Source organism: Mytilus galloprovincialis, chromosome 8 (genome assembly GCF_965363235.1).
Source record: "Mytilus galloprovincialis chromosome 8, xbMytGall1.hap1.1, whole genome shotgun sequence".
In the NCBI taxonomy this organism is placed as follows: Eukaryota; Metazoa; Mollusca; class Bivalvia; order Mytilida; family Mytilidae; genus Mytilus; species Mytilus galloprovincialis.
The window spans coordinates 7,003,513-7,131,079 of NC_134845.1; the positions used below are offsets into that span (position 1 = coordinate 7,003,513).

Sequence of the window (127,567 nt, forward strand, 5' to 3'; positions counted from 1 at the left end):
CATCTCCTTTTTTGTGTGACTTTAAACAGTCTGTGGTGTCATTGGTTTTCACAGATAATATAAGATATGTTTCTTATCTCGGAACTACAATACCCCTTTTTTTCCTTTTTCACCAATATTAACTACCGGATTAGATTATTTACTAGTTTGTAATAACATGAGCGACACTAATGCAACATGTGGAGCAGGATCTGCTTACCCTTCAAGAGCATCTGAGCTCACCCCCAGTTTTTGGTGGTGTTCGTGTTGCTTAGTCTTTACCTTTTTTGTTGTGTCTTGTGTTATACTATTTGCCTCTTTGTCTTTTTTAGCAATGGCGTTGTCAGTTTATTTTCGATCTACGAGTTCGACTGTCCCTCTTGTATCTTTCGCCCCCACTTGTGATTCAAAATAGAAAAGCCTAATGTATTATCATACGCAAAATGCAGTTTTGAACGTTCAAGACGTTAACATCACGAAATCAGCTATCATAACTATATGACAGACTAACGCATCATATGATCTGTAATAAATTACTCTCACTCGAAAAATATGTTTCCATCATAAGTGTTAGATTACTGCCATGAATTTAAGCGTAATGCCTGATTTCACTTATTGACGTTAACATATATAGATTAACTGTTTGTATCTCTTTAAATTCGAATAACTAAGAATTTTATACCCCAGGAGTAGACATTACGTGTATTTAGAATTAATAAATCTGTAATGCTTGAATGTAGACAAAACACAACGAAAGAACCAGGGTAATAAATTTGTAATTAAGACGCGCCAAGGAATCATCAGTGCAATCGAATCAAAAAAGTTAAACGACCAAATACAGTACGAGGTTGAAATCAGATTTCAGCAGCACTTCCATATGGGGTATGTTTTTCCTAGTTGATAAGATTTAACAGAGCTTGCATTACCTATCATGATTTTCTTAAAGGAGGTTTGTTGCATATAAAAAATATATATAAATGTACAAAGGGTTTCAAGTGGCAAGGTTGAAATTATCACTTCGGAATTTCACGGACGCCATTACTAGTTGGTTGACGGTTTCCACATGTGGATCAGAATCTGCCTACTTTCCAGAGCACATGAGATCATTTCGATGATTGGTTGGGTTTATATTGCATAGTCTTTATTTTTCTGTGTTGTGGTCAGTGTTTATTTTTTATCTTTGTTAATGAGCTTCGTTGACCACTCAGTATCAGAGACACCAGAAAGGATAACATATCACTAGACAAAACTCTTATGACATAATTGTATATCAAAGAAAAAGTGTTTTATTGTTTTTTTTTATATTTTATTCACCATTCGGTTAAGCTAAACAGTTAAAATATAACATATAACTAAATTGAAATTGCAGAACATAAGGATAAAAACATATGTACAAAACAAATATTTCTGTCAACGTTTTTTTCTGTATCTTAATCATTATCCATGACAACAGAATGTAGTCTTTACAAACTGGTCTTTGAATTACTTCAACGATACACAAGGCGTTCGCAATTTGCAGCAGAATACATCGGTTCAACTGTTGGTGACCAGGCATGGGGTAATCGTAATCAGTAATCGTAATCAGCTGTAATCGATTACATTTTGCAGTGTAATCCTATGTAATCAGTAATCATGCCATTTAGGATTACAAGTAATCGTAATGTAATCAATTACATGACAAAAAAATAGGTGTAATCATGATTACTTTTAGATTACTTTAAGATTACATTCATATGATTACTTGCTGATTACACATTTTGTATATATATGAAAACAGTTTTTGATAGACAAGATGAAAATAAGAAAATGTAAAGCTTGAATGAAAAATCATGAAACTAGTATTCACAACGATGGGATATTGTTTCAAGTGATAAATTGTATCATCTTTATAAGAAATTTGTATAACCAAGTGTTTTATTTTGTTAACAGTTAACTAAAGGAAATTGCCTCTCCAATATTTCGTTATGAGATTGAGCTCTTATGATACAAGAATATGCCTTGAAAGCATTTTTTCCTTGATTGAAAACTTCTGATATTAACTCCAATTTCATTCAAGTTTACTCAATATTTTTACATAACTAAATTGAAATTCAAATGAAGAAAACATTTAGTTCCAAATTGACTTTGATGGACAACATAAATATATATATATGAGCCCACTTAATTCAAAATGGAATTAAAACAAGATTTCATTTATTGACAAATTGAATAAATTTTGTTTTCCATAAATTCGTGTATAATATGTGCTTTCTAATTTTTATTCTTTATAAACTTTGAGCCTTACAGCTCATCAGTATAAACAAGTACATGTTCAGTGTATACATATGGCATAATATTACAAACAATATGCATAGTAAACAATAGATGACGTCAGAAGTTTCATCAATACAAAATATCTTTTATATCATTAAACTGTTTCTTAATTTAAAGAGAAATGTATATACTTTCCTAAGTTACAAAGCTGTTTTGTGTTTTCACCTGACAATAACTCTATTAATTATTATTTAAATCAAGTATTAACATTTTTCAAACAAATAATGACAATCATCCACTTTTAACTTTATTGATATTGTTATTTAGACAATACAATTTTAATACCCAAGCTCACCTATTGTTTGTTAAAAATATGTTAGTAGTGATTAACACCTGTAAAAACATAAATGGATGTGTCAATTATGTCCCAACAGACAATAAAACTATACTTAATTAATTTTTCCTTATTTGTTCAGGTTTTGTTGTTAATTAGGCAGCTGGTTAAAATTTGTAGGAAAAATAAAATTATATCTTTTACATAGAGAAAGGACACTTTTCTATAGCTATTTTATCAAATTACACATGTTACACTGTACTTGTCTAAATATTCATTTACATTGTTTTAAATAAGATGAATAAATTAAGGCTTTTAAGAAAATCACCAAAATTAGCTTTTTTTGTGAGGATAAAAAATTATAAAAAAAACTTTGATATTGCAATATACAATGTAATCATAAGTAATCTAAAGTAATCCTGATTACTTTAAAGAAAAGTAATCTAATGTAATCGATTACATATGAAATAGGGTGTAATTGGAATGTAATCGATTACATTTTTTTAGCATAGTACTTGTAATTTAATCGATTACATTTTAAAGTAATCGACCTCATCCCTGTTGGTGACATTGGTTTTTCTGTGCCAAACACACCGCCATACTTCTTGTAGAAACAAGCAGATACAACGCAAATTAATATTATCAAAATCAGTCCGGTAGCCAGATAATATAAGTTACATCCATAAGTGACTCAGGTACATCTAAATATGTAAAACCAACATCACGTAAACTAGTATGCAAAAGCAAAAACATGCTACAATTATTTCATATGTCAATTATCTTTGGTGGTATTCGATGTCTTGGTCATAAGAAGATGGTTTTATTTCAAATTGTAAACATATAGAGTAGGAGAATGTTAAACATGTTCCGATGTTTTGTTTTTGTTATGTTTAATGTATAGATATATCGAGGACGATATAACAATCGGCAAGTTTATGCTTCATCATAACGGGTTATTATTCTACAACGGATTGAAACTGAAGTTACACCACTGGTGTCACTAATTGACTGGGTAATATCCCAATACCGTATGTGCAACGTCTATTTTAAACTGCTTATCCTTCCAGAGCACATGTTACGCCAGTTTTAGTTTAGGTTCGTGTTGCTCAGTGATGAAGTGGTCTATGGTGGGTATTGTGGTCCGTTGTTTTTCTTTTCGTCTCTTTTATGCTCGATGTCCGTTGTTAGAATAACAAACTTAGTATTTTCATTCTTTAAAAATTGAGTCATGAATTGTATATGTTGCGAAAACTTTAAAAATACAAAACGTAAAAGAAATACTTACTAGTATCAAGATAACATATAAAATCCAGAATCACAAACGTAGTTGTAACGTCAATTAATGTCTCATTATGCAATTATTGCATGAAAAACAACTAATAAATATTGCAAATTAAAGTATAAACGACAAATACATCAATTGAATTGCATTCAACTGAAAAAAATATACCATTTAAATAATAAAAAAAAAGTATTGCATTTAAATTAAGAAATATACCAATTAATTAAAAAATATTGCATTTAAATGAAGAAATATACTAATTTAATAAAACAAATATTTCATTAAAATGACAAAATATCAAATTTTCCAACGCATACCTAGCCATATTAGTTATAGAATCTATTTATTATCACTGCAATCTATGCATTGTAATCTTGAATTATTTTATAACATCTCTACGGTTTGACATGTAGAATACCATTAGCAAACGCAGAAACGTTTCTTTACCGCATATAACTAAATTACACAATGTATATGCATGACATATTGATTCTTTGCAAATTATTCAAGCATTGTTAGACAATTATAAGGTTATCAACACTTTGCAAAGCATTGTTAGACAATAATAAGGTTATAAATGCTTTGTGCTAACACTATTTCTATGGCATATGCATAAATATGATTATATTGAAATATTTGAATAGAGAAAGACTAACAAGGCTGTAATGAAAATACTTAAACAAATTTATAGTTTCTAATGTTTTTTGTGGGGTTGGTGTTTCTTATTCTGTAGTTTTATATGTTGTGTCATATGTACTATTGTTTGTCTGTTTGTCTTTTTCATTTAAAGCCATGGCGTTGCCAGTTTATTTTCGAATTATGATATTGACTGTCCCTCTGGTATCTTTCGTCCCTCTTCTAAAGGTATAACATATTGATGTAAGCAGTACTGTCTTATTGGCAATCTATCATACATTATACATTATCATTACAAATTCAAGAAAACAGATTCACCATCAACGAATTTAACAAAAGAAACTTGTCTCATTGGCAATCATACCACATTTTCCTTTTTTATATCAACCGCATAAATATTATAACAGTATATAACATACCTGGCACTATTACGGTATCAGGACACCTCACTGAAAAATTATAAGTTAGATTAGGACATTTATGTTTCTAAAACTATGATATCGGTGTACTGGTATCGAAATAATTACCGACGACAAAAGTTTGTTGTGAATAACGAGTAATGTATAACTGAATTGCATGGAGTAACAACTATACAATATTATTGAATTAAAATCATGTATGTAGCTGCAAAATTGAACCATCGTGTGAAGGTATTACAAACAATATTCAATAACAAGGGATAGTTGTTACTGTACTCAACAAAGTACTTACCACACATATAACGCCATGATATAACGATTATTTGTGCTGTAAACTATGAGAGTTGAAACTCGTTTGATTTTCCCCTGTTCAAGCGAGGCTTTTGAAACCACTGACGACCTTTTGTAATTGACCTGGGATAATTAGGAATTGCTTGAATAATTATTCTTATTCTCGTTACATAAAAATACTGTTTACAGTATATGCTTTAGCTATATTTACCATGAACGCACAACAAATATTTTCTGCTGCATGCTTTACACTGTCAAAGTCTTTTCTTGCTACAATGATAACACTGTAAATTGTTGACCCAGATACTTACATATAACATTCCAGGCTACAATGGTAACCCCGTCTGCTGTAACCCTGATACATGCATATGGCCTTTGCTCATAGTTCAGCTGTTAATTTCTGTGACATTTGGTCTTTGTAAAAAGTTGTCTCATTGGCTATCATTTCACATCTTCTTTCTTATATATAACATTTCGCGATACAATGCTAACACCGCATGTTGTTGACCAAAATACTTACATATAATATCTAATGCTACAAGGGTAAAACTGCTGTTGTTTACAATGATACCTACATATTAATAGTCATTGCTATAATGGTAACACTGTCTGCTGTTGACCCTAACATTATGTATAACAGTCCAAACTGTTTGTTCATCCGGATACGTATTAAAATATACATTTCTTGCTACAAAGGTAACACCTTCTGTTGTTAACCCTGATATTACATATTTCATTCCATGATACAATGGCAACACCGTCTGCTGTTGGCCCAGATACTTACAAATCATATATTATGCTACAAATGTAGCACCATCTGTTGTCGACCTTGGTACTTTCATTAAACATTCCATGCAGAATGATAACATCGTATGTTATTGACTTCAAAACCGCATACGGAAATCAATATCTCAAAAATGAAAATAACGTCTGCCGTTGACCTTCATGTATACTTATACTTACAAATAACATTCCATGCTACAATATTAACACCTTCTGTTGCTGATCCAAGACTAGTAGATGTTGTAGTACTGGTACATGCTGTCGGTGTTTCTGTCGCGTACAAAACATCACTTAATATGGAGTATGTCTGAAGCAAAATTCTGACGTAAGTTATTGTGAATAAATATATCAGTATTGTTTATTTATCAAATATTTTAGCAAAATGCATAATAGAAATTGAAAATAAAGTATAAAAATCAAATACATTATTCCTAGTCACTTGCCGTTTTATTCATTAATATTTCAACAAAAAGAAGTAACTGTCTTTAAGCAAATACAGTCATACATATTTAAGACTTACCCAGATTTATTACCTAATTTTGTAAATAAGAATAAAAATACCTCTCAACCTATTACTATGGCCTGCAAACTGTTTCAATTATAACGCAACTAGAGAGTGAACTCGAATCTATCATACTGGTTTATAAGCATTCTATCGATACTATTGACTACTTTTTTTTTAATTTGTTGGCATCAATATCTGTACATAACGGTATTCTGAATTCGTATTCATACGTAAAATAACTACAAAAAACGGAACAGAACGCCTATATCAAATGTCAAAATCAAAAGTTCAAACAATAAAACGAATGGGAAATAACTGCCATATTCCAGATTTGTACAGACATATTTCCATATAAAACAAATGGCACAAGTGAGAGGTTTAGCTAGCTATTAAACACGGTTTAATCCATCATCGTCTACATAAGAAATGCATGTACAAAGTCAGGAACGTGACAGTTGTTATCCATACATTTAATGTGTTTGAAATTTTGATTTTTCCATTTGAATAGGGACAGTCCATTTTGAATTTTCATCGGAGCTTAGTATTTTTGTGATTATACTTTTTTTAAACCTGGTTTTATAGCTAGTTAAACTGCTCCTTTTAAGACAGTCGCATAACAAATTTCATTATATTGACAACAAAACATATAAATGCGATGTATTGATGTTCAGTATGTTGAACTTGATGGTTTTCCTTGATTGCTGATCACACACAAGTATTTGTATTTGACAAGTACACAACAAACAAGAATTTTATACTGCAGTGTTGTTCAATAGTGTACAATTTTGTTGCGTTCTTCTTTTATCAGGAGTCAATGAAAATTGTTAATCAATTAAAAAACATATCCTAGTTACAACTTACAAAGCAAGAGAATTTGAATGTATTGATGTCATCAACCGTCGTATCCTGATTCCAAACACTAAGATATGTGTCGGGCCCCAATGTCATAGAGTATAAACAACTGTACTTCCCATCTTCTGTTATGAAAAAAAAAGACAATTATAATTACAAACCAGTAAAAGTCTGAAATGTAATCGACTGTATTGACTTTTACACAACCAGTCTAAATGGGTCTGTAACTTATTTGATATTAATCGACTGTAGTCTGACATATATACTTGATAGTCTAGACTTGTACCCGACCTTTACTCGATCAGTACTTAACCATTTTATTCCTGGCCTGTGTGAACCATACTCGACGTAGTCTTAACCATTCTCGATCCGGTCTTAAACAAGCTAGACCTTTATTTTTGTTTCTATCTTTTATATGTCACCAATTTTGACTTGGTTTTAGAAACAGATCCTTCCCTTTGCTAGAAATTTAGAAAAATCCGATATGAAAATGTGCTTAATGTTGATTGGAAACAGTTTGAAACAAAAACAAAAATAATTCATCAACACAAAATACATCAACACTTAAAATATTACCTTTTAAAAAAAAATAAGATAGGATGATTAAAGGAAATAATTGCTGGTCAGATGTAATAAATTATCATGTAATAAATGAAGTTGTTTTCGGTAATTATAAATGATTTTGTATATTCATGATATCTGTTCACATTGCATTATGTACATAGATATAGACAAAATACTAGTTATCAAAGGTACCAGGATTATAATTTTGTACGCCAGACACGCGTTTCGTCTACATAAGACTCATCAGTGACGCTCATATCAAAATATTTATAAAGCCAAACAAGTACAAAGCTGAAGAGCATTGAGGATCAAAAATTCCGAAAAGTTGTGCCAAATACGGCTAAGGTAATCTTTGCCTGGAATAAGAAAATCCTTAGCTTTTTCAAAAGTTTAAAGTTTGGGAAACAGGAAATTTATAAAAATGACCACATTATTGATATTCATGTCAACACCGAAGTGTTGACTACTGGGCTGGTGATACCCTCGGGGACGAAACGTCCACCAGCAGTGGCATCGACCCAGTGGTGTAAATAGTTATCAAAGGTACCAGGATTATAATTTTGTACGCCAGACGCGCGTTTCGTCTACATAAGACTCATCAGTGACGCTCATATCAAAATATTTATAAAGCCAAACAAGTACAAAGCTGAAGAGCATTGAGAACTTTTTACCATTATTCAAACATCTTTACTGATACCCTCGGGGACTATTAATCCACCGGCAGAGGTATAGACACAGTGCTGTTAAAAAAGGGAAACACCATGTTAAATAATTACAGACATCCCAAGAGCTTTTCTATATTTACATTCACTAAGAACGATAACAACTGAATATTTAAACGCCGAGGATGAATAAGTACCGAAACAGTTGAAAAGCGTTATGAAAATAAAACCTACAAATAGCCAAATTCATCTAAGGTCAATTTTGCCGGAGGGAGTTTAATCCTTTATTTCTTTATAATTCTTAAATTCATCAACGTGAAATTTAAGAATGTATTGTTATAAATCATATCAGTGCCGAAGTACTGACTACTGAACTGATGATACCCTCGGAGCTTGATAGTATACCAGCAGAGCTATAGACACAGTGCTGTAATAAAAGGAAAACAAATAATATAATTTCCATAGCAATTCTTGATGAAACCCTTCAAAAAAAGAATTGTGTTTTAAAGTTGGAGCACAAAATTAGGTCAAAATTTAAGACATGGCATACATAAGCACTTTAATAAGGTTTAATTCCCTTCGTTCATGTGTGTGTTACAGGTAAAAAGAAACCCCTGTTCTTTTCTTAAACTCGTAAATCACTTATATATTTAGTGTAAAAGGCCTTGTAAATTCAGTTTTTACATGATGTTGTTAATTTTATATGAATGTTATTTAAATTAAATTACTTTCAGACCAGGTGAAATCTTTTTGATGAGTGTGTCCCAAACAAGAGGTATTACTTTATAGTTGATTCCTCATCAGACGAGCGATTTTAATAATTTCTTTATTTTTTTCCCTTTTACATAAACATCGAAGTTAAATATGCCAAATTATAATACGAAGATATTTGTTTCTGATATAAGTAGATCTATGAAGATGTGGTGTGAGTGCCAATGAGACAACTCTCCATCCAAAAAACAATAAATAAAAGTAAACAATTATCGGTCAATGTACGGCCTTCAACACGGAGCCTCGGCTCACACCAAACAACAAGCTATAAAAGGCCCCAAAATTACTAGTGTAAAACCATTCAAACGGGAAAACAAACGGTCTAATCTATATCAAAAACGAGAAACGAGAAACACGTATAAATTACATAAACAAACGACAACTACTATACATCAGATTCCTGACTTAGGACAGGTGCAAATTTTAACAATTTTAGTGATTTTGTTGGATGATGTTACCTAAGTTAAAAAGATAACTGTATAACTATTGTATGTACAACTAACGAAAACAAGTATGTATTGTTTTATTTAATAATTAAAGGGGCACTAGCTGTCAAATTCATGGTCACCGATTTGACTCAAATTCTCATATTTGAATTAAAACAATGTAAATCATTTATCCAAACTACCAAAAGTCTAAATTCAACAGTTTACAGAGCATGGGGTAGATAATATGTAAGTTCGTGTCGTGTGTATTTTAGTCCAGACGCCATCTAATTAACTATCGATTTGACCTCAGATGCCCATATAAGAGATGCAAACAGAAATAAATATATGAATAGATTAAACCAACACGTGCAATTGGTTTTTCATAGGTCTGTTTTTTATTTATTTAATAGATTAAAAATATATGTTTCTCATTGTTTTAAACCATATAAGAATGATTTTATGTGCATCGAATTAGTAATCAAATCTTTTACCGGAGTTTCACTTTCATTGTTGACATTCTTTTTCTTAAAATAACCAGTACACGTACAATGCATACGTTGTCGATCTCTAGCTATGGGTTAAACTGAAGTTCACATGAATATGGATTTAATGAGGTCGACTCATTCACTTGCAAGTGAATAAATATTTATCAATGCTTCTTCGCTTTATTTGACAAAATTGAACCATTTTGGCTGCGAAAAGCGAATTTTTATTTCATTATTTCACTTTCATTGTTGATTGAACAAAAAAAATCTTACTTAAGATTTTTTATATATCTCGTAGCTAGTGCCCCTTTAAGGTGGGTTAGGTCTTTGTAAACCAAAATGCAAAACAACAAGCACCTTAATAAGGTTTGTAATATTTTCAGTACAGTTGTGGTTTTCAGGTAATAATTTTTTTTGTGAAAATACACAGACTTTAAAATTGATGAATAGTATAAGTATTTTGGATTGATAAATCTGATAACCATGACAATATGTTAAAGTCTGTTTTATATATCTTCATCAGCAGTTGTCATGTCAGTTAAAACAAAAGTTATTTAAATAGTTGAAAGGAAAAAAATGTAGAGGTTATTTATTCAAGTTTGGTTCAGACTGGTAGAGTATTGTTCAGGCCTTTGTCGATTATGGTTCAGACTGATAAAAAAAACCCAGAGAACTGAATACACGACAACAATTAATTAAGACTGTTACGATTGAGATCAGACTATTTTATTTGCACATATAGGGGTCAAGTACAAATCAGTACAATCAAGTATGGTTAAGATTTGGGTCAAAACATATCGAGTAAAATTCAGACCAATTCATACTGAGTACCAATCAGTAGAGTCGAATACTGATATATGTGATTTCAGTCTTTTACTTGTTTGTAGTGACAGGGAAGATAAATAACACGAACGAAAACTATGCCATGACTATTAATTGTTCACGTTGCGTGTATTAATGACAATTGTTAATGAAACAAGTGAAACAACTCATAGAAAATATTTCAATGTTATATTTAAAGAAAGAAGGGTGTGTTTAAGATTTTAATTATAAAAAAAGAAGATGTATTTGATTGCCAATGATACAAATCTCCATAACGAACAACCAACTGACAGAGGAATTAACAACTGTTTGTCACCGTACGACCTACAACAATGAGCAAAGCCCATGTCGAATAGTCAACAAGTTTAAAACAAATCAAACAAGACAACTAACGGAATGTACAAAATTACGATCGAAAAACAAATATGTAACACAACAACAAACGGCAACAACTGAATAACAGGATCCTGACTTTGGAGACACACACAGAATGTGACGGGATTAAACTACATGTAGTTAAATGGCCCTAACCCTCTTCAGAACCTGGGACAGTCATGCAACAGCACAAAACAGAACATACAATACAAAACAATAAATAAATAAAATACAAATATATGATAAAGAGCAACAACCAACAACCACTCAATTACAGGCTCGTGACTTGGGACAGGCACAAATAGAATGTGGCTGGATTAAACTAGTTTGAAGGGACCAACCCTTCCCTAACCTTGGACAGTGGTGTAACAATACAACATAAGAACGAACTATAAAAATCATTTGAAAAAAAGTTTAACTCATCAGATAGAAACATATAACATTGCAATTGAGGTTTGGTCATCCAACAGACTATTGGAATCCAATAGGTACCAATTGCGCTCCTTTATTTGCAGATTTTTTTGTATTCCTATGAAGCATAATTTATCCAAGGGCTTGTCTTTTAATTTCACCTTTTGGTATATTGATCATGTACTGTCTCTTAATGATAATAGAATCAGTGATCATTTACATTTAATATATCCAAGTGAACTTGAAATTAAAGATACTACCGACAGAGATAAATCTGCTTCATATTTAGACCTTTTTTCTCGAAATGACTACTGATGGTAGGTTAAATACCAAAATTTATGACAAAATGATTTTAATTTTCCTATGGTCAACTTTCCATTTCTGTGTAGCAACATCCCAGCGGCAACAGGATATGGGGTATATGTGTCTAAATTTATTCGTTACTCTAGAGCTAGCGCTATCTGAAAGTACGTTCATTTTTTTGAACGAGGAATACTGCAATCTCAAAATTTGCTAAGACAGGGCTATGAATCAATCACATTAAGTCATCACTCAAGAAATGTTACGGTCACCATCATGAGCTGATTGGCCATTATGACAAAAGCGTGTCAGAAATCATATCTGATTTTCTTCCTCAAAAAGTTGATTTCGATTAGTTTTAAACAATATATAAGTATCTATATCAAATGTTCTGAAATATATAAAAGTATAGATTTTGGTATCTTTGAGAAAATAGCTTTGCTGTGGAATACTCATAGGTCATAGATACATTTGTTTTTAATTTCATCAACACATATTAGATGTACGACAACTCTCAACCCACGTCCCACTATGTACAAGGAAACCATTATAGGTCAAAGTAAAACCTTAAACACGACGCCTTGACTAAAACAGAAAAGAATTAAAAATGTCGAAAATAATATGATTTGAAATCCTATGTCCAAAATAGATATAAGATGATGTGGTACGAGTGCAAAGGAGATAACTCTCCATTCAAATCACAATTTGTTAAATGTAAACCATAATAAGTTTAAGTACGGCCTACACCACGGAGCCTTGGCTCGCACCGAACAGCAAGCTATAAATAGCCCCACAATTGACTAGTGTAAAACCATCCAAACAGAAAAAAAATCAAAATTGCATTGCATGGAGAGTTGATTCGCACTCGTACCACATTATCTTTTCACAGGCAAAAATTGCTCATATGAATCTCACGTGAGATTCACCTCAATCGAGCTTATAAATGAAACTCACGTGAAAATGTTCATGTGAATTTCATGTGAATTGAGATTCACATGAATCTGATGTGAAAATTTTCACATGAATTTTACGTGAAATTTACACCAAAAAATTGATACTGTTCATGATTTTAAATAAATTTGAAAGTTTAGATGTTATTTAAATTACTCTATTTTAAAACTCCATGTGAATTTCATATGAAAATAGTTAACGTGATTCACATGAAACTCACCAAAATTAATTTTACGTGAGTTTCGCGTATAAGATCGCTTGAGGTAAAATTCATGTGAATTTCACTTGAGATTCACATGAATTTAAATTCACGTGAAATTAATGTCAGTGAAATTTGCCTGTGTATCTTTTTGGAGTATAGAATATCAAATTTTGTTATTGTCGACATTTGGTTCATTTTGTCTATGAAAACCATGTACATCTAACATGATCCCTTATATTCCTTAATGACATATTATAAGTCCTTAGTGCAGATATGAGTCCATCAGTGTTTTAATAGACGTATGGATTTTTCAGATAGGTCAATTTTGTCAATTGTGATTTTAGCAGGGCTGCAACTCATGCCTTGGTAAGTAGTTATTTTATGTTTTATTTTCATCTCTGTTTATGTTTATGTAAGTTTTCCATATATAGACGTATCGAAATTTTAGCATACTGGGTGTTTGTCAGCAAGTGTAATTAATAAAAATATATATGTTTAAATAACTAATAGATATCGAAATTTCTTACGTGATATAATTTTTGCGGCAGAGCACGTACTGTTGTATGTAAATGCTACTGTAGTCCTGTCTGTACAAGCATCTACTGTTGTTCCTGGACATCCAGTTGTTGTAGTACCAGACGAGCTTGTGATATTCACGTTGTCAAATACAGCCAATATATCTTGTGGACATGTTGTATTAAGTAGACCCTCTTCATAAGACCCTAATACATTGTAAGGTAAAATCAAACCAGTCAAATGATTACTACAGTTTACTCATTTGTTTTTATGACTACGTCTACGATGAACAGGTTGACTTCAGTAATGAAAAGAAATGGTTTTCTCGCATATATTAAACCCAGCCTCTACAAATATTTCTTCTATATGCAAAATTAAAAATTATCATTTGGAATGTCTAACCAAAGAACACGTAGTTGACTAAGAATTTGGATATCCCACATATACCCTCTTTCGTTCACAGATCTAGAAAATGACATTCAGACAATTTCTAGTATCAGTCCTTATCTGATTTGACATGGACACAAATCAGGGTAATGACGATTACACATCGTTGAAGTGGATACTTCAACTACAGAATATACTTTTCTAGAAAGATATATAGATGATTAATCACGACATACGACGATTAAGTTGGTATGGCTGTCTTTCGTAATTTTGGATTGTAAATATTACTCAAATTTATTTCACTTGACTGGGCGGAGATTGACCGGTTCGCTCATAATAAACCAGTCCATCTATAGATAGGTGTTTTAGAATAAACTCATCAAAGAAGAGTCCAGTCATTCTTTTGTAAATTCCTTTGATGACACTGATAGGTGATTATAGATCAGTTATAGTTATTACGGCAATCATCCTTATCACACACATCTACAAATAGACCGTATTTAATGCAACCTAGAACGTAAGTTTCGCCCGATCAGTTGAAATAACTTTGGTAATAACAGAGAACCTAAGATCCAGATTTTCAATCAAGATAGCAACTTTTGATGAGGAAAGCAGATAATTTATGTGAATTTCATTTAAAAGAACCAATTTATAAGATTTCAACATATATAAATATTAATAGTTTTTCAAGAGAAGATTACTTTTGCTTGATTTTTGATTTTTATAAATTGGCATTTAAGGGGAGGTAACTCTGATTAAATGCATTTCTGAGGGAATCTACATGAAATTTTCTATTTCAAATTTTAGTCGGAAAAACGTACAGTGGCCATATCTTTTCTAATGATTTTATCAAAGCAGATATCTTCTCGTATTTTATTTTACAATTCTATCATTAGTTCTGCTTTTAATCAAATAATGATGTTTTATTTCTGTAAAATCCATACAAAATTTGTCATTTTGTCAGACTGTAGCTTGAGAAAATGCTTGGAGAGTCAGACCCATCATTTTTATTACATTTTTGAACATGTCACAATATATACCGCATTTTGGCAAAATATGAACAAAGTCTATCATTTTTAATTTATATTCCCATACCATCTTAAACATATGCTTTGGAAGTTTTGACCATCATTCTGTTTACATTCAAATATAGCCTTCAGAAATAAGGTGATAATGTTTAATCAACATGGTCAACAATCACAGGTACATGTAGATCCTTAAAAATACTACAGATCTACTGTGACATCTCCAATCAACATTCTTCACCATTTTGTAGTAATATCTAAGAAAGGCAACAGTAGTATACCGCTGTTCAAAATTCATAAATTGATAGAGAAAAAAACAAATTCGGGTTACAAACTAAAACTGAGGGAAACGTATCAAATATAAGAGAACTACGACACAACAGAGACACAGCACCGAAACGTAACACACAGAGAAACGAACTATAATATAACAATGGTCATTTTCCTGAATTGGTACAGGGCATTTTATGAAAAATGGTGGGTTGAACCTGGTTTTGTGGCATGCCAAACCTCCCGCTTTAATGGCAGTGTTAATTATAACATTAAAATAACAACATTACACGACAGGGTTACAATAAATAAACAGATGAATGGGAGAAAATATAGGACAGAGAAACAAACGAATAATAGCCATCCAAAGGTAACAGGTTAAAAAATATTTTTATACACCAGACGCGCGCTACGTCCATACAAAACTATGCTCAGATGTAAAAAGTTTGAAAGCCATAACAACTTATTCCAACGGCTTCACTACTTTCCCGAAGCTCACCCGATGTTTTTGATAGCGTAAGTGTTGCACAGTCTTTAGTTTTCTATGCGTGTTTTGTGAACTGTTGCTTATATTTTAGTCGTTTTCTGTTTATGCCATGGCATTGTCAGTTTGTTTTGAAATATTAGTTTTTATATCGTTTTGCTATATTTCGTCTCTTTCTTGAAAGGTCTAATACATCGTCTCATCAAGCAGAGATGTTTTCTATAAAAATGGGAATCCTATATAGCTATGTTTTATGTCATAATATATTTTTTTAAGAATTGCAATAATGGGACTAATTAAAAGTTTTGTTCATAAAATGCTTGACTTTTTGATTAACAGCATGTTTGTTGAATTTTGAGCATAGGAATGGATACTTAAGGTGCAACCATATTTGCGGACTCGTTAAATTAGAATTTTACAAAACCTGCTTACATATAAAAAACAAACAACATCCTGGATAGTCTTTTAATTTCAATTCAAAATGATATTGATGATGTCCGGTAGCTCAAAATCCCACATATCACTGCCTCTCATATCCTCACACGTAGTCTTTTACATAATTTGGGAAAAAATTTAATATTGACACAACTAAACGACTTAAAACTTGAATCTATGACACACATGTTGATTTCAGCTTTTTATTTTGTTTTTTATCTATTATGTTTAAGCATTTACATATCATAACCTCTGCTCGATCATATAGCGTTTATACATTTTAACTGATACGTTTCGCTCGTGATTGTTCATTTATAAGGATTTTATTAGCATTACATTTGGAATCATGGAATTCCGTATAAATAATTATTACGTATACCATAACGTTTTTATGAAGTAAAATGTCTGATATTAAATGGGCAATATTTAACAGAATACTTTTACCTTTCTTTACAATCATGATGGAAGCCTTTTGGTCGGTTAACTCAGCACACACTTCATCAAATCGAGGATATCCATATCCAGTCTTCATTCCAATCATATAATCCCGAAAAAACACGTCATAACCTATTGTAATATTGTATAATTTATCAAATATAAAAAGACAATAGATATAAAAATGTGGTATGAGTGCCAATGAGACAACTCTCCATTCGAGTCGCAATAATTAAGACCAAAGATATTATAAACAAGTGAAAGATCGCTCACATGAAAACAACACATAACTGAAAAATACAAGTGTGAACCTGTGTCAGGCAGATTGAACAGCGTTTATTTAAATTCAAAATTACAATTAATAAGCTGCTCAGTACAAATATATAGGAAAGAAGAAAAAAATAGGGAAAAAAAACATAAATATCATTGTATTTATAACCGTTGGTATTATTCATACCGGTTCACTCCTCTCGGACGATATTCATAGTAATCACACATACATGTATACATGTACGTAGTACGATATTGTTATATTGAACTATGGATTTTGCCTTTAATTTTCTCCGTAAATGCTTTTCATTTCAAAGATACATTGTGTACATATGCATCTTTTTTCATATTTATATATACTGTGGGTTTATATTCGTGGGTATCAATTTGATTATCCACATCCATGTCCATGTATTAAGCATTCGGTTTATCTCTATTTTTTTGCATATGAAATTTTATTATTGTACCATTCTGACTGTCTATCTTCTTGACCCAATTTGTCACAATAGGGGAATATTTATTTAAAATGATATCAAAAATGTTTCACCACATTTCATTACAAACAGATGGGTAATTTTGAATCCAATTTGTTGAAAAAGTGCACTTTCTAAATCTTTTAAATAATTTTGCTCACTACAAGTCTTTTAAAATGCTTCTATAAGTGATTGTAGAATGAATATGTTTTTATCATAAATTTTCTCTTGTCTTGTCATACATATTGTTTAGTGATAAATGATTTAGGAACCTGAGCCTCTTTAACCATGATAACCTTATAGCATGTTCAATAGAGCTATGATACTGGCCAATAATTAATTCTTCGCCATTTGAGTGGGTGACATATATATATGATCAATCAAAGTTTTTGATTTATTTGTTACTCTAGTTGGTAACTTTGTTAACTGTTGAAAGTTATATTTTTCTAGAGTATTTAACCCTCTTTGTGGTATTTTATTTGGTTGTAAACAATTTAAATCTTGCATAAGGATTCATCAGAATTATATTTCATTGCCACCTTAATCTCATCCTCAAATTCATCTATCTAACCAATTAATAACTTGTGTGGCCTATAAACAAAGCACAATAAAAAAAAAACGTCTTATAGCTAGGTTTAACCTTAACCAGATAGTTTCAATGTTACTTATTTCAAAATCCTTTTTTCTAGAAAAGGAAGTGGTTTCTATTAAATATACAGGCCATCCACTAACTAAATACAGTCCATCCACTAAATGTTAGTGAATGCATTTAAATACATGAAATGATATGGTAAAAAATTAATTATTGGCCAGTATCATAGCTCTATTGAACATGCTATAAGGTTATTAGACATAACGACTGGGATGAATCGTTCAGTATAAACGATCCCTAATTTTGTCATGACTAGCATGTCATGAGTGGGATCAGGAAAAATTGGAAGTTTACGAGAAAAATTTTGAGTCAGCTTTGAAACTACATATTGTCTTTTTTCGGTCATAAAACGGATAAACGTATTTAAGGTAGCACAATACAAAGATTTGTCATCCCCAATCAGACACCTTTAAACTGATGTAATTCCACTCATCTTTCTTTAAATTTTATAAATGAGGTACCAAAAGAAAGAAGAAGGATTAATCTTTCAAATTTTGATAATTTCATTATGACATAATTAATACATAATTAATTGTTGTGTAATAAGTTGCCATATTGTGATGTCCATACTTGAATGAATTCAGCTTTTTTGTTATTCATAGCATCCCAAAATGTTTTATAGATTCTTGCACAACACAGTTTGACCTCCAAAACTGTGTCTCAGATTTTTCCTATTGCATTTCATTCTCTCATAAATCTTCAATGAAGTTTACAACATCAATTAATAAGAGACCACCAAATTCAATTGGGTATATAATTTGTTCTATTGATGTTTTTGGAAATCTGAGACACAGTTTTGGAGGCCAAGCTGTGTTGTACAAGAATCTATAAAATATTTTGGGATGATATGAAGAACAAAGACGCTAAATTCATTCAAGTGTGGACATCACAATATAGCAACTAATTACATAATAATTAATTATGTAATAATTGTGTAATAATGAAATTATCACAATTTGAAAGATTAATCTTTCTTCTTTCTTTTGGTACCTCATTAATAAAATATAAGGGAGGATGAAATGAATTACATCAGTTTAAAGTTGTCTGATTGGGAGTGAAAAAATCCTTGTATTGTGCTACCTTAAATAAATAAATAAATCACGGATCTGATTCTTTTAAGATATATGATAAACAGAATAAAACATGGCAAAACATTCGGCCCTCGGGACTGATATTGTTCCTCGTGGTGATAAAGCATGTGATACGGATTTTGCCATGCATCATTACATAGATTATTATTATATTTCACTAATTTTAAATGGGAAGAAACTTCTCATTTTTCTTTAAATGATGCATAGTTTCTGAAGGGTTTTAAATGGGTAGAAAATCCTCATTTTTCTTTAAATGTTGCATAGTTTCTGAAGGGTTTTGTACCAATACGCAAACGATGCTGCGTCTATTCAATAGCTATACTTATAGTTTAGCTGTTATGAGTTGTTTAATATGACTGGCATCAACAATTTGCATACTAGTAATTATTGTGAACAACCTTGATTATTTGTTGTTGCTTTCCGTCAAATTTCAATTAGTTTATTTTTAAGTTAATACGTACTGTGGATTCATTAATTTTCTTTGGGTACTAATTTTTGTGGATTTCGTTGGTACAGGGGAACCACGACTTGAAATGTTCAATAATTTTACATTTATTAAAGGTATGTATGCAGACTTTTCCAAAACATTGAAATTTGATATTAACGAAAATGCCATATTTCTAAATCCACGACAAATTGGTACCTACGCAAATAAATGAATCCACAGTATATGTTTTGACTGTATTATCCTCACCTGTCTTATAGTAGTAGTAATATGTAGCATTGCTAACTTGATGGATCTCTAAACACATAAAAAGCGTTGCAAGTTGGTTGAAGATATTTACAAATTCTGTTCCTCTGTAAATACAATGTCTGAATTATCAAAAATGTTATTTTAATGTTGGTTCAGTATAAACACACTGAACCTTCTTATTCTTTTTTTTACCCCGTCAGATTTACCTATCAGAATATGTATACAAAAACGTGTATACTACATATGACGAAATATTATTTTGTTCATTAAGATATCTTGAAAGTATCTCCAAAGTCATGACTGATATAATCAAAATAATAAAGTAATAGCGGTTTTATATATGTTGTAAACTATGTTAAGCTAACTTTAGAGGTCGGTTTGGCGTTTACCCATTCGGCTTTTAACTATAGTGTATTTCTATAACAAAATGAAAACAACACGTTATTAATTGTATGCGTCCAAAGCGTTTTTCTGGATTCACCTTCATCAGGAACGCTCAATGGCAAATATTAAGGAGTCAAGGATGTATAAGAACCGAAAAATTATCAAATACATTGTATGTTAGTTCTCGTTATATGATTATATCAGTTATAAGTCAATGTTTCTTTTTATACAGTATACAATACTAAAATGATATATTACTCGAGTAGGTATATGTCGCCCTGCTTTTCTAGGCATCCAAAGTTTATTCTACTTGACAATGTACCCGGAACTGATAATGGATAGTCTACTATTATGGTAGAATTCATATGTAGTTTATCTCTGCCTGCTATTTCATATTCGTCATCGTAGTAAAATGGTAACTCACACGTGGCATCTGGAATACACAAAATTATTTATAAAAATAAAAAAAGACGTAAAACTTCGGAGAAACCACGTAATGGTATGTCAGAAATAATATTAATATTTCCTTTTAAAATTTTAAAATTTTATTTGTGCAAACATGCTATTATTTTTTTTAGAGATATCTCTTTTGTTTCCACATTTCATTTGTACCTTTTTTTGTTATCGATCCATAATTTGTTTTGTATAAGTGAAAAATTGAATATGTTATTCCACTGCATGTTGATTTTGATAGCGAAATCAACATTTGATTGGTTAAAACTATCCCACGTGACGTCGAACAAAACTTCATATTCCACTCTGAGTATCATATTCCCCTCTGAACGTCAGGATTGCCTTGTGCGACGTTACCCGCGGTTAATGTTTTTAAAAAACGTTTTGATCGCTTTCTTAAATATAGTATAGTGATTTTTTCCCCAGATTTATAAAACAAACTGAAAAAAATAAATGATTTACTTTTAATCGTTACTGGTTATTATTGTGTATGTTAAAATTGAGAATGGAAATGGGGAATGTGTCAAAGAGACAACAACCCGTTTTGATGGGGAATGTGTCAAAGAGACAACAACCCGTTTTGTTACATGTTTAGTTTTATTAAAAACAACGGAAAAGAAAACAATTATATAAATTAATATCTTATGTTCAGAAGTAAAAAAGGATAGGCAGTGGAATAAAACATCCGTTTCCCTTTGCTTAGGGAGATATGATGATTTGTTCACCCTCGTAAAGTAAAATTTCCCTCGAGCGATTCCCTCATGGAATATGATTTCTCTTGGGTGAACAAATCTTCATATCTCCCTCAGGCATTGAAAATAAATGTATATTGTTAATCGTTTTTTCAACATTTATTTTCTCTGAAATCCAACGAGTCTGTAAACAGTTGAGAGGTTACTTAAAACGAGAGATACAAAAAGGAAAGTAAACAAATAGTCAACGCAATGCATATGGCAAAATCGAAAATCAACGAAAAAACAATCAAGTCCAAAAAGCCTTACAAAACTTATCACTGGTTAACACGAACACAAAAATGAACTGCCCATCCCTCTCTTGTTTTTAAAGCATAAGGAGAGTTACAACTTGAAAATTAGTGAATTAATGCCTTGCACCTTTGCTAAAGAAATATTCAAACCTCATACAAAAGAAACGATCACTATTATTATTCAATTGTAATATCATTTCTCATATTTGGATTTTTTATGAGACTTAGTTTTATAGAATGTTATGTGATCTCATGATAAATATCAAATTCTATTAGTATCTGTTAAGCTTCGCTAAAGAATGGTGTTTTTTGTGTTTATTGTTTTTTATTTTCTTTCAACATTATCATTTAGAAATATGCTTGCAGTCATTATGGTGACTTTACCAACTCTTTTAGGGTTTCTTCTTGTTATTTATTCCTTCGTGTCGTACTTAATATCCTTTCAAATGACAAAATAATAGCTATTTAAATACAATAATCATTTACAACCATCTAAATGTTCAGCAAGTCTATCGCTCTTTCTTTTTAAAATTGTTTTTCTATAATAAAATAATGAATTCAAATTGTCCGTCTCGAAGGCCAATTTTAGATAATTAAATGCCTTATGATATTAATAGATGTAATATAATTTTTCAAAATATAGAAGAAATACTCGCGGAAGCGGTGTTGTAATAGGGTTCGAAGTGACAATCAAACTTAGGCTTGTACATGCTTAAAAGATGGAGAACAGTTATAATAACACGGACTTTTCTTTTATATGTTGTTTCGTAATTCTCATTTATAAATACAAAGAGTTTCGGGGTGTATATCAATAAGACAACTATTAAACATAAAAAAATAATTTAGATGTCAACATTCAGTTTTTAACGAAGTCAGTTTTTCTGTGCAATTTGACGACCTTTAATGATACGAGTGTAAACAAACGTATTCAAATATTAATACCAAGCAATAAATGTTTTGAAACGTTTAAATTCTTACAAACAAAGCCTTTATCTTAAGTATAAAAGTTACAGATACTTATGAAGATGAACAAATATATAGATATACTTTACCTGTTTGTGAAATGCACAATATTATAATAGCGCAGACTACAAAATGCAAAAACATATAGTAGAGTGTCATACTTGAAAAACGTCTAGTATGAAGTATCCATAATCTAAATGCGGACATACATTTATAATAGAGAAATGAAATGACGTAACGTAAAAAGTATTAAATTTGATTTAACGAAATTGATACGGCTATTAAATTACGAAAGACATATAAATAAGGTGTATATATAACTAATTAAATTATGCACACAGTTTATATTCTTCTAAAGTGTTTTTAATAATGGAGGGTATTGTTGTGAAACATATTTAATAATATGCTTGACACAATAGATCCAACAATTTATCACTTTGTGTGTTGTTTTTTTGTTAAAACTTTATTAATATATTAATTACATCCGTTTCAGTATGAATTATACGTCGGTGCACCTAAAACAAATGTACAATATGAAAGCAATCTTTGTTCAAAAGTCAAATATATAAATACTTACTACAACTTGAACAAACTTGTTGTAGATTGAATTTACAGAAACATGGACTTAACCCGTACACTTCGAAGTATGTTCCGCCCTTAAACGATGAGGACAAAAATCTAATGTCCGATGTAGGGAGGAACAGTCTCTTAGATTAGTTTGCACTTCTAATGGAGGACCACAATTTGTGTAAAAGTAAACTCATCAAACTTAAAAATAATATACCTCTGGTAAAACAATACAATATAATGTTTCGGGGAGATTTTAATAATAGTCTTTTACTGCATTTTTATATTTAAAATTAATATGATCAACCGAATTCGATATATTGCTATAGTCTTTAAAAGAAACAACATATAGCCTGTTCAAGGAAAGTTAGGGTCGGTAACGACGGTATTGCATAACTGGACTTTTATACACGACTGTAACAGTGTAATGCCATTGCGAACAGATATACAATCAGGGAAATCAAATGTGAATAAAAACAACAAACTATTATCTGTATTGACGTGAAATTTACTGCTCTCGATTTTAAGTCCCAAAATTGATCATAACTAATCGTCGTCTATTCTTTATATGATGAAGACATAATCATTCAATCAGTTGAATTAAGGTCTGAATCTGGCATGTCAGTAACTGCTAGTAGTTCTTTGTTAAAGTTTATATTATTGTCGATTTGCTTAGTTACTTTTGTTACATATTCTTTTAAATTGAGTTTTACTTTGCGTATTGCTATGTGTTTCTTGATTCTACATTGGCTAGAGGTGAAGGGTGAGTGTTGAAATCTCACAAATCATGTTTAACATCGCCGCCTGTCCCAATTCGGGAGCCTCTGGCCTTTGTTAGTCTTGTATGTTTTTTAATTGAGTTCATTTATATTTTTTGGAGTTAAGTATGACGTCCATTGTCAATGAACTAGTGCACAATTTTATTTAGGGGCCAGCTGAGGAATTTTTTCGCTGCTTTGAAGACCCATTAGTGGCCTTCGGCTGCTGTCTGTTCTTTGGTCGGATTGCTGTCTGTTTGACATATTTCCCATTCAAATCTTTAGTTTAGTCCAATAACACATGACCTCGCATTCTTGTTCAATATTTAACGTTTTTATACAGATATTTTCATTTCTTTTTATATATTTTTTCCGATAAGGTTAGTCCTATAACATACATGTATGACCGCATTCTTATTCATTTCTAAACGTTTTGATACTGATATTTTCATTTTGTATTCCCCCCCCCCTCATTTCACCCAGTTGCTGAAAAATAATGGTTTTGATATTCATCCAAACAAACTTCAAACCTCAGGGAATAATTTAACATGATATGTACAATGTAGCTTTCAGAAACTTAATGTGAAAAATGAAAACATCGGGGACAATAACAAGGGCCTATTGTATCTTGTCCTTTGGTATTGCAATCTTGGTTCGGCAATACAATTGAACACAGTGACAAAATCCTGTAGTTAAGATGTGACGAACATTTTCAACTTTGCTATTATTTGTAAAATGATACAAGTGTTCGTTAAACAGGAAGATACAATACAATATAAAGATTTTTATTGTCAATTATGATGCCCAATAATTTGAGCAGTACAATTAAGTTACATCGTGTACATGTACAAGTGATTACATTGATTATTTAACAATTAAACAAAATTAAGGATGTACTTAGGTGAGGTTAGGTAAAATTTAAGAAATTAAGAAATTAAAATTGATACTATAAGCTGGTAGAGCATCAATTAAGGATAAAGATAAGCTAAACATATTGATAGGTGATGGACCTCCTTTTCGAGATATTTGAGATTTAAAATATGGCGGGAAAAGGCTGACTCTGACTTTTATCTTATATTTGCATTATTTGGGTCTGAAAACAAAAGAAAGAAAATCAAGAATCTTCTAAAATTTTGGTAAATGACCTTTCATGAGCTATTAAATCTTATATGAAAAAATAAATGGGTGTTATGGGGCAAAATATTTTGCATTGTATTGTATGGAAAAGCACCAAGGAGTCCGAACATTTGACCCAAATTCCAAAACCTCACCTAAGTACATTTTTTTACATCCTTAAGTCTTTCTGAGAAGAACAATTTCTACAGGAATAATATGTATACATAGTTTTACAATTTAATATTGATGGACAAACTCTTTCAAATTTCTCTCTTTGAATAAAGTACACAATAATAAACTTTACTTTTTCAATTATAACATTATCCTGAGATGACATTAAACATATTAATTTTGATTTATATTGGAGGCTTTTATAGTTTTTTTTTAACCCTATATAAGTAATTTATATATTCAGATCTTTTATTTTGTAAAACAGGAAACTGAAGTGTTGCATATTTTACATATTTTAATAATATTCATATTCTGGAAGTTGTTAAGTAATGAATCTGAATGAGTCTGAATACGCATCACACGGTATAGCTGACTTATATAAACCCTGAAACCAAATTTCAGAAATCCTTGTATTGCAGTTCCTGAGCAAAATGAGACGAAAATTGTAAACTTGACTATTATGTGTAAAGATACAAGTGTTCGGTAAACAGGAAGTTGTTGAATGATGACTCTAAACACGCATCACACGATATAGCTGACTTATAGAAAACCCTTAAACCAAATTTCAGAAATCCTTATGGTGTAGTTACTGGGAAAGATCCGACGACAAATATTTCTGGGACGGATGGACGGACTGACGGATGAACGGACGGGAAGATGGGCAGATGGATGGACTGACGGTAGGATGGAAAGACAGACAGAAAACAGCATACCCCACTTTTTTAAAGCGGGGGTATTAATATAGGTTACGAAATGTCAATCTATTATTGTCTTATAATTCTGGATAAATGTTACAGGCGGCAATCGACATTTTTACAGCCCTCTTCAAATTCAATTGAATCATATATTTTGAATACTAGTAACTACATAAAAGTATGTTTAAATCACAATAAAGACTGTCGTTGTATATTTTATTTTTTGACATAATCTTTTCTGAGTTGCATCTTCTACTTATGTTTATGAGATTATTACAAAAACAAAGTAATCAATAATAAGTTTGATTTTTTCCACTCACAAAAAAAAAAAAAAAAAAAAAAATCATCGACGAAATTACATTTTATTAACCTTTTTGGATACAAAACGAAACAATAAAATACAAGCAAAATATAAATTTATATTGTAACAAATAAAATGTTTTAATGATTTTCATGCCATGCAACGTTGTCAATTCTACACACATGAATATCCACCATGTTTGCAACCAACACTGATGAACTGTTTTTAATAACACTAATGAGGTATTGAAGCTCCATCTTCTTTGTTTGTTCTTTGTGACTTTAAATTATCTCATTAGTCATCGAAAACATCACTGTATAAAGGAGCTACTTTTGGTGCAGGATTTAAAGTTAGAATATGTTTCGGGGACCAATGCGCATCGAACATTGGCCAAGGACTATTTGCTGATTTTTTAGGTTTGAAGTTATATTTTCTTGCAGAATGAATAATTTTCGGATCAAAAATTGCCTTTGAAACGACATCTATATGTATTGTTGTTGAACTGCTAAATGGATTTAAATCAGCCTGACTTTTAGAAATTTTATCCTTCTGTAATCTGTAGTGTAGAGCTCCAATTCCCAGCACAATAATTATCACAGGTATTACTATAAGTCCAAGTAATCCTGTTAAATAAGGCGATTCATCTGTAATAAATTAGTATCCAAAGTACATGTATTTCATAACTCAAGTGTGTGAGATGGATGTTTTCTTTAAACAAATAAAAAAAACTGCATGTATTGTTCACAATTTCAGGTTAAGATATAAATAAATACTCGGATTATCGTAACATCATTGTTTTATTATGTGTAACTACATGTACTGGCCAAAGAAAAACAATAGAACTATGAGTAAAATACAAAAAAAGTGTACACCGCCCATTCGCAGGTAGCTATATATAGTGCTTACAGGGCACATGCACAAATGAGAGACAGACGGAATGAACTGACTGACATATGGACCAAAAAAAGCCCTTCCAACAACACTAGTTTATTCACTTAAGTGTGATTGTGAATAAGAAATATGGTTGTTTACATTTGATTTATAGTGAACCCCTTGCCAGAGTATTTCCTCCGTTTTGCTGTACGGGATGTATACATACGCACCCACGTCCTGTCAAAACGGGGACGTAAAATACACTGCTTTGTGAAAAAAGAGTGCAACATTTTGCAAGCCACAATGTAAGTCTTTGTTGAGTCTGTAGGTGGCATGTTGTCCTTATCAAAGATATCATTATTAAGTGGCAATTCAAATTGTCCAGTCGTGAGATCATTATCCAGGACAGCCTCTATTACACGACCTACATGTTCCTATTGATTTTTTTTGTTAATTCGTTCTCGTCCTGAACATACATGTAATGTTTGCCACTAGACGTTCAGCAATCAACAATCTATCATTCAATCGTCAAGTCTTGTACACTCGTGAGTTCAAGGCGTTTACAGTTATCAAATCCGAAGGGACAGACTAGTTATAACTATTCAATGGTGTGAAGATTACATATGTTTTTGATTCATTTCTATGAATCACTAACTTTGATTTCAAAATAATTCATATAGTCGTTACACACGAAATTACAACAGATGTGGATCGCTTGGACATACATAAGTTGTCTTACCATTGCCTCCAGTAGTTGTAACAGTAGGTATATCTTCACATACCTCTGAAAGGCAAACTTAGTACAATGTATACGAATAAAGTAGTTGTAATAAATACATAAATTAAATATCAACATAACGGCACAAATGAGTGAAATGTGTCAACAATCTAAGAAAAAACTTTCTTTATGTTAAAATCTTAATCGGTCCGAGCTAAGAAAAATTGTGAATAATTTACTTTAAAACTTTAAAAAATCTGTTATCACAACCAAAATTTCCTTTATCGCACTGCAGAGATCATGTTTAGATATAAAACAGACTGGCACATTCATACGCGGCTCGGTCGAACAATGTTTTTTACAGCACTTAATCCCACCTTTTAAATATTAAAAAAGAAGATGTGGTATGATTACCAATGAGACAACCCTCCACAAGAGACCAAAATAACACAGAAATTAACAATTAAAGGTCACCGTACGGCCTTCCACAATGAGAAAAGCCCATATCGCATAGTCAGCTAAATAGTCCTTTTGGTACAATTAAACATACCCGATGGATCTGTCAGTAGTAAACTAATACCACCAGGCTCGGCTATTGTTGAGGATGAAGTATTGCTACAAAACTTTGAAGTTTCCGTGGCGTAAGTAGTATTTCCTATTCTCTGTAACGACTGGAACATACAAAACATACAATAGCGAAAACTATATGAATATGAGATGTATCTGTATTTATTGAATTTTTCTTGAACTTATATATGAAAAACAACTCGAAGCAATCCTTAACATATTTTTTGTATTGTGCTTAGATGTATTTTTTCACATTGCACAAGACCGGCGCTTCTGTACTGTCTATTGTGTTGCAATTGTTTTTATTTATTTTTTTGTCGCAGTAGTTATCAAAGAAAACAATGGCACCGAACAAGCGTAAAACATTTAAGAAAAAAAATTAATGTATTATAAATTTCCCGTAAACATGGTAAAGACTCTCCTAAATAATACAATGATAATAAACAAGTACTGGAGAGTATTGTTTCAATTCAAGTTATATTAAAGACGAGAACATACAAATGTGACATAAACATAAAGTATGCTTGTTAAAGAGATAGTTCACGACATAACAGCTCATAATATACATGTAATCCTATTAAAAATTATTATAATTCTGACTTTCAGTCGACTAGTCATTGATTGTACTCCTATATGCATCGAACTTAGCGTAGAACCAACAAATACCATTTTCAATTCTTCGTTTTTACCCGACAAGCAATCGAACTCATTACCTCCCGTTGAATGAAATTCAAAATTGTTGGAATGCTGGCTGTGATAACTTTCTGTACCGTAACGGTGTTCTCGATAGTGAACACCTGCTATTAGTATTACTATTCAAGTTTGCTGTTCTATGTGTCTTTATAGTGTGTTTTATTTTGCATGCGTTCTTGACTGTAATACATGAACTCTGCTCTTTCCAACTTTTAAGATAAAAAGAACACTTACAAAATAACGTTTAAAGTTGCACAAACTGACTTTTTCTTTTCTTTATGAATAAAAATGAGGATGGAAACGGAGAAAAGTGTCAAAAATAACAAATATCCCGTACGGAGCGGGTTTCAGCTGCTGTAATTCAGTGGTTGTCGTTTGTTTATGTGTTACATATTTGTTTTTCGTTCATTTTTTTACATAAATAAGGCCGTTAGTTTTCTCGTTTGAATTGTTTTACATTGTCTTATCGGGGCCTTTTATAGCTGACTATGCGGTATGGGCTTTGCTCATTGTTGAAGGCCGTATGATGACCTATAGTTGTTAATGTCTGTGTCATTTTGGTCTTTTGTGGATAGTTGTCTCATTGGCAATCACATCTTCTTTTTTATATTATATTGGTGAAACTGTAAAAATTTGCATAAAAATACACTTTATCAAGTCTTCATCCAATTTTAAATCTTTGCATTTAGCCTGATAAACCAAATAAAGCCTCAATCTGAAGGTTTGCCAACATTTATTGCAATATTTGTATACTAACACACAATTTGAGACTGATTCTAAATACTTTATTTCTATGTAATAATTATTAAACAAATACACAATACCAAGTCAACTAGTCAGTTTTTAACGAGTATATGCAATATTTTGTTTATGTTTAAAAGCAGCATGTTATATAGCGTTACCGTTGGACATTGGTCCAGAATAAAAGCTGTATAAACTAACGCCAGACGGTCTTCGGGGTAGTTTCCCTTGCATGTAATCATCGAATGTATCATTATATAAAGGTTCCACTTTTGCAATCGGTTGTAATGTTTTGGACGGAATCCACTGTGGATCAAACAAGGGAAAGAAATTTAAGGGCTTTTTGGGTTTAAAATTATAAAGTTGAGCTGGTTTTATGACACTTGGAACAAATGTAGTTTTTTGAACTATGTCAGGTTGTCCAGTCCCGTCGTCAACAATAGGTGGATGTTTCTTCTTTCGTTTTGGCAATTTGATTTTCGTGCATATACATCCATATTTCCGACAGCAATATCTGGCCAACAATATAGCTAGTATAATCAGAAGAATGAATGGTAGAATTAGCAGCATGTACAGCCAAGCCAGATTAGGAGGAACTTCTGGTATTGCTACAATATATCAAATACCATGTAAACTATATTTCATTTAAACATGATATTTTTTTTCGAATTTTGATAAAATGTTTTTTTTTTAATTTATAAAATATTTATAAATACATGTACGTGTCGATATCGATCTTTGATCAATATTTGATGCAATTTTAAAGTAATGCTTTTATTTTTACGTAAAAGTTCTAAAACGTTTCCCCGAGAAGTCACGTGCTGTGTTAAGCTTCATTCTACCAATCAAATATGAGAATCTGAATTGGGTTTACAGAATACACAGAATTATGGGTAAATCGTGCAGAATAAGGGGACTGGAGAAACGAGAAAAAAAAATTAAAAGAAAGAAAAGAGTAATGGTTTACTATAAAATAAGGAACGGTTGGCAAAATAAATTAAAAAAACCAGAAAAATGGTTATGAAAGATAAACATGAGAAGAAATCCCTAACCAGATCTTTAAGTATGTTTCTTGACTTCTCCCAAGTATCAGTTGATTTAAAACAGATTAAAATTTCTTCTGTCTATCGTTTTTTAAGAATCACTTTACATTGAACATTAAGCTATTTGTACTTACTGGGAATTATAACCTCACATGTACCTGAAATGAAGATGATCAATGTTACTGTGTGCTAAATAGATGAATTATCTACATAGAGTAAACAACTATTGTTTTATTGGTTTTCAGTTGAAAAACGTTTAAAATCATTGGAATTAAATACTTTATAGAAGGGCAGACTAAACATGTTTGGGGATTGACAACACAATACAATGAAGGTTTTTTTGAAGCATTCTAAAGATTTTTTACTTTTTACTCCCGGAATTAACCCATTCTATACAAGTAAACAAAAATGAAGAAGCTATCATGACATTATACAATACAAACTATAAAACACAAACTATAAAATACAAACTATAAAATACAAACTATAAAACGATTCTATGATGTTTTAAAATAGAACACAGTAAAGAATAAGACAACATCATCGTAATCTCGAGACAAATATAAGGAATGTCACAGCTTGCTTATATTCCTACAAACTTTGATTTAACTTTTATATAATCCTACAGATGTTGAGATACAGACAAATGGAACAAAATCCAACAAGACAAAAATACAAAGGACAAAAACATTTATGTTTACTTAAGTGGAACAACTAAGTGGGGTTTGATTAACAGTAATCAGTAGGTATTGAATGATAAATATGCCAAATCAACTTTTTAGAACAAAAATAACTTACTTATTATATCCCAAATAACAAGTTTAACACCATCTGTTTCAACTTCAGAAGATGTTGTTGAATTACTGCAGAACTTTTGGGTTTCTGTAGCGTAAATTGTATCATCAGTTCTTCTAAATGCCTAAATTTAAAAAGAATTAGGATTATGTTATAGTTAAGCAACTTTGATAATAAAATATAGGAAAAAATAAAGCGCACTACATTTTGTAGATTAAAACACACACAAAACAAAAAAAAAACAAAAAATGTATCGCAAACAGAAACGATGAAGATGACCGGTGTTAATCAAATATTTTAAAGAATGCAGTATCATTAAGGACAATAACAATTACGTGATAAGTCCTATTTCATATACATGTATTCCAAGACAAGTCTTAAAAGTTGTTCATCATAAGTAATATATAATAGATTGAATTTGAAACTTACTAGACAGTAAAATGGATTGGTAACTAATGGAGCGTCGTTCCATATTGACAAGTAGGTATCTGATCCGTCTTTTATCGAATGTATACAGCGGTATAGCCCCACAGCTGTAAGTAAATAGTGGTACATGACATAACAGACTATTAATAGTGCATAGTATATTCTATTTTATTTTAATATTTCGTACAACTAGCGTATTACTGACTAGAGTTTTTTTTTTTACTAATTTTGAAAATAATTTGGATAGCTATATATTTGACATCATATGCAATGGTCTTCTCCCTTTACAACAAAAACAAGAGATTTCTACATTCCACAAGTTTTTTTGTGAGAACTATACTGTTCTACATCCACACACCCATTGAAATGTGATAGCTTATACATCTCGTTGGACACTTGAAGTTCATAGAAAAAATAGTTTATACAGTTGAATATCCACTAATTTTCAAGTTTTATTGCTGTTAAATTTGTTATCATAATAGTCTAAGTAGAAGAATGCTTTTTTATAATGTTTTCATGGTTTTTAAGATATCTATGAGAATAATTGTCATTAAACTACAGTATAAGTATTACAAAATTGATGATATTACAAGATTAAAAAAAATCATAATCCATCTCTCATAGAATAAGAGGCTTTCAAGAGCCTATGTCGCTCACCTGTATTTTTTTCTTAAATCTTTCATCAATGATTATATAAAAAAGAAGATGTGGTATGATTGCCAATAAGACAATTCCCCACCGATCCAAGTGATGGCATAAACTTATATGGGCCCTTCGTGCCCGGGTGAGATTAAAATGAGAATAAATTGTAAAAGTAACATTGTTTGATGTGCAGTATTCCTCCTCCGGAAAAGAAGGTACTTGATTTATTTCAGTTGCTTGTCTATTAAAAACAATTAAACTTAAGTCTTAAATTATCTGTGTTGCGGTCTACAGATTGTTTGTCTTTTCGTCTTTTTTTTTGGAGGGGGGTCATCTTGACGTGACTATTTGTTACGTTGCCACCGTTACGTGCAATTTGTGTAAGAATCATCAATTTGTCGACTTGCATTCTGCAGACTTGATTCTATACATGATATTGAATTGATGCAAGTTATATTTCCTTTGCTGCAATAGTGCCTTAACCAGGAAACATGGGCTTGTTAGTAATACGTATATATGTTACAGGGAATTTGTACAATTAATGATTTTGTAAAATCAATGGACTAATCAGTGATTTTGTACAATCACTAACAGTTTCAGTGGTTTTGTAAAATCCCTGAAATAGTTAGGGATTTTACAAAATCACTGAAAATAGAGCTAGTGATTTTGTAAAATCACGGATTACAGTTACGCATAACTTGCTATTAGAAACGTGTTTTTCTCAGTATAAAAATCATGAGACTAATGATCACTAATGATCACTAATGATTTTGAAATGTATTTGTTTAAGGTGGTACCCAACACTTTCACTAAAATAAATTTGGCTCGTTTAATTTTCATAAAATTTTGACAAAGTATTTACTTTGACCCTTTAACAAAAATATAAAAGTTTCAAAAATTTTGAACCAACCATTTTGTCAGAAAAATTACACTGGTTATATAGTAGTTTGACATACACCAATTTTGATCATTGAGAAGCTTAATATTCCCTTTACAACACAACGTAATTAAAACGTTAAGCTGATTTTACAGAGTTATCTCCCTGTAGTGTTAGGAACCACCTTAAGGTGGCTCGGCCCTTTAACAGTGCGCATATTTTAACGCATGTTTCTTACGACGAGTGCCTTGGGAACGGTCGCTTTTAGGGGTCTTCTCAAAAATAGCTTTGACGACCTTGGAACGCGGGCGTGTATGAAAGCACCCTTGACGATGCAAACAAATGATGCAAAACGTTCTTCAAAACAGGAAATATGTTCGATCAGAAATTCAGAGTGCTTTCTTCATTTTTCGCATAAAAGTTAAAAAGGACAGAAATATACATGAATATAACATTAAAAAAAAGAATATATAAATACTGACAAAGTCACATGTATGACGTCGACGGTATTTGGTGCCGCTTCGCTCCTAAAACGCATTCTCATCTTACACGGTCGCCTCTTGGGTCCGTTCGTACCATATTTTATATTCACTTAAATACCGGTTGAATTAAATGATGTCTTGGAGATTTATTTTTGAAAATATTTTGCCAATGACGCAATGATTAACTGTTTAAACAAATGATAGCGATGTAAACAACTTCATGTCCAGTGGCGGATCCAGGGGGGGGGGGGGGTTCCGGGGGTGCGCACCCCCCCCTTTATTTTTGCCGATCAATGCATTTGTATCGGGACATATGTTTTGCACCCCCCCCCCCTTTGCCCTGGGTGCCCTGGGTTAGCACCCCCCTTTCGAAAATTCCTGCATCCGCCCCTGATGTCATCGTACAGCTTTCAAAAACAGGTAAACTTGTGACTCGTATCAGAGACATATGTGTGTATATATGTCTCTGCCCGTATAGTATGCTTTAAAAGCATCGGGGCAGGTTTATTTTCACGCTATAATCCGTTTGGCGTTTTATAACAGTTTGTTTCTGTCATAAATCTATTTAAAACTTGAAATATCTTTATTTCCAAGTATTTTTTTGGAGTTTATTCCCAAGTATGCGATATATTTTTCCACTGCAAAATTTTGATAATTATAGTTAAATATTTTTTATTTTCCCCAAAACAAATGTGAACATGCCAATTTTCTAACAGACTTAATACTTGACAGACACACCTAACATTTTAATTTAAAGATTTGTTTACCTGCACGAAAATCATTTGAAATTTTTTGTCGTATCACAATTCCATGATTTCCGGAACACTATAGACCAGAGACATAATTATATATGTGTATATATGTCTCTGCTATAGACTAAGTCCTATAATCTAAGACCTCGGGTCCAATGTTTTCTATTTTTATGATACTTTTCTTTTATTACTTATTTTACTGAATTGATATTTTGTTGATTTGCAATTTTCTGTTGTATCTATCAATATGTCAACCGAGTTCATATTAAAAAAAAAGAAATATCAGCATTAAAACTAAAATAATTGAATCAGAGCACTGAGTGTTATTAAAATAGAATAATGAATCCAGCAACTTATTTCACTAAAATGATTATTTGGTTTCCTGTAGAAATAAAACGACACTTCAATAATTTGCTGTTTTCCGCCTTTTCATGAAGAAGAAAATTGATCAATCGGGGCGGATCCAGCCATTTTAAAAGGGGGTTCCCAACCGGCCAGGACAAAAAGAGGGTGTTCCAACTATATTTCCCCATTCTATCGTCCAAAAAAGGGGAGTTCCAATCCCCGGAACCCTCCCCCTGGATCCAACACTGTCAAAAGTAACCGGGACTGGCCTAGTACTCCGACCTTATATATCGGTCTTTGATATAATTTTTGGTTTCACCATGTCGGGATTTTGCTAGTACATACACCCACAGCGTGCCGGACAGTCTCAAACACTACTAAAGACTTTATTTTTTTTTAAAAATCTATACTACTACTTAGTACTAGGTTCAGGAAAAGTTTGGATTGTAATTTAAAAACTACGCCCAGTACACAGGAACGCTATATTATCCGGTGATGTTTGCAAACTTTAACTTCTATCTTAATTTTTGACATGCTAATAAGGAAAGTTCTTGATTTAAAAAAAATATAGTTGAGTGATGTCATTGCGGCAAAAAATGTGAATGACAATTTTGTTTGTGAACACTTATTTGATCTTAGCGTGGCAAAGAAATGCATAACTAATTATCGATCTATGCGTGATCCAAAATGAGGTCTTCTCGTTTAATAGTAATAGATACTTATCTGCATGTTCTCATCCGTATTATGCTTGAAATTTTTGCCAGTGATCATTCAGTATGCAAATTAAATTTTCATTATGTGCAATCATATAAAAAAATAATTTCTGGGACTTTTATTTGTTTGATTATGTGGTATATCAGTTTATAGTACTTGTTGAAGTCCGTACGGGGACATAATTGTTATCTTCTATGTAAATTGGTCTCTGGTGAAGAGTTGCCTCATAAACAATGATACCCCATCTTCCTATTTTTATACCCTATGCAACGAAGTGGCGCAAGGTATAACGTTTTTGACCCGTCCGTCTGTCCATCAGCCAGTCTATCCAGTGGCGGATCCAGAAATTTTCATAAGTGGGGGCCCACTGATTGACCTAAGAAGGGGCCCGCTCCAGTCACGCTTCAATGATTCCCTATATAAGCAACCTAAATCGCCTATGCTATCAGTCCTGTTTCTTGTCATCACAACTCCTCTCAAACCGACCAACAAAATTTCATGAAACCTTTTTAGATAATAAGGACATACTATGCAGATGTGCATATCGACAGGAATTTACGAGTCAAATTTTTTCTAGGAGTTATGCCCCATTGAACTTATTTGCTTCAATATACTACTGCATGTTTGTCCTTGCAACTCCTCTCAAACCGCACAATAGAATTTTATGAAACCTTTTTAGATAAGGACATACTATTTAGATGTACACATTTTTTTTTCTAGGAGTAAGGCCCCTTTGAACTTATTTGCTTCAATATACTACTGCAACAGTTTGTCATTGCAACTCCTCTCAAACCGCACAACAGACTTTCATGAAACCTTTTTAGATAATAAGGACATACTATGTAGATGTGCATATCGACAGAAAATTATCATGATTCAACTTTTTTTTCTTATACCATTTTTTTTCTTAAGTTATTTTATTTCTCCAGTGGCAATGTGGGGACTGACTGCCAAAGCAGGGCCTGCTTCAGTTATTCACAATATAATCAACAAATAAGCCTGCACCCTATGTCAGACTCTGTAACAATCATTCCATCAACCAAATATTTTGAAACATATTTAGAATTCAAGAAACAGACAAGTCCATGAAAATAAGGTTAAGTTCAGATAAACCCTGCAAGACAGACATATTTGTTTTTCATTCATTATTTTTTACATAAATCACCCATTAGTTTTCTCATTTGAAATGTTTTAAATTGTTCATTTGTCATTTTGAGGCCTTTAAAACCAACTATGCAGAATAGGTTTTACTCATTGTTGAAGTCCATATGGTGACCTACATGTATAGTTATTTCTGTGTTATTTGGTCTCTTGTGTCTCATTTACAATCATATCACATCCTCTTATTTGATATTTTAATTTGTTATAATACATTTAATAATCATTTCATACACCAAATATACATGAAGATGACCTATTTATTTCACAATATAGCATATTAAAAGAGGACTTACTGCTGACCAATGAACCATACAAGTGATTATGTGGTCAATTACAATTGACAGACAGAATTGTAAATTATTGCACGCAAATAGTTCATCTACTACATGTACCTTTTAGTATTTATTATATTTGAGTATATGTCCGACATGTTGACAACGGACAGTCAATGGTATACCATAATATGTCCTGAAAACGGGCGTAAAAAAAGCCTCAACTAAATCAAATTTTTGAAACGTGATTGATTTTATTCCTCTAATATCTATGAGATCAAATTTATAAAACATTTATTAATATAATTAATTTCAATGTACTAGTATACTGTACAGTGGTCTCGCTAGCCCAAAATAGAAGGGCGCCGCGCCCTGGGTGCTTTCATCTGCGCCCTTCTGCCCTGACGTCTTTTTCCAAAATTATCTTGTGCCGTTTTGGTAAAATTTTGTTTCATCGATTTCTGATCTCCAAGTTAATTACATATATGACACCTGTGTGATTGCCCCCAGGTTAATCATGTCATTACAATCAATTACAATGATAAAGACTTCAAAGGTGTTAATAACTAGGTAATTTAATTAGGACAGAAAAGTAGACAAAAAAAATGAGCAGTGCCTTTTCTTATCATAAAAAGTGCCCTGCCCTCCACTGGCATCCTGCCCCTTTTGATTTCTAGCTAGAGCACTGATACATGTAAGAATTGTTGCCATTTATACATCATGTACATGTACAATCATTAGCTGATCAGCTCTATATTTTCATTATTTTTATTCTCCTTCACTGTTTTTTTATAAGACTCATATAAATGATCTGTATTCATCATTGGGACAGGTAGCAATATATATAGGTGAAGCAGGTCCTTTTGATTGGATTTTTTTAAAGGATTTTGACAGCACTATACATGTAGTTCCAATTTATAGTTGATCTTAGCTCCTTAAGTGGATTGTGGCAACACATATTGCATATATAGTCCAGTATGCACGGTTAGCCACTAGTCTGATGCCCCAGACTAGTATAATTTCATTCGGACTAGTAAGTTTTTGCTTAACTTTGTTTGGACAAAGAATGAAAATGTCAGAATATTGGTCTTCGGACTAGTAGTTGAAAAAGTTTTTGGTGCAGACTGAATACGCATGTAGAATGTTGTTCTTAAGTTTCAGCACTTTACACATAGTTTCCGGTTGCAAGACTAGAATATGATACTGGCTTCTCATGAAATTCTGTCAGTACTTTGCCAATAGTTTCCAAGTAAAGTTGAACATTCCAAGATCACTCCTTCCATTTGCAATGTACATGTACAAATGTACTTGCAGCCTGAAATTAAATATCAGAGTAATTCTGTCAGAAAATCAACAATTATTGACATTCAAAAGCATATAGATTTAGACTAGTTCATAATGGGGAATGTGTCCATGGGACACAGACGAGCAGCAGCTTGCATATAAAGAATGAAAAGAGTGACACCACCCAAATTTGTACTTGATCTGAGTGTTGTTGTAGTCCGCATTGCATATAAGTTTCAGAACATTTGGATGAAGCAAACTTGTGTTAAAGAAAGGAACAAAAATTCAGCATTTTTTTTTAATTTGTAAAGGGGCATAACTCTAGAACAGTAAAAGGGACCCCACCAAAAATTCAAACTTCATGTTTGTTTGTTTGTAGTATCATATATATATATATGCATTAAGTGTGTATTAGTTTCATAACATTGGTAGAGGCAAACTGAAGTTGGAGAACAGAAACCTAATTTGGGAGTAACATGCAAGTTTGATAAGACTGACAATGCAAGAGTAACCTTAAAAGAAGTAGAATGGTATTAATTAATATGTGTTTATTTGATAATAGGTTCGTTTTCATGTGTTTTTGTTTTCCCTTGAGAATACATAAAATATTTTTTTATAATTTAATTTGGTTGAATATATATCGAATTTCTATACAGAAAATAATGAAAATGAGACACAAAAAAATATAACCAAAAAATAAACCTGTAATAATATTGCTTCTATTGGTACCAGGATGCTTTAAATCAATCCAAAATATTTTTTTTTGAAAAAATGTAGTTTTAAATACAATATACATGAACAGCTAAAAATCTCAAGTGACAAATACTTCTGGCCATACTCTGTACATGTTTAACCCTGATACTTCTATTACTAGACCTTAAGACATTTTTGTATGTATACCTAACAGAATTAAGGGGGGAGGGGGGGGGGGGGTTAATGGTAAACAAATTGTGATTGATCAAGACGAATCCTTCAATAAGGTGTATGGTTTATCATTTACAAATTAGGCCAATTATATCATATTCTCAAGAAAATAAACAAGTCAATCAAACCCCTTGAGGACCTTAATTGAGGGGTGGACAGGGGTAAGGAGTCAGGGGTAAGGAGACAGGGGAATGTCAGAGGGATCAGAGAAAAGGGGGTATCTTGGAAATATATTTTGTCATTTTTATTTTGTCTGGGAGCAAGGAGATGGAAGTATTGAAGTAAAAGAGGGGGGGGGGGGGGTATTAGGGTAAAAAGGGAAGGGAAATATAGTTAGAACTAAGCCTAAGATCGGAGTAGAAACTGTTCCGAGGGAAGTTTATGGGGTACCCCACATACATATGTCCCTGACTTGGCTACTAAATTACATACTACAAATGATGATTAAAAAAGACTAATTCATTGACACTAACGATAGCGTAAAAATGACAGTTGTGACCATGGTGCTTCATAGTCAGATGTCATCCCTTCCTCTTCGGCCGTTTGCACACGGATATTTTTCAAAACTGGCCAGACATGTTTACAACTTGTCTGTAAAGGGTAAAATAAACACATATAAGATACCAGCTATAACGATCTATAACATTAAACATGGAACAGAAATTGAGCCTGTCCAAGGTTTCAGCCGCAGTGATTTTCAACAGTAGCGAGTATTTTGAGACAACCCCCAAGTTTGTATTTTTCGTTATACTGATAACATTTGGCTGCCTAATATATCGAAATCTATGTTTTCTTATGTACTAACTCTACCTTCATCGTTGTATATTCGCCACAATGTCTGTTATACATGTACATGGTCGTATTCATCAATATAGTATGCTGCTCGGCAATGGCGACCTTGAAATTCCTCTGGTCCTATAATGGCGCCAAATTAGAGGGAAGCAACTCGCGCCAGACAAAATTACCGTATTTCACCAAAATAATCAAAATTTCGCTTTTTGATAACAAACAGTAATACGATAACCACATTTATATTCAGTCATCGTTTTTTGATATAATTACAAACATTATTTTATTAAAACCATCAATAAAGAATTCACAATTAAGTAATTAATGGAGTGCATTGAAATCAGACCTTATGGGGTAGAGGGGTTAAACAAAAGCTCGTAACTTTTTTAAAAGCCTGGTGACCCCCATTTTATTTTACCTTAAAATGTTCGAAAAGTTCATAGCTTTGACATATCTGTTTTTAAAAAAATTCTACCGGGGAAATTTTACGAAAAATCGATTAAACCAATATTTTTTGCCTTAAACTGAAATTAGAAAATGCAAAATTTAGACATTAATCTGAAAATAAAAGGATTTTTAAGTCAAAAACAACCAAGGCAAAGGTTTACATTTCTAATTCTAATGTTTTTTCACATAAAAATCATACTGACTTGGTTTTAAAAGTCTTTGAATTTGATGTAACCGTTATTGTTGAAAGGGTGGACATGTTTGGAAATAGGGTCAAAATTGCACATTTCGCTTCAATTTGAGGGGAAAACGAGCCTGGTGACCCCCTTTTTTCTTTGCATTTTTGGATTCAGCATAAAAAGATCTACAAAATATGTGAAAATAAAAAAATTCTACCGGGGGTCCTTATTGGGGTGAGCCACCTTAATAGCTAGAACTAGTATGTAATGATATAAAAAAATATGTATAAGGATAATGACTAAAAGGCACATAAACGAATATTAGACCACTGTGAATTTACTTATTTTTTGCATAGCAAGTTTGGATGACATCTACTGTTACAAAATTTTTTTTAGTTGGCATTCCTCTCAAAAGTTCCTTGTAAAGTTCTAAAGCTTTGTATGAAACATTTGCACACTTTCTAGTTTGTGTACTTTTAATTCTACCACCATGACCAATTGATATGTGAATTTCTTAACTATGCTGTACATGTCTTCAAGACATACATAATATTTTTAAAACATCTTCATCTGTTGACTACCGTTTTTAACAGTTTTTTCCGATATCCACATTGACGAATTTCATACCTACATGAAACACAATATTGACATTATTTGGATTAAAAGAGTTGAGAAAGTTTTGAAACTTATTCACACTTATATCAGTTTGTGATAGAATATATGTATCTAATATATGACCAAAGTAAGTAAAACTTTTTTTTTCATTTTTGCTTGGTTAGAACCTATTCATAAACATGCAACTACAAAACAAAATATTCTTACCTATATTTTCTGTTGTCTTTCTTATTATTATTTTGTGAATATAAATGTTATTTTGTAGACAACAAATTAATACTATATATGTTACACTTATAAATACTTCAATAACGTGTTTGTAATACAAACCTGATAATGTTTTGTCATTAGACGTTGTAGAACAAGTTTCATTATATGTAATGTTGATCAAAGTTTTATCTGAACAGACATCAAATACAGTGTCAGGACACATTGATGCGTCCGCTTCACCTTCGTGCTGAATGGAAACATTACCAAACTGGGCCTGTATATCTTCTGGACAAGTGATATTGAGACTTCCATCAGCAATTGAACCTATGAGTAACACACAACTTGATTAAATGTGGTTTCGTATCGTTGTGTTATAAGAAGTGTTTTCGGGATTGAAAAAAAAAAAATACAAATTTTGCAGTTACTGATTGGTCCTCGAAAAGAAGAAGATATTCATAATTGTAAACATTAATAATATAGTAACGTTAATCAAACATTAACTATTCTAAAAGCCAAACATGTACCTACCATCTCGAACTAATGTGATGAAATTACGACTGACCAATCTCCTGCTACACACGTTGCTAAAAGTAGCTGAGTTTGTACCATCTCCAACCATGTTATCTTGCAAATAGGGATCATGTTCTAATAAATAGATAAATTCATTGAAATTATTAATCATACTTAGTATTAAAACGAACTTCGTGTCTTGTCTATTTTTTGCGTATTTACACACTCATTTATTTGACGATTGCCATTTGCGAAGTGGAATGTTAATTCAGTACCAAGAGGTGAATATCATTACTATTGTTAATAATTACACTCATCATAGATACCAGGATTACATTTTGTATCCCCGCCAGATGTGCGGTTCGTCTACTAAAGACTCTAGTGACGCTCGAATCCAAAAATGTAAAAAAAATGGCCAAAAAAAAGTACGAATTTGTGAGTATACAGTTCACTCATAAAGTATTCGTTCAGATGTCTACGCGTCGGTGTTGACATATTTTTCTAATTTCACGTTTTAATGATCAGAAGGTACGGTTCAAACTGCCCCAGGAAAAGTTGGAAATTAAAGGGACAAAATATGTTCCCTATGTAAGTTCTCACTTTTTTGAAGGCTGTGAAAAGTAAAATCACAAAAATACTGAACTCCGAGGAAAATACAAAACGGAAAGTCCCTAATCAAATGACAAAAGCAAATGATAAAACACATCAAACGAATGGATAACAACTGTCATATTCCTGGCTCGGTACAGACATTTTCAAATGTAGAAAATGGTGGACGGAACATGGTTTTATTAACTTCATCGTACGGTGTTTAAATATTCCAACATCTCCGTGTCTGTAAGTGAAATTAAAGATTTCCATGAACATTATCTAGAATTCTGTTACCTACAAATAACCTTTTCTAAATTCTGTTAAATCTACAAAGATTCGGTTTGAACCTTTGGCTGATATCAGGATGTGTATTCATAATTTTACACTGATGTCTTTTATATAGCTCGTAGATTAATATACGATCCATATAAAGTAATTGATCATCTCAAAAACTAATTTTAAAAGGTTTTCAATATAATTCGTTTGTTAAATCTTTGAATATTGTTTTATCGGTACAAACACGGATTTTGTAATTAAAAAAAATGAAGCATAACTAATATTATTGCTATGACATGTACGGCCCCATATTTTGTCAATATTAATATTTTGCCATATATGATAATGTATTTCTCTAATTTTCTTTACTGATTGATATTTTAATCTTGAATAAATGAATTGCTCTTTATTGGCAGAGTATTTGAACCAGCTTTCAAAGCGAGAACTCTCAGATCCGTCCTTTGATTATTCTGGCCCTTGTATGAAAAAATGCATAAGTTAGTAATAGTTGCATTGCAAGTTGGCCACTGACCTTCTTTCAACATATGAAGTATTATACGTTATAGCATTGGTTTTAATATGCTCAGCACTCACCTGTTAACTGGTAGTAATACGCAATGTCACTATCAACAACGTGGATTTCTAAGCACATATAGAACTTGATTATCAAACCAAAAATGTTGTTCGTTTGTTCTGCTCTGAAATATTGAATAGTTTGTTATGTGAATTTATATACTGGAATATTATCTGTCAGTCTTAGAATTGAATTTTTTTAGCAGTTATTTGTACGCATTCATACGTCACATGCTTAAACAATAGGTTTATCCTTTCCAATAAATTTGTAATCATAATTATACAGTTACATAGGTGTTATTTGCCTGCTCAATTTTAAACAATTTTTCATATTTATTGATTGTTTTCCACCTGTTTCGATTCGCACTACTGACAAGCTCGTGTAAGCAAAATGTACGTCCGGCGTATTGTGTATTTAAAGCATGGTATCGTGTGCCGAACAGAGCAGCTGGGACTTTTTTTAAACTCTCGAAGAATGATATCGTTCTAAACGCAGTCGATCTATATATTTCCAATATGAATTTAAAAGATTTCTTAGGATGTCCTGTACCTAGTCAGGAAAATGGCCATTGTTATATTATAGTTCGTTTCTGTGTGTGTTGCATTTTAGTGTTTCTGTTGTTGTTGTTCTCCTCTTATGTTTGATATGTTGCTCTCAGTTATAGTTTGTAACCCGAATTTGTTTTTTCTCAATCGATTTATGAATTTCGAATAGCAGTAAACCACTGCTGTCTTTATATGCTGCGCTACTGCGTTGAAGACCCATTGATGGTCGTCGGCTGTTGTCTGCTCTTTATTCGGGTTGTTATCTTTTTGACGTATTCCCATTTCCATTATATGGTTAATACATAGTACAGTAAACATTCATTTCCGAGATAATGAGTTGGTTGCTTAATGACTAAATTTTGAATATGACACATTAAAAGTTATGTTAATTTTTTTTTATTTATAATATTCATACCTCAATGCAGATAACTTTATTATTACCTATTTTTAAAACCCAACAACAGTGACCTGGTGACGATTTTTTGGATATTTCTAATATTACTTCAATACGGATGATTAGAACAAGTATCAGTATTAAAATCATGTTCTTTTACCTCAAGTAGTATAAAGTCCCTGCACTGTTTTGCTCTTCGCAGTAAAAGTTGAAAGAACTGACACCAGGAATAGTCACTTTATAAAATTGTATGTATGTAGAATTTACAAATGTCATGTCGCCTCGGTCTGCCCCTTTCCACACTCCTGTAAGCTGTGATGGAAAATTACATTGACATGCTGAAAAAGAAGGCAAAAGACATTAACGTTAAAAAAGTTATAAATCACGTTAGTTTATCATTTATGTAGTTTTGTCCCACGGTTTGTATAAAAAATGATCAGTATAGAAATCTGATGACTAATATTGTAATCAGCACTTCTGTGTTCACACGAATTATCATTGATATGGTCGTCATGATTATAAATCTACTGTTTTCAAAACTTTTAGAAATTTTGATCCTGAAGTATATTAGCTTAGCTTAGTAATTGGCAACACTTTAAGAAATTCTGCGTCCTAAATGCACTTCAACTTCATATACATTTTGGCCTATTTTTATTCCAAAGTCACAAATGGCATGCATAATGTCATTTTTGTTATTTAAGCTTAAGTAATTGTAAATCATCAGTTAATCACACAAGTTTATTTTTGATAAATCAAGAACAAATTACTGAATTACTGATATCAAATCAACAGAAGTATCCACCAGAATTAATTTGCATTCCATGCGCTTTCTGGATAACACTTCCAGAAGACGGAAACATATGGAGTTTATAAACATAACACAAGGCTATGTTTTTTAGACGGTGTACGCTTAATCGACCAGCTAAAAGTGCATTGATAGGTATTAAAGTCTAGGAAAACGTCGAGTACTCTTAAGGTAGCACAATACACAGATTTCATTCGTCCAATACCCCAGTTTTAAAATGCTGTAACTTTCTTTATAATGCTTGAAAATTTATAAAAATGGTATTTATGGATAGCTAACAGATTACTCTTTCAAATTAATGTGATGTTAGTATTATACAACAATTATGTAATCAATTATAATGTTTATTGTGTCTTCAAAATATTAAACAATAAATTTCCACTTTCAATTGAAATAATCTTCTTCATGGTTGCTCTAAGGGTTGATTTTAATATATGTTGTTCATATAGCAATCACCTACAAAAACGTGTCTTAGATTCCGAATATAATGTATATATCAAATTTTTCACCTATTCAAACATTATCTACTTTTATGTGGTAGGGATGTTTACACTTATTACAGATTTATGAGAGAATGGAATACGATAGTGATAATTTGAGACACCCTTTTGTAGCTCCTGCTGTGTTGATTAAGATAACGTTAAAATTTCCTGTATTGTTATAAAGATGAAAGAGCCAAATTTATTCAACAGACCTGACCAATATTTTGCCATTAATTGCATGATCATTGATTACATAATGATTGAATAACAAAAATATTGCATTCATTTTCAATATTAATGTTTTTTATCTATATATATATAGCAAAAGTAAATAAACACGGTGTACAGAATGTATATATATATAGGTTAGGGTTAGGGTTATATATATATATATATATATATATATATATATATATATATATATATATATATATATATATATATATATATATATATACCTCTGTCATTAAAAAGTAAAATCACAAAAATGCTGAACTTAGAGGAAAATCAATTCGGAAAGTCCATAATCACATGGCAAAATCAAATAACAAAACGCATCAAAAACGAATGGACAAGAACTGTCATATTCCTGACTTGGTACAGGCATTTTCAAATGTAGAAAATGGTGGATTAAACCTGGTTTTATAGCGCTAACCATCTCACTTTGATGGCAGTCTCATCTAATTCCGTTATATTTACATTGATGCGTTAAGTAAACAGACACAATAAATAACATAGTAAAAATATAGGTACATCAGTCATCATCGTATAACAATTTTAAAAGGAACAATTTAACAGAACACAACAACATCTATCTACAAACACATTCATTGATTTGTGTGTCTGACGTCAGAAAATTTTATACGTCTCATAGATTTGTCGTTCAATGTGCATACAAACAATTTTAAAATTTACAAAGGCAATGTTAGCATATAGGGTTAAAAAATCAAAAGTATGTAAGAATAAATTTCAGAAATAGACCGAGATTGAAAATAGTTTATATATAGAACTTACAAGAATCCACAATTTTAATTGCTTTCTTAAGAAAGTTACAGCATTTTAAAGGTTGGAGATTGTAAGTAAAAACATCTTTGTATTGTGCTACCTTAAACGATACCTTGTGTTGTTTTGTGTTTATTTTACTACAGCATTGCCAGTTTGAGACTTAACAACTTAACAACTAATTATTATTATCTTCTTGCATCGTGATGTTTTACTGCACTGTCCCTCCCCAGAAACGATGGAATTGTCCACTTACAAACATATTTAACCCAAACACATAGTAGCTGTTTGTTTGTCACAAGTCATGATCCTGCCTATCAGTGATAATTGCCAGATTTGAGTTTCATTTGTCTTATTAGTCTAAGCTAATAACAAATCATTGGTTTCTGTTTCGATTTTTTCACATTATTTGTACTCGCTATACACAGTATGACGGGGATAGCATATGGAGCAGAATACCTAAACAGAAATTCAATACGGCTATTCTTTGTAGAATTGGATCCATAGCAAGGTCTTTCGAACTTCCTGTCTATAGGATGTATACATGCGTAATGCCCCCCCCCCCCCCCAGAAAATCAAATGGTTGCTGCCTAAAGATATTTAACAATAGATCGACACACTAAATACCAATACATATTTTAGAGATCGTGCATGTACATAAGCGTCAAATCAAAGAACATCTGCCTGTTATTTTACGAACCATTCGACAGAAACGAGTTTAAAAAGACTTATATCAGTAATGTTAAAATGGTTCATTGTTAGGAGCAGATGTCAGAGAGATTTGGAATAATATTTACAGAATATTTTTTTCTTTGCATAACAGTGTTGCTGCAACAAATATACAGCTTTTTTAATTGTGTGCTATTCAAGAAGTTTTATCTTTGTAAGAGCTTACCTGATTTTGACAGCAATGCAAAGCCTAAGCAAAATCGTAGTAAATTAAAATAAGACATCGTCCTTTCACAAAAATCTCAATTTAATATCTTTTGAAATGTCATATAAGATACTTGATTATGATATCATCAGATTTCATTCTATGAGTAATGTATATTAAATAAATGCAAAAAACGATTATAAAAATAACAAGAACAGTTGGAAAATGAAGTAATTAGCCAATACATCAGACACAAATAAGCAATTTTGTAGATCGTATTCACTATGAAATGGATAGTTTGGGTATTTTATTCAGTTATTATTGTTTCATCACATTTCAAATCTCACATTTCGGTAAAAATAAAAGTTATATATAAAAGTTACTTTTTCCTTTTCACAGAATTGCAACGTCCTAAATCTATTAGAACTGATTATACTATAAATATCACAGCTGTCGTAAACATTGGTTAACATAAATCACACATTAACCCAATGACATTGTCACATTTTGAAGACATAACAATAAGTTTTGTTTTGTTCAATTTGTTTATTATTCTTAAGGTAGCCACATGTTGGATAGGATCTCCTCACCCATTTGATCCCTCTTGTTTTGTTTGAAATGGTATTCGTGTTGATCTTTCTTTAAGTTTAAGTCCTATTATTTGGTGTTTTCATTATATCAAGGTAGCTGTTTATACCGGAATCGGTATGGTCTTTCCTTTGTCATCAACAATGTGTTGAAATCAAATTATAAAAGCTCACATTTCGTTACATTTTATTGTTAGAAACTTACGATTTGTTTGTCTAGGATTAGATAAGAATCACTTATAAAGCAGTTTATGTGTAGTGTCAATCTTACTTATTACCTAGAACTATTAGTTAACCCTTCCGGAGCACCTGCGATCATCCCCCGGTTTCTGGTGGAGGATCATGTTACTCAGTTTATGTACAAGTTTATTCTTTTGATTGTATTGTTTCTTCTTTTTTTCTTCATGGTGTTGTTAGTTTGGCTTCGACTTATAAGTTGCATATGACGTCGGCATCTATCGGTGGTTTCCTATTTAAACCATTCGTTATATTTCTACAACTGGGTCATTGATCACCGTTACATAATTGTTTAATGATTTAACTACCCAAAGACAGCAGTGTATATGTTTGTTTTACGTTAATTGTTTTGTCATAGGTATAGGCGATAGTTTTTTCATTTTAATTGTTTTACACCTTTAATTTCGGGACTTTTTATAGCCCTTATAGGATTAAGTTGTTTTTATGTTGAACGTCGTACAGTTGACTATATTTAGAAATACTCATAACACATCTCCTATTTTTTCTACTAATATAAGTGGATGTAGTATAAAGGCAAATAAATCAACTATCCATCAAAGTTGTTGACGTGAATGTAAGCAATTCTACTAGGACATTCTACGACGTTCAATTATAAAACAAATCCGTACCGCAAATTAAAGTCGGCTTAAAAAGTGACTGACATGAAAAATTTGAAACATTGAACTATAAACTGTTCTATTTGTGTCACCTACACATTTTTCATAATAAGCAATAACAGCCGTATACCTTGTGTACTTCAAGTTACCTCTTTCATCAACATTTTTTTAATATCTTTCAAATGTTCGGAATTACTGTCTCTCGTTATGAAGTAAATATAACTCAATTTCAATCTACTTTTAAAAAGGCATAGGCTGTTACAGAACATTTTCTACCATATATCCAAAAAAACTAACTGTGCGTTTAGTTCATGCTTGCACCCAAAAACATCAAATGCGTTCAAAAAGCAAACGATTTATTCCGTTTATATGAAAAAAAAATAAACCAAATACTGAATAATTCATTGATAAATTGCGTGAACAGATAACCAAACGATCGATTCAATAATGTGCTGATAATATTTACTGTATACGCAGAGAAACCATACACAATCTGCCTACAAACGTCACCAGCATCACAATTCCTAATTCATATCTAAGAACAAGGACAATTATAATAACATAATTCTCATGTTCCCAAAGTATGAGAAGATACCAGTAATATTTATGAAGATTAATGATATTAATTTGCGATTTGATGGTAAAAAAACTTTGTTTATTTTCTCTTCAATTCTGTTTACTATTTACATATTTTATAAATTGTGACGGAAACCCAATACCGTTTAACATTTTAAAATCATACTTATAGATTTCGACATCGACAGGTTCCATTTTATTCCTCTTCCCGAAGTAATGTATATATATATATACGCTGTTGTACATCCATCTAATCACTTACCTGCTATTCGGAGTATCCAAAACCCCAAATAAAGTCGTAGTAAATCATAAAAGAACATCATGCTTTTCTTATATCCCAAACTTTATAAAATGTTATTTGAGTATTGCAATGTTATGTCACCAGATGTTGAATTTCTGTGAGAAACGAATATGGGGAAATGTAGACCTTCAAGATATTCAAAGATAAAAAATAAAAGCAGTTGAAAAATTCATACAGAACCGTTATTGTTGATCAAGTAGAAATACACTTATATTAATTTGTATAAGAATTCATTAGAACAATTAAGAGTCTATTTTCTATAACCACATATTACCATTTGCATTCAGTCTCTATGGAGGTTGAAATGATAACATCTCCTATGCGTTTTTAACATTAGTTCATCGGTTTCTAATTAGACTTAAACCCACCCATTCATTCACACGTTAGCTTTGTATTGTGGTCGTGGTTATGAGCAATTAACCAATAAATCAGACACGAATCATTGGTTTTGTCGATCATTCGCTTTAAAATGTATGGTTTTGTTTGTTATATCTATAACTGTTTCTTACACTTTAAAATTTATTATTTCCGTAAAAATAATACACTGCTTTCATCTCATATATCAGCTTTTTCAAACAATAACAAAATTACTTAATTTATATGCACCAGTTATTATATCCAAATCACATCTACATTTCTGTCATAAACATATGATTATACAAACAAACAAGAAGCTGAGATGTAAATAATTCTGTGATTGTAAGTCATTATTTTTCTCAATCGTACACCAAAGACATTTATATTTTTAGTTGACTCATATGAACATACATGTACAAAATGTACATTATAAATATATAAACTTATTATGGAACTACATTTCGTTCTGTTTTTGCACTTGTCATCGTATTCCAATTTTTTCGTTACATAATCTAAAAATCTAATACAATCTCGCTGATACAACAAAACATGTGATAGGTATAGCTACATGTATTCTAAGTTTATAATTGTTCATCTATGTACTTTGTTTTGTAATTAAATTCGAACATGTTAGTGACATATAAAAAAAAATATATATATATAAACGGTAATTTGCATTACAGAACATTACGATGTAGATGAGTTATTAACAAAACAATTCTTTCTGTTAATGTTTATTCCATGTCTAAATCCTCATCAAATACCCCAGAATCGAGTCGGAATAAACTAGTCTGTGAATAACTACGACCAGATCTAAGATAGTCGTCAACTGTATCAGAATACATAGGTCCAACTTTAGGGGTCAGCATTATAACTGGGATTTTTCTTTCTTTAAAAATAGCAGATATGATGGTTAAGTCTTGAATGGACTGCTTTGGTTTAAACACATCAGGCAGATCGGATTCGGAAGAATTAGACAAATGTCGACTTGCTAAAGAAGAGGACATTGTGTTCTTTTCATCACCATTCATGAAATTTGTCTGTGATTCCTGTCTGTTCATTTTGTGCCTATTGATCTTCCATTTGATAGATGGAATTCTTATCTGTAAGGGCTTTCTGCGCAAACAAACACAACCATACTTCTTATAGAGACAGCAACTAAGAATGCAAATCAATATAATGAAAAATATAATTCCAAGTACACTAGCCAGATAATATAACCAAGTTAAATCCACCGGTGACTCGGGTTCAACTAAAAGAAGAAGACGTACATCATATTAGAGTGCATTGCAAGTATGTAAAGCGTACAATACCTTATAAAGAACAAAAGAAGAATGTAATAACTGCAAATATTATAGATGTTTCTACTACAAAATATGACCTCCATTTAACCAATCAGATAGATTTAAAGCCCGTCGTTCTATTCTGTCAGTTTTTATGGACTCCTTCTTCTTCTTTTAATTTACATTTAAGTTCGGTATTTTTGATACTCTTTTTATGTTAGTTGTTTGTATTAAATTTTAAAATTGTTTACCATGTTTACAGTGCTTTCTAATAAATTTATTTGCACACTAAACGGAGATGTATGTTAAACGTACACAAGCTGACTGCAACTTAACGACTCAACAAATCAAATATTTCTAAAGTCTTAATCCATTCATGAAGACAGTATGAAGATCTGTCGTTGTGAAAATAATACTCAATTGTGTTCTGACAACATCGATAAGTCTCTTATTCACAATTCACTATGTCATATGCACTTGCAAGAAAACAAATTTAACTTCAATGACTGTAAGAAACAGCAACTTAATCGTTTACAAATTATAATGTCAAAAAAATTACCTGGCAATATAACTCTATCAGGACACCTCACTGCAAAGATATAATTTAAATCAGAACATACCTTCATCAAAGAACAACATGCTGTTTAAATTTACATACAAGGCTATTGGAAAGTTAAAATCGATGTCATAAAGGTTAGATATGTAAAAATCATTGCATATAATATTACAAACATTATTCTATAGAAACACGATAAACATATATCATACTGCAAAACTAAATGATTATCTGGTAATACAAAGAGTAAAAATGAGGACCCTAACAACTTCGTCAGATTTAAGCTATTTGTTTGTAGGCTGCTAACTCGTCATTATTGTTTTTAGTTGTATCCTTGTCTTCCGACATGTGGTTCAGGATCTTAATATCCCCTGGAGCCCTTGATATTCCTAACCCCCCTTGTGTTTGGTTGGGTTCCTGATGCCCAGTCTCTATGTTGTGTTTGGTTGGGTTCCTGATGCCCAGTCTCTATGTTGTGTTTGGTTGGGTTCCTGATGCCCAGTCTCTATGTTATGTTTGGTTGGGTTCTTGTTGTCCAGTCTCTATGTTATGTTTGGTTGGGTTCTTGTTGTCCAGTCTCTATGTTATGTTTGGTTGGGTTCTTGTTGTCCAGTCTCTATGTTATGTTTGGTTGGGTTCTTGTTGTCCAGTCTCTATGTTATGTTTGGTTGGGTTCTTGTTGTCCAGTCTCTATGTTATGTTTGGTTGGGTTCTTGTTGTCCAGTCTCTATGTTATGTTTGGTTGGGTTCTTGTTGTCCAGTCTCTATGTTATGTTTGGTTGGGTTTTTGTTGCCCAGTCTCTATGTTGTGTTTTGTGTACTGGTGTTTGTCTGTGATCTTTTTTCTTTTTACCCATTCAGTGTATTTAGACTTATGAGTTTCGATGTCCTTTTGGTATCATTTGCCTGTGTCTTATGTTCAAGTCCTTACATATACTTTTTGACAACTATAACAACTACTATACAACTTAAAAAGACACTTGAAGCCATGATGCCACATGCATGTTGTCTACCCTGATACATACAAATAATATGCCATGCTACAATAGTAACACCCTCCGTTGCTGATCCAAGATCAGTAGACGTTGTTGTACTCGTACATGCTGTCGGCGTTTCTGTCGCGTACAAAACATCCCCTGTTAAGGAGTATGCCTGAATAAAAAGAAATCCAAATGTCAACATAAGTAATAACAAAAAGATTTATCAGTGTGGTCGATTTCCATTAAATGTTGATAAAATGCATGTATGTGAAAAAATGTATAAATAAAGTGCAGGGTCAAATACAATTTGAGTTAGGGCTTCTATTTTTTCCGTAGTGGGTCTTACACCATTTCTGAATAGTGAAAATGAGCTATTCATTATTTTGCTTACATCTTTCTCGAAAGATAAATCCATTAACTTGCAAAAGATCCATAATATCAGTTCCACTACATGAACATAAATATAGTATCATCTACTTTGTGGGATATTCCAGTTCGTAAGATACATAACATGTTGAAATCATACGAAAACGAACATTTATCTACCTCCAAGCCAGTTTATCATAAGCCAGATTTTGTAAAACGTTTTGTAAATAATCTTCAATCTATTGTCTAACCTTCAAACTGTTTTGATTTTAGAGCCACTGATGAACATACTAACTTATAAATCTGGTATATGTTATGACACTCTGTATAACTTTTAAAAATAACCATATTTCTACAAAACGGTGTCGTATACGGTCTCAAACGCAAGTTTCTTATATTCAACTATAGGTTGCGTTTCTGTAAATATGGACAATGGAATTTCTCATAGGAACTCCCCTTGCGGCTAAAACAGTGATATTTTTACTATAATAAAGTTTCGTGAAAAATAATATCCTAGAATGGAAAGTACTACTACTTTATTCAAAGGTCAAAACATAGGGCTGTCTGTCATATTTTTACTCCTTATATGCCCTGAACTTGTTAGAGTTTAAACAAATCAAATTATCTATGACTAATATAAATCTTCCCAAAAGAAGCGTGGTTTAAGAAACAGCTGTTTTTAAAAAGTGCTATCAAAAGCCTTACTATTTACAATAGACACCTAACACTTTATGTACTGTACAACGGTTTATAATGCAATGTCTTTGCCTCCATAGTAGGTTCGAATGACTAGTTTTAATTTTCTGCCGTTTCTTAGATGTTAACAAATTATAGAAAGAAACTTATTATAACTCATACATACAAAGCAAGAGAATCTGAATGTATTGCTGTCATCAACCGTCGTATCCTGATTCCAAACACCTAGATATGTTTCAGATCCCAATATGATTGAGAATAAACAACTGTACTTTCCGTCTCCTGTTAAAAAGAGTTGATAAAGTGTTTTGGGTTGACAAATAATCCTGAACCGATTTCTGATTCCCCCATAACAACTTCTATAACTGCATCATATCAAACAGGAACAGTGTGTTTGTGTTACTGTTGCAAGAACAAACATATAATCTTAAATAAAGGCAACAGTAGTATACCGCTGTTCGAAAGTCATGAAACGATTGAGAGAAAACAAAGCCGGGATACAAACTTAAATTGAGGTAAAGTCATCAACTATAAGAGGAACACAACGAAACAAGAGAATCACTGAAGTGCAACAAAAAGCCAAAACGACAATTCAAAACACACGAATAGGAACTATAAGTAAACAACTGCCATTTTCCTTAACTGGTTCTGGACTTTTTAATAAAAAATGGTGGGTTGGATCTGGTGTTGCGGCTAGCCAAACCTACCGCTCTTATGACGTTGTTTAATATAACACGAAATGATAAAATTACATGACAGGACTACGGTACAAAGAAATGCAAGAACATAACGTGCATAGAAATACACAAATAATCATTACAATAGAACATTTCGGCATGCTAATTGTTATCAAAAGTACCAGGCCTATGTTCTGCACCATGAATATTATTAATGGAATAATTGTGATATCCAGAGAAATATTTAAAGAATATAATTCTTATAGGTGAAGGGTTTACTTAGAATATTAAATGCTTTTCATCTAAATTGCATCTTCTGTTTTGTTACATATATTATTACAAAAATAAAGATAAAGATAAAGATAGTCAAAATAGTTTTCTACCTGATGTCAGTTTTGCTGAAGTGCAAGTGCTGTTGTATGTAAATGCTACTGTGGTCCTGTCTGTACAAGCATCTACTGTTGTTCCTGGACACCCAGCTGTTTGAGTACCAGAAGAGCTTGTGATATTCACGTTGTCAAATACAGCCAATATATCTTGTGGACATGTTGTGTTAAGTAGACCTTCATCATACGAATCTAAAGAAATTATAGTTCAGGTTAAATTTGTTAAATGACAACTACAGTTCAATAGATATTCGAAGATGTGATATGAGTGCCAAGGAGACAACTTTCTGTCCAAGTCACAAATAGTAAAAGTAAATCATTATAAGTCAAAGTTTGACCTTCACCACGGATCACTGGCTCACACCGAACAGCAAGCTATAAAGGGTCCAAAAAATTAACTTGTGTAAAACCATTCAAACACCAACGGTCTAATCAATATGAAAACAAACCAGAAATAAGAAACAATATGAACCACACTAACAAACGACAACCACTGACAACTAAATATTTTGTTAGATGTAACCAGTTATTACGTCGACTATGTATACAGAGACGACATTTGAATCATTACATCATTACATCTTCACTCAACATCTAACAATAAGGATTTCATACGCACACATCATTATTTAGAATTTCTAACTAAAGAACTATGATATCACAACAATACATGGAATCAAATATATACCTGTGAATCCCTAATCTACCGGATTTACACTGGATGTTTAAACTTTACAAAAGTTTCCATGCGAGCGATATCGCTGATGTTTTCCAATGCCATTCTTTCCACATTTTGCAAAAATCTAATCTCTAATGTTTATTTTCGTTACACTTCTATTCCCTATCGAATACATCATCTCATTAAACAAACCTTCTCTTTGAGGTCATCGAAATATAACATAGTGAAAAAAAAGTAAATATCACAAACATTCTGATGACTCCAAGGAAAATTCAAAACGGAAAGTCCCTTATCAAATGGCAAAACTCAAAAGCTCAAACACATCAAATAGAATGGATAACAACTGTCATATTCCTGACTTGGAACAGACATTTCTTGAGTATAAAATGGTGGATTAAGCCTGGTTTAACAGCTAGCTAAACATATCACTTGTATGACAGTCGTATCAAATGCCATTATATTGGCAACAATGAGTGAACAACACAATCAGACATAATGGGTACAAAAGTCACAAAAAGGGGACATCAGTCAACATTGTGGTATAATATAGCCGTATTTGGCACAACCTTTTTCAACTTTTGATCCTCAGAGCTGTACAACTTTGTCCCCCTTTTTTGGACTTTCGAACTTTTATATCTGTGTGTCACTGGTAAGTCTTGTTTGGACGAGGCACGTTTTTGACGTAATGAATTTTAAACCTGATGCCTTTTGTTATCTATTATTCATGTGTTTCTTTGCCTAATACGTTCTGCTATTTATTTGTATTGTAGTCCTGTATTATTATGTTGTCATTTTAATGTTATATTTAACAATGCCATCAAAGTGCAAGGTTTGGCATGCCACAAAACCAGGTTAAACCCACCATTTTTTTTCTTTAAAAAATGTCCTGTACCAAGTCAGGAAAATGGCCATTGTTATATCATAGTTCGTTTCTGTGTGTGTAACATTTTTACGTTGTGTTTCCGTTGTGTTGTTTGTTTTCTCCTATTTTTGAGTGTGAATTCACATTACTGTGGGACGTGTCGCGGTGCTTTTCTATCCAAAATTCATGTATTTGGTTTTGATGTTATATTGGTCATTCTCATCGGATGTTGTCTGGTGCTTGGTCCGTTGCTGTGTGTGTTACGTTTTAATGTTGTGTCGTTGTTCTCCTCTAATATTTAATGCGTTTCCCTCAGTTTTAGTTTGCTACCCCGATTTTGTTTTTTGTCCATATATTTATGAGTTTTGAACAGCGGTATACTACTGTTGCCTTTATTTAATTACAATAAAAATAAACAAAAATTTATTATAGAAGCAGAAACGGCATATATCAACTTAAACAACTTCATTGCTTTCTTATTTTTGTATTTTATTTATGTATGTTAAATCTACGTATAAAGGATTAAAAGATTTAAAGTACTGGTATTGAATGTTTAGATATACATTACCTCTTCTTTGTGAACAATTTTTTGTATAGACAATATAATTCTTGAAGTTGACCGATTAATATTTCAACAGACAGTCGGTTTGTCAATAAGTAATAAGTGTCAACCCTACTGATTGTGTACTCATATGATCAGATTTAAAACAAAACACACTGAAAGCCATAAAAAAGTTCTTTAATTTCTCTTTGAATGAGTGATCGCAACTTATATACATCAATAAACCTGCGATTAAAGAACGTACGGAATCTATAAAGTTTGCATCATACCTGACAATATTGTCTCAGTTAAACAATTTCAATCTAGAATATATTACTATCAAAAGAAGTTTAATTTCCAATTGTCATTTATTAACTTTTTACTTCACAGCAGTAATGTACCCACTGCTCCATTGTATTGGGTTCACATATTTTTATTGATACGTTACATTCGTGCATGTTTATACACTATACATTAGAAGAGGAATGGTCCTTATATAAAAACTTGTCAAACAGAGTTATGATGAAAAACAACTGAATTTGACAATAAAGTTGCAATAACGAATTGTCGTGTGCAACATTTTTACTGAGTGTGGACTCGCATGGACGGTGCTTCATGACTCATAAAAAAATGTCCTCTGTTTAGGCACCTGTCCTCGCTTCTTTTGAACTTGTTTAATTCCCGTCGTGATTTTGTTTGTATTATCGTAAGATGACATTTATGTTCAAATTAAGATTTTCCTTCAAATGCACATGAACTTCTTAGCTTGGAATAACCTCATTTGCAATAGTTTTTTTTGTAGTGCATTTGTTTTATTGAGGTGCCCTTCTAATAACAATTGAGATCCCTTTGTTCTGTTTTATTTTATTTTCTTGATACAATAACATTTTAAGAAATAGAATTCTCTAACCTTTCTTTGTAATCATGATAAAAGCTTTTTCGTCGGTTGTCTCGGTACAAACTTCATCAAAAGTAGGTTCTCCAGTCTTTGATCCATACAAATAATCCCGTAGAAACACGTCATAACCTATTGTATTATTAAATAATTCATAAAAAAACGGTGCTTTGGAAAGAGAATCAGGGCAAGGCAAATTACAAATTTTACAATTATATGCCCATATAATAGTTATCAAAGGTACCAGGATTATAAACGTTCAATTTTTTTTCAAATTTTATTTATCAAATTAAAGCTGATTGTGGATGCAGATATAATGTATTGACCGGATATATGATAAAAATCAGATTATTGTTCAAGCTATGAAGAGACCACAAGTCATGGTTTTGTAATTGTGGTTTATTGCTGTTTTCGGTTTGTTGGTATTAGTTTAGGGTGTTTCGCTATGCTGTATCGAAACTCAAACGAAGTTGCCTTATTTTGTTTTGTAAGCTTAAAGGTTAGCTGTGATGGGTTGTTCTTAAGATGTGTTATTACTTAAGTCATGTATTTTCGTCACTATAATATTGCACGCTTTTGTTTATTATATTTTTTTAATTTTTGATCAAATATGTATTTATGTGTAGTTGCTTTATTGTCTCATTGTCTTATATAACTTTTTCTTACACATATCTAAGTTAGTAAGCATGAATCTCGGCTGTGTCACACTTACCTGTCTTATAGTAGTAGTAATACGTAGTATTGCTCACTTGGTGTATCTCTAAACACATATAAAGCGAGGTAAGTTGGTTGAAGATATCTACATCCTCTGTTCCTCTGAAAATACAATGTCTCAGTTTTCAATGATTATTTTAGTATAGGTTAAGTATTAATGAAATACCAACATATATCATTAAGTCGTTACATACTGTAAGTCTCTAAACACATATAAAGCGAGGTAAGTTGGTTGAAAATATTTACATCCTCTGTTCCTCTGTAAAGACAATGTCTTAATTATTAAAGATTAGTTTTGTACAAGTTCCGTATAAATGACTTACCAGCATATGTTTTATAATCACTAAAACCTTGGGCATCTATCTAGGGTCTCGAATGATGTAAAAATACTCATCATCTGGTTTGATTTTGTCAAGGTAAGTATACTAAATATTTCACTGTCGTTTTTCTATATAAACGAGTTTAACCTCTATATGACTGACTTTATGCCATTTGAGTATATCCCCTTTACCACATTAACTGTCATTTTAAAGTCGTCCTGTCTCGTTTTATAATTATTGTAATTAGTGAATGTATAAAATACTAAAAATAATAAATTACTTGAGTAGGTATATGTCGCCCTGTTTTTCTATGCAACCAAAGTTTCTTCGACTTGTACCCGGAATTGATAGTGGATAATCTACTATTATGGTAGAATTCATATGGAGCTTATCTCTGCCTGCTATTTCATATTCATCATCGTAGTAAAATGGTAGATTACACGTGGCCTCTGTAATTATACAAGACATACTTTATATACATAATATACAATAGAAATGTCTAAAAGAATATCTTTTTAGTCTCAGTCATGTAAGACCTATATTTGTGTCAACATCATACTATTATAACTTAAATCAAAGACGAATACATGATTAGCATGTTTAAGATTATAAATGAAATACGCATTTATATGCATCTCAGTATACATATGAGATATATGCCGCTTCTATACATTCAGATATACAGTCGATAGTAGTTTAGTGAAAAAGGTTTATAAATGTATAGACCACTCGTTAGATAGACCTCTGAATTGCATTTTCTCAAAATTCGTCTACATAAGTTTGATTAACATATGTTATTGCTAATTATTATTTTTCGTCTTTTAAGCTTGTTTCAAAGAAAGTGCGGTATGATTGCCAATGAGACAACTCTCCAAAGGAAACCACATGGCACAGAAATGAACAACTATGGCCTACCTGACCGCCTTTAATTTTTTGCAAAGCCCATTCAACGCGTTCGCCTATAAAAGGCCCCCCAAATGACAAAATTAATGTAAAACAGTTCAAACATGAAACTAGCGGTTCTATATATGTACAAAATAATGAACGTACAAAAATATATCACATAGCAATCACTGAAATACATGCTTCTGACTTTGGAAAGGCACATAAAGAATGTGTACATTTATCAATGACAGAAGCTGTGTAGTGTGTAAAAAAAACAATAAAATAAATTTTAACGTTAACGTACAGTCTTCAACAATACACAGTAGCATGAACTATAAACGATCAGCCGCCTACACTTTAGAAATATTTGAAATGTTGGATTCCAAAGAAACAGTTAAGGGATGTGGTTGGGCTCCAACAAACATAGAGTATGTTAATAAAAGCAACAATGGTATATCGCTTTTTGAATAGACAATAACTGTTTAGTGTCTTTAAATATCAGCTGTATTTGTACGAGGCTAGACAACAAGGTGTATGCGAGCTTTTAGCGAGCTACTACACCTGTTACGAGTCGAGTACAAATACAGCTGATATTTAAAGACACTAAACAGTTATTGTCTTTATCCTGCAATTAATTCTGTATATTATTTGTGTTTTGAGAGACACAAAAACACATGTTTTGCATTTATTTGCGATTTGAAATCTCTTGAGTGCCGTGTAGTAATACGATACAGTAATCACACATTCAGCTGAAGACGAGTTCGCAAAAAAAGAATCCCGAATGGTCAACAATAAAACATCGATTAAGGTGAATAATTATCTATTTTAACAACACAATTAATATTCAGCAGTAAAAACAAATAACAAAACATTGTCCAATTTGAAACAGAAGTGTACGAGTTGTCCTACGCTTCAGACTCGACATTCACTAAACATGCATGCTGAAATTGACATAGTTGTTTTTGTTACACAAGCATACACATAAAAGTTTTGAAATCGATAGTTGTCATCGTAGAAAAGACTGCTGTTCATGTATGTCCGTTATCAGAAAATTGGTGTGATTTTTATTGCTCTAAAGAAATGTTTGAAAATAAACAGAACGTATAAAAGTAATCGTAAATTCGCAATTAGTAATTCATTGGAATGCAACTGCAATACACATTCTGAGGTCATGCAGGTTCATACAATACTCAGTCCGGCAGTGGGCGGAGCTTTAAAGCGATATCTGTATAGTATACAGATACAGCATAGTGATATCTGTAGGGCTGTATCGGTATAGTAGAACACCCAATTGCAGGATAAAATTAATAAATCGATTTAGAAAAAAACAAATTCGGATTACAAACTAAAACTAAGCGAAACACATCAAATATAAAAAGAGAACACCGACAGAACAGAAACACAGCACTAAAATGTAACACACACAGAAACGAACTATGATATAACAATAGCCATTTGCCTTACTTGGTACAGGACATTTTAAGAACAAAACCTTGTTTTGTGGCTATCAAAACCTCCCGCTTTGATGGCAATGTTAAATATAACATTAAAATTACAACATAACATGACAGGACTACAATACAAATAAATAGAAGAACATACAGGACAAAGAAACACAAATATAAACAATACAATAGAACATTACGACAAGCTAATAGTTATTAAAGATACTAAGCTAATAGTTTTTTGAGCTACCAGGTACGTAAGACAGGAGTTGTCGTGTGTTGCTATGTATTCATATTTGCTGAGTGTTGAACGCTGAATGATTACAACTTATAGATGCTATCTTTAAGTCATTTTGATATTTTATCTTACATATAAATGTTACAAAATAGAAGTTCTAGCAAGTAAATATAAGTGTCTTTACCTGTTTGGGAAATGCGCATTATAATCAAAGCGCAATTTAGAATCCTAAATGTGTAATACATACTTGGGATACGTTTAGTATGAAAGGATCCATAATTCGACAAATGATTACAAATTTATAATACACCAAAAAAACTGGTCAGTATGGAATGACGTCGTAAAAAAGTAATAAATATGATTTAACGTAATTGATACAACTATGAAATTACAGAAGACATATAACTGAGAAATAAGGCGTATAACCTTAGCCATAATGTATCCCATCCCTAATCATCCAAATAGAATTTTTGACACAGTTATGTCATTATCAACTGTGTATAATCTACTTATTTGTCCATGGCTTTTATATTCTCATTAAATTGGGAACAAAGTTTATGTTCTTCTAAACTGTTTTCAATAATGATGGGTATTGTTGCAAAATATATTTATGCTTGACACAAAATATTAAACGATTTGTCACTATTTGTGGTTTTTTGTTAATATGTCAATTACTTTATCGAAAATATTTCAATACAATTACACCTCGCACTGTCTAATTTTAATGCAAAAAAATGAAACAGTTATCATAAGCATTTCTTCGTTCATAAGTCGAATTCAATACTTTAGTACTTAATTACTACATCTTGAACAATTTCGTTTCACATTCAAATAACAGTAATATGGACTTAAATCATTTTTCAATCTGAATAAGAACATTAAATCTTATTAGAGCCACGCTCGCAACACACTACAGAATCCTAGCAACAACTCCGTATTGGGCATGTTCGTTACCTATTGCGTGACAAACTGCCGTACTCAAAATACAAAATGTGCACCCCCAGTAGCTGCACGAATTTCCCGTCCTTCAACCAGTAAAACCATCTAGAAAGAGCTTTGTGTTCATTTGTGTGCGTCCTATATATGTATGAAATATCTGCCATTGTATGTTAAGCAGATGACAAATATTGAACTAGTTGCAGAGTGTTAATTTGTTTTAATTTACATTAGCTACATTAAGTTAACATAATTATGCAACTTGAAAATTGCAGCTTTCCTTATTGTTATGTGTTACAAGTGGAAACGTATTTAGTTATATTCATTACCATTTTATTTTGTATAGTTGTCTGTTTATTTTTGAAGTGCAGCAATCTACCTTGTAGTTTATTGCTGCATCTAAATGTTTAATTGTAAAACACACCAAGAAATTGCTTATCAAAAGAAACATTAATTGTTGGTTCAGACCGTTTGGATGGTTTTACACTAGTATTTTGTTTTTGGGTCCTTTATAGCTTGCTGTTCGGTGTGAGCCTAGGCTACGTGTTAGAGATCATACCTTAACCTATAAAGGTTTACTTTTATAAAAATTGTTACTTGGATGGAGAGTTGTCTCATTGGCTCTAAATACAATATGCATCACTGCCCACAATAAAGCCTATATTTCAATGATGACGTTTTTATAAAGTCTAAAATGATTCATTTTGAAAAGTTTTTTATTATCTTCGTTATAACAGACTATTATTAGTTATAAATCAAAATGAGGTGTTAACTGCATTACTGTCATAGGTGATTTTCCGAGCGGCTGAGATAGTTTTCACTGGTAACATCATTCTAGAACTTTATTTATTTATGGCTGTTAGTCTTTCAATTACTTATATAATTATTTTTCGCTATTTTTCATAAACAGGATAGAAAATTATGGGTATAATCGATACGTAATATAATGTGTGTAACTTTATTTTAAACATTTATAAGAGTTGTTTCAGTATAAATACACCATGTTCTTTGTTTCCAACCTTTGAAGTCTTCGCGTCTGTAAATGTCATCCAAAGTAAAAGGAGAAAAAATTGCAATTGGTCAGTAGTTTCGAGTCAGGAGGCTATATAAAAATTCCAGTGGTTTGACCATTGTTATCTGTTTGCCATGTTTGTTTTCCAATTATTGTGGTTTATTTTCTTTAATCGCAAGGTTGGTTTTCTTTATCAAATTTGATTATGTCGTGGACGATCGTAGCTATAGTCGTCTATACTGCTTGTTTAAAAATTAGTATTAAAGGCTATACCGTGACCTATAGTTGTATCCATTAATTTTCACATCATACGGACTCTGTTACTATATATAGTAATGCTCTAATACTATGGTTTGTTTACGAAAAAAAAACGAATTTTGACTATCAACTCCTTATCCTACTCTAATGATGACCAACAAGCTACATTAAGGTGAAATTATAACACATATCAACACTCATTCGTTGAAATTAAGAGAAAATAGGCAAGTAGAATACGGTGAGTACTTGTGAGTTAAAGGGCCATTCGTCATTGACACGTTAGACTGACTTTCAATAAAAGGGACAAGATATATACATAAGATTCCACCGACGGTGCGAGGGCTGTATAGTCAGTGAAGGTCGGTAAAAACTCTCATCATCATCATAATATTCAAGCATTACAAGCAGCCTTTATAATACGTACAAGACATTTAAGAGCATCCAATGACGTAAATACGCATAATTTCTCATAAAAGTGGCGTCTGTTTTTCAAAGAATCAGCGAGACATGTATTTAGATGTTTACTGAATATTTAGTTCTGGGCCTGAATTTGTTTGAATATTTATTAAACGTTTGTTTTCAAATGAATTAATGATAAAAAAGGTATAAAGAAACAGAAGTCAACATAACTTGTTGAAGAAAAGCGTGCACCAAATGACCCAGAAAAGATAAAAACAAAAGTCCTCAAAATATTAATATGATTGACTCCTTGAAAAACTGCAATAAGATACAAAAAATATAGCAATTCACTCCAATACATGTACGTCCCTGAAACACTTAACATCGGTTGTAATATTTCAAAGCATTTGTTGTGTTTTCATTGTAGTGTTCAAAACGCTACAATTGGTCAAATTACTGATTCTAAAATAAAGTTGTTTTTTTTTAAATAACGAAAAAAAGTTGTAAAAATCAACGACGACGGAGAACGAACGCCAATGTATAATACATTTTGTAATAGTCAAGTCTTTAGTTTTCTCGTTTGAATTGTTAATTTCAATTTCATTTCAGGGCATTTTATCGCAGACTATGCGAAATAGGCTGTGTTTATTGTTGAAGACCTTACTATGAGATATAGAAGTAATGTGTGTGTCATTTGGCTTTTTTGTGAAGAGTTGTCTCATTGGCAATCGTACCACATCTTCTTTTGTATACACAAATTTTTTCGGTCAGTTAAATCATAAAAGTAATTAATCAAGTTGATAAATTGTTAAATTTCATATCAAAATAGTTCCTGCCTGTCATCACCTTTTCCCCTGTTGATACTAGAATTAGAGAAAATGAATTGACTATTTCATTTTTCATTACAGATTAATATATAAACATTAGAATCTTTAAAGGTAGTCTGCAAATAAAAATAATACATCAAACGTTTCCATTTAATTTTTTATTATGAAAGACATTTAAAAGCGTCAAAATTCATAAATTAATTATGAAAACATGAACACGTATATATACGATATACAATGAGCAGCTTATGAATAAGCAGACATACGGAACACAATTGTTCATTCTAAACAATCAATCTTTGTAATCGAATAAACGGATTAAGTATCAATAACTATGTTAGGGCGATATGTTACCCACGTTATAAAATAAACAGGTTAACAAAGAACACTAGCTGTATGTTCATTTGGCTGTGTCCTTGTCTTTGTTTATTGTAAACAACGATGCTTAGATATTCTATTACTATCAAGGCATTATACTTATTATGAATTGTATGTAGTTTGTTAAATTAATTTTTTTCTTTCATAAAACATATACATGTGTCTGCCGTAATCGTTTATGTTGATGTAAAAATTTACATATACTGAAATATTTCAATAAAAGATAAAAAAAAAATTGTTGTATTCCACATCGCTGTTCAGAATTAATTGTAAACAACTTCGTTCGTAAAATAGGTAAAGCGGATCTATATGTGCATTGCATAATTAAGGAAACAATAGTAAATATACCACACAATTCGATAATTCGATATAACAGAACTACTAGACAGTTTGTCATTTTGGTGAATTTTTTCACACTATATCAAAAGATGATATGTTGGTTGATTTCAGTGATGGTAGAAAGCAATGAAAAATTAGTCAACGGGTCTCGTTATAACAACTAGTGGTAGAAAGCAATGGAAAACTAGTCAACGGGACTCGTTATAACTACTAGTGGCTCAATTAAAATACTTGATAATTGATAACCACTGAATAATCGGATATCATGAATGTGTAAAAACAAATTCTCATTGCATGGAAAGATCTAAGCTATTGTTTTTAATTATCCCGTCTCAATCCTCCTTTTTCTCATAGATACTCGAATCATTAATACTTATTTGAGTATAACTCCGCCGTAGTCCACCCATCATATAGTCATCGAATGTATCCTTGTATATTGGTCTTATGTTAGGAGCACCCAGTAAATATAATGGTTTGTTGTCAATGAAGATAGCACTTAACATTGTGAAATCATCTACTTGTTTCTTAGGTCGGTACAAATTAGCCATGTTATAATCTGGTCCTGTGATAATAGTTCCTGTAAACTTCGCCGGCCCAACAATCTCGCCCTTGCTGACATCAATTTCAGGTTCAGATGGTGGTTTTGGTGTCAGACGCGTCTTGTTCTTTGTCGGTAGTTTTATTTTTGGTATTTTAATACGCTTGCAAATACATCCGTATTTCTTGTAGCATAAGGTTAACAAACAAATAAACCAAATCAAGAGTGGCAATATGGCAAGTCCAGCTATCATGTAATATATCCAAGAATTGTCTGTGTCAACTGTCTCATCAGAGCTACCTGGAAATACCATATATCATTCTAATTATTGGTATAGTTTAACGTTATAATTTTGTAAGTTTTTATAGACGTCCCCGTTTTTTAATTTATTTCCGAGTTTATTTTTAATAAAACATTTTAGAAATTTCAAACATTTAAACTTCAGACAGGAAATAAAAGCAACGTTCAGGAAATAAAAGCAACGTTTCTTTTGTTTCCCGACTGACGGTTTAAATGTTCAAATTTCAAAAAAAGCATGACTGTTCAATTCCCGAATAGGTTTTAAAAGGAATGAACTAATAAGTTTGAAAACATTTACCAAAAGTTACAATGTACAAGTGAAGTGCGTTTGAACCGAAATCATTCGCTGACTTTAGATATTAAAAAGTAAAATTACAAAAATACTGAACTCAGAGGAAAATCGGAAAGTCCATAACCACATGGCAAAATCAAATGACAAAACACATTAAAAACGAAAGGACAAGAACTGTCATATTCCTGACTTGATACAGGCATTTTCAAATGTAGAAAATGTTGGATTAAATCTGGTTTTATAACGCTAAACCTCTCACAGTCTCATCAAATTCCGTTATATTAATTTTACAATGATGCGTGAACTAAACAGACACCTTGCAATATCATCAACTGCATGCAAAGAGTATAAAAAAAAGACATCATTCTTGAGATTAATAATGTGTTTGAGAACGTCAATGTCCCTGCTAAATCTTTGGTTCGCAAATGAAACGGACAGACAAACCGAAAAACGGGAGTACGGAAGGATTGAAAGACCAAAGGATGTACGCTCAAGGATAACACTTAATGACCCCGTCGTTAAAGCAACTAAATGGTATATATATAAACAACATATAAAATAACAAAAACGATGTAATTGAAATCTGTAATAAATCACCATCCCTCATATATTTACGTAGCAATAACTTAAGAACAGGCATAAAACAAGACACGGCTGTTTAAACGATTCAAACGTTCGTCTAAAGGAACAGTATAGTCCGATGCTCTAGGTCAGATTCTTCTGTGGCATCCGTCACCGCTCTTGTTATCTTACAACAAAAGTCTTTAAGTCTTTGTTTTTTAAATCTCTCTGCTTTGGAATTCTTAAATAGTTTGCATTATTTATTTATTGTAATAATAATGTACTAGTACATGTATGTATTTGTGTGCATACGAATTGATATATAATTACTTAAATAATTGTGTCTTAAAATTCAATTTTTGGGATATTATTTATGTAAAATATTAAGTAGTTTAGGAAAGACATTATTGGATTGATTATATACATACCTGGTATGTAATCAAGACAAATTTCTGAAAAATAAAACAACAACAAACACATAATTTGTATGAGCATTACTATTTTAACTTATAAGTGTCATATATCATACATCATACATTAACAACAAATATATCTAGCTCAACGTCTCCAAACCCGGGCTGCAAGTCTCATGATTGAAAGAACGCATGTTTGGTTGTGCGAAACAATTTAATTTAGCAGCCATATTTGGTCGGAATAGAGACATTAAATCCGATAAATGATGCAGTTGCCACAATCTGAAAGAAAAACATTGTAACTCATGTTTGTGGGGGCCAAATTTTCACCGCTGCAAAACAAGTGCTTCACTAAGTTGTAACCATCATTGAGTGATTAACAGTGATATATCACTGACTTTGGTCTAAGCCGAATCACTTTGCAGAACAAATCGTTTGTATGAATTGATAATGTGCCCTGAGTATGCATACAATACTTGCTGGCTGCCGCTGTACGTTAAACATAAGTTAAATAGTAAATTGTATAAGCCTATATGTTTCTTTTATACATTGCACTTAAGGGCATACGATACAGTTTTGAACCTGTATTTACAAGTTGATGAAAATTTGCATATAGGCTATTTTTTACCTGATTAAATCAAAATATACCTTCATGTGCTACTTTTTGAGTAAAATGAGGTCGAAATTTTGTATATTTGCTCAAAATTCAGATTTGTGTCCGTATTTTCTTTTTCGAAAGAACGACGTAACTTTTTTGCTTTAAAAGATAAACACAAATTGTTTTTTGTTAAATAATCGGTAATTTCTGTATTTTATAAGTAGCATTGAAAATTATGCAATTTTTATTCCGAAATAACTCTATATTTATCAAATGTTCATGAATAGAGGAAAAAACGTCATTTTTTGCTGCATGTTTATCAAAATTAAAAAAATTGCGCTATTTACAGTTTTATAAAATTTGGGTCACATAATCTAATTGCAAAATGAAACAAATTGCTGTTTTAAAAAATAGGGGTCCATGCACTCGTTTTCAAATTAAATCAGTTTGAATGATAAAAATCAGTCGAAAAATGCATCTTTTCCCGATATGTCATAGTTTGACGTCGCGAAAATAACATTTTACGTTAGCAACGTCATTACCTTCCCTGTAACTGTATCGTATGCCCTTAACAAAAGAAAGTAAAATCACAAAAATATTGACTGAACTCCGAGTATTTCAAAAAGGAAAGTGCCTAATCAATTGGCAAAATTAAAAGCTCAATCATATCAAACGAATGGAAAATAAATGTCATATTCCTGACTTGGTACAGGCATTTTGTATGAAGAAAATGGTGGATTGATACTAGTTTAAAACCTCTCACGTGTATTACAGCCGCATCAAACTCCGTTATAATGACAACCATGCGTGATCAAAACAAACAGACATAAAAAGTAAAAATGACAAAAATAGGGGTATGTACAGCAGTCAACATTGTGTTAAAATCTTTATCACTATAAAAGGCATATATCAAATTTAACAACCTCATTCATAGTTTTTATATTATACAATGTTATTTATCTGTGTTAAATCCACCCATAAAGGACTGAAAAATGTTAGTGGGACCGAATCCTTAACCCTTACAGGCACATGGTTAGGGCAATATTAACTCTGACGTAGATCGCGCGTTTGACGCACACCAATTAATCAGCAAGTAACTTCAAAACGGTAAATATAAAATAATTTTGCGTTCAAAGTATGAACAGAATATAGTTTATAGCTATAGTTATTTTAGACATATCCTCTGCCGAATCTAAAGAAGAAGTTCCTTTGTCCTTCTTGCCGCTTGTCTATATGCTTAAAATGAATTTCATCTAAAAAAGAGCCACATCATTATGTATACAAGAATAAACATGATTTTAATGTTAAAAAAAGTAAAATCTCAAAAATACTGAACTCCGAGGAAAATTCGAAAAGGAAAGTCCCTTATCAAATGGCAAAATCAAATGCTAGAACACATCAAACGAATGGACAAAGATATATTACAAAAAGAAGAAGCAGAAATTTTAAATGATCAAAGAATAGCAGTTACCTGAAATATCCCAGGAAACAAATGTTACACCATTAAGTCCTGGATTCGTAGCAGTTGTTGCGGTGTCGCAAAACTTAGGTGTTTCTGTAGAGTAAACAGTGCCTCCCTCTTTCTTGAAAGCCTGTAACAGTGGTATCATCATTTTCATTACTTTAATATATCATACTTTGACACAATAAGAATAGTTAAAAAACTGATGATAGTATGTGTATGCTTTGTTTTACATGTATTCCTTATACTGTTATAGAAACCAAACTATATTAGTATGATAAATGAATTTTTGATTCGTTTGAAATATTATTATATCCATAAATAAGTCGGCACCGCTAATGTTTCAATTAGATCCTTGCACTTTAAAGATGATAAGTAAAAAAAATCATCTTCTAAAACCTTTGATTTTCTTATTTTAGTCAAAGGCCAGTGATGATTTTTTCCGAAATACGTCTTGTGAATTTGGAGATCATATCAATGTCATTTAGTTTAAGAGCAACAGAAAGTGATGTGATCTGTCTATTAATATAATAAACACACACATATATATATATATATATATAGTTTATTAAATAAAAAAAATAATTATATTTCATTATATTTTGTGCAAAGTACTTACAAAACAAGAAAATCTGTAAGTATTCGTTTCGTCCACAGTATCGTCCTGGTTCCAAAGTCCTAGATATGTAAAACTGTTCACAGTGGTATAAAATAAACAGCTATAACTTCCATCATCTAAGATAAAATCAAATTCTTTATAAGTATTATTATATTCACGTTAGGTATCACATACTTCAATGATTAAACAAAAAGAAAAATACAAATTAGGATTTTTCATATTTCCGCATTTATATAAACTGTTGATTTCAATTTTCGTATGTAATAAACCAATTCATGTTTCAGATATGTTGTTTTTTCACCCATCCGAAAACTGACCCATTGCTAATTTTATGTTAATAAAAGTGATAAATATGTTTTTGTGTCTAATATGATAACAGATATACATACGAGAGGTTTGTTTAGCAGGTGAGGAACATGAATCATTGTAACCAAAACTAACTGTTGTTCTGTTTGCACACACATCTAGCGTGTTTCCTGGGCAGCTAGTCGTTTTGGTGCCGTCCGACAGGGTAATGTTTACACTCTGGAATATTGCCAATAAATCATCTGGACACCTCGTTGTCAATAATCCATTGTCATACGCATCTGAAACAAAATCGTAGGTATAACCCTTTTTTATCTGTTCTTGAGACCAAATTTGAAAACAGCTGTCTTATTTGTGTTTTCTGATAGAAAGAAGTCTATATGGTCCTATTTCTATACCAAAGTCAAACCTTACGTAACATCAAATATAATTAAACTTTGAGAAATGAAAAACCACATTAGGGTATATATAGACAATAATAGTGCATTGACTTGACATATCAACGATATAAGGATGAGGCTTAGAAACGGGGAAATGCGAGGCTCTGCCGAGATTTTTCTCCGTTTCGGGCCGAATCCTTATATCGTTGATATGTCAAGTCAATGCACTATTATTGTCTTTATACTGCAATCTAAAAAACATTTTCAATTGTTGGTTAATGTGTTAATGTCACCATTGATTTAAATATTGGGAAACTGCCCCCTTTTATAAAAAGGCCTCATATCATGCAGGCGGAGAAATATACAACACGATGAAATGTACATTTACCTGTTAAAATTCGCAATCGATGGTGAACGAATTTGTTAAAGAATGAACTAAATTACCAACAATAAGCACAAATATAACGATTTATAGTATGCAGACCAAACATATTAACAAGTGAAATATGTTTTTTTTTTTTTTTTTTTTTTTTTTTTTTTTTTTTTATAAAAATTGCAATAGAAATAAGTTCGAGTCGTTGTATACATTGAAAACGAGAACAGGTTGAATAGGTCGTATGAATAATTAATTATAATCTCGGCAATTTCTATTTAAATATTCATGAGGAAAAGTGATGTCATGTCAGTGACTGTATATGACATAGAAATATACGGTCAACGCAATTTGACTGCTCAAATAGAACGAGTGCAGTATAAAACCGGATTATAAAAACCAAGACTTTTGTTACCATCATATATGTAGCAATTCACTTAATATGTGACCTACCGAATTAGACTATTTACCGGTTTGTTATCACATAAGCAACACGAAGGGTGCCACATGTGGAGCAGGATATGCCTTCCCTTCCAGAACACCTGAGATCACCCCTAGTTTTTGGTGGGGTTCGTGTTGCTTAATCTTTAGTTTTCTATGTTATGTCATGTGTTCTATTGTTTGTCTGTTTGTCTTTTTCATTTTTAGCCATGGCGTTGTCAGTTTATTTTCGGTTTATGAGTTTGACTGTCCCTCTGGTATCTTTCGTCCCTCTTTAATAAGCAGCAAAACATACGAAGCGGTCATAGTAAATTTGATATAAGAATACATAACATTTTTTTATGTGAATTGATAAACGACTTAAACATAGAAAAAAAAAACGAAACAATTTCCAATTTTTAATTGGAAAACTATTAGTTTTATCTCATTTACTCAGCCAAAAGAAATGTTAAAAGAAAAGAAACAATAAATTTGTATACTTGTATATAGACTAACATTAAAAATACATTTTAACATGACAGACATAGATACCTACATGGTTACGTACCTTCTTTTACTAGCATAACAAATGTTTGCTTTCCGTAAGGATATGGTCTATTACATGCATCTTCAAACGTAACAGTGCCACCGGTAGAATCGCCATATAAATAGTCTTGAGCAAAAACATCAAAGTCTTAAACGAAAACATTTTTTTTCTCCAGATAAATGACGTACACACTCATAGTAAAATATTCATACAATAAATGTAAATAGATAGCGACCTCTTGTAATTGGATTATTTTTTTCTGCTTGATTTCATATTGTCGGTTAAAAGAATTCGGATATGTAAGTGATTTGTTATTGAACGAATCAGTCAATGAGATTGTTCACCTTTGTATCACTCTCAATGTTGACATTCTTTTCCTTCTAATGGTTTAACACGACTGATACATGCATAAATGGTATAGAGATATTGGGTTAAATTGAAGGTTACATGAATTTTGATTCAATGAGATCGAATTATTTACATGCAAGGAAATAATTCATCAGCCATATTTCTTTTCTTTGACAAAATCTAACTAAATTAGCTGCTTCAAGTGAATGATTATTACCAAACAAAATCATATTTTAATGTGTTTCATATCTCGCAGTTTATGCCCCGTTAACCATTTTATCAGAAATGCAGCTTCATTTACTCATGATTACGAAAGACCGCTGGCATTGTATTTCAATTTTTGACTTACCTGTTCCTAAATAATAATAAAATGTAACGTTGTCCGCCTTAAAGAGCTCTATACACATATAAAACCTCGTGATTGTCCCAAATATATTAGGTTCAATTACCATTCTGAAATCAAAAGTGAAATATTAACAAAATGTAAGGGTTTCCGCCTTAAACAGTTCTATACACATATAAAACCTGGTGATCGTCCTGAATATTTTAGGTTCAATTACCATTAGGAAAAGAAAAGTAAAATATTTTCTGTATATGCTCATCTGGCTTGGCTTGACTTTGAAAGGCCGAAAACTTTGTGTGGTTCACATTTGAAATAGTCTTTCTGAAAGTCAACAGTTTCCCTTTAATTTATTACTTAGTATTTGCTTTAAAAAAATATTCAAACTTTAGTCTATAAGTGTGATACTACTGACATACTGTTATTTGCGCATAACTTAACTTGTGTATTTTGTATACTGTTGTATTTGTCTTACATTATGTCCTTGAATTTGCTGTTGGTAGTGGGACTTACCAATTTCTAACGGAAGGGGTCATGATTAAGGGCATTGCATGCATCAGGTGTCAGAGTTCAGCGCATTTCTGAACATTTGTATATACCAAAGGAACGTCTTTTGAAAGGAAGTGTATGTCACCATTTTATGATATAATTTACCCATTGAAATGATAAAAAAATCATACTGTGTTCAGCATCACATGAATTTAAGTCTTGAAATTAATGCTAACAGGGTACGTACGATTTCCTGTGGTTGTTAATTTCTGTGACATTTGGTCTCTTGCATAGACTTGTCTCTGACAATCATACCATATATCATCATTTTAAAGTTAGAATCTAAATCCATTATGGTTTTATTGTCACATAACAAATGTTCTTTCAACAATACAAAAGCTGTATGATACAATGTATATAACAAATCTTTACATTCGGTCTTTTTGTTCTAGAAAATATTACCAAAAACTACTATACACATGTGTAATCGTGAAATATAAGAAGGTGTGAACTTTAATAATATAGTGTGAACCTTAATTTGTTTTAATAATATCGAGAGCACATTACATGAGAAAAGACATACAAAAAGTCATGTATTAAAAGTTACAAATTCTAAAAGTATGAAATGATGTGAACTTACTTCAGGAAATAACGGTCTTCTCTTTTCTCAAGACATGCGAAATCTGATTTCGGTGTATAAGGTATTGTTAAAGGGTAATCAATTATGTGCGTAACATTGGCACCTATTTTTCCCGAAGAAGCACTGACATATATGTCTTCCTCGTCAAACGGCATCATACATTGGGCATCTGAAAAATGCAGTACCTATGTAAAACGTTCGAATATTGTTATATCTCATTCTGTAAATAAATTCACTGGTAATATATTATGTACCTTGAAATGTATGAATTATATGTTTTGGATATTTATGTTATATGCACTAAATTACTTTGATGAAAAGGTACATTGTTAAACAAAATTCAGAAAAAAAAGAGACAACATAAGAAAATGTGCAAACTAACACGAAGACATATCTTTGAAAACAAACGAACTCAGTTGATGTAAAAAAAAATTATAGCATAATGTCTTTACCATATATATATATGTTAGTCTATACGGTAACTCCACTCGTATAAAAAAAACCACCTTAGTTATTTAACCATCTAAACTTCTAATCACATAGTACAGTCCAAATGATGTTTTGAGATATATAAATTAAGGTCACTATGACCGCCCGTCCCGTGCTTTGGTTGCCTATTTTTCTGGTGAGATGTACAAATGTTCATCCATTTCTAGTCGGGAAGTTATTGTATTTCATGTCACCGTGTTGGAATCAACCCTGCTCTCTTCTTGTTATATTTCTGTACCTTTAATGCTGATGTGACTTCATAAAATGCCGCTAAATTTGATAAACAAATAGTTTGCCCCTAAAAAGTCATTATGTCATATCTCTTAATCTCGGTCTTTTGAAAACGTATTTGTTTAATTTGTTTTTTATACGGATGGGCATGAAATATTTGCCACTGGACGTCAAAGCAGGCAGTTGATTATTAACAACTCTCTGTATCATTGGGTAGATTTAGTGTTCTAAATTAGGTCAATCTTACAAACCTCGAAGTTCAAAATATAAAAAAAGATGATGTTGTATGATTTCAATGAAATAAGTCTAAACAGGAGACCAAATCATGTAGAAGTTTTAACAAAAATAAGTCAGTGTACGGCCTCCAGCCATGGGCCAAACATATCCTGCCTTGTAACTAGAAATATAACAGCCTGATTTATAGTCAATAAATGAAAAATAAATAATGTTTGAATGTGGCGGGGCAAAACATGGTTGCTAGTGCCAAGCCGCTTTTTTTCTAGTCTAGGTCATTGATGTAACAGTACAACCATCAGATTGATACATACAGAGCACATAAAAACTTAACAAAAACTCAAATGACAAAAAGTACACAGATTTGGGAGTACTGACAGTTAAGTACACAGATTTGGGAGTACTGACAGTTAAGTACACAGATTTGGGAGTACTGACAGTTAAAAAAGCCAACATCAATAACACCTAAAGAAAAAAAAATGTTTTAAATTAAAAAGTCTTCATTAGAAATCTATCATTTTTATATACATATTTTTTTCACTTTAACTTTCTGAATGTATATAAGGAATTACCTGCTTGTTGCGTCCAAGAACTTGAAGAGAAGCACAACACAAAAGATATCCAAGAAAAGTATCTCGACATTCTCTTGTTTTGTATAACATGCATAAACGCCACTCGGCTAAGGGTAGAGTGACAAAAATAATTATCATTCAATATTTAGAAAATTGTACCCCAAATTAAATTGTACTATATTATTAATATGATTTAATTTTAAATGTCGCGTGTAACGTATTGATACATTACCCTCCGAACACAAATTTCTTTGTCATGAAGGCGATTTAATTACGATATTAGGATATTTCAACAATTTATAATGTTCTGTTGTTAAAGGATAGTCAAGTATATTGGACCATGTAAACAATAAAGTAACAGTGTTCCTACTATTCTAATTACTTATTGGAGTTTAGTTACAAAAGTCCCCTACAAGGCAATACACTAAATGACCGGCTGCTTAATGTGGTGAACATTATAAAGTGTGCTGAGATCGTGCTTTTAAAAATGATGAGACCAAAATAGAAATGAAAATGTTTTTCGGATTTATTATTGTTTTTACAGATTTGTGTATTTCTGTTTGTATTTGCTGTGCAAAAGCATCCATCTAGTGAGTGTCTACAACAATTGTAAAAATAAAAAGGAAAAATATTTTTTGGATTTATTACTTTTTTTACAGATTTGTGTATTTCTGTCTGTATTTGCTGTGCAAAAGCAGTCTACAATAATTGTAAAAATAAAAGGAAAAATATACTATAATAAGTAGTAATTGTAATGTTAGAACGAGTCAATGTTTCAGTTATATCTGTATTTTTTGTAGAATCTGAATAATGATTATTTTTCATTTTTACAAATTCAGTCAAACAGTCAGGGCTTTTTTGACAGGACCATGATTAATTCCCGAGAAAAATATGCCAAAAGTCGGATCGTGATTATTTGGGGCAGTCGTTTGACTAAAGTGAGTTATCTCTCAAAAAATGTCCTATCATTTCAACTAAAATTAATATTTTTCATAAAATAATAACAAAGTAAGTCTATGGGCGATTTTTGGAAAATGACGCTTTCAGCGGCATGTTTCCGATACCATTGACCAGAACGGAAGACGATTTTGTCTCCGCCTTCTGCACTCGGTTTGATATTTAGTATTTTACATACAAACTGGAATCTGCTTGTATTACACTACACTCGAACAAAGTGTTGTAGTCCAGTGGGAACCAGTTACATACTTTATTTTATTTACAAAAAAATCTTGACTTGTCCATATTTTTTTTATTATTATTAATGGTATTTGGAGCTATCCATTTGTTATATGTTTCATATTTATTCGAGCTTTCACTTTTATGCACATGTCTTACAATCGTAAACAATCGGTATGCATACGTTTTGTTATGGTGTTGGACTTTTTACACTCCAATAATCAGCAATCGCTAGACACAATAGTTCTCCTAAATTATGTCAGCCTTTCTTATCATTTCAACTTAACAACCATTAAAAAGTATTAATCGGAATCATCTTGATATTCATTGGATAGATACTGGTCTTTATCCAGATTTACGAAGTTTTTAATAATCGGAAATTAGTAATACGGTTATACCAAGGCGGTGTGTATGAATCGTCTGGTGACAAATGGTCTCCGGTCCTTCTTATTACCAAAATGATCAAAGTGTACCAACACGATGTTGTGAAGATACTCATAAATCTATTTTTATAACTTTATTGATTATGTGAAATAAAACTAAAACAATGTTAGAACATTAAAGATATATAATTAATTGGGGGAAAAACATGATAGTCTTTTCGTTTTACAAACAATTGCCTTCATTTTAAGAAAATATAATGTATCCGTGTTGATCCACTTTCTACTGGTTATAAGACAGATCGAAGTACCGGAAATATTGCGACTGGTTTACGTTGCTGTTTCAGTTTCTCAGGATAAATGTATTATTATCGACCTCGATCGTTTAAACTTTGCACACATTAATTTGGCGATCTTTTCTGTATTACTTGTCAATCTGAACTTCAAATATGTTCAAATCTCAAATAACATAGAAAGGACGTTATATTTCTTACTAGTCCGGTCGGGCTAGCGATAATTAAAATTAACTAGTCCGAGCTGAAAATTACTAGTCTGGGGCATCGGTTTAGTGGCTAACGTCGCAGACTGTGACAGACTCAGTCGGACTCAATCTTTGTTTACAAAGTTACGACAGCATACATGTAGTCTGTAACTGTATATATGAATGACATGTGAATAAATTGGATAGCGATACTGGCTTTAATACAACGGTTTTTAGAGAGCACCGCCGATTTATTGGCTGGGCGTGAGAACAGATTTGAAGCTCTCGACGCTTAATGCGTGCACAACAGTGTCGTCTAGCTGATTCCACGCGACCCCTGTCTTACAAAGAATGAATTTGAATATTGTACGGTGTTTTACTTGGTGGAATGTCAATACACTCACAGATAGAGTTATTCTTCACTTGCTTTTCCACAATAAGTGTTGCGTGGTATTCTTTGAATTTCTCTGCAGTTATGGTTCTCTTCGGATATTCATTTTTGAGAAATTCGTCTGATTCAATAGCGGGAATCAGCCCCTCAACTACGTTTTACATGAATACTAACTTTGGCTTCAACGCCTTGTTCGTCCTTGTCTGGAGATCTTGTTGTAGGTCCAGTTTGGCAAGAATTTTGGAGACGTACCCGCCCTCTATTGACTTGTAATCTCGGTTTTATTTTGGTACCGGGCAGGGGTCCCATACTATGGCTCCATATTGAATTATCTAGCTTACTATGATATATGGTTAAATGAATATCAATTATATAAGTCAAGGGCAGACTTGTTAAAAATATCAATATGGCAGAGTGGTGTTAAGTTTCACATAAAGCGACCTGACAGACATGAAATAAAAAATCAAAGGAGTATCCCTATTTGTCTAATCTTCTAGGTGAAATAAAACTAGTATAACAATATTGTGCTATTGTGTAAATCTACAGAAATAGAATTTGCTTCAAGTAACAGAAATAACTATGTCACTAGTAACGTATTTAATGAGTATGTGGGGTATTAGTCCTAAAACATATGACCTCGGGGGCATTATTTACTATTTCGAATCTATTTACTGTTCTGATTTTTTTTAACTATCAATGTGCCACACTTCGCATGCAAAAAAAATTTAAAAAAATGAAAATATCAGTATTAAAATGTTAAAAATTGAAAAAAGAATGCGAAGTCATATGATAGAGGACTATGATAGTGGGGTATATGAGCTTGTTACAACAGGCTCTTCATAATCATTTTGTTTAAAAAGGATACTAGTAGTCTGTATTCTTGACTTAGAAAAATGTAATTGCAAGAAAAAAATCACATTACTTAGAATACTTTAGATCATTCAGGTAGTCTTTATTTATATGTAAAAAAGAACAGCCAGTAGTCATTGGATATTGTCGATCATTTAAATAATCTTGACCTATTTATTAGTACAAAAGAATCACTAGTAGTCATTGGATATTGTAGATCATTCCAGTAGTCTTGACCTATTTATTTGTACAAAAAAAAAAAAAACAGCCAGTAGTCATTGGATACTGTAGATCATTCAGGTAGTCTTGACCTATTTATTCGTACAAAAAAAAACAGCCGGTAATCATTGGATACTGTAGATCATTCAGGTAGTTATGACCTATTTATTTGTACAAAAAAAAAACAGTCAGTTGTCATGTTCATTTCACACACACAAATATAGGAATATCAATTATATGCTTACGAGACACGTTGCAATGTTAAACAATTGCGTTATGTGAAAATCAAGACTTGCATAAAAAATATCCCAATATTAGAGACAGTGGCGTCATTTTTCCTCATAGCTTTCAGCTCTTTGATTATAAAATAGATACCATAAGATACAGAAATGTCTGAAGTTTCATTGCCTATTTCGCCATTTTATTATTCATACTTCTATCAAATTTCTGACGAGGTGAACACGAAGACAAATATTTCTTGAAAAGTTTGCTATGTATTCTAACCAAATTAAAATCGTAAAAATTTGCATTTGTGTTTAACCCATTAGATAATGTAACCGAACAAGACCAAAATTATGGCCAAAAAAAAAACAAAAAAAGATTAGACATTTCTGCATCTTATGGTATCTATTTTATAAAAATCGCTCAAAGGTTTACTTGGTAATATTTTTTTGAAAAATATCGATTTTAGTTGAAATGATAGGACATTTTTTGAGTGAGAACTTAAAACGCTCCGTCCAGACAAAGATCAGATATTCCAGATAACTGAGGATAGTAATCGTAATTCTCTAGTCGGATAACAATCGTGATTATGTCGCAACAGATTCTGTTGTAAGGGATCAAAATCGTAACAATGTCCTTTGGTGTCTGGACGGTGTCATTTGAAACGATGACTATAAAAATACGGAGTGTTTATTCGTCCGGCTAGCCGGACGAATAGTTTAAAATCTCTATTCGCCCGGCCATGCGTCTGCGGATGCGCAAATCTTCAATATCAATAAAAGTGTCATGAGACGTGGAAAATGTCCCAGATGAGGTGTCGGATAACAAACGCGCGTATGCAATACGTTTTGAGAATCGGAGATCGTGATTTATATTTAAAGATGTCCTAAAGAAAGAAAGAGAGAATGTGATTGCTATAAAGAAATTTCTATAGGAGTGATTCTAGAACAATAGTGTATACATGTTTACTGTGAGGAATAAGCCTGAAATCAAAGTGAAATTGATGATTTACCCCCATTTACCTTATGGAGGCAAAACGCATGCGGAAAAAATACTATATCAAACTTGCTTGGATGTATTATTTTTAAGTTATACTACAACGGGGATCTATGAACATGCACTGATATGCCTGGAATGGGAATATGACACCAGGGTTGTGGTATCCCCCCTTTTTTTCTGTTGTATCAAATATACATTTTTTTTCTAAAAAACAACCTATCGAAAACACAATCATACTATTGGGGACAGGTTACACGTGCCTACCCTTTTCTCTAGTTTCATATGAATTAAAAATCGCCGAACAATTTAAATGCATAACCATTTGAGGACCCTACTTTAACCAAAATTCACACGGAAACAATAAATTCATGATCGTTTGGAATCAGAGATCAGAGATGTCTAATTATGCCAATAATTATTGGCCCGACTATTTAACTTACAGGAAATTCATAGGTAGAACAACAAAAGAGAGAATCCCCCCATCCCCAAATATTCCTTTAGAATAAAAAATATCTGAATTAAATTTATAGTTTATTTTTTTTCTCAGATTGAGTTCTTTTTCATAAAACAATGTTAGACAATATATTAATTTCAAAACTACTCATGCTTTAATTATCTCCTTCAAAACGCGATGTTATATCTTCGTCATTATACTTTTGGCCGGACAAATAGCGAAAAACCGTAAAAATGCTATTTGTCCGGCTTGCCGGATGAATAGACATTTTTGACTATTTGTCCGGCTAGCCGCAGAATAGCCACTGCCATAAAAATAAGCAGGTGTTGTATGATTGTCAATGAGACAACTATTCGCCAAAATTCAAATAGTCAATAGTGGATGTTAGCAATAATATGCAACCATGCGGCCTTCAACAACGAGAAGCATGATCTGGAGACATTTGAATGTCATGTCCAGTCTATCGAGTCCTGACCAGATTGAGTCTAGATCTTGCTGAACGTCTTCCGCCTGCATCAATAAACTGTCTGGTCGATGTATGATCTCTCTCGGGTTGCATTAGTTTTTCAGTATATATATGCTAATAAAATTGAGAATGGAAATGGGGAATGTGCCAAAGAGACAACAACCCGACCATAGAGCAGACAACAGCAGAAGGTCACCAACAGGTCTTCAATGCAACGAGAAATTCTCGCACCCGGAGGCGTCCTTCAGCTGGCCCCTAAACGCTAAACATGCAATTTGGGATCATAATCGGATTGAGAGCGGAATAAACGGCACTAATTCGACAAAAAAACGGTTACCTGAAGGTGTAATACCACCATTGATTTTCCCCTATTAGTCTTTGTTAGATTTGCACTTTTCAAAAAAATGTGCACAATTTATTTTTATTTCAAATAATGAAATACTTGGCATGAGTAAAGTTTTATCCTGTCCAGTTCTATAGAAAAAAAATCACATAAAATTTCATTGCATATAAGAAAAGAACCATCATTGGAAGTTAACTAATCAAATTTCTCCCCTCATTTAACCTCTGTACACGATTTAGTAACCATGTAACCTAAAGTTTACAAACTGTTCCATAGAAACCCCAAATAAAAAAATAATTGAGCTTTGAAATACCCAAGAAATATGTTTATGACACAGAAATCTTTAACTGGATTAAAATGTAGAATTAATTACCTACAACTGTCAGATTCAAGGGACAATTTTTTTTCGACCTATTTTCGTATCAACCGGATGTGACGCGCCATGATTTGGTGGTATTACACCTGAACAATATCTGATTGTTATCGTCATTTAATCAATTATTTTTCAATTTCTAGGTTATTGATCTTGACAAATTTTAATTAGGAATGGTCATATCAAGGACTGCAGAAGAAATCCTGTATGCGTGACTGAGGCTTCTGTTTTTTTTTCAGTATCGTTAATATTGGTGCGGTAATTTCGGAGATCTTTGAAAATCTTTACAACAAACGACGGACCACGACGTACGACGAATTATTGTGACCTTTTTCTTTCATTTTAAAAAAAGGAACAATTATGATAGATATATGCTTGAATAATTATGTTTGACCTGCATGTCATTATGTCGAATGAAAGCCGATCTTTCATGATAGTTTAGTATGTCAAATGAAAGTGTCCTTCATGGCTAAATAATTGTAACACAATACTGTAATTTAATTTTGTCGAACGTTTGATTTGGCCACTCCCATAGTTTACTTACAAGCACAATCAACAGTTTGTAGCATGTTAAAATACAGTATAAAACAAACAGAAAAGTGAATCATATAACTTTACCATGATTTTTAATACGCATGATATTTGCCACTGGACGTTTGTCAACCAATATCAGATTAATTAATTAGTATGATACTAAACCCCTATTGTGCCTGATATTCATATGATGAAAACATAATCAGTTTAATTGAAGTCTGGAGCTGGCATGTCAGTTAACTGCTACTAGTCTGTTGTTATTTATGTATTATTGTCATTTTGTTTATTTTCTTTGGTTACATTTTCTGACATCAGACTTGGACTTCTCTTGAACTGAAATTTAATGTGCGTATTGTTATGCGTTTACTTTTCTACATTTGCTAGATTTATAGGGGAGGGTTGAGATCTCATAAACATGTTTAAACCCGCCGCAATTTTGCGCCTGTCCCAAGTCAGGAGCCTCTGGCCTTTGTTAGTCTTGTATTATTTTTAATATTAGTTTCTTGTGTACAATTTGGAGTTTAGTATGGCGTTCATTATCATTGCAGTGGCGGATCCAGGGGGGGGGGGGGGTTCCGGGGGTTGCAACCCCCCTTTTGCCGATCAATGCATTTGAATGGGAGCATATAGTTGGAACCCCCCCCCCCTTTTACTCTGTGTTGGGAAACCCCCCCCCCCCCACCCCCCTTTTAAAATGGCTGGATCCGCCACTGCACTGAACTAGTATATATATTTGTTTAGGGGCAGCTGAAGGACGCCTCCGGGTGTGGGAGTTTCTCGCTGCATTGAAGACCTGTTGGTGACCATCTGCTGTTTTCTGTTCCATGCATGGTCGGGTTGTTGTCTCTTTGACACATTCCCCTGTTCCATTCTCGATTTTACATACAATTTTAGATTCGCCTTATTCATAAAGAGTTGTGAAAAAGTTAATTTAATAAATGAATTCAAGAATAAGTCTATATATTTTAACATAGTAACATTCTTGCTTTATTTGACACTTCAGTATATATCGGTATACACGTCAGGGCTGATGTATGCTATGTTCTACGTGTCAAAGTTAAGATTTACTTTTATTTGTCAACCTACGTCAACTTTTAAGTACAAAGTTTTAAATTTACTGATTATTAAAGATATGCAATCAGATCTAGTGTAAGCTTCCTGCTGACGTCGAATTAATATCAATGGTATAATTATTGTCAGGAGAAACAATGAACAATAAGAGTGTTTGTTTACCGCTTGTGGTCCATAGAACTACATGATTTGGTAACAACAAAATATTTGTGTTTTTATTTTTTTTTTTATGTCAACTGGTTCAAAAACTTGAGTGAAGTTTTACCCTTACCATCATTTTGGTAAATATTTAAATCAATAAAGGAAAAAATAGTATATTTTAATTGTTAGACTTTACATTTGAAACGTCGTGTAGAAGACATAATTTGGACATTATGATTTCGTTTGGATTTGGCATGCTTGTAATTTGTGTAATTAGTCATACAGGTTAGTTAATAACATGTATATGTATATATTTATATACCCTTACTTTTTATCTCCTCTCATATTCAATAAACTACAATATTTTAGGTGTGAGGGATGGATATATACCCTGCCAGGTCCTGTCTGGTTTTTGTTTGTTATATGTTTTTTCTCTGTATCGATCTGACGGATGAGCGCTCAAAGACACGGTTAACATCGCTACATGTGTCATGTGCCTGTCCAAAGTCATGCACCTGTTGTTTGGAAGTTGTCGTTGGTTCTGTCAATCATATTTGTTTTTTGTTGTTTGTTTTGCTATTCTATCAATTTAGTTTTCTCTATTGAATTGTTTCATATTTTGCTTGTGTAGGGGGCTTTTTTAGCCGTATATGTTTTTCTTATTGTTAAATACCGTATGGTTGCCTTTATTGCTTACATCCACTTTATTTTAACTTTGGTGTATAGTTGTGTTTTTGACAATCATACCCTATCTGTTTATCTAATATGATGTTACATACATGTTCATTGACAGTCAAATTGATTTAAACATAAAATATATGTATACATTTTTTGCAAACTATAAACTGATCCCACTTCTGTTACTCGGTGACCAAAATACGTATATGAATTATTCACTTGTAGGTGAATACATTTTTTAGTGTTCAGTCAACTTCACTAATTTTTTTGGCCTTTTAAAGCTGATCTTGCGTTAAGGGCTTTGCTCTTTGTTGAAGGCTGTACAGTTACCAATAGTTGTTAATGTCTGTGCCATTAGATTTATTTTGAAGAGATGTATCATTGTCAATTTTACCATATCTTCTTTTTTATATAAACACAAACGTGTTCATCTTATTGTAATTTAAGATACTACCACTAAAGCGAATGCTCCTTTCATACAGGATAAAAATAAAAAGAGTTATTTGAATCTTTATTTTAAAAACTGTTTTAATATATGTGACTGTTTACTCTGTTTGGAGGGATTGTTTGATGAAAAGGGACCAGAGTATTCACGACATAGATAGTTGTCACATTGTAACGTTGTCAATCATTTCATTTTCTTACTTTTATATAACGAAACAGGTTAATGTATATAAGCATTCTTCATTATGTCAGATACACTATTTAATAAATATGCCAAGATGATCGGCTTTACGATAACGTGCATGGAACTCAGAACTAAATTAGATTAAAAAAAAATATTATTTTACGTAGTGTAGGATTATACGCTCTCTATATAAAATATCGTTATATATTATTTTAGATGCTTCCTGTCAATTCAAAGATTCCCTTCATGGTAAATGGAATGGCGGTTATGATGGAGAGACCAGGAAAAATGTTGTTTTCAATTTTGATGGGGATACACTGAGGGATTTTACCTTAAACATGCCAACACTGTCACAGACAGATTTTACTTGTGTCGAAAGTTTCCAGAAAGGAGATACGACGATTTATACCTTACAAAATGTGGAGTAAGTATGGGGTTGTCTTCGATATCAAAATTTTTGATATATAACAGAAGATGTGGTATGATTGCCAACTAGACAACTCTTCACAAGAGACCAATGACACGGAAATTAAAAACTATAGCCTCACTGAACGGCCTTCAACAATGAGAAAAACCTATACCGTATAGTCAGCTGTAAAAGTCTCCGAAATGACAAAATATAAAACAATTCAAACGATACAACTACGGCCTTTCAAAGTTCAAAGCTAAAAATGATTAGGTTCAGAATGGTACAATAGTTTGGGTGTTTGTCCATGGGTGTGTGTGTTTCTATTAAACTTACATGCTTGTGACAAAAAGCTTCATTTAATACAGTTTTTGTTTTCCATGTAGTTTGTGTTTACGTGTAGCCATGTTCTATTTCAACTGATTTTCTTCCACAAAACTTTGGGAATATTATTTGTACACTCGTTTGTTTCAGGAGACACTTTTAATTGATTTACATACTTTTAATTCATTAAATGAAAAGAGTTAATTAGTAATATTATGATTCACATATGTATTCATATAAAAGAGGGGCTAAAGATACCAGAGGTAAAGCCAACCTCTTAGATCGAAAATAAACTGACAACGCCATGGCTAAAAAAAGAAAAAGACACACAGAAAAATAATAGTACACAAGGCCCAACATATAAAACTAAAGACTAAGCAACACGAACCCACCAAAAGTTTGTGGTGATCTCAGGTGCTCCGAAAGGGTAAACAAATATGATCACGTTGGATGTTTGCGTAATTCAAAAAGTCTATTATAGTTAGTTGAGAAACCGAGACTGTAACAAAATACAGATGTTGTTTGTTTTGTTTTAGGACTCCACAACCTATTTTCGGGATACAAATCGACATTTATTTTTGTCTTGCTGTCAATGGCGAAGAAGAGTATTCCATACAGACAGGTACAACTTATAATCATGATTTTACAAGCAGATTTCGTATGTTTAAATCAATGCCCTGCCCCATCATCACAGTTATTGCGTTTTAATTAAAAGGTAATTTCTTATTCTGATTCATTTCTTTAAAGTCTCTTTTTTCATAAACTATGTTGATACGGGTATATATCTCCTAATTGATACGATATTCCCGTGCTTGCATTTCCTATCATGATTTTCTTGATAGAGGGTTACTGCTCACAAGGAAGCTATTAAACCAAGAGTTCCAAATTGTGAAGTTGAAATCATCCCTTCGTAAATTTTACAGACGCCATCACGAGTTGGTTGACCGTTATGGAATAACCGTTTCACAAATGATATCGGATATGTTCCTTACGTCGTAACTACAATCCCCTTCCCTTTCATGAATGTGACCTACCGAATTAGACTATTTACCGGATTTGTTATCACATAAGCAACACGACGGGTGCCGCATGTGGAGCAGGATCTGCTTACCCTTCCGGAGCACCTGAAATCACCCCTAGTTTTTTTATGGGGTTCGTGTTGTTTATTCTTTAGTTTTCTATGTTGTGTCGTGTGTGCTGTTGTTTGTTTGTCTTTACATTTTTAGCCATGGCGTTGTCAGTTTGTTTTAGATTTATGAGTTTGACTGTCCCTTTGGTATCTTTCGTCCCTCTTTGATACGATTGCTATGCTTTCTTTATAAATAGATGACAGGTACAAGCACAGTTTCCGGAATTCTGAAGATTTTCATTAAATGTATGGCACCATTGAAATCTCTGCGAACTGTATGTTATCGGTTTGTGCCCGGTGGGCTCATCGTTAACATAGTAATGGCCATTTTCATGATTTCGAAAAAGCATTAATTTGACCTTAATTACTTTTCACTAATAATTTTTATTAACAATGTATTTGCATTCAGGTATCACAGATCAAATATATTCGTTCATTGTGTTTTTGATTGAGCTAAGCCTTCCAATAAATATTTATTGTGTGTTTGTTATAAAAAGGAGAAGGTTTGGTACCATAAAAACGTTTGATCCCGCTGCACATGTTTGCACCTGTCCTTAGTCTGATGTACAGTAGCTGTCGTCTGTTTATGTAGTTCATAAGCGTGTTTCTCGTTTTTAAATAGATTAGACCGTTGGTTTTCCCGTTTGAATGGTTTTACACTAGTAGTTTTTGGGACCCTTTATAGCTTTCTGTTCGGTGTGAGCTAAGGCTCCGTGTTGAAGGCCGTACCTTGACCTATAATGGTTTACTTTAATAAATTGTTATTGGATGGAGAGTTGTCTCATTGGCACTCATACCACATCTTCCTATATCTATTACATGTAACGCGAGCCCTGAATTTACACCAACTGCAAAAGCACTTTTTTCTTATTATAATTATCTTAAAGAGAACTCTGTCAATTTTGTATGAGTTTTTAATTTAAGGTCATTTATATGATTTGGAGGTAAGTTTCACTTTGACGTCCATTTTCATTGAACTAGTAGACATTTTTTTAGGGTCAAGAGAAGACCACCTGCGGTTGTGTGATTTTCTCGGTTATTTTAGCCCTTTCGTCTGGTTGTTGTCTCTTTGACACATTCTCTATTTCCATTCTCAATTTTATCAATTGCCCAGTTGGGCAAATCAACATAAATTACTGCAAAAACTTTTGAATTGAAATAATGCTGTCTCTTCTGTTCACTATAATCAATCAAAATATATCAATGTACTAATGATTATGTGCTATGAATTGAAGGTTTTAACCCTATCCTAAAGGATAAAGTATATGGCGTGAAAGCAGGCAAATCGGTTACTATTGATGATATTTGTAACCAAAATGGTAAAGAAATGAACGAAATGATACAAATAACGGATCAAATGAGGGAAAGTAAAGAAATAACAAGGTAAGAAATGCAAAGTAGGTTATTGTCATCTTTGTTAATTTTGAAAATGATAGTAGTATTTTAAAGTTTTTGTTATCATACTGCAATATACATATAACTAATGCATAATTGACTGCTTTTCTTCATTTAGTTTAATTATTAAAACTCGCATTTTGTTTGAATAATATTTACTGAGAGAAAATATATTTCATCAACAATGCTCAATTGTATCAACGTTTTACGTCACACCTTTTACATGTAAGATTGATTTATTCTAACTCCAAAAACACAAAAAAAAATCTTGATCTACTTCAGAATAAAATGCAAACAGTGTTTCACATATACAAAAATGCCAATCGGTCGTAATACGTGAAGGCGTCCAACAGAATTACATTTACGTATATATCGAACTTGTAAGACATATAAAAAGAAGATGTGGTATGATTGCCAATGAGACATCAACAATGAGTACATGTCTACAAATGTAGATATATATGTACAATGCCTTTGTGAAAGGGTGTGGGAAATGTTATATAATATTCTCTTTTTTACTTATGTTAATATTTTGCTAGTGAAAGGTAGATAATTCAAATGTTTACTATGAAATTATAATTTTAATTTTGAACATACATGTAGCTGATAATATCTATTACATTATTTTGTAGACTGTTCGATGCACTAGAAACGGAACTTGAAGACCTACCTTGAACATCTTCAGATACATGTACATTGTAGTCAGTCTCTAATGACATTTTGTATTTTTTGCAATCAATTAAGTTTGGCGAAAGCAGAAATTAGTACCAAGACATTTTGTCTGAAACTTTTAATGGTATCATCAAATTTTGTAAATGATTTTACCGATGTTAAAATGTTATTCACTTGCATTTTTTTAAAATTCATCTTTATTATCATTATTATCATCGTTATCTACAGAAAAAAATGTAATGTCATGTTTGTGTTCATTTATTTACCACATAACCGTTTATAACTGTTTTAAAAAAGCGCATAGCATATAATTTTTTCATAAATGGGCATCGGATTTAACAGGACGGTACTGCATATTTATACAATGTACTATCCAAAAATATAAACAAGCGCCTACCTCCTGTGAAAGTTCAAATGAAAAAAAAAAGAATTTTCTACATCACAGTTAATCTACCGGTTGAGAGTTTTGTATTCAAATCAATTATTTGAAGGGAGTATTTGCTGATATTTCGTTGCTGTTCATGTATCTGTTAAAAAATCTAGCGGCCTAATGTATTAACAAAATAATGAACGAAAAACAGATATGTTAACACAGCAACAAACGGCATCCACTGAATTACAAACAGCTGACTTGGGACAGGCACATACAGAATGTTGCTGGGTTGCGCATGCTAGTTGGTGTCTGTCCAACTCTGCCCTTGACTCGGACAAACACCGAAATACAATACCCAATACTAATGCAAAATTAATTTTGGAATTAAATAAAGGAGACGACGAGCATCTTAAGTAAAAGTCAGCGAGACAGTAACACATCAACACAGACAACTAAAGGACATTCAGACGTCAATATAGGCTTTTAAAAAAAAGACAAATGTCTAAAACATGTTAAGCTTTAAATCGTCTGGAATTTATTGCAATAAATATAACAGACTTTAAGAATGAAAATGGGGAATGTTTCAAAGAAACAACAACCTGACCAAAGCGCAGAAATCAGCACAATGCCATCAATGGGTCTTCAACACAGCGAGCAAATCTCGCACATGGCGGCTATTCAAGATCTGTAAGAGATTATTCAAGATTTGCTATCACCGATAAGGCTGCTGTGTTTCAGTTAATTATTAGAGTGGACAAAATTATGTGCACCTATAACAGTTTAGGAATATATAAGGGACAAATTTGACACTGTTAATTCGTGTTCATAAATATTTATAAAATCATATAATAGCTCTCTTAAATATCACCAAAAAGTGTAATAATGTGTCGAATTGAAAAGAAATACGAATTAAAAAATATATATTTCTGACCAAGTTCGGTTTGCAAATTATCTACGTCCTTATTAGGTAGAGAAGATACGCTGAGAAGTGCTTTCAATGTGTTTGTGACTAATACAGCTTGAGGTGTCAGTTGCTTTTTGATTAGTGACTTTCCGTTTTGAATTTTCCTCGGAGTTCAGTATTTTTGCGATTTTACTTTTTGCTTCTCGTTGCCAGCTGATCTATTCAACTATGTATGCTTTTTATAGTAGTGATTGTCATTTTTTTTAAAGACAAAATAAGAGAAAAAATATATCCTCATTAGTGTTAATATATATTAGTAAATATTAATGACTTCTATTCGTATGTAGGAGATAATTATTTTTATAGCTCTTCTTTATTTTCTAAAATCAAATAAAAATGCATTTCAAAGATCAATAAGTTACAATTAATAAAAAGGGGAAGTACAAATATTACTGTCTATAAACAAATATCCTTTTCCCACATTCACTAGATATAATAAGTTTTCTTAATGTTTTATTGTAATTGATCGCATACGGTAGAGATAAACATTCAAAAGCTGGTTCATCGATCAAAAACTTGCTTCCATCGGTCGAAATTTCTAAAACATGCGGCGATGACCCGTAATTGATCACTAGAACTTTCCCCTCTGGTAAAGACGTGATCCCTTTAAAAATAGATCCGTTATACTTAAACTTGTAAATGATATCTCCAGAACTATCGAAGCAAATGAAGGAACTGTCATCGTCATTGGTAAAATAGATTTTATTCCCAGCTGAATGAACATAGTTACGGTAACTAACTGGTGTAATAATTGTATTTAATATTTGACCACGATGATCTATTACTAATAACCCTTCCGTTTTACACGCCACTACTAAAAGCTTGTTCATTTTAGTTATTCCAAAGCACCCATAAGTAAGTTCTACAATTTTTCGCTTTTCTTTTTCTTTTGGATAAACTACTTGAAAATATTTTTTAAAAGGCAGTGTGACAAAAACCCTATTAGAATCCACCAAAGTAAAGTCAAACGGTTCATCTTTAAGGGGATAGACGTCTAGGACGGATCCTTCTTCTGTACAATTCAGTAGACGTTTATTCTTCCCATCTGCCAGTAGGAGGTTCCCATCATCTAGAATGAGTACGCCTGTTATCATGACGTCATTCTTTTCTTCAGTTGGTACAACGAAATCTGAAGACAGGTAAAACGTGGGAACTAAAGCTTTCCGCTCGAAACTGACGGTGTTCTCCTGGCGATTCTTGACCGTCTGTTTTGGTGTTATCGGTGACAAGGTTCGGTTTTTATAATTATTATACTCGTTTTCTCTCACGGTTAAGATATCCATATCAACATGAACAGGACTACATAAATGCGGATCAAAGCCTAACTGATGAGCCGAATACGGAATTTGAGTCCGATCCGTATTCTTTGGGACATCTATTTCAACTTCCGTTTCTGTCAATCTAATTCCACCAAGCTTTTCAGCATTGAGGAGTTTCTGGAAGCTTTCTTTAATAGACAAGTCGAGTTTCAAGTCTTTAACACTTTCTGGTAGGCTAAGCAGATATCTCTCGTGTCGGGTCTGTATATGGGCACAGTCTTGAATGAAGTTTACTGTTTCTGCATTCGAACCGACCAGCTGTAATTCCTCAATCATTTCAAGATGTGAAGCGATTGCTTTTCTTTTTTCTTTCAGGTCATCAATTTGAGTTTGAAGTCTTGTCTTGTAGTCGGTCATGTCGATATCAACATCTTCCAAGAGCTTCTTGATCAATATTTCTATTGCTTTCCTCATATTTTCACGAAATGACTGTACTTGATTAACAATTGTTTCTTTCTGTCTATCTAGTGCCTTCAAATTCCTATTTCTATTTTTAAGAATTTTACCGAATGTAAGACTAGACTCTCTCAGCCTCTGATTGAGATCATTTATAGCAAACGAGTTCCGGGCACCTGTTCCGTCTGAGTTTATGTCGAGTGTCTTACAGTTGAAATGAGTTATGTCTTTCTTGCAAAGATCACAGATAGTATGATTGTGAAACCGACAATACATTGATATAACTTTGGAAGGGTGTGTTCGGCAAAACATTATTGGGCGTTCCTTTCTGAGGGAAAAGATGTGGTAATCTTCAACTGGCATGAAGCTATGATTTGAGGAAAATTTTAATTTCTGATGCCGCTTTTTGCAAGGAGTACACAGGAACTTCATACACTTGTCACACCATCCAACAGCTATTTTATTCTTTCCCTGCCCGGCACAGTTATTACAAGGGAAAGTCGTAGCCATTCTCGTCGCTACAATGAAATATATGCTTTGTGTAGGTATATCAAGAAGACAAGTTTCATAACAAAACTTTAAACGTCAAACATCCAAGACACGTCATCAATTTATAAAAGCTGAGACACAGAAATTACTGATTCGAGATTTTACAACAGGCGTAAAATGATTATCCAATTTATTTATCTTGTTTTATGAAATATATACATATTGATTACTATTAACATATTTTAATTTTCTGTTTAAAGTTGGAATAAAAATGTGTATTTCCAAAATAAAGTTATATAAAAATTAGAATAAATTCTGCATACCTGCCATTGTGTTGCCTGCCATTTTGAAAGTATTACTTTTTAAACCTAACCAATATTAAAGTATTTAATCGGTTCTACAGTGCAACTTAATGTTCCGTATCCACAATTGCAGTAACGTTTAAATATTTCCATTGACTTTGTGTTATTTTTCGTGCTTAATTTCAATGGTTATTCAGACATATCAAGATATCTGTTGTTTTAACGTATTAAATGAATTAGATCTCCGATCGTTTTGTTTTAAAAGTGCACTGAGAAACATAGCTAAATTTATACTATGTCTGTTTTACAAAATTCCCTTTTGTCAACGCCCTACCTTTTATTGTTATACTAGAAACTATCCTGTGAAGGTTACATTATCCTGCTCCAATATATTATGTATTCATTTGGAAAATTTCTTTTATTTATATTCGTTTGAATGTAAATAAACACTGGCTATTGACCGAAATATAATCCAAAACAGAAATGGGGTTTTTGAAAAGATTTAGATAACAACTGTAACATTATTTATTAGCTTTTGTGATAGCGTTGTGTTTACAAAAAGTAGAGTATAGAGATTGACTTCTTTATATCAAGATCACCGACGACCGTTACATCGGTCAATAGTTGAAAACAAAGATACAGTTACTAGTGAACGCTGGAAACGCATTAATTGATAAGCTTTTATTTTCGTTTCGATTATCCCGGACTATGATATCATTGTAGATTTAATTTACTTTTTGGGATAGTTTTCTTTTACATCTTCTATGTGAAATTTGCGATAATAAACCCCATTTAAAAAAAAACGTTACAAACGGTTCTGTAATACATGACTTTTTTGTACTTAAAAATCTGAAAGAAAAACATAGAAAATACAAATGATTGATTGATTGTTGGCATTTAACGCCACTCGTAACAGTCAGTTTTTTGTTCGAGGAATCTGGAGTGCCCTAAATGAACCATCGACCTTCGGAGAGAAATTGACAGTGTTCTAGTCAAATGAGATTGGAGTCCAACGTACCTGCCACGGGTTACTACTCACAAACATAAGGTCAATAGGGTTGTTATACCGTAGATGAACAACTTCGACCATATAGGCCCATAACGAAAAAAAGGAGTGTTATATAGAATGAAGGCGGAATGCTACATTGCATATCAGACTAACTGAGTGTGTTCGTAATTCTTTTTTTCAGACTCGCATCAGTTCTTAAAAACGTCTCGCCTCAAAATGAAGCATGTATAAAAGGGGGACTAAAGATACCAGAGGGACAGTATAAAAGCTGATTCATAGTATACACACTTTTATGAATCTGTGTTAACTGTTGAAATGCGTAAAGATCGCCAAAGTCTAAAACTATGAATAAATTTAAAAGGCTCATTTATTTATAATGTGGTGTGGTCGCAAATATGTCATTGAGTATATATTTTTATTTCTCTAATTCTTCGTCAATTTATCCCTTTCTGCACCCATTGTATAAAAAAAATTTAATCAACGTGTGGTTCGTTTGATCTCAGTACTTCATTGGTTAAAATCCGATTATGACGTCGAATTTTCTTGCTTTCCTCTGAAATTCCTATTGTGACGGCATGAAAAAAGGCGACCATGCCTGATGACGTCACATAGAAAGAACACATCTTTTTGCAGATCATTGGGAAAGAAAGAATAAGTTTGCCTGCATAATGTTAGAAAATCATTAGAGAAACAGATTCTACCACCAAATCTCGTGTAATACGATATTTATCCATTCTCGACAGTTAAATTTTAAATATTTAAAACGCTCGGACAAGCCTCGCGTTTTAAATTTGAAAATTTAACTGTCTCGCGTGGATAAATATCGTATTACACTCGATGCAGTGGTAGAATCTATATTTATTTGGAAACTTCATGAAAGCTCTAAGTATGTTCGTTAAAGCCATTTAATCGACACACATGCCTCCATTACTATTGTATTGTTCAGAACGAAAAAGGGTAACTGGGAATTAGTACTAACACTATATCGTCCTTCTTTTTTCGTTTTCTTATGGGTTCTAGTAACATTTAAAAACTGGATCTGTTAGTACATGTATGAAAGAACGAACACACATAGCGACAACGACAGCTCTACAAATAAATCAATTCAAAAGGGGGGGAAATAGTGTACAGTAACTATTGTACAGATTACAAACATTTTTAGAATGTATACTGTAAAACAAAAGACAATTGTATATCAATTGGTTCTAACCTTATTTCGTGTATAAATAGTTTACGCGGATGTTAATTTGTTTTAGAAAGCAGAACATAGATATATGGATATATACGTTTCTCTAGTTCTTCGTCAATTTATCCCTTTCTGCACCCATTGTATAAAATAATTTAATCAACGTGTGGTTCGTTTGATCTCAGTACTTCATTGGTTAAAATCCAATTATGACGTCGAATTTTCTTGCTTTCCTCTGAAATTCCTATTGTGACGGCATGAAAAAAGGCGACCATGACTGATGACGTCACATAGAAAGAACACATCTTTTTGCAGATCATTGGAAAAGAAGGTATAAGTTTGCTTGCATATTGTTAGAAAATCATTAGAGAAACAGATTCTACCACCAAATCTCGTGTAATACGATATTTATCCACTCTCGACAGTTAAATTTTAAATATTTAAAACGCTCGGGCAAGCCTCGCGTTTTAAATTTGAATATTTAACTGTCTCGAGTGGATAAATATCGTAATACACTCGATGCAGTGGTAGAATCTATCTGTATCAGGTAGAAATCAAACAATAGAGATTTGCCCAAATAAACATGCATGTAACAAGCTAAAAAAATAATCAGTTAACAAGGGACTGGGATACTTAAGATCATTATAGTCATAATGTGGTCATTGCACAATTCCCCTTTATATATACATGCATATGTGGAATAGATTTATATATAAGAAATAAAAAAGTGTGAAATTTGCCATTTTTTATTTACGTTTTATGATGATTCAAGACATTCTAAAACAATTGCATTAGCTTGCGCTACTCATCACTGTACCATGTTAGGGATGATTTAGTACGTCTTCCGCAATATTGTTTTTGTTCATGTCTAGCGTCATTTTTAATCACAATCTGTATATACAAACACTCCAATTGTTATAAAATATTTTTATGAATTTTGTATAAATTTTTGTCAATCACGCATGCGCAACAACATGTATTCTTCAGTATTGAAGCCTTGTTGACCTTAAAAAGATGTAAGGAGCCTGTTTCTGTATCACATCTGCCAATGGACGTTTTAAATGACTATATTCATTACAGTTTACGCAGAATAAGTATATCCAATTAATTGACAATGGAACCTAGTAGTTTCTTTAATTTTTTTCCCTATCATTTCATAATATAGCAATATATCGAAAATATTAAGTATCAGTGGATTGCAGAGGGCACACTACTAAGTTGCACGGACCTTTATTAAATTATTACGGTTGACCAGGAGTAAGTAGTCGCCCATACCCACAATACTTTCTTAAGTGCTATTGAATGCGTATTCGAAAGATTGTTTTATATGATATAAAATATGATATGTTGAATGTATCATATACATTTTTTGTAAGTAATAACAATAGTTTTTCTCTTCTTTTGTTTAAAAAAAGAGCAATTAGTTTTGGTAAAGCAGGAGAAGTACGCACGGTATTCGGTCTATGTTTCATTTGACCATTTCTTGATGCATAAGTATGACAAAAACAAATCAAATCTACGCATTATTGAACTTGTCTTAATTTTTCATTTAAATCGAAATTAAATAAAATTTGACTTTAATAAATTTAATGTTATGTCTCATTATATGATTAAACAATGATTTTGTGTTCATAATTTGTCGTATTTGCCGTGTAAGACGTAACAACAAGCGCCAACCATCCAAATATAAACGAAGAAAAAATACTAACTACTGAATGGATTTCGATAAAATTTGTACAGATGGGATATGATATGATCATATTTATTATGTTAAACGGTCACGATAAATATCCTGTCAGTTCGCAATTCATATAGCTGTAAGATTTGAAAATTGGAGTGCACAAAAATGAAAGCTAACACTTCAATATTATAATATTTTCATATAAACAATAGGAAAGGTTCGCCACCTCTACATAAAAATGTGGTTTTATTGGATTTTACAAAAATATTTTCATTTTTAACATAGCTTCTCCCATTTTATTTTTTTTTTCAGTATTTTCCGTGTCTCCCGTAAATGTTACCATAGAGCCATTGTTTAAGATTTTTGAGTACGATGATAATTTAGGGTTTTTTAGATTTGTGACAGACAAATGAACTATGCAAACAAATGTTATTACTGAAATGTGATTTTTTTTAAATTTGGTTAAGCCTTCAAGGTTAAGGACACGCCAAATTTTTCATCAATTTCCATCAAGTTGTCCGTGTCTCCCGTAAATGTTACCACGTCCAAATTGAACGATTTTTGCACGGAACGTGAATGTAACGTTATAATATATAATTGTATTTCCCATTTACTGAAAGTGTAGCATGTTGTGTCTTTAGCATTTGATATGTTCTGTGTGATGATATTATTTTTGGAGATATTTTTTTTGGAGATATTTTTTTTGAATAATTATTTAAATCAGCAAGAAAGTTTGACTTCCATCAAAATTTTTAAGCCATTTGCTGATCGTAAAAGCGTCGGATAAATAAAAGTATCATGCAAAAGATTAGGTATTTTCAATGCAAAAGAATTGCATTTTAAACCAAGTCACACAGAAATTAACAACTGTAGATCACCGTACGGCCTTCAACAATGAGCAAAGCCCATACCGCATAGACAGCTCTAAAAGCATGAATCAAAATATTACACTAAATTTTTGGATGAATATATATGTAGCACAAGCTTTAAACATGCCGAAGCTTTCGTTTTTGGATTCTACTAACATAGATGCGTCTGCTAGTACGATTGAATATATTGTATACACTAAAAGTCATTTCCACGCATCCGACAAACAGACGCATTTGAAATTACTCATTATATTTCAAAGACTGTAGATCACTTTTTAATTTTAAATAAAATCAACAATTATAAACTGCCGTTTTCATTTTAAAATCTGAGGATGAAACTAGAATTATAGATAAAGCAAACAGAGGATAAATAGTAGCTGTTGCTGCGGTTGACCTGAACAAGGATTATTTTTCATTATAATCTATTTGAAAGACACATATTTAAGATGTTGATAATACGAATAAAATGACCCTGAAATTATATTCGCGAACTGTAGTTAGAAAACTAGTTGAAGGTGGGTTAATAACATATATATACTCTTGAAGCACAAAAAGCTTTGGTACTGGCTGTTTCCAATCGATATAAATGCCTAGTACTAGATACATGTACTTGTGATGACGGAATTCTGAGAATCATAGAGGATATAAAAATGCATTTTGCAAAAATTGACATGTTTGGGCAGTGACAAATATTTGAAATATACACTTTCATTTTGTTAAGAATATGATGTCAAAAATATATATTAGTAATCAGTCATGTTAACATGTTTTTTTTTTTCTTTTTTTTTAAATAAATAGTTAAACATCAAAATGCAAGCCGTTTTATAAAAAGCTGCAAAGCTTTGACGTTTTGTACAGAAGTAGGATGAAATAATTGAAAAACGACGTCAACTAACGTTACCATTTCTAAACCCAACACCGTGCGTAACGTCTGACATCATCTCAAATTTTCAGATGCAGTAACACTTTCAGATGATGTTTCATATTTTTGAATTTGAAATGAAATTTTAATCGCATCTTTTTTTTCTGTCAACAATTTGATATCTTATCACTTCTTTTGTATGGCAATAAACATCCCCACACTATATTGTCTTTTTCTGTTTAATTATTTATTTGTGCGTTTCTGTGTGCTGAGTGTTTTTGCGTCTGTTTGTGCTGTATTTTTGTCACGTAGTGAAATTATTTTAGGGATGTCTTTTAACATTGACACAGAAGCGGGAGGTTTGGCTAACCATACTATTAGGTTCAACCCACCATTCTATCTTAAAATTTTCTGTACCAAGTCCGGAATACAGTAAAGCAGTTGTTCATGTTGCTATCAAATAGTTCAATGTATGTTTCATTGGTGTTTGTTTTTGTTTCACGTCCGTGTTTCTGTTGTTTCGTTGCTTTCCTCTATAGTTGATGTGATTCCCTCGGTTTTAGTTTTATCCCGGAGATATTTTCTCTAAATCGATTTATGACTTTCGAAAGCCGTACGGTGACTTGTACATGCTAATATTTGATTTCTGGTTGATAGTTGTCTCACTAAAAATCATACTATATTTCCTTATCTTTACATTGTAACACTTTATGGTATTTTAAAAATATCTTTCTTGTTGTAAGTCTATGACCCTTCTGTTTAAAGTTATTTTTTCTCATTATCAATATGTCTCAGACTGGTCTGACCACTTGTCATTCGTATTACGGACTTGTACCAAATATTATGCAGAAAATCTCCTTGTATAACTAGATTCATGGTATTTTTTCATTTGTTAAATACATGTACATGTATGTGATGTGCATTCCATCCTGTTATATCGGAAGAACAAAATTGTATGAACTTTCGATAGAATAATTATTTCCTTAACGTGTTTTTTTTTTTCAAATTAATAAAAGTAAACATTCTGATTATTTTATCTTTTTGTTTTCCTGTTTAGTCTCAATCACGTGTGTCGGTTCAATTGTCTATTCCTTTTTTATGTTCATTGTTCGTATTTAGTGTTTTGAATTACTTTACAACCGGATCTACGTCTAAATGAAAAAATGAATAAAACAATTCTAATCTGAATCGTTATTCAACGTGTGATACATGATCAGACACACGCATGGTTATTATTAACGTAAATCATTCTCCTGTCAGTATATATAATCATGTCATTCAATTCTATTTAGACATTGATTTTTCGTTTGCATGGGATACTGTTTTAATGATAATGATAATGAGAACAGTACCCGACCATGTCCACTTGTGTTAGATGTATTTCAATGTGCATTCATCTGATTCATCAACTGTTAGATAGTTTGATCTTATGTGTTATACTGTAACACCACTGTCCCAGGTGAGGAGAGGGTTGGTGCCTTTAATAGTTATCAAAAGTACCAGGATTATGATTTTATACGCCAGACGCGCGTTTCGTCTACATAAGACTCATCAGTGACGCTCAGATCAAAACAGTTAAAAAGCCAAACAAATACAAAGTTTAAACTAGTTTCACCCTGCCACATTCTTTATTTGCCTGTCAAATGTCAGACACCTGTAATTCAGGGTTTGTCGTTTGTTGCTGTGTTATATATTTGTTTTTCGTTCATTATTTGCCTCATACATTAGGTTGTTTATTATCTCGTTTGAATTGTTTTACATTGTCATTTCGGGACCTTTTAAAGCTAACTATGCGATATGGGCCTTGCTCAATGTTGAAAGCCGTATGGTGACCTATAGTTAATAATTTCTGTGTAATTTTGTGTCTAGTGAAGAGTTGTCTCATTGGCAATAAAACCACATCTTCATTTGTTATATTTGTTCAATAATTTAATTTGTACACACAGTTTCCTGACTACCTGATTATTCAAGGGGTTGTTATTCATCAATCGGTTAATGCTTTACTTTTCATATGTATGAATTGATGTACACATCATCTGACACTATAAAGAATATGTTGCAACATATAGTTATTGCCTATGATAACAACTTAACGTAAGGAATTACAACAGCGCAACAGGTGGATACCCTAAAGGTTTTTTAAGACCTTCTACAACAGCTCTCCAAAACAAATCCTCTCCTACGCCACTTGAATATTTAACATGATGACCACTGGCCAGTAGAGCTCGGAGATGACTTGTCATATGACTGGAGTCAATATTCTTCAACATGACGAGAAGAAACACATCTCTTCCAAGTCGTCTACGTTTTTCCTGTACAACATCAACTTCCCACTGACACCATTCACTTTTGGCAAAATCATTTGACATTATAACTACAACTTTTCGTGATTTTTCCACAAACTTATTGATATTGCCGATAATTGGTTGTCCGATTTCAAAATCACGATGATGAACACATAGTTTTAATCCCTCTTCATTTTCAACTCTCTGTATGAATTTTGTATGAACCCAATCGCTGTCTGCTTCACAGTACACAACAAATGCACTGTATTCAAAATCTTCGTCGTTATTCAAGGTAAGATATCCTCGTCTTTTGTAGTATGTCACACGGCATAGGTAGATATAATTTTTAATATTTGATTGACATCGCACAATTATTACGATTATTACCACAATGAACGCTCCACTTCCTGCGATACCAATTATAATTGTATTTATTGGACTCCAGGGAGTACAGTTTTCAACTGTTGGGTGATAATTTGACAACAGTAGTCCATCCATATCAATTGGATGTTTGCATTTATAATTTGCAAAATTTACAACCTTGTTCAGGTGATATTTCGTCCAATTCAGGAACCAAAGCTGTTCACATGTACATGAGAGAGGGTTAAAGCCTAAATTCAGTTTCTTTAGCGAAAATAAAACTTCAGGTGGAAAAGAAGTCTGGTTTATAACTGAAATCGAATTTACGCTTAAATCTAGCATAGTTAATGAAGTTACATTTACGAATAAATTTTCCCAGTAAAATATTTTGTTTCGGCTTAGACCTAAAGACCACATCTTTTTGAATGGTGTAAATAACATTTCTGGGATTACAGTAATTCCACAGTTTTCAAGTATAAGTTTGCGCAGATTTGATAACGGACGAAGAATAGCTTTGAATAATGAAAGGTTTCTTGGCAAAACATTATGACTCAGATCAAGGTGTTCAATATCTGGACAGTATTCAAATACTCTGCTGCTTGTTCTATCAAAATGGAAGGAGTTCAAACTCATCTGAAGTGTAGTAAGTGACGAACTGTTAAACGCTACCTCGCTAATCTTTTTTAAAGGATTTCCTATTCTTGTTAACATCAGAGTTTTAAGAGCAGGCATAGTCGAAAACACGTTGTCCTGTATGCTACCAGTATTAACCTCATTGAGATTTAATAGCAGAATGTTCGGTAAACATCTAAATGAGTTTTTTCCAAAGAAACCAATATTGTTGTTTCCAAGTGTAAGGCTTTTTAAATTTGGAACGAGACTTAATCCTGCATTAGAACACCATTTTGGGATTTTCGTTAACTTGTTTCTCCTCAAATCTAATCTTGATACACTTTGTAAACCCTTCACATATATATCGTTTATAGAATTATCGGATAAGACTAACACTTTCAAAGATGTAATTTGCTCAAAAGGTGTAGAGTAAAACTTTTCAAACTTATTTCCTGTTATGAAAAGCTTTAGTAGTTTGCTGTATTTAAATGTAATAAAAGTATCAACTGGAAGTTCTGTCCATTGATTATTCCGAAGATGCATTCGTTTTAAATTGCTTTTATTTAGGAAGACGAACGCATTGGTCAACATAGTAACATTCAATTGTGTTTGATTGGCAATATACAATGTTTTGAGAGTTGAAATATTCCTAAAAGCCTTTGGATGAATGTAAGTTATAAAATTTTCAAGCAACACAAGTTTACCAATGAATTTACTGAACGAGAGATTATGAAATGTATGTTCGCCAATATACGATAAATTTGTGTGGGTGAAATTTACCGCTGCAATACCAGGTGGAAATCTTGGGACATAGTTCAAAGAAATTCCAGTACATCTTGCTTCCTGGCCTTTACATATACAGTATTTATTACATGTGATGTCATTACCAATAGCACAATTTGAATGCGTATAAATAACGATACACATTAACAGAGAAACACGTGCCGTATAACGGAAATTCATTGTCTACGTGGATTCTACAAATGAAACAAAAGAAAATATAAATTGTATAACAACTATCTTATGGTTTTCTGGTATACTATTGTTGACATTTGTCATCTGTAAACAAGAGCACCAAGACTTTATATGGTAATGAGGTCGAATTTGTGCATGAAAACTTTATAGCAAAGGAGGGGGGTTGATATCAAATGGATCACATCAAACATATATTATGGTTTGTAATTTATTCTTTTCCTCTTAGAAAGTGCAATTCTTAAGTTAAGGGTGGCGTTACATGCTTTTTTGGGGTTTGTTCGAGACTAGGTAGATGCATCTGCTGGTGGACTGTTAGTCCCCTAAGTCCCCTGAGTATCAGCGTCCTAATAGCTAGTACTTCTATACTTGCATACAAATACGGATTTCTTTGTTATTAAATTTTGCTGTTAATGAAAAGTTATTTTAGATTAAGGAATGTATCTCCTCCACGCACAGCTATGATTCTTTGCCCGTCTTTGGCTATATCTTTTGTACCTTTTTTTTTTTAGATTATATCTCTTCATCTTTTTAATAAGCTTTAGATTTTCAATTATTTTAACCTCGATCATCACTGAACAGACGTTGATTGTCTAAATGCACATCTGGTGAGAAAGTACCATTAATGTTATTTACATGCACAACATTCAACTTAAACAAATCGAGGTTGATATTAATGATTAATTTGTAAGTTGAACACTATAGCTACATCGCACTCATATATACTATACAGAAAGATTTAATAAACAGGATCGTTTTGTTTATTCTGTAAATGTAATATATTTGTTTTGCAATGCATTCATTAATTAAGGCATAAGAATGATCAACTTACCTTCGCTTATATTGTCGTTTAAAAAACAACTAATACAAAGTCCATTTAAAAATCTCATTTGTTGTTCTATATGCCGGAAATATTTGTTCGTAAACAACTACATATTTATGTTGCTACTTCAATGAATTACCCATTGACTTAAATTTGATTTTTTTAAACTAATTTTAGAAACTTAATTACCTTCACACAATTGTAATTCAAATATCAATTGGCGTTCTATAAGGCGGAAATATTTATTAGGAAACAATAACAAGTTGCTGCTGCTACTTCAATGAGTTATTAACATGAAATAAAAATCCTTTAGTCTTCAATTTGATTTTCGAGTGACTTGTATTTCGTCTTTGGAATGGGATCCGAATACATTCAATAACAATTTCTTTTACCCCTAGCCAACAAATATATCAGAATATGCGGAAATCCTATAAGGTCAGGTTAACTTTCACGTATAGAAAAATTTATTGATAATAATTTGTTTGTATTAATACCAATTACTAATTTTTACGTATAACGTTCCTGATATGAGTATTGCTGATGGTTAGAATCTATTATTTTATAGAATAATTCTCGTTTGAATATGTCTGCACACTAAGCTATTTAATCAGTTGAATAATGTTGATGACATACATCTTTTGGTTCAACTGAGTTGGATTTTTTTTTAACTTTCTAAGCATTGATTGTATTCAGTAATTATAGGAAAGGCAGTATATATATACGTCACAAACAAAACCAATATTTTACAAAACATACTTTGTCGCAGTCAGTAGTCTCTGTAGCGGGATTGCAAAATTTTGTATATCCATGATATCTGAATGGCACAGACTTCAACGCAAATAGCACAATTTCTTTTGAAAAAGGATCAAGTGCGCTCGAAATGAAAAAAATGAAATAAACGCAAATCATCACCTCACAATTTAAAAATGTCTTAAATTTCTGCATTGCTTTTTATTTTAGTGAATCCCCGTTTCGAGATTATGAAACATTATGGTTGATGTTTTTTTTAAAGCTAACTGAATGTATATAGGAAGCATACATATCGTTCAATGTCGTCAAACACTAATGACCTTTTACTTTGTTGCATTTCTGATTTCTGTGAATTTATAATAGCAAGTGTTACACATCTAGCTTGTAGAAGTCTTTGATTGTCATATCGATGTACCTGTTGGTGGTCCTTGGAAATTTAAATCTAGTAAGACACTACGTTTAGTGTTTTACCAGTAGTTAGATTAATCGAAGGACACTTGAGAAACAAATGACCATCAGGATTGGAGTTATGTTCTTCTAACATCCAATATCTACTAGATCGCTATGAAAATTGGCTAACTGAGCTGAATGGTGCGATTTAAACCGAGAGTTATGCATGTAATTTTAAAAGGTGGTACCTAACACCTTAACTAAAATTAATTTGGCTCGTTTAATTTTCTTGAAATTTTAACAAAGTATTTACTTTGACCCTTTGACAAAAATATAAAAAATTCAAAAAATATGAACCAACCGTTTAATCAGAAAAAATACACTGGCTATATAGCAGTTTGACAAACACTTATTTTGATCATTGAGAAGCTTACTATTCCCTTAAGAACACAACGTCATTAAAACGTTCTGCTGATTTTACAGAGTTATCTCCCTGTAGTGTTAGGTACCACCTTAAGGGGGCTCGAGGGTATAAATCTTTTTTTTTTCAAATATAGGATTTTACTTATTTTTCAATAAATGAACTTTATCATACACTTAATAAAAAATAAAATAAAACAATGGGTTCACCGTTCGTTTAAGCTCACAATCTGCCGTCGAAAGAAGCATGCATTTTTATTAAGGTCATTTTTTTCTGTTTATATAAAAGGAGAAATAATGTTAATATTGAAATTAAAAAAAAATATATTTACATAGATTACTTAAATTTTACAATTGTTAAGTTTAATTTCATCTTATGTGAAAAAATTAATAAAAAATATAAGTCGCCGATGAGTTAAAAAAGATATTTCAATTTTAATGCAAAAGATTTAAATTTTTGCACCAAAGGAATTAATAATTTGAGGTTTTTTCAGTGATATAAACATTTTAAAAGTCACAATTGAATTATGTAAAAAGAAATATGCCAACGAGGAACATCATTAATGGTACTGCTGGTGTTATACATTGTTTATTATTCTGGTTTTTCATTGGATTGGAATATTCGTTCAACATCCGATACTGTGAAAGTACTTTTAGTCGTGAATATCAGTTTTCATGGAGTTTCAAAGAATTCGTTAGTTCGTGTGTTTTTTTTTTTTTTTTTTGGATATGATTAAAGCATTCAAATTTAAAATTGAAATTTTACATTTCGTTGGGAATTAAAATCGTGGTTGCGCCAATTCACGAAAACCACGAAAATGAGTACCCCAAGAATACAAGTACTTTAAGATTATTTGCATACTTGTTTTTCTTTATTAAGATCATGGAGGTACAATTGAGAAATAGGAAAAGTTGTCAAAGCCCGGTATATGCCTTAATATTACAAATAAACAGTTTTTTAAAGTGCATATAGCTATTATTACAACAACGGAACCGGTGGATATCCTAGAGGTTTTTTAAGACCTTCTACAACAACTCTCCAAAACAAATCCTCTCCTACGCCATTTGAATATTTGATATGATGACCACTGGCCAGTAGAGCTCGGAGATGACTTGTCATATGCTTTGAGTCAATATTCTTCAACATGACGAGAAGAAATACATCTCTTCCAAGTCGTCTACGTTTTTCCTGTACAACATCAACTTCCCACTGACACCATTCACTTTTAGCAAAATCATTTGATATTATTACGACAACTTTTCGGGATTTTTCCACAAACTTATTAATATTGCCAATAATTGGCTGTCCGATTTCAAAATCACGATGATGAATACATAATTTTAATCCCTCTTCATTTTCAACTCTCTGTATGAATTTTGTATGAACCCAATCGCTGTCTGCTTCACAGTACACAACAAATGCATTGTATTCAAAATCTTCGTCGTTATCCAAGATAAGATATCCTCGTCTTTTGTTGTATGTCACACGGAAAAGGTAGATATAATTCTTAATATTTGATTGGCATCGTACAATTAATACAATTATTAACACAATTATCGTTCCACTTCCTGCAAGCCCGATTATAATTGTATTCACTGGATTCCAGGGAGTACAGATTTCCACTGTTGGGTGATAAGTCGACAACAGTAGTCCATCCATATCAATTGGGTGTTTGCATTTATAAATTTCAAAATTTACAACCTTTTTCATGTGATATTTCGTCCAATTGAGGAACCAACGCTGTTCATATGTACACGAGAAAGGGTTAAAGCCTAAATTCAGCTTCTTTAATGACAATAAAACTTCAGGTGGAAAAGAAGTCTGGTTAATAACTGAAATCGAATTGACGCTCAAATCTAGCATAGTTAAGGAGGTAACACCAAAGAACATTTTTTTCCAGTAAAATATTTTGTTCCCCCCTAGATTTATTGACCAAATGTTTTTGAATGGTGAGAATAACATATCTGGAATATCGGTAATTCCACATTTCTTAAGTACTAATCTACGAAGATTAGATAACGGTTGAAGAATTTCTTTGAACATAGAAAGATTTCTTGGCATGAAATTTTGACTTAAATCCAGATTCTCGATGTTTGGACAGTACGCAAATACACTGGCACTTGTTCTGTCGAAATGAATGGAGTTTAAATCCATATGCAGTGTGGTAAGTGACGAACTATTGAAAGCTAACTCGCCAATCTTTTTTAAGGGATTTCCTATTCTTGTTAACAACAGAGTTTTGACAAAAAGTAAAGGTGAAAATAAATTATCTTGTATGCTACCAGTATTAATTCCTTCTAAATTTAAAAGCTCAAGGCTTGGCAAACATCTAAAAGCGTGTTTTCCTAAGCTACCAATGTTATTGTTTCCAAGTGTAAGTTTTTGTAAGTTTGGAACAAAACTTAAACTTGAGTAATAACACCATTTTGGAACTTTTGTTAACTTGTTTCTCCTCAAATCTAATCTTGTAACACTATGTAATCCATTCACATAAATATCTTTGATAGAATTATCGGATAATACTAATTGTTTCAAAGAATTAATTTGCTGAAACATGATACAATTAAACGATGCAAACTTATTTCCTCTCAAAATAAGCTTTAACAGTTTGTTATTTTTGAACGCATTTAAGGTGTCTACTGGCATTTCTGTCCATTGATTGTCAAGAAGATAAAGCATTTTCAGATTCCTTTTCTTTAAGTATTTGAATGTTTCTCTCAACGCATTGACATTCAATTGTGGTTGATTGGCAATATGCAATGTTTTCAAAGCTGAAATATTCCAAAAAGCCTTTGGATTAATGAAAGTTATAAAATTGTCCTGCAGAACCAGTTTACGGATGTATAGACTAAACGACAAGTTATAAAATGTATGTTCGCCAATATAAGATAAATTTGTGTGGGTCAAATTTACTACTGCAATATCAGGTTGAAATTTGGAACATAGTTTAAGGATATTCCACTACATATGACTGTCTGTCTTTTACACACACAGTGTTTGTCACATTTGATGATACTAGCATTCACACCACTGTCATACGTCTGAATAACGATACACATTAAAAGAGAAACACGCGCAGTATATCGGAATATCCTTTTCATGTTGATTTCTACAAAAGAAACAAAATTAAATATAAGGAAGTTTTTTAATCGTATGGTATATACAATTTATATTCAAACAGAGGTTAAACTTGAAAAAGTAATATTATTATCAACTGCTCCTGGCTTCTGCATAGAAGTTTTACAATAGAATTCGTGATGTCTGAATAAATATATTCTTCGCGTATGATTTTTGAAGTATGTAATTTATTTTCTCTAATTCTATGGAAATTTAACCCTTTCCGAAACCCATTGTATAAAAAGAATTAATCAACGTGTGATTGCTGGTGATCTCAAAAGATCATTGGATGATTTTTAGGGTCATAACCTCTTTAGCTAACTGGATGAATAAAAATATGCTAACAGGTGCTAATGAAATTGACAACTTCGTGGAATGTGAAAGGCACTCGAAGGGGATTTTCGTTTAACAAAAAAAGAAAATTTATTTTTTAATCATTAGAGAAACAGATTCTTCCATAGTTACTCGTAGATTATCGGATTTATCCAATCTCGATAGTGAAATTATAAATTTTAAAGTCCTCGCCGAGGCTCGGACTTTAAAATTGACAATTTAACTATCTCGATTGAATAAATATCTATTTTGTTTTCACAATAGTTGTAAACCGGTTTTGGCGGTCAGTATATAATGAAAGTTTGCACGAGATTTAACTATCCAGGTTTGGGCAGTAACCATTGTCGTACGTTTCTTTTTTATTGAAGTTTAATTTTCATTAAGAATTTTTTTTTTTTTATGTATTGAATTTGTACGTAAAGTATTAATTTGTTTTGTATATATTTTGAAGATTGTTAATTGCTATCTTTTACCGGTATTGTTGATCAAATTGAGATTGTCTGATGTTTATAATGGACTTTTCCTTCGTTGCAATGGAAGGAGACGCTTACCTACGTTACACAATTTAAATAACAACAAATACATAATTACTGTAAATGTCTCAAGTGATATTTTATTATGCGGAAATACTTGTATTCGGAAACAAATACAAGTTCCCGTTGCTAATTCTATGTAATAATAAAATAACATGAATAATCAATATACGTTTAGTTGAATTTTTAGAAGACAATGTAAGGATAAGAAGATGTGGTATGATTTCTAATGAAACAGTTCTCTACAAGAGAGCAAATGACTTAGACATTACCAATAACCGTACGACCTGCAACAATGAATAAACAGCATAGTCAGTTATAAAAGGCCATGAAATGACAAATGTTAAATAATTTAAAAGAGAAAAATAACGGCCTATTTCAAAGTACGAATTTAAGAAAGAAAACTAAATATGAAAAACAGTAATAAACGTCAACCACTTAAGTATGTCTCCTGACTACTACGTTTCTTCCTTCGAAAATAATTCTTAAAATAATCCACTCTTTCACTTTATAAAGCGAAAGAAATATATCGGAACACTATATCTTATTTAAAACTAGAGGCTCTAAAGAGACTGTGTCGCTCACCTTGGTCTATGTGTATATTAAATAAAGGACATAGGTGGATTCATGACAAAAATGTGTTTTGGTGATGGTTTCGTGTTTGTAGATCATACTTTACTGAGCATTCTTGCTGCTTACACTTATCTCTATCTATAATGAACTTGGCCCAGTAGTTACGAAGGAAAATATTTTAGAATATTATGAAAATTGTTAAAAAATTTACTATAAAGGGCAATAACTCCTTAAGGGGTCCATTAGCCATGTTGGGCATGTTGACTTAATTGTAAGACTTACTTTGCTGTACATCATTGCTGTTTACAGTTTACCTCTATCTATAATAATATTGAAGATAATAGCCAAAAGCTGCAAAATTTTCTTAAAATTACCCGTTCATTCAGGGGTAGCAACCGAACAACAGGTTACCTGATTGGTTTGTAAATATCAGGGCAGATAGATCTAGACATAATGAACAACTCTATTCGTGTCAGATTTTCTCTAAATGCTTTGGTCTCAGAGATATGAGTCAAAGACTGCATTTTACCCTCTATACAATTTTTATCAATGTCGGGCATCTTGTTTTGTGGGCGGGTTATCTGACACATTTTTTTAAACTAGATACCTTAATGATGATTGTGGACAAGTTTGGTTAAATTTGTCCCAGTAGTTTCAGAGAAGGAGATTTTTGAAAGGTAACAAACATTTACAAAAAATTGTTAAAAATTGACTACAAAGGGCAATAACTTTTTAAAGGGTCAACTGACCGTTTTGGTCATGCTGACTTATTTGTAGTTTTGAACAGCGGTATACTACTGTTGCCTTTATTTGTAGATCGTACTGTGCTGAACATTATTCCTGTTTGCAGTTTATCTCTATCTAAAATAGTATTCAAGATAAAAACCAAAAAACACAAATATTTCCTTAAAATTACCAATTCAGGGGCAGCAAACCAACAACGGATTGTCCAATTGATCAGAAAATTTCAGGGCAGATAGATCTTGACCTGATTAACAATTTTACCTTGACAGATTTTCTGTAAATGCTTTGGTTTTAATTTCCCCCCTATGTTCTTTTTTTAGCCATGGCGGCCATCTTGGTTGGATGCTTGAATGATGATTGTGGCCAAGTTTTGTTAAATTTGGCCCATTAGTATCAGAGGGGAATATTTTTGTAAAAGTTAAAGACGACGGATTACGGACGCCAAGTGATAGAAAGTTCACTTGGCTCTTTGGGCCAGGTGAGATAAAAAAGCAAATTACGACAGGCTAGTTTGTTCGATAAAGGACAGATTATGGAAATGTTTATTAAACGAGAAGACCTCATTTTGTGTGTCACTTCTCTTCCTTCCACAATACATTAATCATCTTGCATTTGTGTCCTATTGGGACAATGCATAGTTGCATTTGTCATCCTCGATTATGATTAATCCGTTTTGGTTAATTTTTTTTGAAAAACGATACGGCGTCCGGATATTGTTTCCGTCATCGGTTGGACTTTCAAGTAATAGAATCGACTTCCGTTTAGGACGATTACACATAGTTACAAGCATTAGCCTTTCAAAAAGGGCTAGTCGACTCTTAGCTGATGAAAATGGAAAGTGCTCTCGCTTTGTAGATTAATTCATTTACTAGAATAGCCACGTGCATCAATCAACAAATTTTACCACACACGTGAGGTCACACGTTATGAAGTAGTATATATCATTTAACGGTTGTTGTTTACGAAACTCCAGAAGATATGTAAAATTAATAGAACAAAAATAACGGATTTGGTAAAAAAGGGGGGAGGGTTAAAATAAATTGCTCTACCACCAAGTACCTTACACTTTTGATACCTTTCCTGAAATCCTCCAGTCATAAAATCTTTTACACAAATTCACCCTACAACAGTTTATATACTTTCAACCAAGCTCTAAATACCCACGACTTCGCGAGTGTGTTCTAGTGATTAATAATTTGATAAATCAGAATGGATTACAATTGTAAACAGTTGGAACTGTCATGTAGCTGATGTTAGTATCAACCTGGTCAATGCCGGCTAGAGCATTAAACCACACATCTTCGACATCAGCAATAGGTATATATAAGTGGAAGGACAGCGGCAAGGTGTACAAGTTATTATTATTATATAAAAATATGAAGATCTGGTATGATTACCAATAAGGCAACTATCCTACAAAGTTTAAATGAAGTGTATGTAACCAATTAAAGCCAACTTTACGGTTTTCAGCAAACAAACAAAAAACCGTATAGTCGGCTATAAAAGGCCACAACACACTTGTTATTAAACAATTCAATTGAGAAAGGTAACGGCCTTGTTTTCGCTTATGAAGTTTGAAATTTATAATCTTGTTTATAAAATGTTTCGTAAAATTTAGTAATTAAAGCCGGTCAAATGTACTAGAGGAAGGATCAAAGCCTAAATTTTCTTTTACAAAAATTAAACTTCCGATGAAGATGCAGTCTAGTTAAAATCTGAAATTACATTCATGGTCCAGACCCCCGAACTGATGTTACGTTTATAAATTTAACTTCCATTATCATGTTCCCCTGAGATTTATAGACAATAATGTTTTAAAAGAGGGGTGAAAGATACAAAAGGGATATCTAAACTCATTTTAGGAATTAAAGCCGGTCAAATGCACTAGAGGAAGGATCAAAGCCTAAATTTTCTTTAACAAAAATGAAACTTCCGATGAAGATACAGTCTAGTTAAAATCTGAAATTACATTCATGGTCCAGACCCCCGAACTGATGTTACATTTATAAATTTACTTCGAGTAATATGTTCTCCTGAGATTTATAGACAATAATGTTTTAAAAGTGGGGCGAAAGATACCAAAGGGACATCTAATCTCACAGATCCAAAATAAACCAAAAACGCCATGGCTTAGATGAAAAACAAACAAAACAAACAAAACAAACAATCGTACACAAAACACAGCATAGAAAAATAGAAATGCACGAACCGCACTGAAAACGGGGGGGTGGGGGGGGGGGGGTGATCTCAGGTACCCGGAAGGGTAAGCAGATCCTACTCCACATATGTCTCCCGTCGTGTTGCTCATGTTATTACAAATAGTTAAATAGTTTAATTCGATAGGTCACATTCGTGAAAAGAGAACGGGATTGTAGATATGACATAAGGAACATATCCGATATCATCTGTGGAACGGATGTTACATAGCAATCCACCAACTCGTTATGGCGTCCGAAAAATTTCGAAGGGATGATTCCAACTTCACTATTTGGAACTCTTGGTTTAATAGCTTCTTTGTGAGCAGAAAATCTTTATCTAGGAAACATGATAGGAAATACAAGCCCAGGAATATCGTATCAATTGGGAGATATATACTCCGCATGCAAGCGCTGCTGGAATGTGCTATACAGAAATTGAAAGTTCACAATTGAGAAGCTGAAATCATCTCTTTTATCGTAAGTTTTTTTTTTTCAACCGGCCGTCAGTGTCAATATCTAGATGTAGGTTAATATATTAGGCAGACATAACTGTATCTGTTGTATCCTTTATCTCTACTTTGATGGGATAGATGCGTTCAACATAGTCACCAAATGTTTTATTTTGTACCAAGAGGATGGCATCTATATAGCGGAAAGTAAAATTAAAGGATATTGCTAACTTCTTTTGTTTCTTCCTTAAACGTTCTTGTATGAGTTCAGCCTCATAATGATAAGGGAACAAGTCAGCAAGAAGAGGAACATAGTTTGTTACTAACGGAATTCCATTAGTTTGTTGAAAAACACGTCCTCCAAACATAACAAAATAAAAAAAAAAAAGCTTCTTGATATTGCAGTTTCAGAGAATGTTTGGTTGGAATCAGAGTGTGATCCTTTACAAAGAAGGATGCATCCCCCCCCCTTATACAAGATATTTATATCTACGTTGGTCATTCTTTTTTTTTTATGAAACAAAGCAATAGCAACTCTTATAATTTGTATTTTAGTTTGGAATGGGGAATATTTGTGTAAAATGTAGAAAAGTCAAATATTTTAATACTATTGCAAGATGAAAGAGTTTTGGATTGTATCGATTGTTTTAGTATCCACATCTGATTCACACCACCTCTAGAAGTTATGCAATAACTTTGAAGCCCGGTTTTGATTGCTGATACAATTGATGTTAATAATATGGAAAGAGGTTTTGTGGAGAACTTGGAAGACCATGAAAAATACCGATTGTTTTTAGGATTCTAGGTATCCAATACAATGATGGAAGATCAAGTTCTTAGTCTTTGGTTGAAATTTCAAAAGATCAAAGAATAGACATATGAGTATCTTGGATGTCCTCTTTAGGTTGCATTTCTGTAAATATTGACAATGCAAGTTCCAATAGGAACTCCTTTTACGGCTTAAATTTACCACTTTTACTATAAAGTTTTGAATAAAATCTTATCCTAGAACTGAAAGTTCATATGCACTACAATTTTTTTCAAAGTTCAAAATATAGGGCTGTGCGGCATATTTTCAACATGTATATGCCCTGAACTTCTCACAGTTTAAACTAACACTAATTGTCTTAACCACCCCTACCTCAATTAAAAGGTTACCACAGATTTCAATATAAAGAAATTGCACATGTATATGTACTGGTAACATTCCCAAGTTATGTCTCTATGAGATTGAACACAGATATCATAACTGGGAACCAGTATGTTAACAAAATAATTTGCTATGAATATTCAAAATCTCCCCAAAAGAGTCGTGCTTTGAGAACCAGCTGTATTTACAAAGTGCAACATTTAATGAGTGTCGTGGGGTATATGTTGAGTTTCAAAGTGAATTGTCAAAAACCTTATTCATTTATCAAGAAGTTTATGTAATGTGATTTATAAACAAAAAACGATAGTGTTTGGGGCTTTATCTGCGGGGACAACAATATCATTTGTCATGGAGGTTTAAATGTTGTAAAATACATGTCGAGATCATTCACACCTCATAAGAAAAATTAGTGACGTTTATGTAATTGTTGAAGCATTTTATTTAACATTGAGAGTTTTAGGGTTTAGACTTTATAACGTCGTGATTAACTATCTGACTTTATAAAAAAATTTAGGCACATAGCATTTATATACCATACAGCAAGTTTTAACATTTAATTAGCAGAACAATTGCTATGCATCCCTTATATAGTTCTTATATAACTATTTACTCGTGTAGACAAAAATTTGAGCAACTTACCTTCGTTTATATTGTCGCTCGAATAACAACAATTACAAGGTCCCTTTAAATGTCTCAATTGGTTTTGTATATTGCGGAAATATTTACTCGAAAACAATTACATGTGTAAATAAAATTATGTCTTAAGGTACACATGTCTTCCCTCTTTCGAAAACGAATGTATTCATTAGATATTGCATTAACCCCCACATAAAGCAATAACTCATTTATGCGGAAATCGTATTAGGTCAGGTTAGCTTTTATGTATAAAAAAAGTATTGTTAATTGCTTTTATGTATTATCCTCAACCATTTATTCTTACGGATAAAACTTGCCATATACAAGTATTACTATCGGTTAAAACTGACTATTTCTCTTTTAAATCTGCAATAATCGATGAATATCTTACATTTTGTATGTGTTTTTTGCTATCTATCTTTGTCCTAACAAGTTTAACTTCATATGACTCAAGGCAAATTATATATCTTAGACAGTTCATGTAATATATAATACCCAATTTTTCCGGAATGTTCTTTAAATACATAAGTATTTGAATCAACTTTCCATCTTATCCCAACATTACGTTCATCCACAATGACATCATCTTTATAACTCTTAAATTATACTTCAATATGTATATTTGCATAGATCTTTCAATGTTTTTTTTTTATCTTAAAGGGGCACCAGCTGTCAGATTCATGCTCACCGATTTCAATCAAATTCTCATATTTGATTTATAACAATGTTATACATTTATCCAAACTATTAAAAGTTTAAAATAAACAATTAACATGACACGAGCATGAAAGCGTATCTTTGTTTCGTGTGTATTTTAGTATAGACGCCATCTAATTATCTATGAAGTTGACCTCTAAAGTCATCCGATGACCATATAAGCGATGTAACCATAAATATAGATATAAATAGATTAAGCAAACTCGTGCTGTTGAATTTTTCTGTAACACCGTAATGAGTCATTTGGTTTATTTCATTTAAAGATATGAGTTTTTGTATTTATGTCAAATCATTCATTTTTTATTTAATGTCTACGTTAATTGTAAATTCCTTGTTTGAACAACTCTCATACGTTTGAACATTTTATATATAACTAATAACTATTAAATGTAACATTGTTGGTTTTGAATTCCTGGACGGATGATTTCCTTTTTCATAGAATAGAATTAGAAGCAATCTTCCGTAATATAGACAACAGTAACTACCACATGTTCAAATTTTATTAATATATTTAAAATACAAATTAAGGATACCATAATGAATTAAATCTTAAGGAGTTGCATGCATTCTAAAAGAAATAACACTGGTTGTGTCGACAGTATCAACTTCTCCTGCTATGCATTCATCACCCGCCATGTGAAGTCACCCAACCGTACATACGACACACTCGATTTAATTACAGACTACACTCATGACTATTGTGGTCTCTAAAGTTCTAAGATCGCGAAAATATGTCGTCAGTAATTTTATTCATACACAGATCGTATCGGCCAACCAGATCGTGACGGTGACCGTTAAATTTACCTAGTGCCGATTTCAGGTTTTCTCCCACAAAACTCTATGGGAGTGGTATTCGTGTAAGGAGATATAGATAAAAAGTTTAAAACTCAAGAAATAAGTTCATATCATGTGCAATGCAAAAGTGTATGGTTATAATAATTTGTCGCCCATATAGAATGTTGTCACGTAATAGCATACGGGGCATTGTAATAACTCTTTATCGGTTCTGTAATTCCAATTTCCAAAATTCCTTTTCCTGTAACACCCACAAGTAACATTAAATTATTTTTGTTATTTAAAAAAAATGTTTATAACCCGGAGTTATTTTTTCTCAATCGAATTATGACTGTTAAAGGCCGTACGGTGACTTAAACAAGTGCATATCTGAGTTGTTAGTTATAGGTGTCTCATTAAAAATCATACAACAATTCCTTATCGTTACATTGTAACACTTTTAGTTTAGGGTATTAAAAACGTAAAGATCTTGTTGTAATTCTATGGTTTTCTGTTTAATGTAGTTATCAATATGTCTCATACTGGTGTGACCACTTAATATGCATATTACGTACTAGTATCGAATATCCAGAAACATCTCCTTTTAGAGGATTTATGGAAATTTCATTTGTTAAACACATGTATGTGATGTACATTCCATCCTGTTATACCGAAAGAATATTTTAGTTTGGTCTCAATCACGTGTGTCGGTTCAAAGACAATGTTCCTTTTCCATGTTTTCATGTTCATTGTTCGTATTTAGAGTTTCGGAATACTTTACAACCGGATCTTCGTGTCTAAAGTATTTTTTTTAACCTAAACTGTAATTCAACGTTAATAAATAATCAAACACATTAACAATAATGATACTCCTGACCGTATATATAATCATTTTTTTTTCAAGTAATGTAATTAAACTTTATTTGGACAGTGAGTTTTCATTTGCATGGGATAACATTTTTTAATAGTAGTACTAGTGATAATGAGAACAGTAACCGGGCTGGTCCACTCTGTTCTTTTGTTAGATGTATTGCTAAGTGTGTTCATCTGATTAGTAAACTTAAGAATGAACTTAGGTGAGGTTTTGGAATTTGTGTCAAAATTGTTCGGACTCCTTGTTTTTTTCCCCATACAATACAATGTAAAATAGTTTGCCCCTATAACACCCATTTATCTTTTCATATAAACTTAATAGCTCATGAAGGGCCATTTGCAAAATTTTAAGTGGATTTTTGATTTTTGATTTTTTTTTATTTGAGACCCAAATACTACCAATGCAAATATAAGGTAAGATGTCTTAGATGCATGATTTTTTTATTAGTTGTTACTGGCTTTGAACTAGCTGTCAGATAACTCCGAGTACTCTCAGATCTGTTCATTGCGTCTTTTTGTGTCGAATGTATAAGTACCCGGCCACGTCCACTTGTATTTTTGTCCATCTGATGAGTTAAGTCTTTTTCAACTGATTTTTATAGTTCGTTCTTATGTTGTACTGTTATACCACTGTCCCACGTTAGGAGAGGGTTGGGATCCCGCTAATATGTTTTACCCCGCCACACTATTTATGTATGTGCCTGTCCCAAGTCAGAAGCCTGTAATTCAGTGGTTGTCGTTTGTTTATGTGTAACATACTTGTTTTTCGTCCATTTTTTTACATAAATAAGGCCGTTAGTTTTCTCGTTTGAATTGTTTTACATTGTCTTATCGGGGCCTATTATAGATGACTATGCGGTATGGGCTTTGTTGACGGCCGTACGGTGACCTATAGTTATTAATGTCTGTGTCATTTTGGTTTTTTGTGGATAGTTGTCTCATTGGCAATCATACCACATCTTCTTTTTTATAAAAGTCTGAGTCAGCTTTTTCCTGCTTTATTTTAAAAATCATATATTGCGATAAGGAGCTCCATGACCTATCAATATTTTTAGCTTATTTTGTTCCTTAACTAATGCTTTTCTTGCTTTTAGTATCAATTTCAAATTCTTGATTTTTTGAATTTCACAAACCCTCACCTAAGAACATCCTTTATAAAGCCTTTTAACTGTTAAATAGTTTGATCTGATGTGTTGTACTGTATCACCGCTGTCCAGGTGCGGGGACGGTTTGTGCCTTCAAATTATTTTCACCACACCACATTCTTTATATGCCTGTCCAAAGTCAGAAACCTGTAATTCAGGGTTTAAATTTGTTTTTCATTCATTATTTGTTACATACAATAGGCCGTTAGTTATATCGTTTGAATTGTTTAACATTGTCATTTCGGGGCCTTTTAAAGCTAACTGTGATGTATGGTAACCTACAGTTGTTAATTTCTGTGTAATTTGGTCTCTAGTGAAGAGTTATCTCATTGACAATCATATCACATCTTCTTTTGTAATATTTGTTTAATACATTAGTTTTCTACAAACAGTTATTATCTGGGTTTTTTTATGGGATGGTTATTCATTAATCAGTAATAGCTTTATTTTTACCTTTGATGAATTAATGTACACATCATCTAAAACTATCATGAATATGTAGCAACATATAGTTAATAAAACGTATGTCTGTGATAACAACACAACTAAAGGATTTACAAAAGCGCAACAGGTGAATATCCTAGAGGTTTTTAAAGACCTCCTACAACAACTCTCCAAAACAGATCCTCTCCTACACCACTTGAATATTTAACATGATGACCACTGGCCAGTAGAGCTCGGAGATGACTTGTCATATGCTTTGAGTCAATGTTCTTCAACATGACGAGAAGAAACACATCTCTTCCAAGTCGTCTACGTTTTTCCTGTACAACATCAATTTCCCACTGACACCATTCACTTTTGGCAAAATCATTTGACATTATATATATAACTACAACTTTTCGTGATTTTTTCACAAACTTATCAATCTTGCCGATAATTGGTTGCCCGATTTCAAAATCATGATGATGAACACATAGTTTTAACCCCTCTTCATTTTCAACTCTCTGTATGAATTTTGTATGAATCCAGTCTCTGTCTGCTTCACAGTACACAACAAATGCATTGTAATCAAAATCTTCGTCGTTATCCAAGGTAAGATATCCTCGTATGTTGTTGTATGTCACATGGAAAAGGTAGATATGATTCTTAATATTTGATTGACATCGTACAATTAACACAATTATTAACACAATTATCATTCCACTTCCTGCAAGCCAGATTTCCACTGTTGGGTGATAATTTGACAACAGTAGTAAATCTGGTGGATGTTTGCATTTATAATTCTTGAAGTGTACAACTTTCTTCATGAAATGTTTCGTCCAATTAAGAAACCAAAACTGATCACATGTACAAGAGAAAGGGTTAAAACATAAGTTAAGTATCTTTAAAGAATACAAAACTTCCCGAGGAAAGGAAGTCTGATTTATTACTGCAATCGAATTCACGCCCAATTTCAGCATAGTTAACGATGTAACATTAAGGAATACGTTTTTCCACTGAAATATTTTGTTCTGACTAAGATTAATAGACCATATTCTTTTGAATGGTGTAAACAGCAATTGTGGGATGGCGGTAATTCCACATCCTGCAAGTATAATTTTCGGAAGATTGGACAATGGAAGAAATATTTCTTTGAACATTGAAAGGTTTCGCGGCATAAAATTTTGACTCAGATCGAGGTACCCGATATTTAGACAGTATGCACATATTTTGCTAGTTATTCTGTCAAAATAGAAGTTGTTCAAACTCATCTGAAGTATGGAAAGAGATGTGCTATTGAAAGCAAACTGTCTGATCCTTTTTTAAGGATTCCCTATTCTTGAAATCATCAGAGTTTTTATTTGAGACATAGACGAAAACACATTATCTTGTATTCGACCAGTATTAATGCCTTCTAAATTTAATAGTTGAACGCTTGGCAAACATCTAAACGTGTTGTTTCCAAGGTCGCCAATATTGTTGCTTCCAAGGTTGAGGTGTTTTAAGTTTGGAACATGACTTAAATCTAAATTATATCACCATTTCGGGACCTTTGTGAGCCTATTACTATCTAAAGATAATTTTACCAATGTTTTTAATCCCTTGACATACACATCTTTCATAGAATTATAAGATAATATTAGATTTATCAAAGAAGTCATTTGCTCAAACATAATACAGTTTACAACTTTGAAATTATTTCCAGTAATAACTATCTTCTGTATTTTACTTGTTGAAAATGAAATAAAGGTATCAACAGGTAGGACCGTCCATTTATTGTCACGAAGATGAAGTGCTTTTAAATAACGTTTCTGAAGATTAAAAAAGGCTTTAGTTAACACAATGATATCCAGTTGAGGTTGGTTTGATATTTCCAATGTTCTGAGTGCTGAAATGTTGTAAAACGCCTTTGGATGAATATACGTTATGTAATTATCACGCAGTATCAGTTTTCCGATGGGCATACCGAATGAAAGATTATAAAATGCATGTTCCCCAATATAAGATAAATTTGTGTGGGTCAAATTCACTAATGTAATACTAGGTGGAAATTTCGGAACATAGTTTAAGGAATCTCCACTACACAAGGCTCTCGTCCCTTGACATATACAGTGTTTGTCACATGTGATGTTACTTCCATTTACGTGATTGAAATGAGTAGAAATAACGATAAAAAGAACGCTTGAAAAAACGCGTGCAGTATAAAGTAAATTCATCTTCTCTGTGAATTCTACAAAGAACCAAAATGAAATATATGTAAATAAAAGCATCAGCACAGACTAACTTTAGCTGTATTTGTTAAAACTTTTTAGAATCTTCTGTCCTCAGTGCTGTTTAATTTTCCCTCTTTATTTTGCCTTTTTTGTATTTCAAGCTTCACTTATAAGTCTTGTGTACACAACGTGTTTCTTGCGTACAACACTTTAATCATGGTATCTATGCTTAGTTTTTAAGATGTGAAATGAATTATAATACTAGTAGGATAACATAACAAGGGGAGTACAGCAAAACATAGTTATAATAAAACTTTTATTGAGTTTGTAGGGCTTTTTAGATGTATTGATTGAATTTCAGAAATGTTTTTATACTTCATTGTTCTCCTTTTTCTGGTTGTATTTGTGTTCACAAAATAAAAGAACAGGAACGTAATTCATTTTTAAATAAGAATACTCATTTTTTTTTATACATATACTGGATATAGAACAAAAGTAACAATATACTTGATGGTAACAAGCGTTGCCGTATTGCATTTTCTTCATGAGAAGTAACTTTAGAGTCCGAGGCGATAGTAGAAGACCGTGACCAGACTTCGAGTACAGAAAAACTATCCGCTGGTTGTCATCAGCCCGTTTCAATTGTTACACTTGTTTAGATCTGACATATAAGATGATTTTGATTTTACATTTTAAAATGCATACTTATCAAGATTAAGCACGTCAACGCCAAAATGTTCAAACTGGTTAATTGCCTACGACGCATTATGAGTTTAATAAATTATACTTTAAAACCAACGCTTCTTGAATCTGTAGTGTCCATGTTAAATTAATACCGATTTTGTGCAACATCAATATGTTAGGGTTAGACCAAAAATTGAGAGTCTTCTCTAAAAGTGACCAGTAAAAACAAAACTTTTCTATTAGAGTATAGCCTGACAGACTTGAAGTAAGTTAATGTCCTCATTCACATAAGGGCTCATTGTTTAATAAAGGAAATGTTATTAGTGTTGACGTGAGGCAATATAAAGATTTGTTATGGCCCGCTTCAAATGTTGAAATTGACGGGAGTGTGCTCCCTTTCCAGGTTCCTCGGCGTCTGTCTTTATATATAAATATCCTCAACTCAAACAAAACAAACAGGCAAATCGACACACAAAATATGATACATAATTAATATGAATATCCCATAATGAGCTCGGAAGAATTCAACAATCATGTCAGAAAATAGATGATTAAGAAACACATATAAAAAAATTAAAATCGAATATTATTTTCAAGCTCATGGAGTAAAGTCATATTCAGGCAGATTCAGGAATTGACCAGGAGACTCAGTATAAGTTTTCATTTACCAGCCCAATGTCCAACATTTTTGATAGTTTATTTGACGTTAATAGTAATTTGTACTATCACAATTCAGCAATAAAAAAATCATTGAAAATGAAGAGGAAAGAGTGACATTTCCGTTTAGTTAAATTAAAATTTCAGCTTAACGCCTTAGCAGAAGTTCGTTCATGAAACCGTGTTATGGTTACAGTTACTATAGTATTATGAATTATCAACCAATTGTCTTACATATGAGCCACTTACCTTCGCTACAATTGTCGTTTATAAAAAAAAGAACTACAAAATTTCTTTAAATTCTTCAATTTGCGATCTCAAATGTGGAAATGTCTCCTCGTAATCAATTACTTGTTTCGGTTGCTACTTCAATGAATTATTATTATAATATTAATCTATTGTGTATTTAATTTGATTTTGAATACACTTTGTTTCCTGCTTTTAAAAACGAATTTATTCAATGAATATTTCTCTCACCCCTTATAAAGCAAAAAACAAATATAACAATATGCGGAAATCAACTATACTTCCCTGTATAGTTAAAGTTACTAGCAATTGTCTTTTTATTTTATCACCTGTTATTAATTGTAACAGATGAAACAAGTTTTGCTGGCGGTAAGAATCTATCACTATATCGAATTCTGTTTTAAATCTGTCTGCACATTTAGCATTTTTCATAAGTTAAGTATTCTCATGATGTTGATTTTTAGGCTCGATATAGCTGGGTTTTTTTCTGTGTGTAACGAAGTAAGTTCTTTGGGAATTGTCAGGTGGCCAATGTCATACAAAACCAAATTAAAATATAAATTTAATTAACAAAACAAAATAAAGTAAATTCAACAAAAAATGTAATATGAAATGAGAACACAAATGTAACTAAATAAACACACACGGAACAAAACAAAATGTCATGAAATAAACATAAATCAAACAAATTTCGGCCTGCACACTTTCCGCACACTGCCCGGATACGTTCCTCGTTGTACGTACTGTAGATATAAATGATTAACTGGGTTGTTCCCCTTTAAATTTCTCTTTATAATTAAACGGACGAATTAACTAATTTTCACATATATCTGGTTGCTTCTAAATTGATTGAAGAGAACACTAAATTTGTATGAATAAATATAATGCTGAATAACAAACTATAACTGCTTTAAACTGCATAAATACTGCACGGACTTCTCGATTTCTCAACTAAAAATGTATATAATTTTACGGACTTTTTGCTCCAAATAAATAGAAACGGACTATAAATTTATCACCGCCTCCATGCGTTGTAACTCCAACCAATATATCACCGAGTTGTTACCATTTTTAACCCCGACACCATTAATTCATCGACACCATTATCTCCGACCAGTCGACAATTAGCAACGTGCCAACGCACACTAAAACCGGGCCTAAAAACCCCTGAGTGTTGTTTCAATTAGCCTTTGGACATCCATGTCCTGTCCTGACAATTATAATGTCCAAATTGCTATCTAAACCACAAACCCAACTGCACAAACGTGTGCTACTCTCAATGATCATGTGCCGACTGATTTGAGACTCACCTGTTAAATTTCAATAGGTGCGTAATCACGTGATAAACAAGGTCTGCTTGACTAGATTACCGGTGTTAGTGAAAATAAGAGATAACATAAAATATAGTCCTAGGTGTAAAATAAATCATATAAATAATTAACTGAAGTTTGTTACAAACGTCCCTTTCCAGGAGACTAAAGAACATTTAGTCCGACCAGAAACAACAAACTTCAAAATCTAATCTGAAATTAAGCTATATCAGTAAAAAAAAAAAAAAAAACAAATATGTACACATCAAACATAAAAAAAATTCAGTCCTGTAACACTAAAATAAAACCAAAATTAACACAATAACGCTGTAATAACGTCACACTCAGGGGTTATCTAAATATCGCCACATCTAGACAAAACATCTGCAACAATGTTTGTCTTGCCTGCAATGTAAAAAACTGTATAATTAAATTCCTGAAGTATCAAACTCCAACGGAGTAACCGTTGGTTACTGGTTTTCATCCTCTGTAACCACTGTAAAGGAGCATGATCAGTATTAATAGCAAACTCTTTACCCTCTAGATAGTTTCTCAAAGTTTTAACCGCCCACACTATGGCAAAGCACTCCTTTTCTACCACTGCGTAGTTGCATTCCGCTCCAGAGAGTTTCTTGCTGATAAACATAATTGGACGCCTTCCGTCATCAAATTCTTGCTCTAGTACAGCACCTAGACCCTTACCGGACGCATCAGTCTGCAAAATAAACTTTTTAGAAAAATCTGGACTCCGTAATACAGAGTCACTACAAATACATTCTTTAAGCTTGTCAAAAGATTTTTGTGTTGTGTCTGACCATTCAACTTTATTTGGTTCGTTTTTCTTTGTAAGGTCAGTCAAAGGTACGGATATGTCGGAGAACTGTGGTATAAACTTCCTGTAGAAACCTATCAGACCGAGAAATGATCTCACCTGTTTCTTCGTGACAGGCACTGGAAATTCATGTATAGCAGATACCTTGTCCTGAACAGGCTTAATCTTGCCACCGCCGGCAATATGTCCTAAAAACTCAAGCTCATCGTAGCCAAATAAACACTTACTCGGTTTTGCAACGAGGTTTGCCTGTCTCAGTGAATCGAATACTGCCCTTAAATGCTCAATATGGTACTCCCATGTATCGCTAAATATACCAATATCATCAATGAACGAGTCAGCAAATTCCTCGTATCCTGCCAGAACTTTATCCATCATACGAACAAAAGTAGCACCTGAGTTCATCATACCAAATGGAGTAACAGTAAACTGATAATGTCCGAACGGCGTTATAAATGCGCTCTTCTGTCGGCTATCTTTATCAAGTGGTACCTGCCAATAGCCCTTAGTTAAATCAAGTTTACTGATATATCGTGCTCTGCTGACTTTATTCAGTACCTCATCCATGCGTGGCATAAAAATCGGGTCAAAGATAGTCTGTTTGTTCAAGGAACGATAATCGGCACAAAATCTAAGTGTGTTGTCTTTTTTCTTGATCAGTACTATCGGAGCTGCATACGGACTGTCAGACGGCTCAACTATACCTGCAGCTAACATATTGTCAATCTCTTCTCTGACCTTATCTCTAAGTGCGTATGGTAGTGGGTACGGACGTTGGTAAATCGGTTCATCTGTTTTTGTAACTACTCTATGTTCTATAATATTTGTTACCTTAGGTACGTCACTAAAGATGTCTTCATATTCTGATAGTAATTCTTTAAGCTGCTGTTTTTCGACAGTTGTCAATTCTGGTGAGATCGTAACGTCATCTACATTTTCTTTGCTTTTCAACACTGGAGTTATATCTGTAGTCATCTCACTATCATCTGTGCCTTCATCTGTGTTAAGACCTGAAATTACATTTAAGCACGCAGCAATATCTGTTGTGACATTATTATCAAGATCATTATCTACCCGCTCATGCCATAACTTCAACATATTTACATGAAATACTTTGTCTTTTCCTCTAACCTTGACCTTATAGTCAACAGGACTAACTTTATCAGTCACTATAAATGGTCCTTTCCAACTCGCTAACAGCTTTGATGTATGTGTAGGCAATAATATAAGCACCTTTTGACCAACTTCAATCTTTCTGTCTCTAGCTTTTCTATCATAATAAAACTTCTGTCTTTGTTTCGCTTTTGTTTCATTTTCAATGGCGTACTCAGCCATTGTTCTCAACTTTTCTCTAGTGTCTAATAAATAACTCAACACAGAGTTTTGACATGTACTAGGCTCTTCCCACTCTTCTTTAAGTACTGCTAGAGGTCCTCTAATGTGCCTGCCATATAACAATTCAAACGGTGAGAAACCAGTACTCTCATTTGGTACCTCCCGATATGCAAATAATAAGTAAGGGATATATGCATCCCATGTTTTTGGTGTCTGTCGTGCATATGCCTTCAACATTTTCTTCAGTACACCGTTAAACTTTTCACAGAGTCCATTACACATAGCATGATAAGGACTAGTGCGTAACTTACTTATCTTTAATAGTCTACATACCTCAACCATCAGCTCTGACATAAAGTTACTGCCTTGGTCTGTCAACAGCTCCCTGGGTATGCCAACTCTAGAAAATAAACTTATAAGAGCATTAGCGACTGTAGAAGCTTCTTGATCTTTTAAAGGAATTGCTTCTGGATATTTAGTGGAATAATCGACGCAAACAAGTACATAACGGTTTTTGTCATCAGTCATAGGCAAAGGGCCAACAAAATCAATAGCAATGCGCTGAAATGGCTCATCCATAGGTGGTATGCTAATCAATGGAGCACGTGGTACTCTACCCTTCGATGTACCTATCTGACAATCTGGACAAGACCTACAGTATTCGGCAATATCATTAAATATACCTGGCCAGAAAAAGTGC

The 127,567-nt window shown here is 32.3% G+C and overlaps 3 protein-coding genes and 2 long non-coding RNA genes across 5 annotated transcripts; 1 reads left to right on the forward strand and 4 right to left on the reverse strand.

The window, feature by feature from the left end:
• Positions 1–26,481: 26,481 nt before the first annotated feature.
• LOC143084959 (uncharacterized) lies at positions 26,482–28,692 on the reverse strand. Its single transcript, XR_012981218.1, has 3 exons — positions 28,572–28,692; positions 28,043–28,087; positions 26,482–27,074 (listed from the first exon to the last, which is right to left on the reverse strand). It is a non-coding gene; the product is annotated as an uncharacterized LOC143084959 (long non-coding RNA).
• Positions 28,693–29,995: 1,303 nt separating this feature from the next.
• On the reverse strand, positions 29,996–62,481 carry LOC143042952 (uncharacterized). The gene is made up of 17 exons (XM_076215457.1): positions 62,415–62,481; positions 59,943–60,111; positions 59,341–59,444; positions 58,644–58,760; positions 55,649–55,843; positions 54,755–54,870; positions 53,572–53,698; positions 52,550–52,579; positions 51,444–51,959; positions 45,030–45,207; positions 43,951–44,054; positions 42,508–42,624; positions 42,100–42,303; positions 32,290–32,393; positions 31,864–31,984; positions 31,200–31,223; positions 29,996–30,630 (listed from the first exon to the last, which is right to left on the reverse strand). Exons 1-17 carry the CDS (start codon positions 62,473–62,475, stop codon positions 30,170–30,172), a joined length of 2,748 nt encoding a protein of 915 aa, XP_076071572.1. The 5' UTR covers positions 62,476–62,481; the 3' UTR covers positions 29,996–30,169.
• Positions 62,482–66,480: 3,999 nt separating this feature from the next.
• LOC143084960 (uncharacterized) lies at positions 66,481–76,679 on the reverse strand. Its single transcript, XM_076261056.1, has 9 exons — positions 76,532–76,679; positions 75,006–75,174; positions 73,886–73,989; positions 73,210–73,335; positions 71,552–71,749; positions 71,163–71,278; positions 70,553–70,673; positions 68,499–68,522; positions 66,481–67,217 (listed from the first exon to the last, which is right to left on the reverse strand). Exons 1-9 carry the CDS (start codon positions 76,623–76,625, stop codon positions 66,712–66,714), a joined length of 1,458 nt encoding a protein of 485 aa, XP_076117171.1. The 5' UTR covers positions 76,626–76,679; the 3' UTR covers positions 66,481–66,711.
• An 8,086-nt stretch (positions 76,680–84,765) lies between these two features.
• Positions 84,766–90,039, forward strand: LOC143084961 (uncharacterized). Its single transcript, XM_076261057.1, has 5 exons — positions 84,766–84,915; positions 86,153–86,360; positions 87,203–87,288; positions 89,031–89,178; positions 89,823–90,039. Exons 1-5 carry the CDS (start codon positions 84,864–84,866, stop codon positions 89,863–89,865), a joined length of 537 nt encoding a protein of 178 aa, XP_076117172.1. The 5' UTR covers positions 84,766–84,863; the 3' UTR covers positions 89,866–90,039.
• A 1,444-nt stretch (positions 90,040–91,483) lies between these two features.
• LOC143084962 (uncharacterized) lies at positions 91,484–93,973 on the reverse strand. Its single transcript, XR_012981219.1, has 2 exons — positions 93,727–93,973; positions 91,484–93,432 (listed from the first exon to the last, which is right to left on the reverse strand). It is a non-coding gene; the product is annotated as an uncharacterized LOC143084962 (long non-coding RNA).
• Between the last annotated feature and the right edge of the window lie 33,594 nt (positions 93,974–127,567).

Coding starts and splice junctions, on each gene's coding strand:
- LOC143084961 (XM_076261057.1), top strand. CDS start 84,864: ATGATTTCGTTTGGATTTGGCATGCTTGTAATTTGTGTAATTAGTCAT. Junction 87,289..89,030: donor AGAGTATTCCATACAGACAG/GTACAACTTATA, acceptor TATGAATTGAAG/GTTTTAACCCTATCCTAAAG. Junction 89,179..89,822: donor GAAAGTAAAGAAATAACAAG/GTAAGAAATGCA, acceptor ATTATTTTGTAG/ACTGTTCGATGCACTAGAAA.
- LOC143084960 (XM_076261056.1), bottom strand. CDS start 76,625: ATGCATGTTATACAAAACAAGAGAATGTCGAGATACTTTTCTTGGATA. Junction 71,279..71,551: donor ACCTGCTAAACAAACCTCTC/GTATGTATATCT, acceptor ATTTTATCTTAG/ATGATGGAAGTTATAGCTGT. Junction 67,218..68,498: donor TTGTCTTGATTACATACCAG/GTATGTATATAA, acceptor TGGTATTTCCAG/GTAGCTCTGATGAGACAGTT.
- LOC143042952 (XM_076215457.1), bottom strand. CDS start 62,475: ATGTATTACACATTTAGGATTCTAAATTGCGCTTTGATTATAATGCGC. Junction 52,580..53,571: donor TGTAGCATGGCATATTATTT/GTATGTATCAGG, acceptor ATATCTTTGCAG/TGAGGTGTCCTGATAGAGTT. Junction 30,631..31,199: donor ATGTGAGGTTATAATTCCCA/GTAAGTACAAAT, acceptor GATATATTGTAG/CAATACCAGAAGTTCCTCCT.